Genomic DNA, 139,525 nt, shown 5'->3' with positions numbered 1-139,525 from the left:
TTTTTGTAAAAGTAGTTGCATGTCACTTTTATCTATGCATTTTCACTGTCTATCACAAAGAACCCGGTACAATCTGGTACACGTCAGTGTTGTTACCTGTAATTAAAATATTAACTCTATTTCTATTTCTATAAATATTGTTTATTTACTGTGTTTTGTCTTTAAAGAAAGCTTAATGTTGAGTTCACAAGATTTAACCTGGCACTATAATGTAACCAGAAATTAATGACATTTTCATTAATAATGAATTTATAAGCTGCTCTGTGGCATTGTACTATTTTCTTATTCAGATTTTCATCATCCACCACTCACCAACCCCCACCTACCATTCAGGAAAGGTACTCAGCTGCTCATCACTGCTTCTGCTCCTTCTACGCCTTAAAGAGCAATACAGCTGACTAGAGTTCAAGGAGTGCTGTGAAGAATGGCACTGAGCTCTGTGTGAGCTCTCACAAAGTGATGCTGGTCAAGGAGAAAAGCTACAGATCTAATCAGTATACTGCATTAGGAGGCTGGATGGGTTGTGGTGGAATAACTTGCAAATTTGCCAGCCAAGAGACTGCAGCTCATGTTTGTTTAGTAGCTTTGTGTTTTGCACTTTGTTTGCTAATCTTTTTTATTTTCAATTTATTTTTGGTACTGCTTGCTGTGCACGTTTTGAGACTAAACTTTAATAAATGAACATGGTTGTAGTTTTGGAACTTTACAGCACTGGCAAATTACACGTACCCAGTGCATTTTAATGTAACGCCAAGTTCTCATTCAAATGGGGTCCACATGTGATGAGTTAGGACTCAGAGACACATCTGATTATGACTGTAACCTGGTGCATCATGGCACCAACTATAGAGGACATCTTCTGCATATCTTTGAGATGCCAGTTGACAAAACTGCAGGGAATGAGAAAACATAGGTTTTACATAATATATATTCACTCAACAACTTTGTTTTGTCACCTGCAATAAACATTTTGGTTGAGTTTCAGCTCGTGGGTTAACCATAGCGTTTTGAGCTCTTTGAAAATATATCTTCAACTTGACAACAACTTCAAAATTGTTCACAGAAATGCATCAGGCAATTTTTAAAAAAACTGCAAAGCATTTTCACAAGCATTCTTCAATGTAGTCGGATGGGTTGAGCTAAACTTAGTATAGCTCTAACTTTTTAAAAAAATTGGATCTCAAATTGGATTGCATTTTTAAATCCTCAGATATGGACGCTTGGTTGGAAGTCTTTGGCATCACATATGAAAGTAGTTGTGCTGCAAACATACACTAACTCCAAATCTGAAAACAACAAATGAAGATCTAAGCACAAAAACAAAGCTTCCACATGGGTAACAAACTGCTCTCTAGGTTGACAGTGATTTGCATCACTGCCACGCCTCCCTTTTATATTTGTGGACTCCTGTCTCAAACAGGACAGTCTCAAAGCTTTTAGTGCCAACGGTGCAGATACCAAAGGATGCCTTGGGTGTATCCCACAGATGCCAGCAGCTTTAAAAACATGACAGTATTTCATGCCAAGTAAAAATCCCAGTTAAATCTTTTGATTTTTTTTTTTATTCGGGAAACAGTAATAAACACAAAAAGTAATGCTGGTGGGATTTAAATTGTAATCTCTTTGAAGAGGTCTGCACATGTTACTAACATTACAATGGGGTCTAAAGGATATTTGCAAGTTATAACTGTCAGATCAGCACTTCTTGTGTAAGAGCCAGTATACATCTATAGTGACCCATGTCTGGATATTGTTTCCCAATTAGCCAGAATGGCAGTCATTTTCTACAGAGACTGCTACCAACATCTGAAACAACAGCCAGTGTATTTAGCAATTAGCCACAGCGTGGCCCGATGGGAGTGGGAGTGTCCTGGCAGAGAGAGAAAACATCAGGGATGAACCTGGAGACAGTGCAGGGTAGAGACGACTAATTTCCCTCAGGAGGACTCAGATGAGCACACAAGCACAAAAGGAGGAACACAAAATGTATACACACATACGGAAATATGCACATGCATTCAGCCACACACACTTGCACACACTGTCTTTGATAAAATCCCAGAGGAGTTCATAGCTGTAGCCAGTAGCTGCAAACTGAGTGTTGACCAGTGTGTTGTGTTCTCTCTGTGTCGTATATCTCTTGTCTAATGAGGAGGTGCCAGTTTCACCAGTTAATTTACCAGAAGACAGTCGCACACCGACTCACACTGACATTTATAGGCAATTAGGACCTGCCTGAGAAAAGTGTTTGTCTGTGTGCATCTGTGTATGTTTGTGTGTATGTGATAAGTGCAGCAGTCAGGTCAACATTTTCATCAGCTCAAAACTGACAGTACAGCCCCGCAGCTAATTTTGTTTGAATACAGATAATGGGGAGACATTATTTTAATTGTATTATGACTTGTAGACATTTTGTTCTGTGTATTTTACAAGGCTTCTACTTTTCATGCACGTATGCAAGCATGGTAGGATATTTATACATACAGTTACAGTGGTGTGAAAAAGTGTCTGTCCCCTTCCTGACTTCCTATTTTTTTATATGTTTGTCACACTTTAATGTTTGAGATCATCAAAAAAAATTTAAATATTAGATAAAGATAACACAACTAAACACAAAATGCAGTTTGTAAATGAAGGTGTTTATTACTAAGGGGAAAAAAAACGTATGGCCCAAACCTAATGGCCCTGTGTGAAAAAGTGATTGCCCATAGCACCCTTACAGCAACAACTGCAATCATGTGTTTGCATTTACTAGCAGTGAGTGTTTTACAGCACTGTGGAGGAATTTTGGCTCACTCATCTTTGCAGAGTTGCTGTAACACTGGAGGGTTTTCGGGCATGAACTGTTTTTTTAAGGTCGTGCCACAGCATCTCAATCGGATTCACATCAGGACTTTAACTAGCCCACTTCAAAGTCTTCATTTTGTTTTTCTTAAGTTACTCAGAGGTGGGCTTTCTGGTTTGTTTTGGATCATTGTTCTACTGCAGAACCCAAGGGCTCTTCAGCCTGAGGTCACGAACACATGGCTGAACATTCTCCTTCATTGGTGTTTTGGTAGACAGCAGAACTCATGGTTCCATTTACCACAGCAAGTCTTCCAGGTCCTGAGGCACAAAGCAGCCCCAGCTATCACACTACCACCTCCATATTTTATTGTTGGTATGATGTTCCTTTTCTGAAATGCTGTGTTACTTGATGCCAGATGTAATGGGACACACACCTTCCAAAAAGTTCATCTTTTGTCTCATCAGGCCACACAATATTTTCCCAATAAGTCTTGGGGATCGGGGGGCAAACGCTTTTTCACACCACTGTAAACCACAGGGAACTGCGCAAAACTCTAGAGTCAACCTTCATTTCTTTATATTTTGCCAGGAAAATGTTAAATAACTCCAGCAATTTATTGAAACATCTGTAAACATTGATGGGAATGCAGCATATAAGGCAAAAACAGAGTTTGTGCATTTCTAACGAGGATTTCACTGGCTGGGCCCGCATCCTCATTTTAGGCTTGGCAATGTTTTTTAGTAGATAAAGGCGAATGACTTAATCCGGAATTGAGCTGAGGTTTGGGGTAGGCCTCTATGGGGCAGAACCCCATGTACTAATGAGAAGTGAAGAAGTGAAAGAATTGGAAAAAGGGCAGGGACGGTGGGGCATAATTAGAGAATGAACAGCTTTTAGAACTGGCACACCCTGAAGGGGCGTGTTTGGAGGTGTGGTCCCGCTCCTAAAATTCAGATAATTTATCTCCAATAAATTCAATATTTGGTATGACCACCTTAAAACTGGTCTTGAGGTCTTGAGCGATCCATCGGCCAGAGCTGATTGGTTGAACAAACTAATGTGTTCTGTTGTGGAGAGGTTTTCAGAATTATTAGCATATATTTGTTAAAGTACTTCATGTTTCTTCCATGGTTTGATTACTTTGGCATCTTATAATATTTAAAAAGTATGAGGAATAGTAGAAAATGTACTTTAATTGATTCAGGGTTGTTGGAGCATTAAAAAGTGTGTAGACAAATAATAAACCCAAATCACAAAGACCACCTGGAGTCAAATTCACTTAAATACCTCTTGAAATTCCAATAAAACTGAAATAACAAAGAAAGACCTACAGAGAATTTGATGTTCTTCACAGTTTGGCTTTTAGGATCCAAATTTAGCTCAGTAGAGCATCTAATCTGAGCATGCAGGTGTTACTTTCACAAGTGGACAACAATAACCAAAAACCAAAGTATGATCAGATTTATCAGTTTCAGTCCTCAGATGAGCCCATAGACTCTCTTGCAGCTGGTCAAAGGTCACAAAACAGAGATGAGCGATGCAGCAACGATCACCCGGAGGATCATATGTGATGTAATGCTGCTTGCATCACACTGTATCTCCCCCAGCTGATGACAGTCAGTTCTGTTTCCCCTGCCAGCACATCCCAGCTGCTATGAGGCAATGTAGTCTGCCAGGCACAATACGGCATGTCAGCCTGCAACAATGGAAGACTTGTGCTCCCTGGATGGCATCATTGTCACAGCTCTCTTTTTTTTCTTTTAGAAGGGGAAGGCTTTGTGGATTGTCGTTGTTTTTGTTATTGTTGTTTTGGCTATATGTCTAGGTTATCTAGTTATTAACCCTTGCATTGTTGGCAGATAAACAATAGATGCGGTGCATGGTGAATGATGATGCACAGCTCTTACACAGACTGGATGTGGGTCATGGAAAATAGAAAGGGTATTGTAGGATTACAGGGGATCTGAAATTTTAGGGATGCCAAACCAGGCCGTTGATGGGAGAAAGTGGACCAACCTCAAGCCCACTTAAAGTATTAATCAGAGTTCTAGGGCTTACAGTAAAGCAAGACAATTTTGAACCATTGAGAAAAGCTCAAAACCTGTATTTCCCCTGTTAGGGTTCAAAATTATTAACATTAACATTCAAAAGCCTTTAAAATTATAAATTCAACTCCACAGTTTAAAGTGGTTCTTCTTGGACTTGTAATAAAGACTAATATAATACCAATATATTTGAACATCTGAATGCATCTGAATGCAACATCACTCTCAATCATAAATGGTAATGATGATTATAAAAATAGCAGCCAATAATAGCAGTAAAATATTCTACCCCTCCGGACACCCCCAAAGGCCACTTGAGGTTCCAAGTCAAGTAAGTCCGTAAAGAGTTCTAAGGTTGTTTACAATCTCTGTGGATTTTCTTTAAAAACTTACATGTTAAATATTGTGGACAAAACTTATGGACAAAATTACTAATTTGCATGTATAATTTAATTTGCATGCATGTTTGCCTATGAATGTAAATTTCCACTCCCATTTCCAAATTCAGGCTCCGAAACTATGCTAAAAAAGTCAGAATGCTAAAATCAGGGCTTTAAAACAGGAGCTCAGGAACCGATTGGCAGTGTTGGTGAGTAATGGAATACATATACCGGCGTTACGTATTTAAAATACGAAATATAAGTAACTGTATTCTGCTACAATTACCGCTTATAGGTGATAATTAGAATACAGTTACTTTGTTGTTTTCATTGCCAGAAACCCAAACAAAACACATAATAAGAGGCTGTAATGTAAGCGTCCTGTTAATGTTGGTGGCGTGAGTCACACAATGGATCCAGAGCCAGCACAACAGAGCCAGCAGTGCACGGGCAGGAATGCATTTGTTACTTGGAAATTCCGACACTGTTTCATATTTAAAGAAGAAAGGAATGGGCGAAGTCTGACCAATCAATGCAAACTTTGTTTGCCAGCAACCAAGCTGCTTTCACTGTCAAAAGACTCCAACCTAAAGAAACATCTGGAAGTAAGCTCTTTTTTAAACTAATGTTAGCCTATTGCAACAATCTTGTTTTAGTTGTGGTAGTTACCTGGGTTATGTGCCACTTCAGTATCTTCGATGTACTATTGCTGTGTGATTTATTACTATTAATCAAGGCTAGCTAGACAACCTGCTAGCTGAATATAATCATGTACAGTTCTGAAAGCAGACAGAAAGAAAACATATTGATACAGAAGTAGTTTTCTATATGAGATCACTGCGAAAAGTGCAGCCTTACCTAATGTCCACCCTACTGTTACTTATTTTATATTAAGATTTAAAAATCTAGTTTGTATTGCTTTCAGAACTGCACATGATTATTTGCAGCTAGCAGACTGCTAATGCTGGTGTTAGCTAACCTCAGCTAACACCAGCTAACAATGTTAGCTCGGTGGCGAGTAGCCTTCAGTAATAAGAATAAATCACACAGCAATAGTACATTCATGTAGTTGTAAAAAGCATGACAACATATCAAGTAATCCAAAGTATTCAGAATACGTTACTCACTTTGAGTAACTTAACGGAATACGTTACAAACTACATTTTGGGCCATGTATTCTGTAATCTGTAGTGGAATACATTTTAAAAGTAATCTTCCTAACACTGCCGATGGGTACTATTATTGTGGCAAGTAAAGTATTTTAGCTACTCTCATAAACCCCATCGTACAGGCCAATATGTTGAAAAGATCAGGACAGAAAGATCTCTTACAGTACATCAGCTGTTATACTATTAGCTGGATGTAGGTATAGATATTGATTTGTTGAGATTAGATATAGATAGGTTTGCTGAGCGTTTGCTAAACTTGTCTGATATGGATTTCATTATCTGTGTGGTGATGGTGATAATTGGGATTCCAGTGTACACTGTATAAGTCTGTATGCGTACGAGTTATGAAACAAGTGAGGTTAGTGAGTGAGGCTGTTGTACGTGCTGGCTTGATAAAGACTACGTTTTGCATTGAGAACTTCTACGAGGGCTCAGATCTCAGTTTCGCAGACTCTGTGAGCAACTGTGGAGCACTGTGTCCTTTCTTAGTCTTTCTGCCTCACATGTTTGTTGTCACAAAGTAACTCCTGCTCTGTCAAGACCCCCCCTGAAATCACACACACACAGACACACACCTCTACCGCTCCCCTGATGTAGAGTTAAAGTCATAATCCCACCTCCCCTCCCTCTCTCACCAGGTCCCTTGAGCTTTGCCCGTCCTCATTAGTGGGTATTTTTCCCATGTTTGTTAATTGTGTCCTGCTTTTTGCACCACCTGCCCCTCCCCCCCACCTCTCCCTCTCTTTTCCTCACCTCCCCGCCCCTCACCACCACCCTCCTTCCTCCCCTGCTCATCTGTGCTCTCTAACAGCCACTAATTGTCATCATAAGGATGTGTTCGCTGTCACAACTGGAGAACAGACTGTAGACCGACAGTGTGCAGCCTGGCTCCTCTGGCCCCTGGAGGCCTCTGCACTGGTGTCTGGGGTCCAGAGGACCTTAGCAGGCAGGAAACCTCCCTCTGCAACTGTAGCTAATAAAGACAGGGTGAGAATTTTACCTGGCTGACAGAGAGGGAGAGTGAGGCAGTCAACTCAACAAGGGCAAACTGGGAATTAACTTAACGATACAGTGATGTCTACTGAGATATGACTATGTTCCTAACAATACAATGTTCCAATAGCAGAATGTGATTACCATATCAGAGATCTCATCACTCAAACGCTAATCAAGACTCCCTAGGATCTTTATTTATCCTCTAATTTTCTTATCTTGATTAATTTCTTTTTACATTTTTCTCTCTTCTCTTACATGAAATGAAATATAATGTGCACATACTTACCACAAAAGCTGCTTGTGATGTCTTTACTACCTGACACATGATTGCATCTCCTTGAATTTAGAAGTTTAGTTTTGTCTTTAAGCCACTTTGTTCCTGGGTAACAAAAACTGTGAAGGCAAGAATTACGATCAGTTCAAACATTTCCTGTGAGAACGTGCCCAAAACAGGGTCAAACTGGGGAATTTCTTCCATTTGTAACTGCATTATATGATGAAAAGTAAAACTAAATGCAATAAAATCACCTTTACAAGCCAACAGAGTCTACATATGCACACTGCAATCGAACATCCAAGCCTATTATTGTTTATAAATCCAGTTTGGAAAAATGAAAAATGTAATATTTTACAGCCTACTGTAAGTTAAAAAAACAAACAAACAAACAAACATCATTTTTTCTGACTGCATAATTTCTATCACAAAATTTAAAAACCCTCCCTGAAAGCAAAAACAAACAGAAATGAGGTGACACAAAAATGCCCTGTGATTCATCTGAACTATTACTTGGTTATAAAGGGCAAAAAAATTGCAGCTTTGAACCTTTCTTGTCAGCTTTAGGATATGAAATGCTGGAATAAAGTTATCTGGACAGTTTAATGTGAAATGATATGCATTAACTTGATTTCTTAATAATGAAAATAGAAACACTGTGTATGAAGTCAGTGTGGAGTTTTTCCGTCTTTTTTCGGAGTAAAGCAGAAGCTGTGGCTCCTTAAACAGTCAGTAGGGGGTAGCTGTAAGTTGATATTGTTTTGGGAGGGGCTTGTTATGTGGCGCAAACTGCTAAATTATAACTGATGTGCTCAGTTATTATAAAGATTAAAGACTGAAAAATCCAGTAACTAACGATCCCGTTTTATTACTGTGATGGAAAATGTAACCGGGTCCCAGTTTTGTTTCTTTCACAGCACGTCTGCTGTTACAATTTAGTTGTATAGAAGCGTAATTTCTGAGCGACAGGGTTGTTGTGTCATTGTTCAAGCAAGCATGTGTCTTATACATGCACATGTTAGTGTATGTGTGCATGTTTGTGTGCAAGTGGGAATTTGTGCTTTGTGGCATGTGTGCCCTCAGCATGGGGCCATGGCGGGCCCCGTGCCGGCCAGCTGGAGGCTCAATCTGTTGAGGGGGTCTTCTGCTCAGTGGAGGGAGGTCGGCTGGACCCACAACGACGCCCCGACCATTTGCCCCGGCCTCCCCTCTGACCGGGACGTGCTGCTTGGCAGGCCCAGCCAGGGACTGACAGCTCTGCACAGCCCAATCCACAAGACACTGGGAAGGAAGTGGAAGGGGGGGAGGAAGGTTAGACATACAGAGAGGAGAGAAGGGATGGGATAGGATGTGGAGGTGGTGGCACTTTTAGGGTAGGAGGGGAAAGAGGGGCAGACGGCAAAAAACAAAGCAAGAATAACAGCAGCAGACCAGGCACACTGCCAACTGCAGGGAGACAAACAGAGGAAGTCAGTGAATGACGAGTGGAAAGGTAGTCAGAAAGGTGTATTTAGGATGGTGAATTTCAACAAAGGAAACGATTGAGTGAAGAAGGACGTGCTTTTAGAAACGATTTTTTTAAATTGAGGTGTTTTCTGGCATTCATCAGGTTTGAATTCTGGATAACTCTGGCCGATAAAAAGACTTGAAGAGTTTATTAATAAACTGCAGTCAGTCTTTCCTATCAGCATTAATGACACATAGCAAAGTTCAGCTCTTCATACTGCTGGAAGGAATCGTAATAGCACTCACTCAGGGAAGAGGGCAGAACTCCAAACAGGAAATGACGAGTGAGCCTTTACTTTCTAATATTTTCAGTCAAAAATATTTCAAGTCAAAGTATAAGCAGTTACTTATTACACAACACAAAAATATATAGATTTATATTTTAGGTCACCAGGAAAGAGAACATACTGGAATTTAAAGGATCAACCTGTTTTTGAAAAAATAAACAAACACGCTACTAAAAATATTAAAAGGAGGTACTTGATACTCCTAATTTGGTCTATTTTAGAAGTAAATGATTCGTTTTTACATTTCCATATTCCATTTTTATTTGACAGCTTAAGTGATGAGTTACTGCACTCACTAAGACTCACTAAGTATCTTTTACATTTGTAAGGTTTCAAGAGGCAGTCTACAGCTGCAACCTGCTGTTAGACAGTGTAGATGCAAACATCTGTGAGCTAATGTATCCAAGATTTCTAAAGAAAAAAAGAAGAAATAAACATGAAAAAAAGCCCACATTTATTTAGGATAATGTTTTATTCTTTCCTCTCCTATTAGCCCTTCCATTAGTGTTTCCATGTCCCATAGAAAGGACTGACTAACATCATCTAAGATATATCTAGTGAACTTGTTAAGGTTGAGCATTAGGCTCACTATTTACTGAAAGGACAAAACAGGAATGGATGTAATCAATATTCCTGGGATCATCGATAAACTGCAACCAGTAAATTTTACATCTGGAGTCATACCTGTCACACAAGACATGGAGGAAAATGACCAATGAGGTGCCTGCAGCATGATCCACATCATTGTATTTGAACCTGTGTGTGTGTGTGTGTGTGTGTGTGTGTGTGTGTGTGTGTGTGTGTGTGTGTGTGTGTGTGTTTGTGTGTGTGTGTGTGTGTGTGTGTTTTGGTCTTTGCTGTGTGCCTTTACCAGACTGGTTTTGCTGCTTTCTCTGACAGTTTGATGCAGGGCACCAGGGTTACATCTGAGGGAGTGTTTTTAGCGGTCACCAGTCTACAGAGGGGACGCTAGCTGGCACCATCTGGTCATGAGCTCTAACGTTTATCTGGCACAGTCTTGGCCAATGTCCATACCTGATTGTCCTACACACACACACACACACACACACGCACACACACACACACACACACACACACACACACACACACACACTATGTGGGGGTCAAGCTACCCTAAACGGCAGGCTGAGAGCAGATGTCCATCAACCTCCCAGTCCAGTTAATTAAGCAGCATCACAAACAGCAAGAAGACGATTCACATGCACACAGATGCACACACGTGCATAAGCAAAAGGCACATTCCCACAGCCGGACAGTCCAACAGAGGAGAAGAGAGGAAGTACGGAGGGTCATTGGTATGTGCAACCAAATGATGCGTCGAAGTGAAAGTTTGTGATGATTATAAAGGCCGGTCTGAGGCATCGCTTATGTCTCTGTCAGCTGCCGTGCAGCACACTGATGGAAAATCTTTACAAAACTGTCGTATCACATCATATTTATTATTCTACGACATAGCTAACATCAACCTTCCACTACAGCAGGGGCTGCTGGGACTACTCTTTGTTTTACTGGTTGGTCCAGATACCTGTGAGCAGAGGAAGCCTAAATCAAAATATTTTTAGGTTTAGTAGAAGATCGTGATTTGGGTTAAAATAGGTTATTATGACTAGGTTATGACTTTAATTTCAAAGGTCATTTTTGTCAAGGACACATTTTGCACAAATGCGAGAGAGCAGAGTGAGTAATTACAAGTATATACAGTATTACAAGTATATTTCCCAGAATGCCCCTCTACCTGTGTAAAATGAGTTGGAAGACAAATGCTTAAAATGCAAAGCGATGTAGGAGGGATGTGTGAGTAGTAAACACAAAGATTCAGCAAACCTATAGCTAAAGATTTGTGTTAAGCAGTGAAATATACAGAACAACTGAGAAGATATGATAACCTATTGCAAACCTGCTGACAATGGACCTTGATTCATACAGAAATTAAAAAATACATCCTCAAGATGCACATTATTTACGGGAACAGACAGTTTCCTCATATATATGATCATGTGTTATCCACTTGAATCCACATGCCGTCACTGCACTATTTCCTGCCCTGTATCTGCATTGCCTGCTTATGATTAGATGCAATACTATGATCTAATTGCAGACTAGTAAATGAAAGCACTGACCTTTCAGTTTCCCTGTCAAACAGAGTTCCTCTCATTAGACACATTACACCAGATTTGATGTATGTGTGTTCTTGGGCTGGCTGCCTCTGTAGCCCACTGTGGCATCATATCAGGGCCGCTGAAGGGCTCCAGTGTTTCTCTCTCCATTGTCATCGCAGCAGCCGGTGGGGTGAAGTAAGGGATTGTGTGATCCGATGAAGCGTGCTGTTATCAGAGACTTCAACCCCAGTCATGAACCTGACATCATCCCATTGCCTCAGTTTAGAGCTGTGTGATGCTCAGGTCATTAAGGATGGGAGAAGCAACACCGAACATGATTAGATTGCTTTATTTTCCTGTCATAACTTCTAAGTGTATGTATAAAGAACTCCTGGGTCACACTCGAACTAACTGTAACTCTATGTCCTGTTTAATCAATAAAGTGTTATTGATGCTATGTTATGTAATTTACAGCAATGTTTGCTAGGATGATAGTTTACGGGGGTCAACATCTTATACAGGGGATGTTGCTTGTTGCAGCATGTCTTTGCTGCCATCTTCAACACTGATGTCATAATGTTGCACACATTAGTGTGGTGGATTGCTAGGGTAAAGTGGATATGACACTGGTGACAGGCAACCCACTGGCAAACACACTGCTAAACAAAATAAGAAACTCACACAGTGTTCAAAATGTGACCATCACATGTAAAGATATGCCACGCTTTTTAATGTGGGACTGTTACATATTATAGCTTTTAAAGAAAAAGCAAACTAAAGACTGATATTAGTAAATTCCCAAAATAATCACAAGTCGCTGTGACGCCTTGATATCATTCCTGACTCTCATCAGTGACAGCTCCACACTAGCCTTGAACTCAGATGCTTTGGAGGAAAGCAGAAAGTACGTTCTTGGAAAATATGTAAATAGTTTTTGTTTCTTTATTATAGTGTGTTTTTTGTCACTCGACTGTTAAGATTCGGAAAAACCTTTTTTTCTTAAGCAAACGGGACATATTGTGATGGGCTATGATGAGGATCACCATCAACGGTGACTTACTGTAGAGCTGTTTTGTTTTTTTCCCTGCTGAATGTGGACAGATACTTTTCCTCCTAGGACCTGGCGTCCACATATGTGGACATCACATTTTGGGTTGTCTAGACCAAAATACTAAATTTAGCTCCACAAGGGCCTGATATCCACTTACGAGGACATTATACTGCCTCTGTTTTATCAAAATTTAAAACCAATGTCTTCATATGTGGCTCTCATTTTTCTTATGTGTTCTTATGTGTGTACAAAAGTTTAAATCATTGTTTTCTTTTTTTATAGGTCAGCATTCACATATTTGAAAAACTCAAGTCTTTGTCTTCATTTTAAATTGAACAGATCTGAAGAAATCCTGGCAGATTTGGTATTTGGGGTTTGAACACTGGCTAAAAAAATGGAACCAGTCGCAGATACTTGAAAGTTAAACAAATTTAGTTCTTACCCTTTCGCAAAGACATGCACTGAATATTTTTACTGCTCACTGTTTATTCACCAGGTAGAAAACATCAGGTTTCAGTCAACCAAATGTTGTGTTTTTTCCAGCTTCAGCCGGTCTGTGGAAGTTCACCAGCACAGGAACGCCAAAGCGTCCTACGGTTAATTCAAATCTCATCTCTGTGTGCCTCACAGGAATAAGACGATTTAACACCTGCTCTGACTTATCTGTACTGCTCTGTTTGCAAGAAACAAAAGCAGAGTTACAGAAAAGGCAAAAACAGAAGTATTATCCTCATTCTATCGTCATAAAGTAGCAGATCAACAAAGTGGAACTCTTCTGCCCTCTGCTGGTATTTGATATACCTTTATTAGTCCCACAAGGGGACATTTCATATGTATGTTGTATGTATAAGGTTGGAAAGTCTCCTTGTTTTGGCTCTGGAAAAACTGTTCGCAAAACAGTTCCTCAGATGTATAAAATCACTAATAAATATTATCTTTAGACTTCTTTCTTCTGTCTATGCCACCTGTCTATAGGGCAGGAGCAGGGTGCACACCACACATGTTGCCACTCCATTGCAATCAACCAGCATAGGTCCACTTGAAAAAAGTCTAGTTAAAATGTACTGTAGTAAGTTATAAAAGAAAATGCAGTTACATGTTATAAATAACGTCATTTCTTTTTAAATTTCAGTGGCAGTGTGGCCTCATAAGCTACAGATATAGTCTACTCATATTCATGGTATATGTGTTGTTTGTGTGTACTGTACAGAAGGTATTTTGTTTCCTGGATTTTCAGAAAGTTAACTATGTAGGAAAAACTCTCTCTATCCTTGTAAGTGTAGTATCAGAGTACATGGACCTGCCTGAGAAACATCCTGGAAACTTATTAACACATCACAGAAATAAATCAGCACCGTTTCACCTTCTTGATTGTTGCCACTTTGCTTTATTCACAACAGCACTGTACAAAACGAATCACAGACAAACATCTGCCTTCTTGGTAGCACACTTTGCGTGGAGGACCACAGAGCTTTAGCATGAAAAGCAACAACCCTCTAAATGAATTAAAGAAGGCTACTTTGAGGTAAGACATGGAATGGAAACAATGGGTATGAAATACTGCATCAGCTGTAAGTGCTCTTAGTCAAAAGCTTAGTGACTTGTCATGTGGCGCCTCCTGTTTTTCCATATTTCACTGTGTTGTATGCGATGATCTGCACAACCCATTCAGTCCTAGTGATCACAGCCAAACAGCTCCAGAGACACTTTGTGCTGCTCAGGCAGGGACCTGGCAGTAGAAAGCAGTTTGGTGCTATCAAAGTGGTAGAAGTGATTTCCTATGATCACCTTAACTCCTCCGGGACCGCACATAGCAGTATCGACTCTCTTGAAGGGTCCGATTGGACGCTCGTTGCCTGCCTTACGTGGGGTGACTTTCAGTTCCACATCATACATGTGATTACCTGATGGAAAAAAGGCAGAACGATATGGTAAGATATCTACCTAAAACTCTTAGGTCTTTGTAAATATAATTGTGACCATTTTCAAGTAAGTGCTAAATGACTTATTGTGTGATCTAAGTGATCAAATAACACTACATGATGTAACTACATGTGTAGTTCAAAGCAGTCCTAGAAGCGATACAGGGATAATCAATACTTGCTTTCTGTATTTTTGCCAGTGTTTATACCTTTGATAATGTGAGCAATGTGATGGTCCTCACAGACGAATGCAGCATCAATGGGACCCTCAATGCCCAGCTCCTCCTTCACAGGCTTGGGGTAACCATCGAGGTGGGTGTGGGGCTCACCGACTTGGTAAACATACAAATTGTTATTCTTGGGAGAAAAGAGAAAAGGAAAACATGGTAAATATGGCATGCAGAGTTAATGACAGGATCAGTGCTTCCAGGTGCTTTACCTTGATCAAGTAAAGGTGATTTTCATAGGAGAAAGCGGCGTCCACCTCACTGTGCAGCTCCTTGAAATCATTGTCGATGGTGTCAGAGGTCAGTGTGTCATTCTCATCTTTATGGAGGTAATGGTGGCCTGTGACATAAGAGAATAACTTAAGCTCTAATGAACGCTGGAAGTACAGCCAAACCGCAGACCCAGCCCTGATCATAATGCCGTCACTTCTGTACAGTGATTTAGATGTTGGAACAACGTATAAATGTATATGATGTGTTCTGATGTCAGATCTCACCTCTGAAGGCATAAATGTTTCCAGCGTTGTCTGATGTGATGGCATCCAGGTGAACACGGCTGCAGCGCTCTCTCTCCACATGGTCGCTGCTATTACCTGAATAAAAACAACAACAACAACAAAAAAGTGTATTTTTGTTAAAAATACGAAACATAACTTTGGTCTAGAAAATTACAGTCCTGGAACATCTACAGCACAGAAACGGTATTTAAATCTACAGCTGTGTCAGATTTGAAGTCAGGAATGCCATTCACATTTCACATCTGATCACATTGCTCACTTTGCTTTTTAACTTACTGAACTTGGAGCATCTCATGAAGTAGTCGCGGGCCTCTTTGGGGTATTTGCCGTGCACTTCACCAGTCTTTGGATCGAATTTGGAGAACATGTGCCCGTGGAAGCAGTAGTAGTGCTCCATGAAGCGGAAAGCTGACGTGCAGTTCGGCATGGACTTGAACTCTTTCTCCTCTACAGCCTTGCTTTTAAGATCGAAGTGGTAGATTTCGTCCCCTTCAGGGGAAAAAAAAGACACGTTTGTTTAACATTTTCCCTCGGGTAGCTTTTCTTTTGACGATAGTGAAAAATGCTCTTGGTCTCATTGGAATAATAACCACAGTTTTCTCACAGTGTGGTCAGTGAGACTTTATTTACCTTTGAAGAAGATAACGGAGTCGTTGGGGCACTCTGGATGAGGACATTCCACTGCAGCATCCAGATGGTCAGGGATTCCAGGGAAGACTTCAGAGATATCCTTGGGATAGCCATCCTCCAGCTTGTGCTTGTAAAAGCTGAACACCTTGTTGTCCTATGTTTAAAATACACAAGTAAGATTAAACTGACAAGTCGTTAGGCTTCTAAGGCGACTCTCTCACTTTGTATCGCTTTCAGAAAGCAGTAATGCAGACAAAATTTATTTTGCAAAGGCTTCACATTTACAGCAGTTTTCAACCCCAAAGTTTGGGCAGTTGTGGAATGTTGATAATTTTTAATCATCATCACACTTGACCAGCTATAATTACTCATGAGAATGTTAAAAGAAACTGAGAAAGGTATTTGTGGTGCACACCAGTCCAGACTTTAACTTTTTTGGTTTTCAGCCTGAATTCTTCATCATTTTCTGTCATTTCTGAAAGAAACTTGGCCAAGAGAGAATATGAGCCTACATATGAATCTGAAGTAGTAGAACCACGTGTGAGACTGTGTTTCTGATGAAATGATGATGGTAAGTAATATGTAGGCGATCGTACTAGCTGCCCTCATCAGTCAGACAGTCAAAAGAAGAATTCATGACATGTCAGATGGCATGATGGAGACTATTTTGCACAGATATGAGTGCAGGTGTGCTTTTCACACAAAATGTTTGAAAACCACTGGCCTACATCATACCCGTTCTCTAGTCACACTGTCCTGCCAGCTCAACTGCAAGGACAGCTGTTGTCTCCCTCCCACTTTAGTCTTGCTATCCATCTTGCTTTGTGTTGTAATTCCTATTGGCTTATTTAAACTGTTTCCTTCTCTGGATGTTTGCCTGTTGCCAAACTCTGTTATGATCAATAACACAATAAAATGTTGCTACCAAGAAGAAGAACATGCGGTCGTGGTCGTCGGGGTTGTCTTCAAAGTGCATGTGGAAAGCAGCATCCACATGGCCCAGGTGATGATGATCGTCCAACTCAGCGAAACTCTTATTGGAGAACTCGGCATGGCCGTGGAAGCCCTTGAATAAATGGTCACCTGACAGAACGTATGTGGGACACAGTCATTAAACAGAGCCATTCGCACTTTTTATGCATGCTGCAGTGCGTACTCCATTAGAGCTCTATGATGATCAAACACATTTTAAAAGTATGACATATTCCCTGGTCATAGCTTCCCCTCATGCAGTGTCAAAATGCCTGCCCATGACTCCTCTATAGATACTTACCCTTGAAAAAGTATGGGATTCCCTCTTCATTCACTGCAACAGCATCCATCTCAAGACCTGCACAGCGGTCAAGGTCATCTGCAGAATATCAGGTGAAAGTTAAAAGAAGGCTCATAATATAGAACATGATAGCACTTGTGTTGAGAAATGTCTGTGAATTTAAAAAAATAAAATCTTTCAACTCACGTCCTTCATGCCCATGTTCATGGTCATGGTCATGGTCATGTTCATGGTCATGTCCATGGTCATGTCCATGGTCATGTCCATGTGCATGCGGTGGAAGTCCTGCACCTCCATGCCCAGGTGGATGTGGTGGAAGTCCTGCACCTCCATGCCCAGGTGGATGTGGTGGAAGTCCTGCACCTCCATGCCCAGGTGGATGTGGTGGAAGTCCTGCACCTCCATGCCCAGGCGGATGTGGTGGAAGTCCTGCACCTCCATGCCCAGGTGGATGTGGTGGAAGTCCTGCACCTCCATGCCCAGGTGGATGTGGGGGGTCTTCTCTGGTTTTAAGAGCAGAGAAAAGGCATGTTATCACTTTAAGCAATTTCACTCTAAACTTAGGCTCAGACTTTTAGTTTTACAAAGTTGTTAAAGGGAAAACGCACATGAGAGCAGTTTTCAGTCTTCACCTATTTTTCTACTCAAGCTATACTGTATGAAGCCACAATGTCATGTTGTGTGATATCCAGTGAAAATAATGAGATCACGTGGGGTTAAAACAATTCACATTAATGTAGCCTACTTACGAAAATATCACTGTAACCAGCTTTTAAAAAGTACATAACAATGCTTTTATTATCATAATTTCTTGTCTTATTCTTTCCCGTATCAATGCTGCTTAACTCAGGAACTATGAAAAGTGACTTTAGCTAAATTAAAGTGTTGCTTCAGATCTGTAATCATGTCTGCATTTAGCACAAACAACAAAAAAAATAAATAAGCTGGAAACATTTTAGATATGCAGCAATGACATAACATGATGTCCCTTGAAACGCATTACATTAGTATTGAGTTTTAATGAAAAAAAGTTAAACAACTGACATTAAAAAGCATTCAAACTGCCTGGGTTTTCTCTCTTCGTTAGAAGTACAAGTCCACTTACGAGTGAGCCCTTCCCAGGGCCAGGGTAAGCAACAGGACGCAGGAAAGCAGCTTCATGATGAGGATTCCTCTGAGACCAGAGAGGCCTGGAGAGCTGGGCCAAAGGTACCCCTGCAACTGCTGCTGCATCCTTTTATACGGTAGCCCAGTTTACAAAGGTCACATCACACTGGGTACCAGAGGAGGAGGGGACAATGTGCACAACCAGTAGCTTTATCAAAAGACGCCCACAATATTTGATGAGCCCCCAGAGCTGTGCCCCCACAGACCTCCACCTCTGACTTGTCTTTGTTCAAACCACCTACCAGGAAAATGAGTCCTGGTGCAACAGAGATTCATAGAATTTGATGGGTTACTCCTTTTATTTTTTGGGCACAGAAGTCTAATCACTTATATATCTTATGTCATCATGCTACAGCACTGAATAAAAAGCAGACTTGTGCAATCATCACTTTTGAGAACTTGAATGTGGGTGAATATTCTACAGCATTAAAACCTACATGCACACCAATGGTTAATATTTATGCAAAATTAATGCTTTCCAAAGAAAGGCTCGTCGATATCGGTAGATCATTTGATGTGACAAAAAGTGTACAAAAGAATCTCTATTTATTTATGTGTATTTATAATTGAACCACTTTACTCATCACATGCAACAAATATCTTTTCAGAATATTCCAGAAGTCTGCCTGAGCTGGATCTGCAGGCCAGACCAGGTCCAGCTACCTGAGAGGTTACTAACCCACTACCCCCACAAAATTAAACAAAAACTGCTGACTGCAGCGTTTCACTATCCTTGGACTAAGTGTTGTACAATGTTTGTAAGGTGAACATTAACAGAAGTAGGATGGCCTCAGTGTAGGTAATACTTATCAGTAAAAATTGTTCCCTTTGTGTGGGCTCCATGTACGTGCTGCCTTCCATTCCATTTTTAATAGCTTTCCCTGTGCTTCCTATTTGTTGCAAATATGCTATTAAATGCACAAACAAAAGATTTACTAAAGCTCATGGGAGATGAAGTCAATAAATGCTGCCAAAGAAGTCACTGTAAGATTTGAAAAAAAAAGGAAGATAATATCAATCTCATTGTGTTATACTTTTTCAAATGTGCATTATGGTGTTAAATGATGTATAAACAAAACCTAATTTAAGTTTATGAAATGTTAGTAATGCTGATTTTTTTTTCTACTGCAGGAGCGCTGTTTGTTTGTTTTTCGTGTGATGGAAAATTTTCAGGTTTGAAGTGAGAAGAGAGAAGAGGATGCAAAGTTTCCATAAACCGTGACCATGAACGCTTTGGTGTACTTCTTTAACGTATTTTTAAGTAAAGAGTTTTACACGGTTTTATCAAACCGCTGTTCTGAGTCTGTGTTATTCAGTGCTGAAAACTAAAGTTGTGTGAAACTCACTCTGTGCAGTTAAAGAGGAATTCCAACAATGAGTGACAAACTTGTCTGTGAACATTGTTTCATTGCATTACAAGTCAAGCGTAACCCTGGCAGATCAGCTGATCTCAGTGGCAGTCCACATCAACTGACTGCTCTGCTGATGTCCTTCTGTACATCCAATTGGCACATTTCTGAGAACTGCCAGCCACTTTGCAACCCACTTATGCTTTTGCTCTGTCGTCATGCATGCCTGCTCTGTTTGTGTTGGTTTCTTGTTGCTGCTTTCTCTTATCATGTATGCAAATGGGAGGAAAGTAATGCACAAGAATGCAATGGTTTACAAATCTCATAAACCCATATTTTATTTATAGAAAATACCTTCAATCTTTAAAATGAATATGACAGAATCTGAAGAACTCAAATGTACCACAAAGTAGCATCACCTCTTCTGTTGTCATCTGGAACATCTGGGAACTAAGGAGACCAGCTGCCGGACTTTTGGGAGATGATTGTCCCCTTTTTTTGTCCTTACAGGACTCTAGCTGCTCAACAGTTTCGGATCCTTCTTTGTCATGTTTTTCATTTCATGATGCTCCATAAATTTGGCCTTGTCCCTCACACAGAGAGTTTTCCAGATTCTCTCAATCTTTGATATTATGTATTGCAGATGAAGACACATTCAAAATCTTTGCAATTTTAAGGTGAAAGATATTTTTTCTGAAATTGTGCAACAGGTTTGAAATGCAGTGCTTTGCAAGTCTGTGAACCTCTGCCCACCTTCGCTTCTGAGAAACTCTGCCTGTCTAAGATGCTTCTCAAATAGACAATAATGGTACAGACCTCTTGTCTATTATTAAAAAAAATTGAATGATAGGAAAAAAATCACTTGTGCAATACATTGCTTGGGTTTGCATGAATCGTAATCAGTATGATGAGAATTAAAAAGTACCGTAACTTAGATGCACACATTATAACCTCAGAAACCTGAACTTGTGGGCCTATGTGTGGCCCTCACACGCAAAGATAAGCCTTGTCATCCCACATCTTTTATTTGTTCAGGAATGTCAATAGGAATAAAGGCCGATGATCTGAGCGCAGTCGAGTTCAGTCATCAACAGAAATATCACAAATACACCAGATACACAATCCTTATACTTAAGGAGTAAAAATCAAACAAAAAACATCCACTTAGAAACACAAAGTTTAACAAAGTTTAAGTCTTCACAGCTAAATGACACGATACACATGAAGTCTGATTAAATCATCGTAAAATCTGACATTGCTGCATTAGCATCTGTCTCTTTTCCCTCTGATGATTCTATTTGCAGCTGTTTTTCTGATTGGAGAATCTCCTTTAGTCCGATCCTCTTTCATTAGAATTCTGGCTCAGCTGGATGGACATAAGAAGACCTACTCAGCCAGAACAATATTTATATCAGTCCTGGGAGACATCCGGTACATATGTAAAACCCAAACAATATCATAAATATTAATGTTATTGTCATTTTGAAAAATTATTTATGAGATACCAGGGGTTTAAATATGCTGAAATATTCTGTTGATCACTGAAAAGGAAAGCTGTTTGCCTTCATCTTGGTGTTTATTCTTAACTTCCTGTGCACTCATGTATTTTTTTTCTTGTTATTTTCCATGTAAACAACTTTCTGCACATCTGCAGGTTTTGTAAACTAATTCTAACAAAGGTTTTGCCCGTTTAACTTTTCAAAATTTGAATTTAAGACCAACTACCTTTAATCACTTGCTGACAGAGTTCATTTTGTTTCCTTGTTATGATCTTTAATCGAGCCCTTACCCCGGAAATAGAAACTCTCAATTACTTCAGTCAATCACTTGAATGTCAATTAAATTCTGAAGCCTTACAATTTGTGTGTTTCTGTGTTGAAGTGTTTTTACAATGTAAAATACTCAAATGAATCCATCCACTGTTTTGCAAACTGAAAGTGCTGACGCATGGGGGCACACTGCTACTGATTTTGCAGCACAGATTGGTTGGAAGCCGTAAGCCTAAACATAAAATGAATGATCATTTTAATTCTTGTTTTCAATGACCCTGTTTATCTGAGGGCGAAAGAACAGAAACCTCAAACATGCCGTGCAACACGTATTCTACAGTGAACTTCCATTATGTCAGCAATACAGAGGAAGACAGCGCTGATTTTTATTGAAAATCAGCTTGCAAACATTTGCTTTGTACTACGTGCACAACGTGACAGCCTTGGAGCAATTTATGCCTCAGTCAAGGTTAAGGCACCAGTCAATCATTTGTTTAAAGTGCTTCACGATTAGGAACTCATTCTGTTTGTGAGGTTCTTTGTCACTATCACAGCCACATCCATTAATAACAGCTAGAAGTAAAAAAAAACAAAAAACAAATTTCATTTTCTGGGAAGGTAAAAGGTTTTTGCAGCTCCTTTCTAAACATACATATTACACTGATTATTTCTGTGTATTTCTATTTCTGTATTATAAACACATCTTCCTCTCACACTAATGGATACCATGCCAACATGGAAAACAGTGACAGATCTCAGATTAAATGCAATGCAAAGATGCCCACATTTTAAGTCTTTGAGGGAAAATAACAGGAAAACATTGACATATAAATCTGTAAAGAGAGTGTAAAGATTCAATTTCCTAACGGCAAAGAGATGAGTGGCTGTCACAGAGGCGGAGGAGGGGAATGATTAGTATTAGGGAGGGAATTAAAGAAATCAGTGGGAGCAGAAGTGGAACAGTGTGGAGAGATAGAGAGAAAGTTAAGCGAGCTGTTTAAATTTCTGCACAGCTGCCGTCACAAACTGGCCAATATACAAATACAAAATATAGTTTTAATATCAGAAGAACTTCACAGTCAAGGTCCATTTCACAGAAACAATACAAAATAAAAGTTTATCTAAATCAAGTGGGTTCCATTCAGAGTGTTTGTTTGTTTATATTTGCAGAATAGCCACAAACCCAACTCTAAAAAAGCTGACTTGCTGTGTAAAATGCAAATAAGCCGATATTTTATTCACAACAGACCATAAAAAGCATATTAGATGTAAAGATTGTAAAGATTGAGACGTTGCATTATTTTACTATTAATGCCTTCAACATGTCGATGGGGATCTTCTCAGACTTGATGTTGGAGACATTGCTGTAGTGGATTGCGCCTTGCTCATGCAACACATGAAAAGGAGACCTGACACTGCTACTAACAAGTCTTATTCTGAGCTGCACCTCCCAGGAGTAAGTAAAACTCCACCTGCTGACGGTCCAGTGCTCAGCAGGAAGATCTACTTGACAAAAGTGTTACCTTTGCTCCCGGATCACAGAGAGGGGGGTGGAAACTGTTTGCTCCTCCTGTCACATGCCAGCATGCCCTCAACATTGCACGAAGCAAACTGTGTGCCTGTAGTGTGTTTAGCGTTAGTTGGTTTTAGTTGTTTCTGGTCCCTGCAGAACCATAGTGAGAGATTGGTTCATACTGCCAGCAGCTAAGTGAGACAGGGAAACAAGTATCAGCACTAGTATCAGCAATACTGGCACTGTTTTTAACTGGTATCAGATCGATACCAAAGTTTGCAGCATTAGACAGCACTAGTGGAGGACTTTAAATATCTCAGGGTCTTGTTCATGAGTGACACGGGAGTGGAGCAGGAAATTGAGAGATCGATGTGGCATCTGCAGTAATGGGGTGACGAGAGAGCTGACCCTGAAGCTGTCAATTTATAGGTTGATCCACGTTCTGCCCCTCATTTATGGTCATGCTCTCTGGGTAGTGTAAGGAGAAATGAGATTGTGATACAAGGAGAAATGTTGAAGCATGTTTGGCCTCTCCTTTAGAGACAGAGTAAGGAGCTTGGTCATTTGGGAGTGCTATACATATATTATGATTGCTATGATTACTTGTCACAGTAAAATTATTCTTGGGTTCAGTTAGTACCCCATGTACTGTATGTTAAATATGTTGTTAGGTCAGGAATAAGCTGGACTCATACCCTCCATGTCTTTGTTTCTATGTGGGGGTAAATTGCTACATTATTATGTTACACTTGGTAATAAAAAAATAGATTTCTGACTCAAAAGGTCGTACTGGTTCAGTGAAGTCCAAAGTGCATGGCATAATTCAACAACAAAATCCAAGCATAGGACAGGCAGGTTCATCTTTATGTAGTAAGTGATTCATTATACATGTTCATTACTATTATAATGACTTGTGATTTCCATTGGAAATACTCTTAACCAATAAAACAAGGTTTCATGTTTAAATCTAATAATTTAAGTTATGGGACTTTCACAATGTGTTTAAGGTGTAAAACCTTTATGTTGCCACAACACTGCCTGCTACTAACACTAACACTGACACTAGCTAAATATTGCATTCGCTTCTAAATGAAGACCTCTGACTCATCTGTTACAAAGCAGTGGCCCAGTGCTGCGTATTTGCTCATGAGGACATATTGTTGTTGTTCTGTTTGGAGAAAATTCTTTCCACATACAGCAGCCCCGTTGCATCACTAGTCTATCTTTGGCACAAAGATTGTTGTTGCAATGAAGCTGACGAATACTGGCCCTGAGTGTCTTTTCTGTCTGCAGCGTCAGTGTTGAGCAATCCATTACGTAGTGTGTAAACTGTTTTGAATTTAAACAAGGTGTCATGGTCGTGGGTCTGTGACCCATTGTTTATGCATTTAGACTTTTTGGGTTCTGCTTTATTTAATATTCTGGTTTGGTTTGTTTTTCAGGTTTTGGTGGTTGTCGTTGTATTTCTGCTATGTTTACTATTTGTATGTTCCGGTCTTAGTTTTGTCATCTAGTCTAGCGGTCCCCAACGTTTTTTGCGCCACGGAGCAGTTTATGTCCGACACTATTTTCACACACCGGCCTTTAAGGTGTCGCAGATAAATACAACAAAATAAAACCAGTACCGGTACCAAAAAAAAGAAGATTTATTCATAACACACGGGAAAAGACCCAGGGAAACCGAGTTAACGATAAAAAACCATAGAAAAATAACAATATAAACCGATAAAAATCATGAAAACCGTAAATTTCACACCTGAGCCTTAACTCTCGCGGCCCGGTACCAAACGACTCACAGACCGGCACCGGTCCGTGGCCTGGGGTTTGGGGACCACTGATCTAGTCTCTGTGTGTGTTAGTTCCTGTTTTATTTTGATAGTCTCCATCGCGTGTGTATTATGTTCAGTTTTGCTTCCCCTGTCTCGTCAGTCTGGTTAGCGTCAGCTGTGTTCCCACCTGTGTCCTGTTCCTCGTTATCCTCTGTGTGTATATAGTCTGCGGTTCCCTGGGTTCTCTGTCATGTTCTTGCTAGTTGTAGAAAGTGGCTCTGCCTGCCTGCCTGCCTGCCTGCCTGCCTGCCTGCCTGCCTGCCTGTCTGTCTGTCTGTCTATTTTAAGTTGTGTGACTGTTTAGTTTGGTCTTTTGCGTTTTGTTGTGTGTTTTTAGTTCATTCTGTATTGCAGAGTCCTGCGTTTTTGGGTTCACAAATCTGTCTGCCGCACACCTACACCTGCATGTATGATGCATATATGATGTGGGTTTTTATCAAGTTATTTGTGAATATTTGTGATCCTCTGAAATTTTGATGCAGATATGAAAGATTTGATTAAACTTATCTGTTTTCTAATTAAGGCCTAAAGGACGTTCAGGTCAGGTAAGCTCATCCTGCAGTTCTACAGATCCATAGAGTGGACATTTGTTTGCATTGGTACAGTTATGTGAATATTGTGTTTGCAAGATATTTAAGACTGTTTTAAGTTGGATATTGTGATTATTAGCATGTGCACTATAAGATGAGATGAGAGATGAGATAGCCTTTATTTGTCAGTTGCAGGTCTTTTGCCCGCAACCGAGATGACAGACCTTGCCGACCATACATACATTACACAACATCACATTGGGGAGACAGGTCAGGCTAGGTAGCAAGGAAAAAAACATCGAAATGTGTAACACAAAAGGATAATACAGGAATGCACAGATATCAACACACCATAGCACAATAAAACACAGACGAGCAACATGGGAAAGAGTTCCAGTGTGTACATCTGATCTGGGACCGCTGCAATCTTTCGACTGTGCCTCCAGCTGACCCGATGTCACACAGGATTTATATTATAAGATAAATATCACAACATGATTCCAAACCAAAAAAAAATGAAGACAAAAAGTCATCCAAGTTTAAGATGAGTTTTTAGCTGCTTTTTATCAAAGAAATCACTGAATTAACAGATCTCAAGCTCTGTGGGAGCTCCTGAGGCTGGAAACCACTGTTGTTGTTCTGAGCGCTGACCCTAATCACATGATCTCTGAGAACTGCTGTGGACATATGGATGCATAGTTCACTGATATATGCTAGACTAAAAGTCAAACCCAGAGCTTTAAAAGTGACCCTGAAGTTAATAGGGAGCCAGTGTGTTTATACACTTCTCTGTATTTAATTATTTGTTGTCATTAATCTCTGGCTCTCTTTCACAGCATGTGTTTGTCCTGTCTTCACTCACTTACACCCAAACAGTCATGGAAGATGGCTGCACCCTCCCTGAGCCTGGGTCTGCTGGAGGTTTCCGCCTGTTAAAAGGAAGTTTTTCCTTCCTGCTGTCGCCAAAGTGCTTGCTCATAAGGGGTCATATGATTGTGGCTTAAGAGTGATATCTCACTGAATGTCATCTGGGTAGTAGTGATAAGAAATGTCATTAGAAGTAATCAAAATTTGCTGAAGAAGAACCTATATAACAGAAATTGCAAAGGCCCCAAAACAGCACCTTGTGGCACACCATATTCAAGAGAAGCGAATTTAAGAACAGCCACAGAAAAGAAATGATCCAAAGCAGACTCCAGTATGCCCAGCAAGTATGCCAGTCCTTTGAGAATAATATGATGGTCAGCAGTATAAAAGGCAGAGGTCAGCTCTAGCATCAGCAAATGATGCAGGACATTTGTTTGCAGGACATTGCAAGAGTCCTGCAAACGTGACCTCTGTGGAAGGCAGTAAACAAAGTTCCTACTTAATTCAACTCGTGTGGTTTATTTCTTATCAAAGTTCTCCATCTTTTTTTCATTCTTCTTATGTGATTGAAATTAATTAATGCTGTTTCAATACAATGAACAAATGCACTGCTGAGGGGCAGCTGTCAATTTCCTACATCACATAAGAAGTCAGACCACTGCAGAATAAAATCTAAAAGGATAGGCAAATACTGATTTAATGTCATATATGAAATTATTTTAGCTTGTTTTTTTCACCTCTTATGTTAGTTTTATATTTTTAAAACTTGTGAAACAATTTTGAACCCTACCCGTCCATTTTATTAACTGTTTATCCAACTTAGCATCACAGAGGCTACCTAGTCTATCCCAGCTCTAACAGGGCAAGTAACAGTACACAGTAAAGAGATTAGGCCATCACAGGGCTAACAGAGAGAAACAGACAACATTCACACACACTTTAGAATCACCAGTTACCCTAATAGGCATGTCTTTGTGCACAGGCACTGGTAAAACAAAGTCCAGACAGAAAAGCTTCAGCTGAACTGAAGATTCAAACCAGAAAGACTTTTGCTGTGAGGCAACAGATTTAAGTACTCTGATACTATCTGTCTTTAGTGAACTTAAATTATAGGGCACCAGAGAAATTTATGTTACCTTGGTTAAGCCCAACATGACTTTGACACAGGAGACTGCTGTAAAAGGTGACTCCAGGTTAAGTACGAATGTGATGTTCCCCAAACTTTAATGGTTTTGTACTCAAACTGTGGCCAAACCTTTAACAGAACAGGGGCAGATCATTAGCACAAGTTTTGTAAAAGAGGAGAACAACCCGTAAGCATCACAGTTTGTACGTGACTGTTTAACTTGGCAAAAATTCATTTTGCCATGTCATTCATTCATTCAGCAGCCCTTATTTTTGGTCATGTGACTTTGCTAACCAATGTGACGATACTTTTAAGAAAGCAAACCCAAGTGTTGTTACTAACCATGGTTTGGCTTATTTACCGCATGTTGGCCAGCTGCCTTATACAGACTGCGGATGTCAGCACACTCTGTAATATGAATGTAGGGAAAGCAGCTGGTCCAGGTGCTGTTCCAGGATGGGGAATTAACTGAGGAATTCACAATGAATGAATGCACCGTCCACACCTCCTGTAAGACATCCACTACAGTGTTGTTCTCAAACAGTCTGTGATAACATGTTTGGCGACTACATGGCAGTTGCTCAAACAGCAAAACTCATGAAATGTCTGGAGGGACTGGTCCTCAAAGACTTTATGAATTCTCTCCTACCTACTCTGGACTCACATCAGTAGTTATACAAAACCGATGATATCATTCGCATCACCCTCCATGCTCTTTAGCACCACCCGGATCAGCAAGGAACAAACGCGTGTCTATTTTTTGTGTACAGCTCAGTCATCCCAAGCAGACTCTCCTACAAGAAATCATATCTATGTCTATGGATACAGGACTTTAAGTCAGGCAAGATGGGCCTCCACTGCTCCTCAAATCTCTCAGTCAGCACAGGTGTCCCACAAGACTCTGTTTGGTCTGCACACAATCTGCAACACACATGTTTCATTTATTGTTCTATTATAAAACTTTCTCAAACAAATGTAATTTTGAAAGACTATTAATTTTCACACTTAGCTTTGGTCCATCCCATTTTAACGTCATTTAAGCTTACCTGAATCGAACTGTGTGTGCGAACCTGTTTCTGCGAGTGAGTGTGTTCATTTCGAAGTAGTGTACACAATTTCATTGCGCATTATCTTCCTCGATGACGATAAAGGAAAAGTTGAGCAAACTCCAAACTCTGCTGATCAATATCGTGAAATAAAATCGGCAAGAGATAACAAACGGTGTCATGGTGAGACTGTGTTGTCATTATGTAATTACAACAAATAGCCACCAGGGGTCTGTAGAACTCAGTGACTGACTTCTGCGCAGCAGGAATAAAAGGGATAAAAATATTTGTTCTATACAGTCCGGAAGTGAATTTTAAATTAGGAGGTCACATACAACAACAACAACAATGACAACAACAACAACAACAACAATAATAATAATAATAATAATGATGATGATGATGATGCATTTTTACTGAATATGTCTTTGGTGTCTCTTTCATAGCTCTTACACATATTTTATACTTATCTATATGTGTGTAGACTCTGTTTAAACATGATTATGTGTATTATATTTCATTTTGCAAACTTGCAAACTTTTTTTATGAAAAGGATTTTTGGTATTTAATTTTATTATTATAAGTATATGTTAGAATGTGAACAATCGGCTAACAAGGTGAAAAGGTCACTTCTCATCTCACTGTGAGTTCAGCTGTGATTTGGGGCTGATTTACCGGATCTCGTGGCTTAAAGCAGAGTCTGTGTGCTTTGGAGCAAACACGTCACTCACAGGTCACTTTAAAAACCAGCTCATCTTATGACAAGAAAGATAGGTCTTTAAAATTAAAGGCCTAGTTTCTATTATTGTCAGTGAATGTGCAGTTTCAGCAAAATAAAATAAAATAAAATAAGCACACTCTGAAATAAGCAAAGCTTCCTTTGCTTTAGCTTTAAGATTTTTTATTTCTCTTAACTATGTTTAGTATAAGTAGTAAAATCTGTTGTCCAGTCTAAATGTGTGCCCTCAAAACACACTGTTATTGAAATGTAACGCCCAGTAGGATCAAGTTCACCTTTAAGGTGATGGTATGAAGAATTGTTGGAGACACGTGATTAAAATCCGGTGAAGTGCTGTGGGGCTGTGTGAGTCTCTGAGAGGCAGACGGAGAAGAGCAGCGTTCGTGGCAGGTAAGATCACGCTGTGTGCATTTACAAGTCAGACGCGGTGTCCTGCTGTACAGGAGGGAGAATATTTTTTTGCTCTATGAGCTTTGATTAAAACAAACAGCCTTTCCGCGAGCAGATGTGTGCTCATGTTTTGAATGGCGACGACTATTCCGACTGATGAAGCAGTTTGACACATTATCACGGGATATTTTTTTTGGTCACACATGCGGGAGAATCGTCCTACATTTGGTGTGGGAGCAGGCACGCTGACAACCTGTGGATTCCAGCAGCGAGACAAACGCGTCCAGAGTGCAGCTGATCTGCTGTGTGCCGTGCACGCTGGGTAATTGTGGAAATTTGTGATCCGGTGATTAAGAATCGTGTGAAGGTATTTGCAGATAATGACCTTGTGACGTTGATTAAAATGATCTAATAATCATTTTCAAGAAAAAATTAACATTTTTTGTTCGATTATTTGGTGACTACAAATTGGCTATGCATACGCAAAGTGCTTGAAGTGTATAGAATAAAGCACTGCATGAATTAATAGTCTTTATAAAAATGTGGTTTGTACGACCAGAAAAAAGGGCGCTGTGTAAATGCATGTGCATTACAGTAGCAGCAAACTCTGCTTCTTGCGTCTTTTGTTAAGAAATGTGGAAGGAGTGGAAGAACCGCTTCAGGAAACAGCCTTCAGCTGCCAGGAAATGGATGTCATTTATCCATCTCTCGTTTTGTGAACCCTATAGTAGCACCGATATGCACCAGTATAGTTCTACTGGAACTCTACTGGAGGGATGAAACATCATTCTGGAGAAAAATGATTCCCTCAGCTGATGTTTTGATGAGACTGCTGTCTGAAGCGTTGTCCACATATCTAGGGAATTGCTTGCTGTGTGTGGCTTTTTTTGAAGAGGACACTGGTTGCTCTGGTGGGCATTGTAGGCACTTCCACACAGATAATCATCTTGCATATTTCCCACTCCGTCTTCTGCTCTTAACTTGTTCCCCGCCGCAGTTATTTCACCTGTGATCTCTACAAGTCACTTTCATGCTCTCGCTTTTCTGCATAACCTCTAGTCTCGTCCTGTATGTGCACCGCTTAACAGTAAACAGCAACATTAGAATCACATCTTTTTTTTCATACTCAATCAGCCATTTGTGTACACCTAGTGCCCTATGCATGGAGATCCTGTCATCGTGGAAGAGAACACTCAAAAGTGCTCCTAATGGCACAACAGAGCTACTGGTTTGCCTCACTGTTGGTTTAAGGGTTTTCCCTTAATGTGTCCCAGTACAGTTAATATGTTTTTGGGGTATGGGATTTTTGGGGGTTTGTCTCAACCCCCCAAAATCCAGTATCAATCGGTCCGGCTCCACTTTTTAATTTCTGGTACAGTAGGTGGAGTTGGGCTGACTGTTCTTTGCCCTATTTTAGTCATAATACAAAGCACAGCAGCTAACTCCAATTCTGTATTGAACTTGTCAATGTTTTTGGTGTTTTCATCAAACCTTCAGCTCCGGAGCAAATAATCACGTTGCTCAGACTTCCAAACAAATGCTGTAAGTTGTACGCGCACATTTTTTCAGTTTTCTTGTGGGAGTCAGAGGGTGTAAAGAAAAGGGAAAAAAATTCTTAATGGAATGGTGTGCAACCTCTTTGCTGGTTGCCTAGCAACTTCATTCAGTGCATTCACATGCACTTTAGGTTCACACTGCATGAGAAACCGGGTTACTGTAATTGGAGCATGGAGTTAGAGGTACCTTATTTTCTGGGTGTCCGCTTCTGGTGCCTGAAAAGTCATCTTCCGTAGTGACAGATGATTGTATTCCCAAATAATTCCAACCTCTTACAGTCTGAATAAGTTTTGACTCAGTGAATGTTTAACTTTGTCTTACTAAATACATAAATGAATAAATTAGGCATGGTAGGGAATCTGGCTTTATTTGACTTCTACTTAGACAGCTTGCCGTTGAAGGCTTCAGCTTCGGATTCTGCACCAGTATCTGCTCAGGCTGCATAGCAGGTCCAGAGGGCTTTGTTAGTAACCACAAGTAATGACAAGAATGTAGACAACTTCTCTGCTTGGTGCCAGGTTTGCTCATTACTGTCATCAGTGTGCTGCTAAAACAGCACATCTCTCATTCTCTAGTTGATTTTCAGTATTTGGCACTTGTCAGCCGACAGTGCAGCATATGTGTCATCCACCTATAGGAGGGTATTCCTTGCCTGAGAAAGCATACAGACTAAATGTTGCACAGGTTAGGAACGTCAGCTGGCGACTCTTAGCTTCCCTTGCTCTTTGAATTACGCTGTCAGCAGGCTGCCATGCTGTCGATGATATGCACAGCAGCAGGGTCTTTCAAGTGTTAAATCACGGTCTGATCTGTCAGATTCAGCTTCCTGTAGCTGATGCTTGATTAGTCACTGACTTGAAATGAAGAGCAGCGTGCGCCCTCATCATCATCATCATCATCATCATCACCACGCCGAGTTTATCTCAGAGGCCCTTTGCATTCTTTGTCCAAATTCTTCAAAGATCTTTATGAGAACCAGACTCATCTTTTTACTGCCTTTTCGTGATACTTTACACTTTTTTGTCCAATCAGAAGAACTTAATGTATTGGCAGTTTGCATGTAGAAGCTTTTTCTTCTTCTCTTCATTGTCTCATATGTGAAACATGCATCTGTGTGACATGTGCTTGGTATCATATAGTCTCAAAATTCCAACCATTCAGCTTTTCAGTGTTTGTCTCACAGCAGGAAAAAATGTGGAATGTTGTGGGACAGCTTTTAAAAACAGCAGATAACATAGTCATACATACTGGAGCTCTCAAAAGGTATTTGCAAATAAAGTGAGAGTAATGGCAGCTGCTTTTAATTGCCTTAATTCCACAGAAAATAAGGTTAGTGTTCCTCCAGCATATTTCTTTTCTCCAGGTTTCTCCATCATGATTGGCTACCACAAAATAGAAACTAAAGACTCGATTTGCTGATCCTTTTTTTTTTTTTTTTTTTAAATGTAGGGTGTAACGCCGGTCCAGGAAATGCCAGAGTGTGTTTGACCAAAGAAGATGCCGCCCCTCTTTAATGAAAACACAGGTAGGAGAAGTGAGTTGCTAATTCAGAAGGGTTCAGAGGAATCTGTTTGATTTGTTTATGTTTTCCAGTTTGCATGTACCTTCATCACACTTTAATTAAAAATCTGATTTTAATCAACAAAGTGGAAGTCAGAAAGAAAGTAGTCAAATTAGCAGTGTTGTGACTGGTGTTACTGCTGAAACGCTTCCCATAAATAACAGAAAACAAAGAATATTTCATTATATTTTCTCAGTGAGTGAGCTGTTGAATTACTTTGTTTTTCTTTTTGCTCTAGATCAGCAGTCAAAATATCAAACACATTCGCTTTATAATGATATAAGGAGGATAAAATGTTTGGCACTCTTGCCTAGTAAATGATTTATGACTAATTAATTAACTCAAAGTGAGTCAGAACAATAGAAAGTGAAATTCGAGGCTCATGTTTTGATGCCAGCAGCACAACTTACCTTCTTGACACAAAACTGTAGTGCTGTAGTCTGGCAGATACCTTTCCTACAGCTGACGGAGTGTCCTGCGATTGAACCTCGACCCCAGGTAACTCCTCCCACCTGTCAGCTGTAGAGTGGCTTATGATCACATGAGTCCTCCCCCTCAGCACTCCTCTACCTTGGTGCTCACCCGTGCATGCCTGGACATGCTGTGAAACACTGAGAGAGGGTGGAGACAAAAAACAAAACAAAACAAGAAAAACCGGAAGGCATGAGAGAGAGCGAGAGAGAGATAGGGGGGTTGAGGGAAGGCAAAGATCCGTGGGTGTGGGAAAGGGGAAAAAAAATTTCATGCTAAAGCTGCAGTTTTGGGTCGATTCTCAAAAAAGAAGCAGGACAGAAAGTGAGAGAAGAGGGGAAACTGTGGCTGTAATTGGAGCACACGGAGGGCGACTCAGACAGGGGAGGGGGTGAGATACATGCCATTAAGTCAGCGAGAAACATGCTGTCATTGACTCATTCCTCATTTCCTTCTCCCTCTTTCTTGATTCCTGACAGAGCAGCTCCATGATCCCCCACGAGAAGCATGGTGAACTGTGGCATTTCAGACTCGGCGACACAAAGATCAAGACGTTGAGAGAAAATGAAGAGGTGCACCTTTCCTGACTTAACCTTTTTCTGACTCTTTTTTTTTTTTTGCCAGCCTTACACCTTGGGACCTACGGGAGAAAGACAACTAGCGATAATAATCGCCTGATGCAACACTTTCAGAAACTGACAAGCTAAAGAAATATCCAGTTATTGCCTAGAGCTGTCACACACACTGGCTGCAGCTGTACCACAAAAAGAAGGAGTGGAATTAGTCACCGGGTATGGGATGTGACATTCAGAGCGCTAAGTTGTTCCCTGGATGTCAGAACCCCAGGAACAAATGAGCAGCAGTGGATTTGGCAGCAGCTCCAGCTTGCTCCGGGGCCGGCGTTTTTATTGCCGGGAATGGGCCCTGGACAAGCTGCGTCGCTGCCTGGACGCCCACTCAGGGCCCGGGCAAGCTCCAGGGGTCCTGGTAACGGGGGGACCTGGTGCCGGGAAGACAGCTCTGTGCACCGAGGTGGTGTCCCCCACCTCAAAGGCAGGGCTGGCGGTTGGGTTGGCACAGCGTTGCCTTGCGGCCCACTTCTGCCAGAGGGAGGACCAGAGGAGTACAGTGCTGTGGAGGTTCGTCCTGGGCTTGGTGGAACAGCTGAGGGCCTCTCCTCTCCTCTCTCCAGGGTACGAAGAGCTCCTCAACAGCCCATCTGTATCCTCTGCCCTGGAGCCTCTCACGTGTCAAAGAGACCCTAATGAGACCTTCAAGAGGTTTGTATCATGTTTCTTTTTTTCTTTGTTTTGGTGTCCTACAAAACGTCTGCGCTTGATTCCATCTTTTGAGATCAGTTTTGCTGAAACACATCTGTGGGAAATTTCCCACTTCTTCAAAATGAAAGGGAAAAGAAAGTTGCCTGAAACCCATCCAGGTGCTCAGCGTGTATGTGCACGTTCAAGGGTATGGCTCATGCCCAGCTCATCACAGCAGAATTTATGTGGGGGTCTGTAAATCATGACGCTGACGATGAAAGCTGGAGCAAAGTTCCGACTTTGTGCGTGGGAAAAGCGGTTTATCAGATTCCAAAATCAATGAAAACAGGCCGATGGAGACCTGGCACTGCAGCTCGGTGCTGTTGTATAAGTGGCCTGTTTGAGTATTTAGTTTTAAATGTAGCTGTTAACAGATCGTGTATTTACAATGATGTTATCTGTTTACTGTCAACCTGCTGATGACCCATTTTGTGTTTTGTTAACATGATGATCTTAACGTTATGAAACACGGAAGCTATGAAATTCAATTCGTGACCATCCGGTTATCTGACAGCATCTAGGATTAGGGCTGGGCTGGTATTGTTTGAATCCAGTTCCATGCATTGAGCTCTATATAACTTTTTTGTTTGTTTTATTGCAGAAAGTCTGAAATTTTATTCATTTTATTGCATGAACGATTAAAGTAGTAAACTAAACATCATTTCCAACACTTGCTGAGTCGCCAGAGTTGGTATGAGCTCCTGTAATTGGGGGAAGGACTAACAGAGTTATGTAGGAGCCAGGTGTTGTGGACATCTCCCAAAGCCACCTTACCTTCAACCTGTTACTTGGATGGACTCTGCTTAGGTTCGAATACATGGGTTTCCAGTGTTAGCACATGTTGCAAAGCTCCCTTTTCATTGTTTGCAGTTTTTCCCACATCTCCACTTAAGATCACTGAGCTCAAAAACAGAAGTGCCTGTCTGGTCTGTCTTCTGAGAGAGGACCACCCAAAAAATCATGATCCAGTAGATATAAAGTGAGCTGAATAAAAGCTGCTGTCATAAAGTAATGTGCATGTAAAGAGTGAAGCCGCCTCACTCTGAAAACAAAAACAGAGTAAAGCACGAGCAGCTGTTCATGTTGTGGGAAAATGCTCCAGCAGAGCTTAAAGGTTATCTTTATTTTTGTCTAAATAAAGGTGGTTTTCTGCAGGTGTTTAGAGTCTCAGCAGGCAGTTAACTGCCTCAGAGCCTGTACATGTAAAAGCTGCAGTGAGCAGCAAACAGAAGCCGGGACAGTCGCAGGAAAAGTGTGCAGCAGCTATTCTTCCTCGTCTTATATTTATGTCTCCCCCTCATAATGCCGCCCATTCACAACACACAATGGGGCCTCCAGTGAATGAACGCTGCAGTGTTATTTACAACATAACATCCTTTCAGAGACGGAGGGGGCAGGGAGGGAATTGAGGGGGACAAAGAGGTGAAAAAATGCCTCCGGCTCCCCAGTGACCGTCTCGGCACCAGTCAGCGAGGTCGCTCTCCTCTCTGAGACTTTGACACTTTGCCGGTGTGTTTGCTTTGCGGTGAGTCGGAGCGCTTCTGCACTCCTCCTCTGTTTGCTCTCCTCTGGTGTGAAGTACTGAGCTGAATTCCACATTCCTCTCAGACTGGCTCGCAGCCAGCAGCTGTTTGTGTTGGGGGGCTCTTTTGAGAGAAGGTGGCTGCGGGTGAAGCTCCACTGTGTCAGGACACCCATGGACAAATTGAAGAAACGTGGATTTGAATTGGCAGTGAAAGAGAAGGAAAATAAGCCTGTGTGCAGTGCAGTGCTCCCTCTGTCTGGGTCTGTTCACTAAACTGGTCTCTTATATTGATTTTAATCCGAGCCATAGAAACAACTGTTCAGTACTGGGTCGTGTCCTTTTTGGTTCGCACTAACCTAAGTGCCAAGATGGGAAAAAGTATCATTTCAGACATACGACCTGACAGGTCACTCAGTCACTGGACACTTGTGGCTATGGTAGCTTCTCGGGAGACACATAATCTGATGACAAAGTGGCACAAACTGCCACTGGACCTCCCATGACAGCAGTAATGACAGGTCACAGCAGGACAAATGGGCGGCTTGTAGTGAAGCTCTTTCTAAGTAAGCTCAGTCGTGTTGAACATCTTTCATACCAGTTTGAGTAAAGTCAGCATACTTTAAGGTGCACATAGCATTGGCTACAATGTCCCGTGTGTGTATAAGAAAATGTATTAAAAGTATACAATACAAATACATTTGTCTCTATAGGATTTATTCAACTACATCACCCATGTTAAATGAATGTGTCACCCGAAGTAAGCGAAAACCCAATGAAAGAATTACCCTTCCTCCTCCCCACATCTGAGTGTTGGCCCGCTGAGGGAGTGTTGTTTTAATCAGATAACTAAAAGCCCGCAGTGGTATGATAAGCTTGTCATAACCTAGCTGAAATCGTCACTCAGAGCAGGGTGTCGCTCTTCTTTTTACTGCGTGATATATTCGATAATAAAGGTCGAGTCTATTATCTGGTTAGCTAAGTCTTGAAATATTAGTGATCTCAAGGCATTGCAAAAGACCTTTTGTAAGCAGCTTTGATGATTCATCAAATAAACCCACAATCTCACAAAGTGGCCGCTCCCAGCCTATCAAACCTGAGGATTTGCTTCCTTTTACTAATTTAAACCCTACTCACAAAAATCTAATTAATTTCAAAATAATAGATACATTAACTCATCATATAAACTTGGGAACTGTTTAGGGTATGGTGCAGTTGTTTCAGAACATGCATATAATCCTGTTTGTTTAGTGTCTCATCCATGCATGAGATAACTATTAGGCCTATCTCTTGCCAAAGTCTAATCGTTATAGAGATGACTAATTTTTTTTTTTTTTTTTTATAGATATATTTTTTGTAAGTGGTGACATTTCTCCTCCCGCTCCTTATTCAGAGCTTATTAGTTCTTGACCCCTGAGTGTGAGCAGTTAGTGACACAGCTTACTTTTGATTGTTTAAGTCTCGGTGAAACTCTTTTTAGTTAGTTTTTTTTTTGTTTTTTTTTAAATTTTAATATAACGTGACATTATTTTGAGATTAAAGTTTTTCTCTTCTCGCCTTTTTACTTCTAAAACAAACAAACAAAAAACCCCAAAGACTGTTAAATCCGTTAGATGAAAACCTGTTTGGCCTCTAATGGTACCTGGACCTTGTGGTCATTTTTAAACACAGACATTAACACTAATGACAGCTCACATACAAACCTACACCCTGTGTTTGTTGCAGGATGAGGCATTTTTGCCAGCTGTAAAGCTCTTCTGAAAACTAGCAGTGTGCGATAGTGCAAATCGTGGCATCGATCGGATACCAAGTAATTCCAAGTAGTGTTGCCCATAATAGCGCTGATGCTTTAAATTTATAATGGCAGCTTATGAGCTTATGTAGGGAAGAGCAGTATGTCATGACCTATGAGGTGAATTTTAAGCACCTTGAGGCGACTGTTGTTGTGATTTGGTGCTATAGAAATAAAACTGAATTGAATAATCATATATTTGCAAATTCTGAACACATTTTATAACGACTAAATCACCGGGCTACATGCTGAACTTGGAAGTATTGATCCTCTTGTGCTAGTATCAATCCAATACCAATACAAGCACTGGTATTGATTTGATATTGGTATTGTACTATCGATGTTTGGATATTTGAATGATCCCTCTAGGGGTGTCACTTTTTTCCCGGGTGAGAAGCTTTGCTATAATACTGCTGCTGACCTGCACCCATGACACGGAAGTGCAGCTTCTCCAAACATTTTTTTCCTTTTTTCTCCAGCACCACTGTGATTGGACATCAGGGTCAAGAGGTTCAGTGTTGTGTTTGCCGTGTATCCATAATTATTATTATTATGTGAAAAGAATTGCCAGTTTGATAGAGTGTGTGTGAGAGAGAGACCAGGGTGGAACTGGAAATTCACATGTTCCATTAACCTGAGTCACCCTCAGATCACAGCAGGGCGTGGGTGCTGACCGCAGTGATTAAAAGGCAGTGACGCCACTATTTTAGGTTTAGCCAATTTTGTAATTGTTTTATGGTTTTGCAGCTTGTTCCGGTGTTTAATGAAAGTGTAGGGTGTGGGACTAAACTGCTGTTTAGTTCTCTGATTACAGTTTGATATCTGTGTTAACAGGTTAACATGAGAGTCGGCTTTAATTTTACTGTAGAAGCATCTGATAGCAGTTGTCCTGGTTGTCTCTTGTTTACCCACTTGTAGTTTGGATTTGACCTAAATTACTGTGAAAGTGTAAATGTAATTGCTTAGTTTGCCTGACATTTGCTTACTTTTTTTTTTTTATTGAGTTTTTTTCAAAGGCTGAATGAAACTGATTATGACTCCAGTACTACTGAAGATTCAACATATGCAAAACAGGGAAAAAAACCTCCATAAAATGCAGTAAAAAACTAAACTAAACTCCACACTTTAAATAAAGATGCCTGAAGTCGTAACAAAGTCTGACTGTCATTCCCAGTGACTCACACCGACAATGTGCAAAAGATCTAATCTGCTTTGTTGGCATAAACGAGTGTTCACAATGTTACTTTTCTTTTTCAACTCTATTATCAACCCACGAGTCCTGCTGTTATTACATTGTCTTAAGTGTAATGTCTTGCACTGTGTGTCTGCCTCTTCCTCGCATGTCCTTAGAGCAGTGTTGGAACCCCTGTCGGACCTTCCTCCTCCTGCCCAGACTCTGATGGTGGTTATAGACTCCCTGGACATAGAATATGGACCAAGGGAAGGAGTTAGGAAGAGTGGCTCCATTGCAGAGCTTTTAGCCTCCAGTCAACACCTGCTGCCCAGCTGGTTGCTGCTCGTCTGCTCGGTCCGCCGCCAAAACAAGGCCCTGTGCAAGATGTTCTCAAGTATGTACATACTTCTCTTATAAGATTATGCAATATATTACAAGATTGTCAATGCAATCAGTTACATGTGAACGCAAGCTAAATACCAAATCATCCAGGACTTCGAGAAATCGTTAGCTGGAGGTCTACCATTACGCTAGAACAACCTGCTATAGAGTTTTCAAAATAAGAAGGAAAAAAACCCCAAAGCATCACATAAGACTGAAAAAATGCAAAACATAAAAAACTGTAGATAGAATCCAATGAGGAATATACAAAACCTTATTGAAGATTAAAAAACAAAACAACAAAAACACAACTGTCCTATCTGTATTGTAGGTTTTCGTAAACTCTGTCTGGATGATCTGCGGAAGCCTCCAGCAGTCCGTGACGTACAGCAGTACATCCTCTGTCGGCTGGATAAAGAAGCAGCGCTTCGTCGACAGCTCACCCCTGATACCGCCGATATGCTGAATCTTCTGCACATCAAAAGCGGTGGCTGCTTTCTCTTTCTTGAGCGTGTTCTGGACGGTGTGGCAGCTTCGCTGGTGGGTCTGCGAGAGATCCGGGACATCCCCGGGACTCTCAACGGACTCTACCTCTGGCTGTGCCAGAGATTGTTCCCCCGAGGGCGCTTCATCTACATAAGGCCTCTCCTCAATGCCCTCTTGGCTGCCCCGAGGCCCCTAACACTCCAGCAGCTATTCACGGCAGTCTGGACTCAGGACACCTTATTAAGTCTTCAGGACTTTGAGAACAAACTCCAAACCCTCTCTGCGCTCCTAATCGATGGACCCGGAGGCACCAAACTACTTTTTCATGCAAGCTTTACAGAGTGGCTGACAGATGTCAAGTACTGCACACAGAAATATCTGTGTAGCAGAACAGAAGGTCATAGCATGCTTGCATCATCTCTGACTCTACAGGGACCTAACCTGGACGTTGAGCAAACTTGCCAACTAGCCACACACTTAATTTGCTCAGGGCACCATAAAGATAAACCTGCATTTTTGGCACTGTGGATGCTGTGGGCAGGTGTACGTGCTCTTAACCCCACCTGCAGTAAAGCACTTGCAACATGCTTAGCTCAGCTTCCTGTTTCAGTGAGTCAGGAAGTTGCTCAATTGCTGATGAGAAGTGGACTCGTCTCTCCAACCTTTTTTTCTGGAGCAGACCCAAGTGATGCAATGCATAGTGTAGGTGAAGAAGGAATTGGTGTGCAACAGACGCTTGAAAGGGAGACATCTATAAAGAACCTGCTTGCCAGTGGCATGTCTGTAAACCAGCCTGGTTCTACAGATGGACAGACTCTGCTTGCTAGTGCAGCCCACGAGGGTTCTGCAAATTTAGCTAAACTTCTCCTCTCACATGGCTCTGATCCACTGATCAGTGATCATCAGGGTCAAACGCCACTGACTTTAGCCTCCAGGCAGGGTCATGTCAAAGTGTTGTCTGAACTCCTGGAGTGGGCCAAGAGCCAAGACCCAAAAACTGCAGTACAGATGATGGAGCATGTTGACAATGAAGGATGGACAGCGTTGCGCTCCGCAGCTTGGGGTGGACATGCTGAGGCTGTCCGTCTACTGCTGGATGCAGGAGCAGATGTAGATGGATGTGACAGCGAGGGCCGGACTGCTCTCAGAGCTGCTGCGTGGGGCGGTCATGATGAAATTGTTCTCACACTACTGGACTATGGGGCTCAGGTTGACAAAGCTGATAGCAAGGACCGCACGCCACTTATCGCAGCTGCCTATATGGGACATCATGAAGCAGTGGCAATATTGTTGGACCACAATGCACGAGTTGATTTGGCTGACGGAGATGGGCGCACTGCTCTGTCAGTTGCAGCCCTCTGTGTCCCTACAGCAGCAGGGGTCAAAGGTTTTGGAGAGGTAGCAAGTCTGTTACTGGAGCGTGGAGCTGATCCAGGGCACAGAGACCATGATGGAATGACACCGCTTCTTCTTGCATCCTATGAGGGCCATGAAGATGTAGTCGAGCTTTTGTTGGAAGCTGGTGCTGACGTAGATGAAACTGCTGGACCTGACGGCAGTGTGCCTGCTGCTGCTGCTGTTACTCCCCTCCTGGCAGCAGCAGCAATGGGACACATGAAGACCGTGTCACGGCTGCTTTTCTGGGGAGCGGCTGTGGATGCCATTGATTGTGAAGGCAGGACGGCACTATGTCTAGCAGCAGCCAGAGGGAGCGTTGAGGTTGTCCGTACATTGCTGGACCGAGGCCTGGATGAGAACCATAAAGATGATCTTGGCTGGACTCCATTGCACGCTGCTGCGTGTGAAGGACATCGTGCAGTTTGTGCCGTTTTGACAGAAGAAGGCAGCATGGCACGAGTTGGAGAGATGGACATCGAGGGACGCACTCCCCTTATACTAGCTGCCCAAGAAGGTCATTGGAGCACTGCCAAACTACTATTAGACAGACGGTCCCCCATTGACCACAGAGCCTATGATGGGCATTCTGCCTTGAGTGCTGCTCTCCTGGAGGGCCATGCTGATGTTGCAGAGCTGCTTATGAAGCGAGGGGCTGATACTGATGTCCGGGATGCAGAAGGGCGTCCTTTGCTCTACCTACTAGTATTGGAGGGTCGCCTTGATATGGCTACTCTCCTAATTGAAAAAGGGGGTGTTCCTCTGGAGTCTAGAGACTCTGAGGGCCGTACAGCGCTTCATGTGGCTTCCTGGCAAGGATGTGTAGAGATTGTAGACCTACTTTTAAGACACGGGGCGAACCCCAATGCACAGGATGCAGAAGGGAGACCACCAATACATTCAGTGGCTTGGACAGGACACGCTAAAGTAGGACATCGCCTCCTAGAAGCCAGTGGCATCAATATAAACCTTGCTTGCCATCAGGGGGCAACAGCTCTGAGCATCGCTGCCCAGGAGGGACATGCTAACATCGTTGCAATGCTTCTAGAAAGAGGCTCAAATCCCAATCACATGGATAAATATGGCCGCAGTCCGGTCAAAGTGGCTGGGAAACATGGACACTATAACATTGTCAGGATGTTGGAGAGCTATGGAGCCAAGCCATATCTAGGTGTGTTGCCTAACTCTAGTACTGTATCCCCTTCAAAATCCAACATGATCCCGTCTTTAGGAATCTCAGAAAGTAGTGGAGGTGAAGTAACTGTTGCAACCTCGTCGTCCTCAGTTTCTTCTCCAGGCTCCACTGCAGAACGATTCCACTCCATGCAGAGCTCCCAAACCTCATCGACCTGCCACTCACTGGCCACGGTGCAGACGGTGCCAGCTGACAGCCTCAGCTTTATACAGCAAATCCAACAGCACTCACTGCCCCGCAGTCGTAGCCGTAATTCCACCCTCCCTCCACCAGGGGGCTCAGGCATAGGCAGTCTCCACGGAAGCAGTAAGAGGCAACCCAAAGGCAGCCCTCCCCCTACTGTGTGCACAGTCACTGCCATGGTGCATAATTATGATTTGCCTCAGAAAGGCCTATCATCTGGACTTGAATATCATGACAAAATAAACAAACAAAGCTCAAATTTAATAAAAACAGAGAGGACTAATTACACAGGTGGTAAATGGAACTCTGTAATGGCTTCACTTGGGATAATGCCAGGACAGGACCAACCGCTAGGTGCTAAAAACCGAGAGACCCCTCCTCTCGGATACCCGTACAGGCTTCAGAGCCCACTTCAAGAGCAAACTTGGGATTCTAAACCCCAGAAGAACATTTTGTCACCGGTTTGCTACAGCTTTTCCCCCGTCCCACCTTGTAGTGCCTTGCCAGATGATGTAATGGTCACTATGACAACCACAGACCCACAGCTTAATCTCAAACGGGCCATCAAACTGCAATTTGAGGGTCCCACCAGTGTAGCCTTACACAAGAGAGAGACGCCTCTGTGACTGGTACGCAAGTAAGTTGCCTAAGTGAGCATTGACTAGATTTTCTTCACAATCTTTTTACTGTACTGTGGCTCAGTGATGTAAATAATTCAACTGTCAACAGCAAAAATGTAAACATAATAACTTTGTCAAACCAAATTCCCAAATACATTTTAGTTCAAGGGTTTCCAGTGAGATTAAAATTGACAGGATCAAGTCTTTGATTGGTCAATTAGATAAATTAGATGAAGGTGAGACTGTTATTTTGAAGTCCATCTATCCAACCATTTTCTGAAAAGCTTATTTAATTCAGGATTGTAGGGGTCCTGGAGCCTATCCCAGCTGTTACTGGGTGCGAGGTGGAGTATATCCTGGACAGTTTGACAGTTGATCATTGAGCTAACAGACAGCCAGAGACAGACAGCCATTCATACTCAGATTCAAAAGTTTAGAATTACTAATTGATCTAACCTAAGTAAGTGGAGAGAACCAGCAGGACTTTTTCCCCTTTCTTTTTTATTCAAATGCTAATGATTTTATCTTTCTTTTAGGTGGAGTAGGACATTTTTGGATGCTCAAGGAGATGTCAGTTCTTTTTGGCAGTGATTCACTGGGTTCAAATGAGAGGAAATCATTCCTTTTTTCAGCATCCTTTCAGAAAACCAGAGGAAGAAGAGACTGAATGACATTAAAGCCTTTTTTTGTTTTACCTGTTGTGTGGGAGGAGTAGAGCACATCCTTACAGACAAAATCATGCTGATATATTTAGTATAAAGCATAACTTGATGTTATTTTTCTATGATAGCATACTTTTGATCAGCACCAGTTGGACAAAAATACCTTTTTACTATTTTATTTTAATTTATTTTACCCCATAGAGCCATATGGAGTAATGGTTGAGTTTTTTTGGGGTTTTTTTTGTTTTTAAACAGTCATGTTCAAGAGCTTTAAGCTTGTGGCCTTGACCTTTTAGGGACACCTTTGATATTTGCTAGAAACTGGCCTACATCCCCCATAGTTGTTCCATAGCTGTCAACCAAAAATAATTTTCAGAAAAACAAGCCTACCAGAGCCTGACCTACTGCTGGTTTATGATACAGTGCTAACTCTAATACGCCACCAAGTTTGCAGAATGCAACTTGGCTCACTGACAGTGTGTCTGTGAGCAGGCAGGAAGGAAAATGAAAACTGGACAATAAAAACTGAGGGTGGATGTGGGAGGGCTGTTAATTCCAAACATGTATGTGGCCTAAAATTTTTAGTTTTTATTCATTTTTTTTTTTTTAAATTTCATCAATATTTAATTACATAAATTAAAATGGCAAGTGGTGCTATAAAATGTTCCACCCTTGTTCTGTGTGGTTCTTCGTGTATTTTATACTTTTACTGTAGCTGCATTTCAAGCACTTTTGCAGCTAAATGTCACAGATGGCTTCTGATGTGGTTGCATCGTGCAGAGATGAAAGTCTGGCTGCGGGATGATGCTGGCCACCTGGGATTATGAAGCCAAATGATTTTGGACACACTTGAAACTGTAGAAGGGACCAAACGCAGCTCATGGCGATTCTCAACGTTTTTGTGAGGCGCAGCATCTGAAATCTGTAGCAACTGCAATATTGCTATCAAATGTTTTGGAGTTTGGAGGCCAAGTGGATGCCTTGGGCTCTTTGGTTGGTTCCCTGAGCACTTATTGATGTGTGGTAGGGTGCGTCGAGCTGCTGCTATGTATCAGTGTGCTTGGTTAGCTACAGTGTTTAGGTAGGTGGTACATGAAAAAGTAAGATCCACTTAAATGCCGGGAGCCAAGTTGTTCCCAGCAGGCTCTAATTAACATTCATCATCGCAGTTGATTTGTATTTCTTTGTATTAACCACTTTGTAACCTGACATGCACCTCTTTAGAAGTATAAATGCTGGTGCTGCTAGCTGTGTACTACATCGCAGGCTCTACATAGATTCAATGCAGAAGCACAATTCAGGCATGAGTCCTAACAATCGCCTCATGTTAGCTCCTTTATGATAAGAAGCTTCTGTTCACTACTTTTATTAGACGCCTATTTAGTGTTCCCATCTGATTGTTTTAGGAATGTTGGAGGGAAGAGCTCCATGTTGTTTGGGACAAAACTTATTCCCGGCTTTCTAAAGCCAAGAACAAAATGTCACACTGTCTGAATTCTTAACTATGTCGAAAACAACCGATACGCTGGGAGAGCAGTCTTTGCAGGGCTAATTATTTTTCCCTCATCTGCATTTGTTTCCACGCTTAAGAGGATTTAGAAAAGTTATTTCTTGGTGTGAAGTGTCAGCCTTAAAAAGCGCTACGAGCAAAACGGTTATTTTAATGCAAGAGTCGACACTATCTACAGGCTGGCTGACGAAGAAAATGGAACAGCTTGAAAACATTGCGCGTTTCCATAGAGAAGCCATACTACTCCTGCTGCTTTACAGAGAAGCTGGAACAGTTAGCACGCTGCTTTTCCAACAAAGGAAAATAAAAATCACTGTACACAATTTCATATAAAGTCAGCACAAAAGCAAACTTAATGTGATTTTTTTTTAAGGGTGTAACATTTAAAAGGATCAAATGCATATGCAGGATTAAAAGCATTGTGGGTCACTAAAAACTTGTGCTCTGCATGTGAACCTTGTTGAGTGAAGTATTTTAATGAAACTCTGAGCCACATGGAATAATGATTTCCAGAACCTTAAAGCTACTTGAGGGCAAAATGTAAGTTATGAACAGAAGCTTGAATAACACACTAATACTGAGAATTTCTCCAGGACTATAAGAAAGAGACACAGTGAGCTTTTTTATATTTTACAAATGGTCTCACTAATCTGTTAATCTTCTATTGTTTTATGCTATTTTGTGTGTAGGAGCTGGCTCATTTCCATAATTCCTCCACAGCTGCATAACAACATCCTTGCAGACTATACAGCGACCACAAGGTTACCATACTCTCATATAAATGAATTGATGTGCATTTAAAACACTGTTCGAACTTACAGGTTTAAAATTTATTTACTTCCTTGATTTTATAATTTAACATGCTCACTAAGAGTGCTGCAGGTGTGGTAGGTCATGGAGTTTCATTGACGCATTGTAAATAAAATGTAACTGACAAAATACTGGGACAAGTGAACTGGGAAATGGGGTGCATCAAATGAGGAACAGGAAAGCTGGATGACAAGATAGCCAGCTGGCTAGGAAACAAGGAAGCTCGCTGAGTGAAGAACAATGGAGAAACAGGATAGTTGATTGGCTAGGAAACAGCTCGTGGGAAACAGGTGGAGCTACAGAGACAGAAACAGGAAGATTCGTTCTGAAGAGCTTGAGTTGCAGTTAACAGAGAGGAGAGGAAATGGTATGTCTGCAGATAAAATCCATGGCATGTCTTTAAAGTTACCCCATTAATCAACCAAGTCCCTTTAGTAACATCTAGTGGCAGTGGCAGGGAAATGCCACTGACTTCCATGCAAATGTGTATTTAATTTGAATGTTGGATTTGGCCGCTATCTTTGAGAGATGTAGAGTAATTTTGCGTCTCTACGCTATCACAGTGGAGTTAAAGTTTCAGCTTTAATTTGTGGAGGTTAACAAAAGTATTGTATTTACCATTTAGAAACCAAAATGCTCTTTTCTCTGATAAGATGGGTAAAGGACCAAAATTCAGGAAACACTACCAAAAAAGAGGTTACTTAGTGGCTGTAAGAAAGAGGCAGTCTAACAGGACATAAAAACCGGTGCTGGAGGATGGTGTCACACAAACACAAACTTCATTTGACACTGAGCTTCTGCAAGAACTACACACCCTACATTTACTGTGTATGAGCAATTACTGTGGTATCAACCTTTCAACAAATGCTTGACATCATTGTGCCATTTTTCCCCCCTTGTATGACCGGACATGATGACCATACTGCACCGCTGGTTGTCTAACAGACACTCCTGAAAGTGATTTTCACTCAGTTCGAAATGTACAGAATGTGTGCAGAGAGCATGTGTCATTCTCTGCCAAGCAATCACGACATTTTCGAGTTGTGAAGCCCGCATTGAGAGAAGAGTACTGATAAACAGCTGGGGAGGAGTGAGGGGGAGTTTGATCTGTGGAGAGGTTGGCATGAGTATCTCAGATGTGCAGGAAATTGACTTAAAATGCAAACAGAGCCCTCATGTTATTCTTCACTTGGCAACGGATACAAATAAGTAGGCGTTAGACGCGAGAGGGTCCTCCTTCACTTCTTTCTCTGTGCAAGTTCATTCTATTAATTTTCACCACAAATAAAATCATAATTGTGTTGGGTTTACTGCTGAATTTTACTGAGCTCTGAGTGTAAAATCCATAGTCTATATTGGTTTTTAAATTCACAAAAAGACACAAACCCCATATTTATTCATGCTGTGGAAGATCTAGTTTACGCTATTGTGAACCGAACACTGTGTTTATGTCAACTTTTAATATTGTAGACAACCTGAAGTTAATACAAGATATTAGCAGGATTCAGTGGACTACTGAATCCCAATGAAGATCACACAACTTTTCCTCCTTACATTTTAATATCATTAACATGGAAAATCATCAAAACTAGAGAGACCCAAAGACATGAAGTTAAAAAAAGATGACAGATGAAACCTTTTTGTACCTTTTTATGTATTAAATCTGTCTTGACATTTCATGGCTTAATCTAATGGCTCAGACACACTAGAGAGAAAAACGGGATTTAAAACCTTGTGATAAGGAAAGGAAGAAAAAAAAATCAGTGACTGCAGTGAAATTATTTCTGTCGACTGCTTCCTCCAAGTTCTCGTTGCTCAGAGGTTGAGTGTTCAAAACCCTCAACCACTGGGCAACCGCTTTCAATCACATGGTGACTGCACTGGTCTGACTTGCAAAGAGCATACAAGTTGACCAAGTTTTCCAAAAATAGCCGTCATGTTGTCTGCTTTAATCAACTAACTACCATGAATCTCAGGCAGCCTGTGCTGATCCATGCAACTCGTCTGCAGGTGTCTCAAGATGCTCTCAAGGTTTCTGAGCATCTATGTTATTTTACCATAAGGCAGCAAGTACATCAGTATTTGTGGAGCCTCTAGCTGGAGTCTGAATCGAACTAGTTATGCATGTAGACAGCAACAAACAGCACTTTTACTTATTTATCAGAGTTCATAGACCCATTCAATCACAAACTCTGAGGCAATAGGACTGAGCAGGCTGACTCAGTCTTACTGCCATTTTATCAGCACAACAAAGTCATTGTGAAGATGGCAACTCTGGTCCCCATCTTCAAAGAAACCATTTCAAAGGCAGATTGCAGTTTTAGTGCACAGAGTTGCAGTAATTTGGTCATGCCATGTTCTCCAACCTCTCTGTTCCCTAGTGACTGTATCATGACAGAAAGGCTTCTGAGGAAGAAAAAAATCCCAGGTAACTTCAGTAAAAGCAGCAACTCAACAATAAAACGAGTGTTGATTTATTAATAATTATTAAGAACAAATGTAAAAATTATGTAAACATGCACTGAAATAAGAACAAAGATGGTGAAAATGGTATTAGTCTTAGTGTTGAATTTAGGGATGTATATACATCCCAATAGTTTTAAAACCTGCAGAACGTCATAATGTTAACATCAGGGGGTAAAAAAAGAAAAAAAACTCATCTTAAATCTTAACCTCCTAGGACCTGGCGTCCACATATGTGGACATCACATTTTGGGTTGTCTAGACCAAAATACTAAATTTTGCTCTACAAGGGCCTGATATCCACTTACGAGGACATTATACTGCCTCTGTTTCATCAAAATTTAAAACGAATATCCTCATAAAATCAACAAAAATCGGGTAAAAGAAAAATCTGGTGACTCTTTGTTTTTACATTCATCGGGTCCCAATATGCCCAAATATCAAAGAGAAATTAAAAATGCATGCCATGGAAGAGTTCGGGTCTTAGGAGGTTAAAGAGACAACTTTTACAGAACTCTGTTTAGAATTTTTAAGTTTTGGTGCAATGATTCACACTTCCATTTCTCCACCCATTTTTCATTCCTTTAACTTGTAAGGTTGGCAGAAGATTGCCTCCTTTGCAGATACATCTATCCAGCAAGCTCAGCCTTTGGACAATATTTAGGTTAAAGCTATCAGTTCCAATCGATATGGGTCTTCGACTGACCAGGGCCAAACTGTGATGGCTAGACAACTGAGTCAGATCATCTCCAAGACTGCAGCTCTTTGGGGTGTTTCTGGTCTGCAGTGGTCAGTATATGTCAAAAATGGTCCAGGAAAGGAAATGGTGAATCAGTGAAAGGGTCACGTGTGAGGAGGGAAGGCTGGCCCATGTGGTCTGAACCCAAAGACGAGTTACTGTAGCTCAAACTGCCGAAAAAGTGAATTCTGGTTCTGATAGAAAGGTGTCAGAATTCACAGAGCATTGCAGTTTGTTGTGTGTGGCAGTGCATAGCCGCAGACCAGTCAGGATGGCCACGCTGACCCATGTCCACTACTGAAAATAACACAATGGGCATGTGAGCAGAACTTGACCACAGAGCAATGGAAGATGGTGACCTAATCTGATGAATCATGTTTTCTTTTACAGCACGTGGATGACCCGATGACCGGATAAGGTGTTGACTTGGCCTCTAAATTCCCCAGATCTCAATCCAATCTTCCCATCTGTGATGTGCTGGACAAACAAGTCCGAAGTCATAATGTTATGCCTGACCTGTATATGTCCACAGGGTGCTGCAAAAGAAAATCTCTCAGCTGTAAAAAGCAAATGCAAATGTTCTTAATAATTTCACGCTTTTACCCTATCCCAAACGGACAATCGTCTGCCGAATAAAACATCTGCTACAAACAGCCACATCTCACAAAAGAAAACTTGGCTGACAGTCGGGTTCCACTGCTGACAGATGCTGCTGTGCAAGAAGGGAGTGGGTGGACTGAAAAAGAGCCACAGAGCTTAACTCGTTGTCAGTAAAAATCAGTGACAGCATGAAAAACTGTAGAATTTGCAGGAATCACCGAATCCAATTGTGACAAGATGTATTTGAAACACAGACACCCTTCTCTTTGTATCACTTGAAAATAAAAATGCCACACTGGATAAGAAAGTACAAATTCTCTACTTTTTTAAAACTGCAATAATATTATGTTAATGAATGCGAGTCCATTCATATTTGTGCTGGATTAGATAGCTTTATTAAATTTATGCATGAGTAAATACTAGCCTGTGCTCATGCCTGCGGGTTAGCAGCTTTGGTAGAAAACTGAGCAGCACACAGATCAACACAGACATTGTGCAGACTGTGACTGAACTCTAATCTACAAACAACAGACAGCAAACAAACAGCAATTCTACTTGACCCTGAACACTTCAAAGCAGCTAAACAACAACAAACTAAAAATGACACAAGGAACACTCACTGCCTAGTGCAACACCAGATAGCTTTTCTTTCCTTTCTCTTTGTAGCTTAGCTTCATAGTCTTTGCTTTTATTATGGATGCAGCCTTTGGCCTACAAATCCAGGCAGACATTTGATTTTTATAGGTGCAGCTGGGCCAAACACGAATGCATCATTTATCAGCTTACAGTGCTGTACTTTAGGGTTCTTTTTCTTAATATCAGCACACTTTTTCTAGTCCTGGGGTGCTTTGTACTGGTATATCTTAATGCAATGATGCATGCTATCTGACACTGCAAGTTGGCCATCAGGTAGCAAGGATAGGCCACGTGGACTACTCAAACCCTGGTTTATTATGGGCCAACCCACTCCCTGTGCTGGGTATAAAAGGATTCTGTGCTGCTCCCCCCAATCTGCTACCAAAACATTACCATCTGTATCTATACAGATACCCCAGGGACAGGTCAGGACAGGTCCCATTCCTGCACATACACCCAAAACTCTAACTGTGTTCCAGCTTGGCTCCAGAACTTTGACGCAAGGTACACGACCAGTTTCATTGCCCCTCTCGGATACAGCCACCATGCCTGAGCTCAAGCAAGCTGCCACTAAGTACGGTCGGTGGAATCCAGTTACCACTGTGCGTTCAAGACGGGAGCCTGTCTTGGGGTCAAGCTTTAGGGCAATGAGGGTACCTTTTCGGATATCAGCTACCAGGAATTCATCCAGCCTGGTTACAGTCACACCCCTGGGAGCTTCCAGTTCATCTTTTGCAGAGCCGAACCCAGACCCTCCAAAGGTCTGGAGCAGTCGGCCGTGCCTGCTGAACACAAGAAGAGCTCTTTCTGCTGCACAGCTTATTGCAATCAGACCCTTAGCATTGACCGCAATGTCAAAGTAGTTCCTACACCGTCTGTCAGAGCCACCAGCAGTTGGAGAGCTCACTTGTTGGAGGACATTTCCACGAGCATCAGTCACCTGTTTCAGAGTTGAAATTCAATTATAACCTCATTGACAATTTCATTTCCCACACTGAAAACAATATTTTGCACATGTTTGAGTTGTATAACACCTACCTGAATGCGTGCATTTCCACAGTCCACTATAAAGAGCTGACCCTGCGGTGTAGCATAAATACCACTTGGCAGGGTAAGATCAGCTCGACCTGAACCTTGCTTTCCAAATTGTCCAATGAGATGGACACCTTTGGGGTTAAATTCTGTGGAAGACAAGTCACACTCCTCCTCTAACTCCACCAGTGCTTGCTGTCTTCTTTGTCCTCTGCCCCACTTTTTTGCCTCCAGTTCTGTTGTACAGGAACCATCTATAACAGACAGGGATAAAGACCTAGCCACAGGAGGTTGTTTTGATCCAGCAGCTGTGGCCTGTTTCTGTGGCTGGTGTAAAATATTGTGACCTCTGTAGGAAGGCAACGAGAAGGTCTGCCCTATGTCAGAGGCTTTCAATTTCCTTCTGAGAGTCGGCGAGGTTGAGGTGAAGCTCGTCTTGAAGTTGCTGCCCCTAATCCCCCATACTCCTTGCTCAATTGGCCCACTAGTAATCAATGGGCGCGTCTTGTGAGTCAAGTCCACTGCAGACTTTGATAAACGGCAACTGTAATTCAAAGAGCCTCTGTTCATACTGTAGTCATGAGATGGGCTAACGATGAAAGTATAGCTAGAATCAAGGCTGTCTGTTGGTGACGGTGCTCGGCCAGAGTCACCGAGCGTCCCTAGAGAGTGTTCATCAGAAGACTGGCTGAGGCAAGAGGGTGGTCGACCCCTGGAGGTGAGGTCTAGGCAGCTTTGGCTGGCTGAAGGTTCTCTTTGAGATGTTAGGGAACTGTTGCAGTATCTTAAAAGTCTATAATTGGAATCTTGACCAACTCTTCCCTTATCTCCATCTTGACCGTCTAAACTTAAGCACTGACTAAGCTTTATATGCTGCTGTTTTTGTTCAGGTAAAAGGTTTGGCTTCCTACTGGAGGCCACAGTTAGCCATTTCCTCGTATTCCTTGGTGAGTAAGGTTTCCCATTCTTGTTTATCTTGTACATCTTGTCCTCGTCTTCCGTGTCCAATTTTTTAAGAACTGTTGGTACAGCCAAAAATACGTCCTCACCTTGTGGCTGGAAGGAAACTGATTCTACCTCATCTTCCTGAGATGATTCCCAGTCGGCCTGTTCGCAGTGACATATCTTTGCAGAAGAGTGCTTTTTTCCCTCTGATTCTAGATCACCCCGGTTAGAAAGGCTGATCTTTCTAACAACCCTGCCAGTTGGTGAAATAAGTCCCTGTCCTTGGGTGCTCTTCTCTTTTCCAGAACCTTGATAGTTTGTGTCTTCACAGAGCATCTCTTGTGAATGAAGAGCACATGGCTGTCCTTGTGGCCCACAACCTCCAGCATGCAGGCAAAGGCTTTGTTCTTGAACACGAATATCTCCAAAGGTGACAGCATTCGGTTGTGAGCTGGGTTTGAAGTTCACTTTCTTTAGAGAAACTGAGATTTCCCATGGTTGTAGGAACTCTGAAATCTCCTTCAGCAGTGGGTTCTGGCTTGGCCCATTGTCCTTTACAACTGATTGACCCAATTCCTGAATCTGCTTTTTCAGTTCTGCCAATTTACAAAGCCGCTGGTCCAACAGGGACTGGCTGACCCGGGCTGCTGCCACGTTCTCCCGCTGGATCTGGTCTAGACGCTGCTGAGTGTCCCGATGGTCCTGCTCCACCCTCTCCAGCAGGCGCTGCTCTTCTCTGCGTGCTCCCAGAATAGCTCGCTCTACACCACGCTTTACAGATTCAGTCTCAGTTTCATGATGCTCCTGCAGCCTGCGCAGCTCTGCCTCTGCCTGGGCAAGGTCACACTGTGCCTGGGTTACCCAGCATGGAGGGTACTGATGCAGGAGAACAACAGAAGAATGACCATCTGACTGGCAATCAGGGCTTGGACAGTGGCCTGGGATTGGAGAGGTGGGAGTGCTGCCCAAAGATGATCCCAACATTATGGATTGATGGATTTGTACTTTTCCAGTATTTAGTTCCTTCAGAATGACAGGGAGAGATAAATACATGAAAAAAAAAAAAAAAAAAAAAAAAAAAAAAGATCAGCGTGAAAAACTGAGAAACTATATCCAGATAATATGGAGCCGTAATATTTCAATGAATTCAATTTATTTACATTGCATTAAATCACAACAACAATCACCTCAAGGCACTTTATATTGCAAGGTAAAGACCCAACAGTAATAACAGACAACACCAGCAGTGAGACAACCAATTGGCAACAGTGGAAAGAAAAAAACTCCCTTTTACCAGGAAGAAACATCCGGCAGAACCAAGCTCAGGGAGGGGCAACCATCTGCTGTGACCAGTAGGGGTATTTACAGAATTTTTTTTTCCTGCTGTTTAGGATTATTAAAGTAACAATTTTTTTGGAAATACTGAATCAAAATGAATCTTAGACACTGTCACTAAAATAATTCTGTAACTGAAATTTAATTGTTACTTCACAAGAAAGAGCAGAACCATTTATTCCTTCTTAGACAATTTTTGAATTCAAGCGTATTGATTCAGGATCCTGAAGATTATGAAAGTATCAGAAATCTAAACTTCACTCAGGGCACAACACCATTGACAAGTTCTGGTGTATACATTTCCTGAGCATTTATCAAAATCAACAGATTTACTTCAGCATGACTTTAGGAGTGAGTCGTAATTTTTTGCACATACTTCAAAGTTTTCTTTTCAATGTTGGCATTTTATTTTGAACCTATGTAGTCTAAAATTAAGCTCTGGTCATCTACTGCATTGCGTTTATGCATGATTTTATACTCTTTTTTTAAAGTAGCTTAAAATATTAGTCTTTCTAACTCCTGTGACTTAAATAATACCTGTAACAAGTATGATAGCATGGCAGTTTATTTGATTGCTAAGAATAGCAAAATATAATCTCAAATGAGATTTGAAACTCTTGTGTTTTAACTAGTTTTGTTGTATTGGAGCAGGAACATGCAGTATATTCAGTCATCCATCTGTACTAAAACTGGGATAATGGCATCCAGTTACAAAACACCTCACTCCCATGAAATTATCCGTCATTAGGCACGATTTCCGTAATGCGTAAGTGTATGACAGACAGAAATCATGAATCAGTCGCACACCAATTTAGTCTGGCAGAGGTGACTTTCGCTTCGTGCACGCTTACTTGTCAAGTGCTTCTGAGTAAACAGCTGCTTATGGAAAGGTGATACAGATATGAAGAGAGGCCATAAGAGAGCTGAGGCTGTGGGTAGAAAGAAGTAGCTAAGGCAAGGAAGAAAAGTTTTGAGTTCAGTGTCGAGAAATCTATTAGCATTTCAAATAGCAGCAGACAGCCAGAAGCATCCAGAGTGAGGGCGAGAGTGGGAGGTAAGGAGACAGCTAGTGTGTCAACACAACAGTACTTCTCAACTCCCCAGTCCCTGCGAATTGATCCTGCTTTGATATTTTATTCATGAGCTGTACAAAGTGATGTAGAGAAGCAGCAGTGAAAGATGTCGATCCTCTGTGTGCTGTATTGTGATAACCACGGGGAGCCATCACATAATCAACAGAAGCACTTATGCAGGGTAAACATAAAGAAATTTATATCCCACCTTTCTGTCAGATGTGGAAACAACTTTAGATACTTAACAACAGTAACAATTCAACAAGTAGTTTCAACAAGATATTCTACTTTAAACTTTCTCCTCAAAATTTTTTGAAGTGTACTTTTGACTTTATGCTTATGAAGCATAAAAGAGACAGTGACTGTTGTTTTTAGGCCTATTTGATGTTACAGTAAAAGTTAATTACTGTGCTATACTGCATGTTCTGTTCAGTGAGCTCATATATGTTATTGAAAATAAGGAAAAGAATTTAAATTAGTTTATTGCATTACCCACAATATGTCAAATGTTCAATTTTGACATAACTTCAGAAGTCACCTAAATTCTATTCAGTACAAAATAAGTACAAAGTGTTTTTAGCTACAACTAGGCAACTAGCTTTAGCTTGATACGAGTACCGTAATAGCCTACTAAATGTGAGTTTTATGCAGTTTTATTTCAAATCTCACTTCATATCTCACTATGGGAAGTGCCTCTTGGCGAGAGCGATCGAGTACCGGGTGATATTTCCAGAGAACTACGGTTACTCTAGTAACCAAATGCTTCATTTGGGGACAGGTAGTAGTTTAACATTGGTGGGAAAAATTAATTACCATAGCAGAGGTCATAGGAGTGAACTAGTCTTCACTAGTTATGGGCAATCTAATGTCCTATAACTTCCTTTTACCTAAACTGAAGCCGAACTCCCAAAAGTTGTACACAAATCATAAGTAAATCAAGCTCTATGGTTCTGCTTTTGTTTGATTATGTAGAGAAAAGGATTTGGGGTATTCAACCAACACAGGTCCTTAAAATACCAGTCAAGAGAAATATATTTATTGCTGACTGCATTTATTTTACTTTTTGTATTAGCCTGTGGCATTTGTATCAGCTGTACAAATGGTGTTAAGTATTTAAGTAGCAATGCAAGTTTGCTGTCTGCAGTTTAAATTTTTTAATATTAACAATTAAAAATGAAATCCACAGCACTTACAGTTTGTTACTTTAATACTTCAAAATATTGTTAGCAGCAAAATGAATCACTGAACCCAATCTTTTACCTGGACATAGTCCTTCAAAAACAAGTAATGAATGTTTCCACCATCATTGCCAGTAACATTATCCATGTTGGGAATAAGTGACAGGTATATATCTGAGGAACTGTGGTAGTCCCATCTCTGGTTGGACTGGCACAAGTCACCAGCCCAAGGTTGTGCTCACATTACCAAAGTAAATTATAGATGAGGGAGTCCAGTTGCTCATCTTTTGAATGTCAGGCCATATAAGGAAAAGTCAATAAAAAAACCTTGTGTTACTATTAAAATAACAAAAACATAAAAACAAAATTAAAAACTGAACTTTACACGTAATCAAAGGATTCATCATATGTCAAAAAAGTAAATGAATAATGAAAATTAACACCCACACTTTCAAATAAAATAAACTAGCAAAACATTGAAATTGTACTAGACAATAGGAATATGAAATATAATTGTAGGGGAAGAAAACAAAACATCAAACCCTGCAACCATGTCTTACCTGTAGTCAGGTACCGGCTCTGCTCCACTCTTCTCTACTACATCCCCGTACTCCTTTCCTCATACAATCAGCCTCCAGCCCTCCCTCTGTGCCATTTTCCCTCTTGTTTGCTGTTGCTAGGACACAGCCAAGCCAACTCCAGTTCCCTCTTTGTGCAGACTTCAAATTGTGTGGATCCACATTTGACATTTGTCTTGGTGTTCTAGCTGTGTACTTTATACTTTACTTGAACCGAAGATGTGTGTTTTAGAAAATGCAGAGAGTCAGAGTAAATCTATTAACTCAAACCATACAGTACGTTGCTTCAAGGACCAACACATAAGTCATGTAGCTTTATGATGAAAACCCATGGAAGTCTTCAAGCTGTCGTTAATTCTAGAGATTTACTTAGCTATCTACATGAAACATTGATTTCTAGGGTCAACACAAGCCATTTATACTCTCTATGCTGATTGGGGACAAATATTATTATTAGTTGATCAATCAAGTTCAAACACTGTGTTGTAATGTCTCCAAACGTCTTTTCTGACCAGTGGACGAAGGCTAACCTAGCACAGGGACAACACAGTGAGACACACCTTTACATGCACGCCAGTTAACCCAACAGTCATGTCTTTGGACTGTGGGAGGAAGCCCGATTACCCGGAGATGTCCACACGGGCACAGGAAGAACATGACCAGAAGGTTCAAACCAGAAACCACCTTACTGTGAGGTAACAGTGTTACATACAGTTATTCAAGTTAATTCAAATTCAACTCACATTCCTGAAATTCACTTTTTTACTTTAGTTATTCAAGAAATTCAGATATAAATTCTTCAAACTTAGGGCCGTGTGGTACATTTATATAGTGACGACTGCAGAATGCTCATTTTGTCTGACCTGAAGGGCAAATCAAATGTATCTAAATTTTACAAAGAGAGAAAAGCAGAAAATCCTTAGATTAAAGCAGGAACACAGAATGCTTTTCTTCATTTCTATCCCATATTTTATAATTGTGTAATAAAAAAATTATTGTTAGAACTTAGTCTATCGCAAATAATTTATAATAACTCAACTAATAGAGCTCTAAACACTACCAACAGTGCAGGTATGACTTTGACACAGCGATATCAAATCTTAAAACATATAGTTAAAAAATAAACAGTATTTGTGCAGTGTGAAAATGGCTGCTAGTCATTAGACGGCTCAGTCTCAATGTATCCCGACAGAATTTTAAGGAAATGCCAAATAGTTACTTACTTTAGCTAATTTTTAACTTTTGTGGTTTTTCCTCGTGGAAAAATGACTGTTGGTGTTACTGGTTGAAACACCACAGGAACACTGGATGAGCAAAAAAAGGACAATTAGAACCAATGTTCTAAAACCATTCACACAGATGAACAGGAAATGCAGTGAGTAAAATGGCTGTTTTAGGCAACTAATTACTGTCTGAGTCAGCCTCAAAAACAAAAGTATCCATCACATTTTTTTGGAAAGCTGCAGGGGGCTTCTAGTAGCTGCCTCCTCCTTTCACCAAATTACAATACTGTGCAAAAGTCTTGAGTCACCCTTCAGGTCTTTGTATTGTGCTTCCAAAGAAGTCAGCATTTGTTGCAATTTGTATTTTCAGACCAGCCCTCGTACCTTACAATTTTCAGAGGAGCGCATTTTTTTTTCTTTGTGTTTGGTTTTTTATTATAAAGTCACTGACCTATGATTCATTCACGCTTAACTCAAGGGATGAACCACTGTTGTGTCTTTTCATAACAGACAATGAACCAATTTTAAAATCGTATCTTTAGGCAATTTTGTCCTGGCAGCTTGTCACAAAACATCATTTGTTCCCATTTTTACAAATAATAAAAAAAAAAATAAAAATGCAGAAACACAGTTTGACAGCCATTAATTAGTATTTTGAATCAACACGGTCCTTTCCAAAGAGCTACGAGATAAAAAAATTGGGAAATCTTGCCATAGTGTGCAGTGTGTCCTTCAAAAAAACGTAAGAAAACTGAGGTTAAAAGAAGAAGTGTCAGGCCTGAAAACTATCTGCAGATGAACAGTAAATTGGGGGGGCACATAAAAAAATGGTAAAAACCTAACATAGGACCTAAGAGCTACATCTGGCCCTTTAGTTGATCCACTTACTAAGCATTCAACGAGTTTGGTGGAGCGATGGAGCAAATCTTTCGTTTAAATCGTCGTCAATATGTACAGAGGTGGTCAGGAGGTCGGCAGACAGTGAGCTTCTAAAGCCCTCTAAAACACACTGGAGGCTCTGTCGTGGTTTGAGGCTCCATATCAGCCAGTGGTGTTGGAGATCTTGTCAGAATAGATGAATTATAAACACAGAAAAGTACTGATTTTGATCCAACGTTAACAGCTTTCCAAATAGCATTATTTTCAGCATGACAATGATCCCAAACACACTGCCAGTGGAGTAAAAACATACCTGGAGAGAAAAAAGAAAAAAAGAATTGTACAAATGGATTTTTCCCCATCTACTATATGTACGTTTCAATTAATCGTTGCCCCCATTTCCCTTACAAAAGATAAAGAAAAGAGGAATGGCTTGAGACTTTTGCAGAGTAGAGTGCCATACCAAGGCATCAGATTTAACACTCTGTTCCAATATTTCATTCTACTTTCATGACAAGCTGATGTCTCATCTCACACAATTTCTATCTTAAGGGGTTGTCTGTCTCAGGCACAGTATGCCCATGAATTCATCTGCATGTTTCCACAAGTACGGATGGATTTTAAAAGGACAGGAAATGATGTTACTTTGTATGTTTATAGTTTTTGAACTCATTACTCAAGCAGAAGGATGAGCTGGTGCTCACAAGTACTGGGTGCTGCCTCTTCTGGAGCACGAGCCAACATCTTGTATGATTCAACAGGCAGTATGAGAAAACGAGGATATTTTTAATCTCCTCTGGTGGAGTCCCTTTTCAACGACGTTCAAAGAAAACCAAAGAAAAGACACCAGGACAAGTGTTGTATTGCTAGGCAAAAAAAATTTATAAATTAATAAAAACATTCCCTTTGTAGTGTTCTTCTGACAGCTTTTCCCACTTTGCAAGTTGTGTCCTCTTTTTCTCTAATGATTTCAAAATATAGAAAAATATTTCTGACAACATTCACCATGACATGATTTTCAGATGATTTTCATTCTGTTGCGTTAATCATTTCACATACGTCTCCCACTTGCTTATCGTTGTTTTTTTGTTTTTTTTATATATATATATATATATATATATATATATATATATATATATATATATATATATATATATATATATATATATATGTATGAACAGTATTTACACATCAAAATCAATCCATACCATCTCTCAGCTTCAACCCAGAGACACCAGAGCATGTTTTGCATAGATCACAGAGGGGAAAATGTCAGAGGTGAAAGGTCAAAGCCTTTGAAAGAAACAAGATCATAACAAAAAATATCAATATCAAACACGGCACAGATTGGACATTTCGAAGCGGAAAATGAGTCCTTGAGATGTTTACTGTCCCACCCCTCCACTTTCTGGTGGAGGGTGGTGCTGCAGCTCGCAATGTAAAAACAGGAGTGGCAGTTCAACATTTTGGATTACTGTTTGCATTCACACAAAAAAAAAAAAAAACCCCAAAAGACATTACAAGCTCTAAATTAAGCAAAAACACGGAAAAAATTTCAAAGAACAATTTTAGTGAAATTTATTTTTAAAGTTTTTTTTTTACTTAATTGTCAGATCAATTTTAGTGTTCAAGAAAATGTTTAAAACAGCAGAAAAAAAAAAGGTAAAAACAAACAAAAACTGTCAAACATAATCTTATGGAGCTTAGCTTTGGGTTTACAACTCCTCCTTTTTTTTTTATTTGTCAGTTAACAGAGTCTGAGAACAACAATACCAGGCCAAGGAAGCAGGTTTGGAGTCTGAGCAGAGCTGAGATGAGACGCTGCAGCTCACACTGGCTGAGATGCTCGTTCACAAAGAGCTCACTCGTTTTGGAAGGCCATCGTTCATTGTGCTAAACAAATTAAGCATGAACTTTTTTTTTCAGATTTGTTACAGCATGATTACTCCGTGGCCACTAGAGGAACAAAAACATGTTGTGCATCTAGCCGTGGTAGCTGCTGAACCGCAGAAAGCGTCAAAATCAATTTCCCGAAATCAAAAAGAATAAGAGAAAAAAAAAGGCCTGTGCCTCCGTCCATGACCCCTGTTATGTGAACAATTGGAGTGCTCATGTATATATATATATATTTTTTTTTTCTTTAAAAACCAGCAGAGTATGAAAAGCAACTTCCATAAAGCTAAGTAAATCCATCACAGTCACCATGAAGCCTTGATTATATTTGCCAGACTCCCTTTCATTTATCTGTGTGCAACATGTGTTTTTTCATATAATCACTGCTCTAAATTAACTTCTGCTTACAGTCTTTCAAGGAAGACGTCAAAGGCCCTGGTAGGAAATAATCCCCTTATAAAAACGCCACATTACAAACTTCATCACATTGGTTTTTGTATACTTACAAATGAACTAAAAAAGATCAAATAAAATTAAAAAATTCACCGCGAGTACAGACTGCAATCCCTAATTAGACAAATTTATTAATGCCAAGTTCTTACTTAGAAGCTCCCTTTTCGTTAATTAGGCTGAGCCTTAAAATTTTTAAATCATTAAAAAACAAAAACTCTAACTGGCACCGTTTTGTGGGCTTGAAACGTTGACTAAAGAAGCACGATTCGTGGATAAGGTTCATTACAGTGTTCAGACCGTGTACCATCAAACTGTCTACGATTGCTTAAACAGACATTGTGAGTTTCAGGTATCAGCGATTGTCTTTGGTGTCCATGAACACAAATGACTGTAACTGTGACTGGAAGTGACACTAAGAAACACAGCAAGTACCATCAATCTTTATCAGAGCTGTTTGTAAAAAATAGTTTTGTTAGAAAACACAATCTTGAGTGTAAAAGACATGGAACCTGATGAGGAATGAGGCCCTCTGCTCTTGGTTTTTTGTTTCCCCTCCCTCGCTCTTCAGATCACACATGTACAGCAGACTGGGTGATACACGGATGGACGGATGGCAGTGTGTAAAGTACAAGAGAGATTTCTCTACCCAGAGCAAACATTCAGCGTGAAACCTGTTTTCGCTGTCATCGCCGAGCTCTGCAGGTGACTGCACGACTCACTAACCACTAAACCCTACTGCATGGAAGCTAATTTAAGCTCAGTACTATTGCACAAACCAAACACTACTTAACTGTTAGTTTATCATAAAACCTCGCCTTATCTGACATGCAGACACTATTTACCTATTAATAAAAAACCAGAAACAAACTATGGGTCATTACGAAATGCATCTAAGAAATTCTGTAGAAAAGTGACTCACAGCCGGGACGAAATCCCACACGTACGAGCATGACGAACACGGCTATGGCTTCGACGAGCTGAGGACGTCTCAGCTTGTTGCAGAAGGTGAAAGTGGTGTAATGGGAAAGAAATGTTAGACGTTTTGCAGGGTGGCAGGCAGTTTCTCTACTGCTAAGAGTTGAGAGAGAATGGCTAGTATGTGCAAATATGTTACTTGGAAAGCTGGGTCACAGGTAGATGATTTTACAATGCACTCCTAAGAATAATGCACATTTTTACAGTTTTTACAGTTTCTGGCAACATTACAGAAAACTGCTACAGATATTACAGAGCTGTAAAATGACTACTTACCATTTTATTAAAAAAAAAAAGAAAAAAAAAGCAACAACCAAAAAACAAATTAGCAACACATTACAAAGGAAAACAGTGAATATCAAGTCTTGGCAAAAGCTTTTAACACTGTGTGGCTGCAACTTCATTCAACCTCAAAACACAATAAATTAAAGAAAAGCTGATCACAACCTGCATCAGCACCTCCACATGCACATTTATACTTGGTACCCAATGAAATAAAAAGATAGAGTAGCTATTTCACCATTAAAATGGATGTTAGTGTTAAAAAAAAAAGTAGCAGCATATTATTTTCCCAGATGTCCTGTGTGTTCGGTTTGGCCTGTCTCACCGAGAAACAAAATCTTTTTCAAGAAAAGTCAACGAACGCCTCATGAGATTCTGTTTCATCAAATTCAAAATAAAGGGAAATAATGCCAACGCACAGGTGGAATTTAAAAAAATAAAAAATCTTGCAGAATTTCGGGTCTTTTAAAAACACTAAATGACACACAAAGGATGCGACATGTAGAAGTATGGAAGAGGATTAGGGCCACTGGGGAAAAAAAAAAAGTGGGCACGTCTTTTTTTTCTTTTTTTCCAGAATTATTTATTTCACTTTAATCTCAGAATTCTGACTTTTTTCTCAGAATTCTGAGACTGAAGTCAGAATTCTGAGAAAAAAAGTCAGAATTCTGAGATTAAAGTCAGAATTCTGAGATTAAAGTCAGAATTCTGAATTCTGACTTTAATCTCAGAATTCTGGAAAATAAGAAAAAAAAGACGTGAGAAAAAAAAGACACTTTTTTTTCCCCCCAGTGGCCATAATCCTCTTCCATATACAAGAGTGCCGTCTTCGTGATTCCTCTGCCTAATTTTTTAAAAAATTTTTTAAAATGACAACCGGTGAATGGTTAGCTAATGGCCTGAACAGTTGGCGTCACCTTTTTGGAAAGGAGTGATTCATTCAAATAAACTCTCATACACAATGGCAGACACATCTGCTCCCACATGTTGCTGATATGTCTATAAAATGGTGCAAATTCAGAAGACAAATGTTTAAAACGTTAAAAGAAAAAGGCAATAATTACCCCAAGTTTCTCAGTACAATTATGGTAGTCGTGCTGATTCACAGGAGACAAAGTGGCACTCTCCCACACGGAGGTTTTTCCAGTTTTCATCTCATTCAGTGATGACTAGCATTTAGTGCAGCCTTTTAAAATAAACCTAAAAAGCTCCCATGTTTTTTGGGAACGCTTCTGTTTTTTAAAGTGAACTTTTTCTCTTAGCCCGTCCTTGACAAAAGCTCTGATGAAAGCAAACATGAGCCAGCTCCACGGAGATGACCAAACTGATGGGATTACTTTGTAAGTGGCTGACTCGCACACGCTTTCAATCTTTTCCTGACAAACAATATTTGGTGGTTTTTACTGTTGTTGTTGAAGAGGAAACCTTCTTTGTGCCAACCTGAAAGCACCCTTTCAAAACAAAAGATAAGTATTGACTAGCACCAATATGTGCACCTACTTCTTTAATCTGTGGCTTTACTGTGTCGTATTATACCATGAAATGGTATGTGTATATACAAGCTCCCAAATCTCAAGTATTTACCGAGATTTTCTGTGTACAGGATGTGAATATAATACACGATATGCACAATATCATAAGTGTACAGATGAGGAAAATGATTCCAGTCCTATAGGTATCCTATAATAATTTTGGTACAAAAATCCCAGTTTTCCTCTTTTGTCTGCTTCGTTGCAGACGATCCATTTTAGTGACAAAAAAGTCTCAAGTGTGTCCTGTGGTGATGGGAGAATCCTATTTAACTTTCTTCTTTGTGTACGGCCTAAATCAACAAACGTGAGGCTAAGTTTGAGGAGTCTGAGTTTACCTTCTATTCCTCTGCTTCCTGGCTGTGAGGGAAGGGCAAAGAGACGGCGTGCTCCTGCGTGAGGGCAGCCAGCTCCTTGAGGAACTCGCAGAAGATAACGGCGCAGTAGACGGCGTTCTTTACTCGCAGCGCTTCAGCTTGCTTCTCAAGGCCAGACGCACCTCCGCTGCCCCGGAACAGAGCGCTGTGCAGTGATTGGCCGCCATCCCGTACGTGTGCAAGGGCGAGCTGAGCGGCGTGCCGAGCCCGTGTTGGACTGTTTGTGTGACGAAGAATCAGGTCTCCGAGAGATGGCTTTCGACTCTTCACTGGAAGAGAAGGGCAGGGTTTCACAACAGGGAAATAAAACTGTGACGCGAGAATACTCTGAAATCTCTGTGATATCCCAGCTTTTTCAAAGGTAGAAAAGTTGTTACCAAGTGGGCCTATAGTTCTGATTATCTCATTTAATGTGGAGTTTGGTAACAAATCACTGTACTGCAAAAAAACAAAAACCCTCAAAAACCTCTAAAACTGAAGCAAATCTGTTAGGGTATGTGTTTTTTACTAAGTACTAAAGGTAAGATGTTACGGCACCAATAAATTCTTCTTCTTCTGCTTTCTAACAGTTTTGTCTTTTTTTTAATTTATCCTAAATATTTTTCCAATTCAAATGTACTTTTATTGGAATTTCGTAGTGTGTTTAAAATATTTTTAAACATCTTCGTTAATTGTTTTTTGGTAAATTATCTGTGATTAACACTTCTCACTAAATTTATAATCAAAGTCACCAAAGCCACGCTTGTATGTGTAAATGTAGCTCTTCTTATTTCTATACTCACCAAGGGAATCCGAGCGGCGCAAAGTAGGAACTGGTGCCGGCGAGTCGCTCCAGTCCACTTTGCTTCGGGCCACCAAGTACTGCTGGGCTTTCCTCAGCATGGCAGGAAAGTCCTCGTGAGATGCGGCAAATGCCTCGATGCGGTTCTTCACAGAACCTAAAACCTGAGGAGAGTCGTGGAAACAAACTTTTAAACTTTTTGATCGCCTTTGCTTGATATTGTTAACACCTCTCTCAGGCTGATGTCATCCCGCTAGACTGAAATGCACGTGAACTTAACAATTTAAGTTTTATAAAAGGAACAGAGTCTATATCCTTCCATAAAAGCGACACTTTGAGTGTGAAGTTTGAGAAAAATCCAACGAGTCACCAAAACTGAAACTGTTGAACTTTCTGTGAATGTGTTCGCTGGGTATGGATGGATCACTCGACTGAAACTGCAGTGATATTTATTCATTTATTTTATTTTTTTATGTCCACTGCAGCAGTGAATTCAAGTATCTTAAAATAAAGAAAATGAATGTGGAAAGAAACTGGATGCAAATATCACTGTGGGCCTGATGCTTTTGGAACCAGAGCTTGCACAGAAGTAAGGTGGGCTGGAAGTGGACAACTATGCCTAAAGGCAGACACCCAAAAACTGTAATCCTTTCAAAGACAAACAAAGAAACTATTCATTTTCTCTACTATTTTCAGAACAAGGGTAAAGAGGTCACATAAAAACCATTATAAATAACTTCTGCATAGTGCAGCGTACCTGGATTAGTGACTTGACACTGGGCTGGAAGACCATGTTGGTGTTGAGCAGGAAGGAGCGTAGGAGAGGCTGAGGATAGCAGGCCAGCTGGGCCACAATGCCAGTGAGCAGGATGTTGACGTATAACGAGTTTTGGAGCATGTTCTCCAGCTTGGCAAACAGAACTGTCATGAATGGACCTGCACGGAGGAAGACCGGTGGATAATTGAATAGAAGGATATAAAGCTCAACTCTTGTCAGCAGGGGTAAGAGTAACTGCTTCTCAGAAGTGGGTTTTAACTGCTTGTGATTATATGGTGACAAATCCTTCCACCATCCTTTAAATATAGTCAAGAAGAGTTTCTAAGTTTGAGGAACTGATACTGCCGATAGAAATGTTGCTGATTAAAAAAGCTGGTAATTACACCATCAACCACATAACTTCAACAGCTACACTGTTAGCAATTATCAAAAGCAAGAGCTCAGTGATACAATTACTGACACACATCCAACCACTTCTTTGAGACAGCAGTGTGAGCATGAAAACATGATGAAAGCTATAGACTTGATAATGTGCGCATCCACAAACTGATGCAACAAGGAAAGAAATCCGTGAGTCTCACCTGTGTATGGCTGGGAGACAGGTTGGTTAAGTGGTCTGGCAGGACTACAGATGCCCACCGCAGACCCGTCTGCCTTCACGTCACCTGTCAGCTTCCCCTCCAGTGCTGATGACAGCTGCTGTTCTTCTTCCTGGCGCTCAGTGGACAGACTCTCTCTGGCGATTTCCTCCAGCTGACAGGCTGCTTTGCAGCGTTCTTTCACCCGGTCCTCCAGTTCTCTCAGCTCCTGTGTGAACGCCTCGATGCTAATGCCCTGACCGTTGGCATCGCCAGGCAGCTGTGGGTCTCCCGGCGCCTGCTCCAGCAGCTCCTCAATGAGACTCTCTACAGACTGCTGACTGGGTTCTGGAAGCTCTGAGGATGCATCATGTGGGTTTAAGGTTTCACTTGTCAAGAGTTTGGTATCAGATGCTGACTGGTTAATGGAGGTCTGAGTGAAAATCTTGCTAGGACAAAGAGATTGTGCATCACTGATGTCACTGTTGCTGAAAATAGACTTTGGGAGAGCAGTGCAGCTTTGCGAGGGGCAGGTAACAAGGGAACCATTTTGGTTGGCGTTTTCATCCAAATACTGCTGATCTCCCAAGTCCCTCTTCACTTTCTTCACCTCCAGTCCTCTATCGCGACTGTCTGAGCACCCGTCTCCCTGCACCATTGTTCCATTGTACATAGCCTGGTAGCTAACAGTGATGGCAGATGAGGGGATGTGAGGAGCTGGGGAGGAGATGGGATGAGAAGTGGATAAAGCGGTTGCTGAAGATGAAGAAGGTACGAGAGGAGGTACAGGCTTGGGAGGCAGCTCCTCTCTCTGAAGGCTGCGTTTCTTGGAGCGAGGCGTTAGGCTGATGCAGTTGTTTTTGCCAATCGTAACATCCCACTCTCCGCTGTCCCGCTCAGAGCTACTCCATTCAGACCGCGCTGCTGCCACAATGGCCGCCCTTTGTTGACCAGGAGATGAGTTATGACTTCCTCCCTGCTGGAAAGAGAAGTGCTCAGGGAACATAGTCATGGAGGGATTGGAGGTAGGGGGAAGTGGGGGTGGTGGGGCTGTGTTTGGGGATGGGCTTTCGCCATCATATGGTGCCGACCAGTCACGACAAGCCCAAGAGCAAAGCTCAATGCTCCTCCGAGCATCCTTAAGATACTCCAGATAACCCGAATCCCAGTCCAGACAATCTGTGTGGGTCTGCTGATGGTGCATCGGGCTGTCAGGAGACATCTGGTGGGAGCTCGAAGAACCGGACTGCAGTGGATCCATGCTAGAGGGGATAGGAGCACCTCCACCTCCTGATCCACCTCCACTGCTCTGCTGTCTCATGAAGAAGGACAAGCGGGATGGAGTGCTGGGTCTGGGTGGGGCAGGAGACTCTGTGCTGGGACTGTTCAGTACTGCAGGATGACAATATACGGGCAAACAGGAAAACCATGAGTAGAGCCAGGATCTGCTATCCCACTTAATACAGACACTGTATGCAAACAATCAATTTACATACAATAACATTCCTAACACCAAGAGTTTTCCATGCAATTTTACCCTTTTGGCTCCACAACTAATGGTCTTAACTAAGGTAAGTGACTAGAGTAGCCGCACAACTACTGTGTACAGTATATTCCACTCAGTAAAAGATTATATTTCAAGTGCAGTTCATATCATTTACAACCACAGCTATTAGTGTCAACTGCTCACTTTCCACAAGAGTGTAGCTCACCTTTGCCCCAAAATGGATTATCCTCATCTCTCTCAGAGGAGGCAGCTGCGTTGAACCGGCAGCACTCTGGGATCAATGACAGGAACTTGTCCGCTGACTTTCCGTATAAGTCAGTCTCCCTGATAGCACGACGCTGACTCAGCATTACGTGAGTACATGGCAGGAGATACCTGAGAGCGGGAGAACGCACAGAAGCAACTTCAGTAATTTTAGATAAGTTAATCCACTTGCACAGGATATATGTTACTATTTAGGAAGCTTAACAAGCTGTGTTGTCATTTTTAATTCTACATTTCCATTCTTAATGTTTTCCATTTTTATCTTGCTGTGACAAACCACCTTAAAACACAGACAGCATGCCCTGATCACAGCCTGCAGGTAATGTGTTACTGTGGGGGGGGGGGGGGGGGGGGGGGGGGGGGGGGAGCATTGGTAGTTCATAAAATGTTTGTAAAAATGGGCAAAAATAACCTTGTCTGTATTTTCTCGTGGTAACTGCTGACAGATGGTGACTTTGCGTCATAACCTTTACTTAATCTAAATGACTAGATGTGTGAAGAAGCCCTTTGGAAGTATAACATTTGGCAAAATGCTCAGAAGCGCACACAAACCTGAGTACAAGCTGCAGCATGATGTCTTCACAATTCAAGGACAGGAGAGTCCTGAAGAGGCTTAACGATACCATGCAGAGCTGCAAAACACGCAGAAAGAAACTGGTTAGAAAACAACCATTTTCTGAGGAGAAAATACACATATAGACACTGTGATGATTTATAAAAAATATTTTTTTGAATTCCCCCCCTCCGAAAAAGCCTCAGAATAAATTTCAGAACCCAAACGATATAGGATTTTTAAGCTCAATGCCAATTTTTGGCAGTTTGAAAATGTGATACATCGGTTGATATTGTTTGTTTTCTGTTTTTTGGGTTACTTTTCTACGCTCTTTTGCTCCACTTGGAAAAGTTGGTATTTGTGTCCCTTTGGTGGACAAACTACGCAACATCAACACACATAACATGGTTGAAATTTACATTTTGATACCATATGTTGGTAGCTAATATTGGTTAGATTCCAATAAAATTCTATAACAGCAAAATTTACTTTTGTTCGTAGTGAACACCACCGATTTTAGTCAGCGGTGCTGATGTTTTAACGCTATTCCTTTTGAACTCCTATTCGGGGTAACCATCGTTTCCCTTTTCTCAACTGAATGGTTTCCGTCATACTTCAGGTGAATTAATGGATTTTTTTTCCTAACACCACTGCTGTTCCAAAAACACTGAAATTTATGCATTTGGAAGTAGGGATGGGTATCGTTTAGGTTTTATCCGATACTGGCGCCAAACCGGTACTTTTGAAACGGTGCCGGTGCTTAAACGGTGCTCAAACCGGTGCTTAAAGAATGGAGAACCCAAAATTGGTCCAAAAACCTCTCATGTTCAGCTGTTTTTCTGTAAAATGATAACGTTAGCCTTTTCTGCAGCTATAGGGCATATATGGTATCACTCTTGGCTGGAAGCAGTGCTTAAACAATGGAAAAAACACAAACTTTGTCCAAAAACCTCTCATGTTTAACTGTTTTCCACTTTTTCTTTGGTCATTTTAGCCTTTTTGGCCAGGGTGAAGGGAGTATCTGCCATCAAACAAGAAGACAGCCGCATGTAACTACGACGGTGTTTGCTAGTTCACCTTACATGCATTAATGTAATAATGTGGTTAGCGTACTCAACGTTAATTACACACGAACAACATGAAGCTACTCACGCAGAGGAGAACAGCTGCTGCTGCCATCATCATCCTCATCATTTCTGCTACGCTGACAGGGCTAGGGGCCAGGACTCTACTCTTCGGGTTTTTGGGGGATGTTGCTAACTCCAGGTCCGATAACAGGCACCACACCCGCAGTAGATGTGCACGGTGTGAGGTCTCGCAGCAAGCTATCAAACACGGCGCATTTCTCGGCTTTAAAAAAAACCGCTATGCGTCGCCAGGTGTTTCATCAGATTTGAGGTGTTACCTCCTTTGACAGTATCACAGTATCAGCTTAAAGCACTTGTTGCAGGCTGCTGAGTTTGCATCTTTTGCTGTGAAGTACAGCCAGACTTTTGACCGCTTCACCTTGGGCATTTTTAATCTGTAGCTCTGCTCTAAAAGAACGTACGTACCTGGCCCCGCCTACTTTCCTTGGAAACATAAAATGATTGGCTAGAATTGGCTCAGGAAAAAAAAAGGACCGAAATAAAGCACCGAAATGTGCGCTGCTTTTCGGTCTGGTTACTACCGTTTATGTCAGGACCAGTGCCATCATGGCACCGGACACCGGTACCCATCCCTATTTGGAAGGAATTTAAGATAATGTTGAAACATTTTGCTGAGGCTTATTTAACCACTTATAAATAACCGGTAACACAATCCTCAATTGTTGCAGCAGATATGAAGAGATTTAGTTTCCATGTTTATTCTGTATCCTACTCAGTTTCTGCTTTCAACCCACTCACCACCCACTCAGTCGAGTTCAAATGAGGGCCTCAGGGCTCCTTCACAAATATGCACGCACACACACACACACACACACACACACACACACTTATATACGGACCCTTGAATTGCTGCTGATGCGCGTGAGCAGCGTGTCCAGGATGGTGTCATTGTCATGGCGATGCAGCAGGATGAAGCGCAGGAAAGTTTTAAGGAGGGAAGTCTCTGTTATACTGCGCAGGAAAAGATCAAGGTAGGCTGTGCTGGCGATCATCTCATCCACCGATGACTGCAAACACACACAGTTAAGGTGTCTCAAAACTGCTAAAAATAAGCAATATGATAATAGTTATGTGTGTACAGTTAAAAGCAACATTAAGGGAATTTGTTCACCCCTCCCAGACTCAGCTGTTAAAGAAACTGAAGCCTTTCTAACAAAAACAGTCCCCTTTGCTACCTTATGCAGGGCGGGGCCAATGACAGGTACAAGGAAGCCGTTGTGAAGATAATCCAAAAGCTGTGAGCGGACCAGGGGATGGGCGACCTGCACCACGGCGTTGCAGAACTCGAGCGAGTTCATGAAGAGCACGAGTGACGACACGCCCATCCAGTCCTCCCGCCGAAGGGCATGCCAGTCATCTCCTCGAACTTCTATCTTCCTCGGCAGAGAGGAATAAAGAGCGCTGAGGCCTGTCGCCAACACCTGAGGAGAGGCAGAGAGGTCACAGACGATGCTGACTGAGTCACCTCCAGGAAGTCAGCATGTGGCACCTCTCAAATAGGAGTCTATTTTTAAAGTTCTGACTTTTGGCAGTAACAAACAAGAACCACAAACTACACCAAATTAATGATCAAGAAAATAAGCAGCATTTTCATAAAAATATCACCAAGTCACAGCCCTAAAGTAAATACATCCAACCCCTTCCATTAAGACTGTGCTGACTAACAGCTATTAGTACTGTCTGCTGCAAATCTCAACTGCTTAAATGAACAGTTTTTAAATATTTTCAACATAATTCTAATAATTGCAGCATGATGGTCTGTACTCTGAGTCCTAATGTTACCAAAAAAAGGTTTAAATGAGTGCCTTCCCAGCATGTGCAGACACAGTGGATTCACAGTCTAGCTAAAAGCCCCTCATGTATCTTAGCCTTCTAATAACAGCTGATGACTTTTATGAAAATCCAATATTTATTGCTGCTGCCGTGCACATATAGGATGGAGAAACCTGAACCTGTTAGGCTGACAAAACAGATGCAGACAGTTTGTTAAGCAAACTTCCTCAAAAACAGCTGTGCACTGACACCAAGGGAGAGGAAGCAAGGACGGGATGTTCGCTGTACTCTGCTTACAAAGTGAGAAAGACTACAATTGTTCCTGTTGTCTAAGAATGTTGCACTAGATCCAAAACTGTCAAAGCAAAGCTGATTATGATGTGTGTGAGTATGCACAGACAGGAAATAGCCAGACTCGGGCAGAGAGGAGCAATTGGTCATTAACGCCACCTCCACTGGATCTTTCAGCTGTAACTAGGTCAGACTGAAGCTGCTGGAAGGAAGATGAGCAGAAAATAGCTGAGTTAGCACCAGAGTATAGAGACCTGAGAGGGAGGGGGTGGGGGTAGACTACTGACCACAGTATTTAAGTGCTGTATACAGACATACACATCACGCAACACTTGCTCTTATAATGCAGTATGAAGGCTTAACCATTGCTCTGGGACCAAATTCAGTTAAAGCTGGATCCTGACCAATTCTTGTTCATACATTCAGACATATGTTCCCATTACAGAAGTGTTATGCAAATTAAACTAATAGCTTTAAATATGCATCTCAGACTGCATTAAGTATAACATGGCTCTTTAATTACATCTAGTGGCAGCTAAAGAAATTACAAAAACACAGGCAGACGGGTTTAAATGAGTGCCTTCCCAGCACTTCCCAGCCTTCGAAACGGAATAAACTTTCCACCTTCAAGTTATGATTGTGTTTCCAAATAGAAAAAAAAGAAAAAATAATTCACAGTTGAAAAATGATAAAATATCCTTCCTTTGTTTTCTTTCTTTTAGGTCTCCTGCTTAAGGAACAAACAACAAACAGCTATTACTAAAGGGTGCTTCGAAACTCACTGGGCGAGAACCGCATCAGTCAGGAAATTGCATTTCACACAAGTTTTTTAAGCTGTCTTCTTTATCACTAAACAATGAAGTTTCTCCTAAAAACTGCAAACATGTGATGTTGGGTGAGTTTCTGTTTTTTTTAAATAGGAAGCCTCGAGTTGAGACACAGTTGATAGGATGTAGATAAGGATGAATGGTCTGTCAGAGTGCATAGTCATCTCCTTCTCCTTCCATTATCGCACACCATCACTAATGCATCAGAATTAGACAGCCTGCACACACACACACACTTCTCTCTTTCTTAGAAGCAGTGAGGGAAACTAAGTCAAGATCCAACTCTTATAATCTGTCCTTAACCATCACATCAATAAAGAATAGGTCATATTCACCATATAGTATATAGTTTTATACTAAGAGGTTTTCATTTGAGTCTGACTTTGACTATACTTCTATCAATCACAAGCCAAATTAGCATTATTATGGTAAAACTGGTAAAAGAATGAAGAGTGACTCAAAAGCTCCTCACTCACCGGACAAAAGTAGGAGTTCTCAGCGATGTATCGTGCAACAGCCTCATGACTGGCTGACGCCGCCATTACCAGCAGTAGTGCATCTCGCGCCTGCTGTCCAATGGCTCCATCTCGGTGGATGAATGGCACAAGCAGGGAAAAGATCAGCAGGTTGGTCGAGCCCTGCTGGGCCGGCGCAGCCCGGAACAACATCTCTAGAACCACCGGCTGTCGGGCCATTGACACACAGATCTGATGGAGGAAAAAAAAATCCCATTAAAGAACAAGAGTCATGAAACACTATTGAAAAATCTACTTTGGAGGTTAGTTATTATTCCAACTTTAGTACAGAAATGAATCACTAATTACTAATCACTACAAAGGTTTCCTTTTATATGAAAACAGCGGGTCAGTGCCCCTTCCTGGGGAGTTAAAAACATTTCTGGGAACACCATCAATTATATTACTATTTATTTATGGACCAAATTCACCTGGCTTTTGAAGTGGAACCCCTGCAATTAAATGGTACGTCTCCTGACCAATCAGTAACCTGAGCTGGTCTATATTCAGCTAACTTTATTGTTTTGGGGGAGAAAAACGCCACAGTATGTGGTGCTCTCATTTGTTGCTTTCTCAATCAATTGCTGCCGGGCATTCTCATTAAAAAGATTTCAGTCAAATTACATTTTAAGATTAGACAAAAAAATCTAACAAACAGCAAACAGCATGCAAACAGTAAAAGCAGCAGAAGCAACAGTAAATGAAAAACTGCTATAATTCAGATTGTCAGAGTTCGTAAAGAGCCACAGCTCACCTAAGGTTTTTAATGCAACAGCCAATTTTTACAGCCTTCAATTCTCAGTCATTTCACATCCATTCAATTTTAACACAAAAAGTAAAACAAAACTTGTTTGTCATTTGTGGGATGTCTACTATCTGTAAAATATATTTTGTTTATAGTGACTGCATACACACACTGGAAAAGACTGTAGGTTTGTGTGTACCTGGTTAAGCAACAATACCAGGCTGTTCTCCAGAGCTGAAGGACAGCCGAGTTCTGGGTCAGCACAAGCTCCCAGGAGCCTCAGGAGGGGGTGGAGAATGGCTGTGTGCTGCAGCAGGGGCTGCTGGGACTGACCGATAAGCATCTCAAACAGTTTGAGCAGTGCACCCTGGCTGTCTGGGTCCAAGCCACGGCGAAGGTGCCACTGAACCAGCCTCTCCAGGATATTCTCTGTGACCACAAGCTCCAGTATGGGCCCCATAGGTGGCACGCTGGCGCCGCTCTCTGAGCTCTCAGCTGGACGCTCCTCTGCCAGCAAACATAACATCTGGTCGGTGTTATTTCTCACTGCTGTAAGGTCATCGCTGGAGGATGAAGTCTCATGCTGCTCCAACACCCAAGAGATCTGAGAAAAGGAAGTAAGGAGTGGGTTGTAGTTTCATTGCTTTATCCAGTGGGCTTAAGTGATGAAGTGTTTGAGGTCCATGCTAACGGGACCAAACAAGCACAAACACTAGAACTGTAATGGCACGTGTGAGTACTTGTTTATGTAACACAATACATAGGACTGAATGTTATTCCACATTACAATGTGCTCAAGTCATGCAGTTCTGCTTCCATGTAACTGGTTCATCCTTTGGTCCAAGAGGAAGACATTCCCTTAAGGCTCTCCCAAGATATCGAGTCCATTAGCACAAATAGACAGGCAACCCTTAAACTTAATATCTCCGGCCATTGCTATTACTGGCAATGAGGCATACAGGCAGATAATACTAAAAACAGGTTAAAATACAACAGTGTATGACATACAAATACAATTAAAGTGACTATCAGCACCACAACCCAATTATTTTGTAAGATATAACGATGAGAATATGTGGTCAAAAGTGTGTGAGAGCAAAATGATAAGCAGAAGTTAAGTTAGTCAGCATGACTACAGCAAGAATGAATTTGCAGATCAGGGCCCATGTTGAACAGATAAGAGCTGCATGTTAGATACTGGATAACAAGTCACGAACTACATTTAGGTGCACTTCTGTGGCTCTGTTGCAATGCATTTGCAACATATCCACTTATTATGGTTGGTGTCTGCTTCTTCTACAGTGGATTATAAAAGCATTTCTCCATTATGACAACCGATCCTTTCAAAGAAACAAACTCACTGACAGGATCGGACCTGTATATAGCTTTAGTAAGTCTCGCCAAATAAGGAGCGGGTTTGCAAAGTGCACACGCCCTGCAATCCCTGGGAAAAACAGAAAATAGATCATTTCTCAGATATCTTTTGTCGCCTCAGATTAATTTAAACCGTCAGGCATTGACAGACCTCTGTAACCTATAAACATTCAGTAGGTAACTGGATATCAGCCAGCTAGTTGTGACTTCTCTCACCGGCACTGACACAGCGAAGGTGTGAACTTTCACACATTGTGAGAACACATAATCATGCACTAGAACAAAGACAAAGCCTTCAAATCACACCAAAAAAAAAAAAAAGATTAAAAGTAGAAAATTTGAACTATCACAATAAATTGGATTTATTATAATTAACTCACCTGTGAGAGAGAGAACGTTACTTAGGCGCTGAAGAAAATTTAAAAAAGCAGTTTTTAAGTTTGATTCCGTTTTGTGACTGACATAATTATTGTTTAATTTTGAGTTCAGCTTTTCTTGAGTTTTCACTCTGGGTAGGAAAAATAATTTGCCTCAAATTGTGAAAATGGGACAATCTTTGTGCAAAATTAACTTTTATGTTTTGGTTCAAACCCTGATGCCATAACCTCTGAGTATCAAGATAAGATTTTTAATTTCTTTTTAAAAAAAATCAGTACCAATATAGACCAGTGTGGGCAGGGCAGGAACATCGAGTAATTTTTATTATTTATTATTTGAAGCCACGAAAATTCGATCACACCATCTCCTGTGACGAGCACACACAGCTGCACTAAGGCTGCTCAAATATAGCAAAAATAATCATCTCAATCCCCAATATAGTTTTGTCTCAATTACTTGACATGGTTATTAAGTAACTTAAAAAAAAATCCTTTTAAAGGATATTTATTTGGACTTTAAATACACATAAACATGATAAACACAAATTGGTGGGTAGCACAGGGTCATCTGGTAAAGCGTTAAGCAGAGGTATTTTTGACTGCAAAGCCCATCTTGCAAGAGCAACTGGTGCATTGCCTCCACTTTGGTATCTCTCCAGAGGCAGACGGGCAAAAACAGCCCCAGGGTCATTTGGGGACCTGCAATGCAGCCACGGCTCAAGCAGCGGAGAGCTAAAGACAGCGTTTTACTTTTTTAAGATGGATTGGATCAAGAGATGGGTTCAAGCTTTTAGGGAGGGGTAAAAACATACCAGTATAAAGGAAAGACAAGAAACAAGAGCTTTGGAAAGAAAAGAAATAGGAAAAAACTAAACTATTTTTTTTTAAATTTTCAGATGCAAAATAATAAAAATAAAAATCACACATGAAAACATCAGTGTTCGACTGTTTAACAAAAGAAGTGTGCGTGTGTGTGTCTCTTAAGCTCACCTGTCTCCAGTGGTTCTCAAACACCATGAGACAGGTCTCTGGGTCTGCAGTGCAGGGGCTGGAAGGGGCGGCACTCCGGCTCGACCGACTCCCCGAAGCCCGTGGGTTTAACCTGCTCAGCCAGCTCATAGTGAAACCAGCTTAAAGCAGACCAAAGGTCACTAAAACTCAATGACGTTGAGTCTAACAGAAGGCAAAGGAAATTATATGGGAAAACAAAAGGAAAACAAGAAGTGGGAGAGAGGAAAAGAGAAGTGCAAAAAGAAGGGCAGAAAGGGAAGGGAAAGTGTATCACATCAGAGAAGAGGAGAAAGAGGTCGGCTGTGCAGGCTGTCAATCCCGCTCAGTGTACATCTAGGAAAAGCCTGCTGCTGCTGCTTCAGAAACTCTGTGACCCTGTCCTCCTTGTAGACGCTGTCATCCAGTCTGAAGCCAACACCACTCCATAGCCGGTCAGGACTGGCACTCTCTGTGTGAACAAAAAAACCCCAAAAAAACAAAACAACATTAACACCATGTAAACCTGGAATAATAACAGCTCTTCATTCACAAACTTGCTATTACTAAAAGATCTCATTGCGTTTCTCTTAATGTGGACTTGAAACATGGCAGAATAACCACTAGATTAGAGTGGCAAACATGTATGTAAGGCAACATGGATACAAGATTCACTGGGAACGCTGTGGCTTGGGAGGCAGTGTCTATGGCAGTAAGGTACCCCAGGACCCCACAGATCTTTCAACAAAGCCAATATACATTCAGAGGAATGACTTCAAATCTACAACTACAAATCACCTTTCAATGGGATCATATCAGCCACGATGCCATTGAGTATTCAGACCACACATATTACTCTTAAATAGGAATAAATAAAAGCACAGCAATTTTCTGAAATGTATGTTATTAAAGGTTTTGCCCAATTACACTGAGGTTGAAAAGGTGAGTAGCTCATAGTTGGTGCCAAGCTGTTGCATGTGAAGCGTGTTACATTTTGTGCATAAGTTTAGAAGATTATTGCAAAGGAGCAAAAGATAGAAAGACCCACGGTAAATGAATTAAGAGTTTCAGAAAACAAGTTTTAACCACACACAATCTGCAGTACCATACTAAAAACGTTGATGGTTTATCTCACAAGTCTGATTCTTCATAACACCTGCATGGATTGAGCTCATGAAGGAAGGGAGAAGAAATGTTTTTGCTTTCCTTCATTTTCTATTACATCAAAATGCTTTAAAAAAAATTTCCATGTTATGAAACCTTCGACGCAGTCACGTAGGAACAGGAAGGTCCCATCCCCAAAATGTTCCCACAAAGTTGGCAGCATGAAATTGTCCAAAATGTCTTGGTATGCAAAACATCAAGAGTTCCTTTTACTGGAAGTAAAGGGGGTGAGAAACATCCCCACGCCATAATGCCCCCGTCCGCCAAACTTTACATTTGGCACAATGCAGTCAGACAAGTACCGTATCTTTCGGGCTATAAGGCGCACTTAAAATCCTTTAATTTTCTCAAAAATCCACAGTGCGCCTTATAATCCGATGCGCTTTATGTATTAATTCTGGTTGTGCTTACTAGCCTTGAACCGATTTTATGTGCTCAAATTAAGTTTAACAGAGATTTCTGAAAAAATGAAAACGTACAGCTCTGCTATCACTTCCAACATAAATGAAGACAGAAAACTAAACAGCAGTGACTTTTGTAGGGTTACTGAAGTTGGGCTAGCTGTTATATAATGATGTGTTATGTGATCGCTAGCGACACAGCTATGTTAGCATAACACAAACACAGTGAAGCTGGAGGATGAACGCTAACTTTTTTCCACTCGATAAAAGTTAACGTGAGGGTTCCCGATGGTTAGGGACAAATGCAATCGCATGGCAGCATGCTGTAAACGGACCAAACTTCAGTCAGGAGAACAACTGAGATAATCCATCCACAATACGAGGTTAGTCATTAATATACTGCAACAACATGGGAATAGAGCAGCTGTGAGAGAATTCAACACTAATGAATCAATAGTACGGAAGTGGAGGAAGCAAGAAGAATGAGTTGAGTAAAGTTTGACTTATCTGACTGTTTTGTTTCGCTTAATGCGCCTTATAATCCAGTGTGCCTTATGTATGAAAACAGACCCGTTCATCGACGGTGCACCTTATGGTCTGAAAAATACGGTACCATTTTCCTGGCAACCACCAAACTCACTCATCCACTAGGCTGCCAGATGGAGAAGCGTGATTCGTCACGCTATTTTCTTTTCTCTGTGGTAGCAATTCTGCTTAATTTGTTAAACCCCTTATCAATATCCTTAATCTAAATGTCATTCTGCTATCTTAAGTCATCCAATAGAAAGAAGCCCTTTCTGTGCTTTTATGTGCATGCAAGCAATCAGGTTGTGCTGTATTTGGTTTCCTCAACTGGTTAAGAACAAGAGGTTCAATGGTATAAAACGCACTCCGCCAGTAAGTGCGATATTCGCCATTTTCCTTCAATGCCATCAGAATTTAATAGCTCCAAAAATATCTGCCAGGAAGTAGTGCACTTAGTGATTTATTGTAAGGATTAGTGACAAATAACTGAACAGATGGTTAATGATGGATTTTGCTGCTGGGAGGAAGGGGGGAGGGGGATGTTTGTTCTTTTACTGCTGTGCAAACCTACAGTGCAGAACTTTTGGCTCTCTAACTTAAAATGTAAATATCAACACCATTGAGTCTTGCATGTACAGCGCTGGGCTAATGTCTTGACCCACCACTCATTTCTTTTCATTTTGCTTAGAAAATGACAAATAGGTGCAGCGATTTATTGAAACGTCTAAACATACATGGAAATACAGTATATAAAGCAAAAAGAGTTTACACAATTGCAACAAGCTTGAAAGAAAGTGTTTGGCATTACAACCTTTATTCGTCAATATAGCCTGAACCCTCCTGGGCAACTCTTGCATGATTTCTTCAAGTTATTTTCAGCAATAGTTTTCCAGGCTTCTAGAGGTGCATTCAAGCTTTTCTTTGAGTGCCTTTTAATTAGATCTCTGCTTGAGAGATGTTGAGGCAGACTCTGGAGGGGTCAGTCCATGACTGATAGTTTTCCGTTGTGCGTTTTTCTATCCAGGTATGCTTTTACTGCATTAGCATTGTGTTCGGGATCACTGTCATGCTGAAAAACAAAGTTACTGACAATCACACACAGTCCCAAACCATGCCAGAGCCTCCAGTGTTTTACAGATGTCTGTAGACCATTACTACAGATTTATGCTAATATTTATGCTTATGATAGTATCAATATAAGGACTCCCAAATGTCAGCATACTGTCAACTGCAAACACCATTAAAAAGTTGTTCTGGGTTTGTTTTTTAAATATATATTTGAGCTGTTGCAAATTTCCTTGAAAAATTGTTATATAATATTGAGGCTACATTGAGCACCAAATTAAGATTCATCGCTCCATCAGATCTGTTGCCATGCATTGTCAGTCCAGTTCTTGTGTAACTGATATACCTTAGTGTTTTCTCCCCCTTTCCCTTCCTTAGGACAGCCACCCTTCCACTGAGACCATTTCTGATGAGACTTCAGCAAACAGTAGATGTATCAACTGAAGCGCCAGATGCATCGCTCAGCTCCTGTGTTAGGTCTTTGGATACCCCCACCCCCTCCACCACCACTTTTAATGACTTACTGTCCATTTTCTGCAGAGAGTTTAGCTGTTCCACCAGTTCTCCAGTCTACTTGACACATTTACCAAGCCGACATACGCCAAGTTTTCAACCAATAACTCTTCTGAAATCTCCTTGTTGGTGCAAAAAATGCTATACCTGTTGAACTGTGTTATCATTGGCATTTTTCATAGATTCAACTAAAGAAATGGGAACAGATTATGTGCTTATGTGACAAGCTGCTAGTAATAAAGTGCCTAAAGACACAATTTTATTTTTCCTCCCATTGTTTTTGGTGTGTAACACTAGTTTATCCTTTGAGTTAAGTGCTTTTAATCCTTGAATGGTCTGGACTGAAAAAAGGTGAAAAAGCAGCCAAAGAAAAGTCCAAAGAAAAACTTCAAAAGACCTTAAGAAAGTCTGGCTCCTTGGAAGCAAACTGTAAAGAAATAAATCCTGGCTCAAGAATTTTGCCCAGTACTGTATGCATTTCCTGTGGATAACATCCCTTAGGCTTGACAAGTTAATACATTCACTTTAACTGTTAAAGTAGTTTGAAATCTGTTAAAGTAGATTTCAAACATTTGTTATTGTGGCCACATGATGTGGACCAACATCACATGAACTGGACTTGGATCACACGCAAGAGGTCTACCAACGTCATGCTCAACTTCCCTAAATCAATAAGGCTCAAATGCTTCTCTTTTTTTTTTCCTTCGCTCCCCTGATACAGAGTATTTACACACAAACAACAATGGAAAAGATGGGTTACTATAGTCCATACTTTTTAATGATTCACCGTTCCTTAACATCCGATTCAAACTTAATGACACTGCTGGAAAACTGCTTCAAATGCATAAATTCATGACGAGAATAAAAATAAGATGATTATCTTACCTTAAATGAAGTTTAAGGTAACTGCTGATGCAGCTATTGTGCACCAGCATTTCAAAACTTTCTGACCCCGATGTGCAGGAAGTAGAAAATACAGTATATGGCCATTCAGCTTTAGCTTTATTTCAGGTCACACAGAATCATAAAATGTTTCAAAGTTCAACTAGACATTCCACTGGTGGGAGGCTGCCTTCATAAAGAGAAGTATTTGTCAAAGCTTAGTCATGAAGAACACCAAAGCAGTCTTGACTGCTACAGTCTCATAATGCAAAGTCTAAAGGTCAAGACCTATTTTAGACTGACTAAAATTATTTATGTGAAAAACTTAGAGCCACCCCTGCTTTAACCAGAAATTCTCCACGTCTACTCATTTCCACAAGGACTGATGATAGTTACTGACAATATCTGTGACACAAGCAGTGAGCAATCATAGACAAGACATGATGACCTAAGGATGTCAGGGGCAACATAACAGTACTTTTTGTTGGTTTAAGTACCAGTGGTTCTGTAGGTAGTGTATGTGCCAGAGCAGCAATGCATCTGGAACTGAAAAGGGTGGAATACACCTACAAGTGTTTTTTCTCTATCCTTACATGCTGAAGAAGAAGAGGAAGGATGTCAAAGAGTCAAACAATATGAAAGATGGATGTGGCTTCCATGTGGCCAAAATTAAGCCAATATGGGAGGTCTTAATAATGCATTCTTTTTGGGGTTTTTTTGTCTTTTTGCAACTACGGTGGCAACGGCAGAGACACTTATCTTGAATCGTTAAAACAAACACTGAGGTTATGTTGTAGTAGCTGTGATGATCGACTTGTTGATTACTTGATAAGGTTGTAATAAACTTGAGTGACATGACAGCTGGAACAGGGTTTTATTGAACAAAAAAGAAAATAATTAGACATTGTTTATCAACTTTCCCTGCAATGTACTAACTAGTTTACAACTTACAGTTAAACCACAGCTTGACTCTTCCTCATCAGCGGCTCAGCTATGATGCACACTCGTGCCTCTGCCTACTGCTTTTTCTGCAAAAAGCATCAACATATATCAGAAAAACATATATGCCATATCTTTAACTGTGACAGGCAAATATCATTAAATCAATACATGAATCAGGCTGTAGAAACAAAAGAATACTTTCAGTCTGCAACCACCATCGTTTTTTCTGTATAAGAAAATAACATATGAATGTGGTTTTCCTGTGCATAATCCAAAGCTATTCTAACAGTGCAGATGTGAACTAATAAGACACCTGGAGGAGCGCATGTTTATTTTCTAATACTTTTTTTAATCACGTATTTCCTGCCCCAAGGTGGCACACTTATATTGACTCCTCTCTAGATCAAATTTAAGTAATAATCCAACATTGAAGCTATAGCACCAGTAAATGTTAACATCTGGGAAGCTGAATCGAGCAGAATCTGGTACATTTTGCTTGAAAATGACCCAAAAAGCTAAAAACTGAAGCCGTTACAGATGCTCTTAAATTTATCTGAAAACCGAAATTTTATTCTTACGCTTGGAAGGCTGAAAGATGTGCCTGAAAATAGTTACAAGTTAACTCTCTGTTAAGATGGTGAAATGATTATCTAAACCCAGTGAATAAAGATAAACAAGAGTCTACGTTGTCAAACATCTGTAAACAGACAAATGTAAGTGATTAATGAACAAGGCTTTTACATTCAACGCCCATGATTTAATCTGTTGATGTGATATGCATTTATATGTCTTATTCGAGATCGGTGATCTACTAGTTATTCTGGGCACAGACGTAACAGATTATTAGAGTTGTGTAGTTATAATTCCAAAGTCCAACACAGTCCACAGATCTAACTCAAAGTTCACAGGTAAGATCCCAACATAAATCATCAATCACTGCAGTATTTGGGGGTCATGTGTCCCGCTCAGTCTGACAGACTGCTACAGCACATACAGTGCACACATCAAATACTACGCCCTTTCCCCTAAACCGGTTGGTTTGTCATGACTTAGCAGCACTTCAGCTTTTCTGCACTAGATCTCATTTCAGCCAGCCGAGGCTCCTTACGCTGTGGTCCGACAGAAAACAACAATGTTCAAATGCAAGACGGAGGACCAAGCTAATTGACACTGCAAATATAATCAGATACCTTAGAAATGCCAGCCACGCATATAGTTAATTTATCTATTTGTCGTGCTGTTGAACTTCACTGTGAGGTCATCGAGAATCTGCCTACCTTATGGGAGTCTCAACAGTTGTTGCGAGGTGGTGTTTTCCTTGGGCTGCTACCTGCTAGCTGGTTGCTAGTAAGTTAGCGCTGGTATGCTGCTAGCGACTAGCTGCTGATGAATTCCACAATGTCAGAGCAGTAAGCGATTACAAGATAGGAGGCGACCAAAAGACAACCGGCAAGACAGACCACAGTGAGTCAGGGACGCTAAGAAATTAACCACTCCTTCACTGAGGCTGCTGTGCATCCTGTTAGCAACAGATAAACATCCCATTTGATGGTTTCTCAAACACTCTTCGCTTTCCCGCAGCCATCTTACTTTAACTCCGCCCACACGTCTTCTCTGACTCACAGCGACGCTGCCTCGCACAGCTGTATGAGGGCTTTAAAGTGCCCAGATTATAAACGCTGCGTGCTAAACACAATGCACAAAGCTGAAACTTGTGAAAAATTGCTTGGCACCATTTTTGACCTTGGAGTAAGTTTGCAGTCCTCACCTCTAAGTCGGATAACTGTTTTTATCAGTGGACCTGAAAGCTGCAGTTACTGCACCTTCAGAAAAGCCATGCAAATAAACTAAGCACAGGCAAATAAGGAGAGCTTATCTAAACTTAAAGACCCGCAGCAGTCAAATAAAACAGCGTAGCTTAAACATGGAAACATGGAAAGCAAATCCACATAGCAAATACAGAAATGTATGGAAGTTATTGCTAATATATATTGTAATATATCTATATCATGGCTAAAGCACTTCTGGATGGATGCAAACTGCATTTCGTTGCCCTGTACCTGTGACATGTGCAATGACAATAAAATTGAATTCTATTCTATTCTAAGTTTTTAGCACTGGGGAAAAAGAAAAGCCATTCATAAGTGTTAATTTTGTATTATTACGTCAACATTTTAAGTTGGGTATTTCAAAATGTATTTTACTCCAATTATAATGTAGGCTAAAGACTTTACAATGTTAGAAGAAGATGCCAACAATTAAACAATCTCAATAATCGAGTCAAATTTAAGATAATAAACCAGAATTCTGGTGAAAAATGTATTTTCACAACAAGCAGCTGTTAAAATACCACTTCAGATTCTGTCCTACAATTTTTTTTTTTAGTTGGGTTTTTACATTTGTAGCTCCGGAGCACTCAGACATCAGATTCACCAGCAAAGCAGTTAAAATCAGGAAAATCCATTTGTTGTCAGAAAGTACATTTAACATTTGGTCAGAAGAGCTGAGATGTTTTCATGTAAAGCTCAATTAACCTCCTGAGCTGTAAATTATTTAAATGTTTCAACTTTTTCGTGTTTCCGATTCATGTTTTTCAATTTCACATCCTCAGTTAAAATTGTCACGCTGAAACATTTAAATATTAAAAAAGGGAATATGAAAAAAAATCCAAACACCTTGTATGTGCAAAGTGTGGTATTTATTTATCGACAGACAGTGACATGCCCTCTGTAGTTTGGGCTCTATAATCTTGTCAGTGTTTGCTATGTCTGGGTTTTAAAGAGAAAGCCTTCTCTGGTTTTCCAAGAGAGTTAAGAATTCCCAGAAGACACATGACATCTGTTATGGTTTCCCTCCATAGAGACCAGCATCACCAGGCAGTGATCAGGTAGACCTGGGTTGTTGTTAGGTGGACTCTACAGTGGTGTCTGTGTGTTCCTCTTCATCATGAGCAATACTTGCCTAACAAATCCGTCCATTTAAATCCGATGTTTGGAAAATGGATATAACAGGTGATGTTAGTATCAGAGGGAACCGATGGCAGAGGCTGTTTAGGCGGCAACAGGGGCAGAAAGCCAGTGGGGAAGGACAAGATGGCGTCAAGGATAAGGGAAAACATAACACTTTCCTGGGCATGATTTTGAAATTTAAGTAAGTATTATTGATTAATCTGAATCTTTTTGCAAAAAGAAAAGTGCAGCTGTGATATCTACAACAACAACAAGGCTGTTATTCAATTAGGCAGCTAGAGACGTAGAATGACAACATGTTTCTAATTATTAAGATTTAAAACATTTGACCTGTTAGAGATAATAAACACAAATTAGATCAAATATAATATAATTTATTCAAGAATAAATAATATATAAGATACATTTTTCTGTTATAAGTAATGTTTTGGTTAATAATATGACTACGACAAGTCTCAAGTCATAATCTTTATGTGACTCTTCTTCTTTCACTTCTTCAACATTTCTCAGCTGGAACGAGTTCATCGTTGATCCAGCTGATCAGTTTTATTATGTGTGGCTACAGGTCATGATACTTCCCATCGTTTACAACTGGGTAATCATCATTTTGAGGTAAATTAGTGCAGTGTGGTATGTTAATCATTCCTAAGCATACAACAACAGTGCATGATGGGACATCTTCTGAAGCAATGCTTGTGTTTTTCAGGACTTGCTTCACTATGATTGCACTGAGCTACCTCCCTGTGTGGCTTACTCTGGACTATGTGTCAGACCTCATGTATATGATTGACATGATCATCACTCTTCACACCGGTAATTCTGTCGGTTTACAGTGAGAGTTCAAATTCCAACTTATTTTTGTCACGCGCAAGTTTTACATAACCGTTTGTCATCTTGACTACGGCAGGCTTTTCCCTAGCTGCTTTTATTCATGTGGCAGCTATAGCTATAGCTATAATGAGGAAAAGTCAGGTGGATACTTTCTAATAGTTAGAGCCAACCTGTGTATTAATATAGCAATTATATCACTGTATGATGTGTATTATGGGCTTCATTAAACACTGTTTTTGAATCTTCAGGATACTTGGATCAGGGCATCCTGGTCAAAGACCTGATTCAGTTGAGGAAGCGCTACCTGCGCTCTAAACATTTCCTCTGGGATGTGGCTTCCATTCTTCCTTTCGACTTCCTGTATTTTGCATTTGGCATCCAAACTCCTCTGGTCAGAATCAACCGCCTTTTGCGTATCCCGCGACTCAACGAGGCCTTGGATCGCATGGAGACAAAAACCTCCTACCCCAACACCTTCCGCATTGCCAAGCTCATGATCTACATCTTTGTGCTTATCCACTGGAATACCTGTCTATACTTTGCGCTGTCCAGCTGCCTCGGCTTTGGAAGTGATGATTGGGTCTACCCTAATATCACCGACACAGAGTTTGGCTCCATGCGACGTCAGTACTTTTACTGCTTCTGGTTTTCCACACAGATTTTAACCACGTTGGGAGACATTCCCCATCCAGAAAGGGAAGAGGCATTCTTGTTTATGATCACAGACTTGCTCATTGCTGTGTTGGTGTTTGCGTCAATTGTTGGCAATATTGGCAATGTCATCACAAACCTAAGAGATCGCGATAATGCCTTCTTCCCTAACCATGAGCTGGTAAGCTGATGGAAGAGCCAAGCTTACTGAAAAGAATTTTAATAATGATGATTGTGTCTGATAGCTTTCTTCAGCTAATATTTATAGAAAATCAAGTTTTTCTTTCCTTCTGTCAGGTAAAGGCATACCTGCGTAGTCATCACATTAGCAAGGAGCTTCGAGAGCGTATCAACAACTGGTACCAGCATCTTTACATCAACAAGAAGATCATGCGAGAAAATGAAATCCTGGAGCAGCTGCCTCTACATATGAGGACGGAGATCGCGGTCAGCGTTCATCTTTGCACGCTCTCCAAAGTCACCATCTTCCAGAACTGCGACAGAAGTCTGCTGGAGGAGCTGGTTCTCAAACTAACACCTCAGGTCAGGAAGCTGGCAAAGCTGTATTTGTGTTTTTAAGTTATAGTCACTCATTTGTTTATAGAGCACAAAACTAAGCTGAATGGCACCTGCTCTCTGTGGAATGTGGTTCAGTAGCTTATTGTTATCTTGCAGATCAGAATTTAATGGTGTTGTTGTTTTACCTTGGCAATGCTTTTGGAATAAAACAATCCTTTGAGGCTGATGAAGTCTCACCTGCTTTTTATTTATCTTGTAGGTGTTCAGTCCCGGAGAGTACGTCTGCAGGAAAGGAGATGTGGGCCATGAAATGTACATCATCAAAGAAGGAAAATTGGCAGTTGTGGCAGATGATGGGGTTACAGAATTTGCTGTGCTGAGTGATGGGAATTTCTTTGGGGAAATTAGTATCCTTAACATCAAAGGTATGTTAAGTGATTTGGGCATGCTCTTACAAGTGAATTTGTTTAGCTGGTGAAGAGACACATGGACAAGAAGCAGGCCAGCTCTTTTTCTTCAGTTGTCTAAAAGTTAAAACCAAGACTTAGACTCAACAATGGAAAAAGTATTCTTCCAGACCATTAGAGATGCTTGAAACAGATAAGTATTGTCTATAAAAGGAGGAAACATGATTTCTGCACATTTAAAGTGAAGAATTACGGCTAAAATACTAATTATACTAAGAGTTTTTTAATTGTAGTACAGCAGAAATTTACGGTGGAACCTTTAATTCTGTTCATAGTTTTCAAAAGAAGATGACTCAGATAAAAGAAAATTGCTTCTGAAGGCATGTAAAAGTGTATCATTGGAATCGGGAATGTTGTTGTATGAAGAACACAAACAAGTTTAATTCCACGTGGTTGTGCTGAATTAGAGTTTTTACAAATTTACAAAAATTTGTAGAAATGTCCATAACACCATAATGTACATACAACCCCAGGTCCAAAAAAGTTGGGATATGGTGTAAAATTTTAATGTAAATCTCACGAATAGAATATAGTGAATGTATCATGTTTAACCCAAGAAAATGTAAGATTTTAAGAAAGATTTTAGCTCACATCTAAAAAGTTGGGACAGTTTGACACTCTGTAACATCCCTCTTCTGTTAAAAACAGTCTGTAAACACCTAGAAACTGAGGAGACCAGATATAGATGATAAGATTTTCAAAGGCTAAGGCTAAAAACCAAAGGCTAAACCAATAGAATATTGGTTTATAAGATTTACAAATTATTATATTCTGTATTTTTATTTACAGTTTAAACTTTTTTGGTATGTGCAAAGATATTTTTGGGAGCCTCTATAATTCCTACTCTATGAAGCTATCAGTTGGATTTTTATTTTTTTCACATTCAAAACTTATTATGGACTTGGATGATTATCACTACTTTCTTTTACTATTTTTCTTTATTTCTTTCCTTTATATACTACTACACACTGATGAAGACGACTGTATATCTGGTGACTAAATTTTAACTGCAGTCCCTTGGAATTTGCTTTGAGGACTGGTGTCCAGTCACATAGGAACAGGAAGGACCCATTCCAAAATATTCCCACAGAGTTAGGAGCATGAAATTGTCCAAAATATTTTTGTATGCTGAAGCATTAAGAGTTTCTTTAACTGGAGCTAAGGGGCTGAGTCCTACTCCTGAAAAACAACTCAACACCACAATCCCCACTCCACTAAACTTTACACTTAGAACAGTGCACTCAAAGAAGTACTGTTCCCCTGGCAACTGCCAAAAACAGAAGGAGAAGCATAGTACATCACTTTATAGAACACATCTTCACTGCTCTAGGATCTAGTGGTGCATGTTTTACACCACTGCATCCAAGACTTTAAACTGTGCTTGGTGATGTAACGTTTGGATGCAGCAGCTCGGCCATAGAACCCCATTCCACATTGCATCTACATCTACATTGCATTGAGAAAATTTCACAACTGGACTTGTTGCACCGGTGGTATCCTATCACGGTACCATGCTGGAATTCACTGAGCTGCTGAGAGCAACTCATTCTTTCACAAATGTTTGTAGGAGCATTCTGCATGACTAGATATTTGATATTATACACCTGTGGCTGTGGAAGTGATTGGAACATCTGAATTCGATGATTTGCATGAATTACAATACAGTGTATATAGCGTATAGTGTATATTCAATTAACTTTATTTCCCAAGACCAAAACAAGAATGATTGGCTGGTTTTAAAAGCCTTGAATAAACCAACAAATGTTGGTAACATCCTTAAAATTTTTAGGTGTGTCAGGTTTTTACAGAAATACCATTCTCTTCTATTACAGGTAACAAGTCAGGCAACCGCAGGACTGCCAACATCCGAAGCATTGGGTACTCTGATCTCTTCAGCTTGTCCAAAGAAGACCTGACAGATGTATTATCGGAGTTCCCTGCAGCCAAACGTCACCTGGAGGAGAAAGGCCGACAGATCCTCACTAAGATGGGCATGTTGGAGGAGAGTGGGGAGAAAGAGGAAGGGGAGGGAGAGAAAGTGGAAATCAAGATAAAAAGACTAGAGAGCAACTTGGAGGTTCTGCAAACTAAGTTAGCTCGACTAATGATGGAATTGGAATCGAGCAACCGCAAAATGCAGGCCAGGGTGGCGCAGCTGGAGCTGGAAGTTTCAGAATTGGAGTCTCAGCTGCCAGAAGATGATGGAGAGAGAGACAGAACACCGGGAAGAGAGCAAGGTGTGGGTAGGGAGGCTGAATGGGAGCGAGAGGAGGCAGAGGGAGAGGAGGAGGAAGAGGAAGGCTCATATATGAAGGGGGAAAAACAGGGACATGGAGATGATAGTAATGATGTCAGCAAAGAAGGAGATGGTGAGAGCACTAAAAGTACAAAGGAAGATGCTGAAAGGGTGGTAGAGGGAGATAAATGTGGGCCGAAAAACCCAGATAATCAAGGAGATAAAAGAGAAGATGATGGAGAGAAGATCCAAGGAGATGACAGACCTGGGAAAGGAGATGGAGCTGAGATTGAACCTGAAAATGGGAAAGAAGAGAAAAGTGGAAAGAGAGAATCTGAGGAAGGGAAAGAACATAGAGAGGAAAAGGATAAGGGGAAGAAAGCTGAAAGGTAGAAGAAATGAATGAAAAATTAAAAAGAAAGAAAGAAAAGAAATGTGAACTGTTTTTCCCACATGCGTTTGACTTTTTTATACTAATAAATATTTTTAAAAACCTTAAATTATCAGGAAACGCTGCAATGGATATTTGTTCCCCTAGATGGCAGCATTGCATTCCTCCCTTCTAAGTCATCAGCAAGAAAATAAAGGTGTTAACCATAGGGGTTAACCCCCCCTCCCTTTAGTATATTTATACAGTTTTCAATAAAATATAAGTCTTATTAGTTTGGTTTCTTTGTTTGTTTCTTTTTAATTCATTGATTTGCAGTATACATGACATGTTGTCAAAGGTGTGTTCACTTTGATCCTTTTAATATGTGTTGGTTACTGACAGCAGTTCCCAATATTTTAAATAAAACATTTAACCAGCACTTACAGACGTTTTCTTGCATCCCTTTAATGTATTGTCCCTATGATTAAATTGCGTCAGTTAACACCATCTATCAAAATGCAGCTGTAGAGTAGCGTGGTGAGATCCTTGCTCTAAACTACGCCCGAATGAAAAACAAAGAAGAGGACAAGAAACCGCAACGGCTTCCTGGAGTTTTCCAATCCTCATCGTAAACAAACATCAGCCATCAATCAGGCTGAGACGACGGACCTCAGGCAAATTTTATCTCAAGACCTGTTTGTTCTAGATTTAAAACAACAACAACAACAAAATGTTAATTTTGTAAGACACACACATCTTTAAATTGCTGCACAGCACACCATAGAAAAATGCTGGCTTCCTGACAAACCTGTCATTTATATCCCTCCATGTGAAAAGCGCCTGCTGGCCCTTTAATTACGCACGGCTTACGTACTTCCCGGAAGCGCAGTGGGGATACAGGCCCCATCGATTCAACACAACTGCATACATAAGCACTTACTAATAATAAAGCACTGTTTGTATGTCATTTTCATGGAGTGCTATCGCTAACACATATGGCGGGTCAAGAGGAAAAGCCAATCATCTATACCATGGAAAACAAGCCGATTGTAACATGTGAGTGTTTGTTAAACGGAGACGTTCACTCTTTTATTTTTTATGGTCTTGACAGCTAGCCTTGCTAGCTGCATTCATTAGCTTATTTTGGCTAAGCTACCTGTCACCCTTACAATAACCAATTGGTAGTCGCTGCTTATGTGTATAGCAATTGGGGATGGCTTATTTCCAAACTGTTAGGCTGTAATATTTTTAGACTTGCATACTGCGCCGTGTTCGTGTTAAATGTTCTCAGGAAAGACGGAATGTCTCTTAGCTAGCTGCACTGATTAAGAGGCCCAGCTAACGATAGAACGTCACGGACAGGTGCTGCAGTTTTAGTAGGGTATCATATTGTTCCTTGCTGTACAGCCACAGCTTTCCCTGTCGGGAGCTCGGAAAGTAGTTGCCACTGTGATGAGTGAGAGCTGGGCTCAGTTTGCCATTCATAAATCCCGTGGAGTGTGGTAAAAGCTTTACTGGTGGGGTTATTATTTTAGGGAGCGACAATTGTGGTGGGTGCCAGCTTCATCTGATTTCGCAGGCCACTCCATTTTTAGTGTCGTGGCCCAGTATAGGAGTAGATAGAGGCTCTAGGAAATGGGAATATGAATGAAAATCATTGGTGGCACACTTTGACGTTCAGACATTGGGGTTCAAAAACGAAATCGCAGGTAGATCCCAGCGTGTGGATATAGGGATCCCTTGTCATTCCATAGGGGTTATCGTGTGTCCTACACTACATGGTTGCATTCTGTAGTAATAGGTCCTTTTACAGATATAAAATATGAAGTTAAGGCCTTTGAGATTGTAATGTTCTTAACAGTAAATGTAATATGAAATGAAAATGACACCTTACTGTTGCAGGATTTATTTTCAGGGTTTCTGTGTAAATTACTTACTGTCTGAAGTTGGATACTGAAAACGCAGTTTGTGTGTCACGTGTGTGTGATTGTAATTGTGCATAAGTGGAGACCTCGGGTTACACTCTGTTTTACTCTCGCCGTGTGATCATTGATTTACACAGAGCTTATGCCACTCAAATAGTGTGTGGTTGTGTTCTTGATGATAGCAGAATTAACATATGATGAAACATTGATTCACTCAGTAACATTTAGGGATGAGCAGGGATACATCAGAGTATGTCTATGTAGTAGATGAGCAGCAATGTGCCAAGTGTGTGAGAGCAGCTAACTCAATGCAAGGATCATCAGACCGGTGTTTGCTTTGCAGCTTCAATAGCAGCTTTTGTGAACATCCAAAGTTCATTATTGTTTGCATTGCACTGTCATGTTAAGGCACTGGGAAGATCAAGAACTGTTGAGCTAACACAAACAACTGCAGTATCCCAATGTGGGCGATAAAATGCTAAACTTCAACAGTTAAATATGACGGTTTTAGATTAGAACAACTTGTTTGTGCTAAATTGACCAAATTACACAGTATACAGGAAGACATGAACTGTTAGAATGACCATTTCATATTTTGTCACTGTGATGATGGTTCAGGCACATTATTGAAGTCGTACAGCTTTTAGTATTTGATACAATAGTTAGGTTAACCTGTTTGTGTCCTCAGTGCTTTGAATTTTGTTTTCCACTTGGTATTTATTTTAGTTTTATTTGGGCATAGGCAACAAAACCTTTTTAATTAGTTTTAATGACTGAAACAGTTTGATAAAGCTTAGGAAAAGATCTAAAATAAAAAAATAAAAAATAAAGATTAACCCTGGATGTGGAAAAGTGAAGTTTAAATAGTGTGTTTAAAAGCGATTTAAGGAGTGCTTTTGCAAATGTACCTCACTCAGTGTATTAGGCACTAATGCAAAGGAAACTGCAGAATTGGATGATATTTGTGGCACTGTTGGGGTGCACAAGACCCACATGCATATGTTCTGGTTTGGTCAGAATGTGGAGGGTATGGTGGTACATGAACCAGTTCCCCACCTGCTGCCAGTGGTGGTTAGACTGGTCCTGCTGTTCACAGCCCACAGAAAAAACTGTAACTATTATCCCCATCTCTAGTCTGCTGGACAACTGCTGGCGACATCGAGGACTGCCACAAAAGAGTCAAATTGACCTGACGTTGAGGTTTAAGTGCTGACTTTGTGGGATATTTGGTTACATTTTGTTTCCTAAAGGGGAAACCATGTGGTTTCCTTTTACTTTTCAAGTGTATTCAAAGAAAACATGGTTTCACACTGGTTCACTGGCTGTGGCCTATTTGCAGTGTAGCTTTAAACAAGTGCTTTAGTCACTGTTCATCAAAACCCACACATCTACCTTGAATGACAGCTTGATAATTTCTAAAATTGGACACCATTGTTCCACAGGAGTGGTGACTCTACCAGTCAGCGCTGGTAAAAGTGGATTCACAGAGTGTAGGAGGCATATGGAAGAGAAGACTGAAAAGAGGAGCCTTAAAGTAAAAGCTGCATGTCTGAACCATTTTATCACAGTCAGAACTCTTTTTGTAGTTTTCTACCCTGCTCTGTATCAAAGCAGTGTCAGCAGCACTTAGAGGGATTCTGTTTTGGGTTTTTTTTAAATCGCAGGTGGGGGTGTGAACAACAAGTCATGTAGCGAAAAAGATCAGATGTTTGTTTTTCCAATAGCAATGGCTGATTCTGGCTCTGTGTAGGGCAATGCACTGTGATAACAGGTGCTGATGCATGCATGTTTTTGCACTTTTATTTTTGCATTGCTGATAATGTGCTCTATTATAGCAACTGGCACTGCATAGAAAAATAGACTGTGTAACTCAAATCCCTGGCTTTAGGTATATTTCTTTACTACCAATGATTGATCTGTAGTTTTTTCTGCTTTCTGTCAGTTGAATCTTTTACGGATGTTGAGCCATGTGTGGGTTAAAATGACTGCGACTGTGAAGGCTAGTCCACACTGTATTTACAGATGACACCGTGATGAAAGCAAGGATTGACAGTGTTAAACTTTGGTTGTGTAAATATCTTAGCTTGAGTAGCTCTGTCTTTAGAATAAAAGTGAATGTGCTTTGTAATGAATTCTTTTTTTCTTTTACTTTTTTTTAATGATAAGCTGTAGATGGCTAGAAATCTCTGTCACAACAGTAGCACTTGTGCTAGGACATAGCAATCAGTTACAATACAAGGGTATTTCTATTGCTTTTTGGAAGCAGGCGTTTGCTGTGCAGTGAGCAGAAAAGAGAGAAGTAGGGGTTTAAAAAAAATCTGTTCACACTCCTAATATTATGTAGTTTGATAGTCTAGCTGTGAGCTGTGTTCATTTGCCTCCTAGACAGTTTTAAACATAAAAAAAGAAGCAGAAATCCCAAGAATGATGTTGTGGAAGAAGAGGAGGCTTTATTCTGAAAACCTTGACATCATTTAGACCCAGAGTGCTGTTAAACAGGAAGCAGCAGATATAGAAGAAGAGTGCACTGCAGGAGGTTGATGCTGCCAGACTAGCCCGATGAAAACTTCCACAACATTTTCCCTAAATTAAAGTGTCATCACAGCTTGACTGTGTTTGCATCTGGTGAGGTTTTATTGCAGATTCTGAAGGTGTTTGAAGTTAAAAACCATTTGTCACATTGTGCAGTGATTGTTTACTCCATTTCTGATATTTTCATTTCTGATATTTCCCCTTATCTGGCTTCACTTGTCTGACACTGGCAATCAGGATAAATGGTCATATGAAGTTGGTTATCAATTGGCTAAGTTAACCCAGTGTTGTGTGTTCACATCAAAGTGGTGTTGGCAGCATTTGAGAATCAGGGGTGTCGACCTCCAGGCCTCGAGGGCCAGTGTCCTGCAGGTTTTAGATCTCACCCTGGGTCAACACACCTGAATCAAATGATTAGTTCATTACCAGGCCTCTGGAGAACTACAAGACATGTTGAGGCGGTCATTTAAATCAGCTGTGTTGGATCAAAGACACATCTAAAACCTGCAGGACACCGGCTCTCGAGGCCTGGAGTTCGACACCTACCTCAAGACCCTCACGGCCCCCCTCCTGGACCCCCTGCAGTTTGCATACAGAGCCAACAGGTCTGTAGACGACGCTATCAACATGGCTCTACACTTCATCCTGCAGCATCTGGACTCCCCAGGAACCTACGCCAGGATCCTGTTTGTGGACTTCAGCTCTGCCTTCAACACCATCCTTCCAGACCATCTCCAAGGCAAGCTTTCCCAGATGAATGTGCTTGATCCCATCTGCCGGTGGATCACTGACTTCCTGACGGACAGGAAGCAGCATGTGAGGCTGGGAAAGAATGTCTCGGACTCCCGGACCATCAGCACCGGCTCCCCTCAGGGCTGTGTTCTTTCTCCTCTGCTCTTCTCCCTGTACACCAACTGCTGCACCTCCACCCACCAGTCTGTCAAGCTAATCAAGTTTGCAGATGACACCACCGTTATTGGACTAATCTCGGACGGGGATGAGTCTGCCTACAGAAGGGAGGTTGAACGTCTGGTGTCCTGGTGCAGCCACAACAACCTGGTGCTGAATGCCCAGAAGACAGTGGAGATTATTGTGGACTTCAGGAAGCACACAGCCCCACTCCCCCCCCATCATCCTGACTGACACCCTCATCACCTCTGTGGACTCATTCCGCTTCCTGGGTACCACCATCACCCAGGACCTGAAGTGGGAGCCCACCATCACCTCCGTCATAAAGAAAGCCCAGCAGAGGATGTACTTCCTGAGGCAGCTGAAGAAATTCAACCTGCCAACACGGACGATGATGCAATTCTACACCGCAATCATCGAGTCCATCCTCACCTCCTCAATCACCGTGTGGTACGCTGGAGCCACTATCAGGGACAAACTGAGACTGCAGCGTGTTGTGCGCTCTGCTGAGAAGGTGATTGGCTGCAAACTCCCATCTCTGCAGGACCTGTACACCTCCAGGACACTGGGGCGTGCAGCTCGGATCAGTGGTGACCCTTCTCACCCTGGACACAGTCTGTTTGACCTGCTCCCCTCAGGCAGGAGGCTCCGGTCCATTCGCACCAGAACCTCTCGCCACAAGAACAGTTTCTTCCCCTCTGCTGTTGGACTCATGAACAATAACCATATGACTGTTCCCACCACTAACACATGACCCTACACTGTGTTCACTGCATCATTCCATGTTTGGCACTGATCACCACCTGCACTCATGTACATATCTATCCTCTTAGCACTTTTAATTCTTATTTTTATGTGTATTTAAGAGTTGTATAACAGTATGTTTGCACTAAGTACTGCAGCAATTTCCTAATGTTGTAAACCTGCTCAACATTTGGCAATAAAACCCTTTCTGATTCTCATCCTCATCCTCATCCGCTTTATCCGAAGTCGGGTCGCGGGGGCAGCAGCCTAAGCAGAGAAGCCCAGACCTCCCTCTCCCCAGCCACCTCCTCCAGCTCATCCGGGGGAACACCAAGGCGTTCCCAGGCCAGCCGAGAGATATAATCTCTCCAGCGCGTCCTGGGTCTGCCCCGGGGCCTCCTCCCGGTGGGACATGCCCGGAACACCTCACCCAGGAGGCGCCCAGGGGGCATCCTTGCCAGATGCCCGAACCACCTCAACTGGCTCCTTTCGATGTGGAGGAGCAGCGGCTCTACTCTGAGCCCCTCCCGGATGGCCGAACTTCTCACCCTATCTCTAAGGGAGAGGCCAGCCACCCTTCGGAGGAAGCTCATTTCTGCCGCTTGTATCCGCGATCTCGTTCTTTCGGTCACTACCCACAGCTCGTGGCCATAGGTGAGGGTCGGGACGTAGATCGACCGGTAAATTGAGAGCTTCGCTTTTACACTCAGCTCCCTCTTCACCACGACGGACCGGTGCAGCGTCCGCATCACTGCAGCCACAGCACCAATCCGTCTGTCGATCTCCGGCTCCCTTCTCCCATCACTCGCGAACAAGACCCCGAGATACTTAAACTCCTCCACTTGGGGCAGGAACTCACCCCTGACCCGGCCCTTTCTGATTCTGATTTCTGATTCTGATTCTGAACTAAAAGGAGGTGTTTGATCAGGGGTCCCCAATCCCAGTCCACGAGGGCCGGTGTCCCTGTAGGTTTTAGATGTGTCCTTGATCCATCACAGCTGATTTAAATGGATAAATTACCTTCTCAGCATGTCTTGAAGTTCTCCAGAGGCCTAGTAGTGAACTAATCATGTGATTCAGGTGTGTTGACCCAGGGTGAGATCTAAAACCTGCAGGACACCGACCCTCGAGGCCTGGGATTGGGGACCCCTGTGTTTGATGAATCATGTGACTTTTCTTCCACCCAAAATGATCCCTATGACACCTACAACAGAAATTTTATCAAATTGTTCAGAACATAGAAAATTTAACACTAAAATGCAAGACTGTTGTAAAAAAGGCAAGAAAAGATGAAATACAGATTTTAGTTCCAGTTAATAAGTTTATCCCTAAGTGCGCGCTCAGCGCTGCTGTTGGTGGCTGCTTATTAGAGCGCTGAAACTTTAAACTGGATCAGTTTAAACATTAAAGCTTACAGGCTGATAAAGGAGACGTGGAAATCACTTCAGTTTGTCAGAGATCAAAGTGAAATTGCGCAGGTGTTCTTGGTCTGTGTTCCGTGTTCTAGTAACTGCATTTACAGCAGAGTAAAATCAAGCTGAACAACATTTGATACGTTTTTAAATCACAAAATTAATACACAGACATTCCTGTGATAATGCAACACGCTGCATGTACTTCATTCAGTGGTTTTAGTAAGGTACAGCTAATAAACTGCACCTATGAAATGTATTTCCCCAGCAGAGAATCTATAATGCACTTAAAACATGCTTTAAATCAAACAATCAGTGAAAACGTGGCGCTTTTGCCCGATTTCAAACTGAAACTTGAGCCATATCCTGCTCCTGACAGTTTTAGTTTTTATTCTCCGATGCAGAGTCAGTGCTGTTTACGGGTTTGAGAGTAAAGGTTAAACACAGAAACAGAATTCAGACTTTATACAAGCACATTTGATACGAGCGGCAAGTACAGTGTAGGTGTCCTGTTTTAGGATCAGATATTAATGCTTGTAGTACACTGATTATTGTAAAATTGTTTGCTGCCAACAGAAAACAAAAATCAGGGAATAAAGCATCTAAAAATCTATATTATTGATTATTGATACTCATCAGGGAAACATAAAGATATTACACCCTTGTACTGTTCCCGCCCAGGGATCATCCAGCAATAGTGACGCCATTTTCTGGAGAGTTGGTTGGTTGATTTCATACTTGTTGATCTCTCATCTGGAACCCAACCTGCTCCAGAGCAGGTTATGTCACATCACAGGTTACCGTGGCCATTTACCCTAATAAGAAGTGAATCACCTTCGTAGAATAGAAAATGAAAGGTTAACCCTGAAGTTACCTGGATAAGGCCTCTGCTCGCTCTGTTTTAACTGAGGTGTAACATCCCTTTATGCTGATCGGGGAAATCTGTTATTGTCAAGAAGACATGAGAATTTTATTTAACAACAATATTCCATTACCACCCCTTGAACTATTGCATTCTTTTTTTTTTTTGCTATGACCTAATTTTTAACCCACCTTGTCTTCCTGTTTTTGCCCCAGGTGCTGGAGATCAGGGCTTGTTTACTTCTCTTTATGCCTCATTGGCTCAACAGCTTCCCAGAGAGCCAATGGAGTGGAGGAGGTGAGTTTTTTTTCTTCGTGTTTCCTTTCAAATTTCACAGGTCATGTTTCACCAGCAGCACATTACAGTCAACACAATACATTTGTATTACATTTATTGATCACACAGAAAAACCTCAGGAGCAGAGCACACCGAGAGACATTCTAGAGGAAGCAAAGGTGTACTCGGTAAAGAATTAAAAGAGGAAGTAGGAGGTCCGTTCATCATAAAGCATACATGACATTTACAGGTGCAGCTGAACTGCAGTAGAGACAAAAACTGGTTGATTTGGCTGAGCATGAAGTGTAGCAACAGAAAGACACGATGAGGTTAGACATCATTAACCTGCTCTCAGAGGTGTACTTAGTAATATTGGATGGTTTATTATTAATCGCCAGAGTTGCCTTAATGACTGGAATACCAAACTGTGATAATGCAATTCTCTCTGAGACATGATGTTTCATTTGAAAGCAAAGTGTGAATATTGTTGTGTATTAAAAATATTATGAGCTGGCATAGCAAGCAGAGCTTCTGATGGTCTTTTCTGAGCTGTTATCTGCACTGCGTGGATATAACACTTCAGGGTTTTGTTATCGTTATGACTTCGGCCAGAATCAGTTTATCCATCTGTTTGTGGTGACGGTAACCACATTGAGTGAAGATGGGGGGGCTTTTTACATCCTTGATCTAATTTTCCCATTTTCTAATAACAAGAAGTTAACAAAGCGGCATTTATCTTCATCCAACAGAAAACATACAGACACATCGACAATTCTGAGGACGAAATGGAAACTTGCACGTAGTAATACCATTTCTAAGATATTGCTTCTGTTTCCTCCTGATATATTTGAAAGGACAGTATGAGGTACATATTACATCAAAAAGACAGATTCTACTGGTGATACAGTTAAAGATATGATGCTCTGTCTTCATGGATATTTTAGAGTTTATTAGGTTGGGTTTATGGCAAAAGAATCCATTGGATAGAAAGATGACATTTTGTGCTATAAATTGTATTCATTGTAAACTTGTGTTTGTGTACTGATGCTCTGCTTTTGTTTTTGTGCAGGACTTATGGCCGTGCACCAAAAATGATCCACCTTGAAGCTAATTTTGTCCAGTTTAAAGAGGAGTTGCTCCCAAAGGAGGGCAACAAAGCTCTTCTCACCTTCCCCTTCCTCCACATCTACTGGACTGACTGCTGTGTGAGTACAAAGCACACACAGATACACAATCCTATTACGCTCTGCTTGTCAGATCAGGTTGAGCATGTATTCTCTAGCCTGTCTTTGGGGGTCCTTAGGTTTTGATTCAAAGCTCCGTAACAACTCGCCTTTATCAAGTAGCTGTCTGACAGAGAGATAAAGACTTATGTTGTGGGTTGCTGCTGTCCAAGCGAAATTTGGAAAGGTGTTGGTACATTTTGTACAGGAAGTGAGAGTAGTCGAGTTGTAATAAAGCACAGTTTGTTTAATCCATGTGAGTTTAAAGATGGATGTGACCGCCTGGATGAGGGTTGTGTTTATACTTTTGGATAATGCCACTTTTATGCTCACTGTTCACCCCCTTTCGCATGATGCTCTGCAACGAAACTGACGTTGCATCCGCTGGCATGAGCGGCCGCTTTTGTGTTGCTTCTGCCGGTCACGCACATCACTATTTTTGTAACCTAGCGCACTGTGCTACTGCACTTGAGTTGTGTTGAAGACGTGAGCATACAATTATGTGTCAGTACAGAAGTTATACCGACATGACACTTGGTCTTATGTCTTTGCTTCATATGTCAGTGCTGATGTGGCGGTATTGCACAGCTGTCGTTCAGGTGAATACTGCAGCTCTGGGTCTTAACTGCAAGTTAATATAGAAGTGGCTATGCAATCATGTTAGCAGCAGTTTGTGAAGAAACCAATGCGGTGGGTACACTTTCAAAGGTGGGCCTTTAAAAGAGGTGAAAGGTGGCTGTGTGCAAGATATGGAAATGTGACATCCATCAGGCTGACAGGCACATGTATGTTGTTTTCCATATAAACACGAAGCTTTAAAAAACCCATCATCAAGTGTATCTCGTTTGCAGAGCCTTTCTCAGCAATTATCTGTTATTACACGGATGGCTTTCGCTCATCCGCAGCCAACAGGCTAAACTGAACTTGACATAAACGGCAAAGCAAAAGCAGATGGGAGAAAAACAAGAGAAGCAGGAACCTGCTGCTGGTGCTGACTGAGCAGTTGGTTAGTTTAAGGAAGTGCAGTCATCAGCTCATGACTCATGACATTTCCTAAGGACTGTGGGTGTAGTATACCTGCGTTAAACACTGCCTTTGTAAAACTTGAATGCTTTCTTATTTGTAAAAGCAAGCAAACCAATGTCTCCGTGACAAACAGCTTTGCAAAGTGTGTGTGAGTTTAGTCCCATCTTTATTCAAGAGCAAGGCCTTTTGATTTGAGAGCATTTATTAATTTCATGTCCCAGAACTGTAGTGGTTTTCCTCAAAGCGTCATGCTTGCAAAGGTGCTCAGCTCTTAATGAAAAGTTGAATAATGTATGTGATATTCAACTTGCTGCTGTCCAAGCACACACACACGCTACATGAATGGAATTGCTTAATTTGTTTAAAACTAAAGAAACAAAGGCATTTTAAACCCCAAGGCACTTCTTTTGCAGTTTCCTTGCAGTCCTTTGTCACTATTAGTACAGAAACCAAACACAGAAGCAGTACACTTTCAAAAGTGTTTTTTTTTTTGTTTGTTTGTTTGTTTGTTTTTTGCTTGAAAGAAGAACTAAGTTCTAACAAGTGAAACAAAGCTGAATATGGAGGTAATGAGGATGCTGGTTAACTACTGCATGTCCTCCTGCACATTACACATCTGCATTTTGTAAGCGAGTAATGTAAAAGGCAGGCTTTACTTTGCGGCTTAAATAAAATTGTTCACACTCAGCTTCTGGGATGACAAAACTGCCAACCAATTAGCCGACTGTTGGAGGCAGTGCCATTCTTGTCTAGTGAGGTCAGCCTCTTCAGTCACAGGACTGTCAGGCAGAAGTAATCTGCCACTATAATTGAAAAGTGTATCTCTGGGATTCCCATAGCTACATGTTAAAAGAAACTAAACCTTTTTTATTTATAAATGAATGAAACATCATAAAGGCTAGATGGAGTTATTTTCTGTCAACTTGTGATTGCGTTACAGTGTCACTTTAGGACAAATACATCCTGACTGACTAAAAGTTAACTTCCAAAACATTGTGTAATACCAGGGCTACAGTTTTTTTTTTTTTCTTTCTGGCGGGTGACTGTTATATAATAACTGACTAATCATATTATAGCCCACCTCTTCTCATTTCCAGCCAATTTAAAACAAACACCACTCTCGAGCAGGATTCATTTAGAGCAAGCCACTCGGCAAATCCCAGTCACAACATCCACATCAGTATCCCACAGATACGGAGGCTTAGTTATTGTCAATATAAACTCGCTGGCCAGCATTCTTTTTGTAGTTTCAGTTTCCTGATATGTTTTGATGTTGAAATATTCTCACCGGGTACAAAATGCTCTTAAAGAGGAAGCATGTTTTTCTTCATTTGCTCTTTAGTTACAATCTGATGAGTTAAATTAGACCCTGATTATGTCAAATACAGCTGTAATAAAATTAATAGGTTTGTACTGCTGTGCTGTGGTGGTATGGTGTTGGCAATGATGTAAAAAAAAAGTGCAAAAAATTGGCCAACATCTAGGATGGAATAAACCACAGGTATACAGTGCACTGTGATGATACTCAAGCCAAAAACATGTGCAAAGAAATGAGATATTTGCAATTGTGTGCATGTTGTATATTTACCAGGTACACCTTGCTAATACTCTGGAATATTAACATGATAGCAGATTTGCAGATTTGTTGGTTGCCATGATGTTAATCTCCCGTTCCATCCACATCCCAAAGGTGGTCTGTTGGATTGGGATCTGGTGACTGTGGAGGCCAGTGAACAAATTGTAAAGTTCCAAAACCAGTTTAAGTTTTGTGACATGGTGTGCTATCCTGTTGGAAGCATCAGAAGACTGTACAGTGTGCTTACATAGGGATAGAGATGGTTGGCAACAATACTCAGGCAGCCTGTGGCATTTACACAATGATTAGGGGCCCAAAGTGTTTCAGAAAACATCCCCCGCACCGTTATACCATTACCAGCCTAAACTGTTGATACAAAGCAGGACGGATCTGTGTTTTTGTGTTGTTGCCACCAACTAGTATCTGAATCTTAGCAACAATCGAGACTCAGCAGACCAGGCAGCATTTTTCCAGTCTTCTATTTTCTAGTCTCTCTGAGCAAACTGCTTTCCGTACCATGATTTTAATAAGTGGTTTTTTGAGTCACTCTGTGGCTATTCTATTCTGCCCTATTCTGCATCAACCAGCGAGCCCACTTTCACTAGGTTCACTACCATGCCTCATTCAACATCCCTGAAGTCACCTTTCTTCCTATTGTGATGCTTCAGCAGGTTGTCTTGACCGTGTCTAAATGTATTGAGTTTCTGCCATGTGATTGGCTGAGTAATTATTTCCATTAACGAGCAGTTGAACAGGCGTACGTGCATATATACCACTATGCAAAAAGGTAATTAATTGCATGGTAAAAATGACATAACTTGAACTAAATCACATCAATGTCTGGGTGGTGACTACTGGTTTTTAAACAAGCACCAGTTTTCCGTGATATTTTGGCAGGCCAAACGCAAAAGTATCTCCAGTATTCCCCAGTACTAAGTCTTCATAAAATGCCTGACTAAGCAAAATGATGTACTTTATTGTAGGATACAGAAATGTATAAGAGCTCCGTGAAGGAGGACATGATGCGCTGGCAGAACAGCCTGAGGACCCACGGCTCATCAGACTGGGTCATCATTGTGGTGGAGACCAATGATACCAAGAAGAAGAACAAGACAAACATCCTGCCTCGCTCATCCATTGTGGACAAGATCCGCAGTGACTTCTGCAACAAGCAGAGTGACAGGTTAGCAGGCTCCTCCCGTTTAAACTAACTCATTTGGATGAAATTAGAAAGATGTGACGATGTGTAACACACTGACTCCCTTTACGATGCTTTATTAGTCCCAAGTTTCTTCTTTTTTTTTTGGAGTAACTGTCAAAGGTAATTATTCTACAGAGTAATTTGAAATGCGATGTGTAAGTCTGAAATGATTATTTGATTTTTGTAACGATTGTTTGATGTTATGTTTCTGAAAAACGTCATGAGAGCCTTTCTTTTTATCCCAAAACACACAAACACAGTGTTTGTGAATTAATCTCTAGTGGTGGGTAGTGATGAATGCAGAGCGTGACGCGGTCTACGGAGAGAAAGTGTACTATAAATTATTTCTATACTTACAATGTACAAAACAGATGTAAATGAATTTAGAGACATTCTCTGAAAGTCTGTCGTATAGGTTCTCTCTAGATGCTGCAGTTTACTGATTTCCACTTCCAAACGGATGACATGAAGAGTCTGAGTTAAATTTTAACATTTGCAAATGCCAACTTTAACTGAAATATTAGGTTGAATTTCACAATTAGAAACCCACAGACTCCTTTATATTTTATTTATTTTATGTACTTAATTTAAAAAAACATTTTCAATTTTATTTAAAATGTGAAATAAAAGTAATTCATTGCTTTCTTTCACATTTCGTCTCAAAGCAGTTTCTGTAATCAGTGTTTGCTAAATCTAAGCTGCCTTGTGGATTGAATCTTCCTTATGAAAGTAAAGACTTGTCTTTTCATCCAGGTGTGTAGTTCTGTCTGATCCTCTGAAGGACTCATCTCGATCTCAGGAATCCTGGAATTCCTTGCTGCTAAAGCTGCGAACTCTCCTCCTCATGTCCTTCACCAAGAACCTGGGCCGCTTCGAAGATGAAATGCGCACACTACGAGAGAAGCGCACCCAGCCGGGCTGGAGCTTCTGTGAATACTTCATGGTCCAGGTACGTGGAAAGAAGCGCCGGAGTGTAGGCCTGTGTGTTATCCTGTCCTCGAACTCTGTCCTCGAAGGTTACAGGAGCCAAGTGTTGATTCCCAGTTTTGTCTTATGTGTGTGTCTGTGCAGGAGGAGCTGGCCTTTGTTTTTGAAATGCTGCAGCAGTTTGAGGACGCCTTGGTCCAGTATGATGAACTGGATGCTCTTTTTACCCAGTATGTCCTTAACTTTGGAGCGGGAGGTACGTAATCACCTCATTTTTATGCTTTGTTTCAGTTCGTCTCTGTTAATTAAAAGAAACACTGTTTGCATTTTTGTTTCCATTTTCAAAGGTACGCGCTAGTTTTGTTTTTGGTTATGCTAATCCGCTTCTTTCACAGATACTGCTAACTGGCTCGGCTCCTTCTGCGCCCCAGTGCGTAACTGGAGCGGCTTGTTGCTTCGGCGACCCATTGACATGGAGAAGAGGGACGGGATCCAGCGTGGAGAGGCCAGCCTCTTAGACCTGAGAAGCTATCTGTTCTCTCGCCAGTGCACTTTACTAATCTTCCTTCAGAGACCTTGGGAGGTCACGCAGAGAGCGCTGGAGCTGCTCCACAACTGTGTACAGGAGCTCCGCCTGCTGGAGGTAATAAACACAGATCGTACCATTTCTAATGGTATGAGTGGATTTTCATCCTCTCTTTCTACAAAATGTACTTCATTACTAATCTTAAAATGCTTTCTTATGTTACTCAGGTGCAGGTCCTTGAGGGAGCCCTGGACTGTTGGGTGTTTCTCAGCTGCTTGGAGGTTCTGCACAGGATCGAGGGCTGCTGTGATCCAGCCCAGTTAGCTGCAAACTGCTCCCATACTGTTGGTCTCTGGGCGTATGCTACAGACAAGGTACCACACACAAAATAAACACATTAATGTTTTTAGCTTTGGCTTTAATAGCTTAAGAAACCCATTAGCACCTTTAAGCTTTCAAGAGATCTGTTAGGGCTCTTAAGTTGAAAAGCTCCACAAACATTGACACTGATACTGACATACTGACATGTAACAATTTAAACAGCAAGAAGTAGGTACTATGAACATAAAATGACCTTTTTTCATTGAGTGTTCTCCCTGCGTTCTGCAGTTGAAGTCTCTGGGGGAACTCTGTGGCTTAGTGTCAAAAAAGGGGCCCAATTCTGAGGACCTGAACAGGACTGTAGATCTGCTGGCTGGGCTCGGGGACGAGAGGCCTGAGACTGGTAAGTTTTCTCATTCTACCTTTGCTGGGCAGTAATGACCACCTAATTTATTTATTTATTTTTTTCAGTTTGTCACTTTTTTAGATTGAAAGTACAGGCTGTTCCTGAAAAAACATGGCTATTAGTTGTAGTCTCTGCAGTGCAGCACACACAGGCGCAGTGCCTCTTTGATCTATGGCAGCTCTCTTAAGTCACCATGGTGTGCCTGCACCCTCAGGGTTAGACTTTACTCTTCACTGCCTCTCTTATTTGAAAGGGAATAAATAACCGCATGTGTTTTTAAAATCTCCTTTGTCTTCCTCCACAGTCAACAGTTTGCAGAGCCCGTACAAAAAGCTGAAAGAAGCTTTGTCGTCTGTCGAAGCTTTTGAAAGGCACTATCTTGTAAGCCCCACACATATTGCCACAGTTTGATATTTTATTTCATTGGTTTACTAAGAAGGAAGTTAAGACACATTCTTTCAACTGTTTTTTTTTTTTTAATCTTTTTTTAATGATGTAATGTCCTGAAAGCTTGAGCAGCAACAGCTCATTTGATGATCTTTCTCATCTTCTTTCTCTTCTTCTACCACCTTGTTGGCTCCTTCTTGCATCAGGAACTTTCTCATGCTGCTATGGAAATGTACCAGGCCATCGGCCGGCTTCGGTCTGCCAGACTGGTGGGAAAAAGCCTGGCTGAGTTCTACATGTAAGGAAGAGTTAAGCTGTTGGTTTAATTAGGGTATAGGCAGGTCTATTTGAGTTTTTCAGGTTGATTAGGCTTCTACTGTAGAACTGTTTCCCAATTAGAGCCTATAAATACACAGACAGGACTGAAGATAAATGCAGTTTTCTGAAATAAATGGAAACCTATTTGAGAGGAATTAAGTTACATTCATTATATTGAGCATAACTATATGAGGTCTAACTTAATAGTCAAAAACCAAATATTTATGATGCAGGAAATAGGCAGTCCATCTGCTACTGGCTCATATTTGATGTCATGCCAGCCAATAGAGAATAAATGAGTGGGCAGTATTTGCATGCACTTTCAAGTATTATAACCTGCAAAATAACTTAATCTTTATCAGTGTAGAAAAGGAAAAAAGGAAAAGAATTTCTTCACAAATATATAAAAATCTATGATGATAATGACAATAATAATAATGATGATGATCTCTATCATTTTCTATAATGAAGAGGAACAAGATGATTTGTTTATATGTGTCTTTTTATGTAACACAGGAGGAAGGGAGATCCTGAGCGGGCGGAAACCTTCTTGCAGGAAGCTCTGAAGTCATACGTGTCAGAGGGGTGGAGCCTCCCTGTGACTCACACCAGGAGACAGGTTGCTGAGTGTCAGAAGCTGCTGAGCAAAACTGAAGAGTATCCTTCAGAGCCATGAGACTAATTAATGGACAAATATTAAAACACCACAGTGATGCCAAGATTTAACATTACTTCACAGTACTAAACACTGAAGCGCATTTATTACTTTCCGACTTTATTATTCATGAAAATGGTTGGAATGGTCAAAGTAAGTAATTAAAAAATATGTCCCTTAGTTTCTTTATAATATAAAGTCAGTTGTTATGGCATCAAAATATTTACATTACCTTCTATAAGTTAGTCTAGCATTGTCATCAGTCAGGGTTAAAATAGGCTGAGCCGCTGATGATGTGAAACCTTGTCTGGTTCGGTTTGGCCTTGAAGCTTAAGTAGGGGTTCCTGTTTTGTTCTTCCAAATGTAGTTTTTGAAGTAGTGAAATGAATTATTTGGTTTCCTTTACAACCCACCACAGCTACTTACAAACCAGTGCTTTGTTGGCTGGTGATGTAAATCTGACGACAGAGGAGAGGAAACACTTTTGTCAAGAAATTCTGAGCTTTACTGGCAAGTCTGGAGACCAGCGTAAGTGCTTCTGTTTAACTCCCATTCAGTTGGAATCCACTTTGCATTTATAATTTACAAAAATGTGCTCATCATTAACATCTTTTTTTTTTTTCTTCTACTTCTTGCTCTCAGCTCACAAAGTTACCCTCAGCATGGGTGTGTTTGCACAGCTCACACAGTTAAAGTTCCATCCAGCAACAGCCTCGGTGCACTCTGGAGCTGTCCTGCAGGTGGAGCTCACCCTGCGGTGTTTGATGCCCGTGTCGGTGCGCATCCAGCAACTAGTCGCCAGCATTCACTTTGAGGTGGATCATGGAGGGACTCATGGGAGGTCAAAGGGAGCTCAGAGACAAACGCACCCAGGGACAGTAGTTTTTAGTCAGAGTAACTCATCAGTGGGTCCTCCGTCCTCCTCAGGCGCTGGGCCTTCATTAGAGCTGGATGAGGTTCAGGACAGGAGTCCTTCGGACAATTCTCTCAACTCTACAGGAGTGATATGTAAAAACACTCACCTGCTCATGCGTCGTCATGACAGCAACTCACCCCCAGACACGCCTAACTGTATCAGCCCCCCTACTGTTGGAATTAAGGAAGGAGCCCAAATGCTGAAGGTGCAGGATGTAACATTAGAGCCTGGGAACAACAGCATCACGTTCACTGCACCAGTAAGATGCGACCTTCCTTTGGTCATAAAATGTACCTTTATTTTTTTTCCGCCCCTCACATTCTCATTTGCTCCTCTGGTTTACATTGTAGAGTGGACAGCCAGGTACTTACACACTTCGTCAGCTGTGTGCCACAGTCGGTGAGGTGCAGTTTATCCTGCCTCATATCTACCCATCGGCCCAATATGAAGTATATTCTCAGGAGCCCCAGCTCACCGTGGAGCCTCTCTCAGGTCTGAATATTTTTATTTGATTAAAATCAGATTCTTCATATCTGGGGCTGTTGTATTGGTTACACTTGGAGTTTATTTGCAGCTTTATTAGCTTGAATTCTCTAATAGTTTTCTGTAGTTATGACCATATAAGCATAAAGAGTTGCAGTGTTTGAGGTTGATAAATTCTAATAAATGATTAGTTCATAAAAATATTTTAACTTTTAATTTTAACAGGTTAATAGCTGAAAAAAGTTAAATGAGTTTTACCAGCTCGTTTGACCTAATCAGACTATAAATATTCCACTTACCCATACGCCAGTGCAGCATGTGTGCGTCACTGTAGTTGTGTTTGTGTTTTCAGAGCCACTGTTAGCTGGTCTGCCTCAGAAGGTGAAGTTTACTCTGCTGACGGGTCACTACACTGTGAAGAAAGGAGATGCACTGCAGCTCAGCAACACAGAAACAATGCCCATCCTGCCCTCCACCAGCTGCACCGCCCGAATCAGTAGCCCTACTTCTGGTCAGTAACTACATTGAATATAAGAAATGATTTTTTTTAAGATAGTCATTTGGAGTAGTGATCTTTCCTGACAGTCCACTTTACTGCTGTCATTCTTTCCATGCCAAACTGCTTAGATTATCTCACCTGTTATTTGAGTAATGTTGTCTGAACTATATGGATCTCCACTGTGCTGCTGTGTGGGTGGGTGGGTGGGTGGGGTTTGCACAGGTGTTCATGTATTGGTTCAGAACTGAGTTGTGCCCATAAACAAACTCATAGATACGGAGCTCTAAACTTCATGCGGCCATCTTTTCCGTCCCCCTCTTGTGTTCAGAGTTGGTGGGTGAAAGCACTTTGTCCATTCAGTCGTCTGAAAAGGTGACGAGCATCAGCCTGCCTCCGGCCCCTCCCTACCACACTCTGGAGTTCCAGCTGGAGGTTTTGTGCATTATCCCGTCCGGGGCTGACCGGCCCGCCAATGAGAGGCTGACTAATGGGGAGGTCCGCCATCGACCACGGAGCTACAGTCATCCCGACACACCGATGACCGCCATCGACCAGAGGGTGAGACACAAGACATGTAACTTTTTGTGGGGGAGATGTGAGTGATGAAGCATGCTACATATCACTGGTAGTCTAGCTGTGGGTGGTTCCGGTGTATAGTGTGGATTACATTTTCTAGTGATCAATCGATCAGTTGTTCATAAGATGATTAATCACTAATATTCTAATAATTGTTTATTAATGTAATATTTTTAAACGTAGAATCACAGAATGTTTTAAGTTATTGTGAGGGTTTGCTACTTTAATGCTTTCACATTATAGAAGAATTGATGTTTTTGTGTGGTGAAGGTTTTATACTTGATATTTGATGACCTCACTTTGGGCCCAGAGATATTGTAGTTTTGTTTTTTATTTCTTTCATAAGATAAACACTTGACTATTTCAAAAAGTTAGCTGACATAAATTGTAAAGAATATGATTGTTAGTCTTCAACCAAATAAATATTTGCCAGATAGCTGATAGCTTGAGAAACTTAAACTTGTGTGTGTACACAGATGTCTATCGACTGTCCGTGGTCAATCTACTCCACACTGCTTGCCCTTACCTTCTACATCCCTTTCAAGACCAAACACTCTTTGCTTTCTGCTGGTAACAGGCAAGTCTCTTCCTCTTTTTTTAATTAGTTTTTATTGTTGGGAAAGATGAAAGTTTAGATTTAACTTATTAACATGACATTCTTTACCACTTACCTTTCCAAACCTGCCTGACCTGTGACCTGTTGGACGTGATCCCACAGGAAGTACATCCAGGTGTGTGTGCAGAATGTGTCAGATGTTAATTTTACGCTGGCAGAAGTAAAGCTGACAGAGAAGCAGCACGCATCGCTGGAGCTCCAGTCTCTTAACACTAAAACACAACAGGTGAGCAGAAACATCTTCTTTTATTTTAAATAATGACACCAGTTTTAAAATATGGCAAATGCCTTCTGTAATATTTTGGGTTAAAGATGGCTTTATAGGCTATAGCACTGTTTTGCTTATTTTAGTCTTGATTTTGCATTTTGGTGTTAATTTGTCTGGAAACCTCTTGTCATTGTGGGCAGAGCCCCAGAGTGTTTTCAGATTCCTTTATATCAGGATAGACAATGTCATAATACATTTTCCATCTTAGATGTCGATTTGAAACATCAGAGCTACATCATCCATGGACTCGCACTGATGTCTGGTGTGTATTTTGTGTGTCTAGCTTCTGTGCTGTAAGCACAGTGTGTTCTGCTTGTGGGAGGTGAGGTGGAAGGATGACCTGCCCTCCTGTCTCCAGTGTGTTTTCTCTGCCAACTTTTCTCCGCTCAGCCAAGACATTTCTGCCTACAAACCTTTCCACTACCAGTTCCAGCTTGAGAGAGTCACTGTAAGTCCACTTAAACTCCAGATTTAGGTCCTTTTCATCTAAATGTGTAAGTGAAGCAGTGATTGTGTTGTCAGAACGTTAAATATCAAGACTTTTATAAAACATCTGAGCAAATTCTGTTTGCAAGTGGCTACTTTTTATGGATAGCTCATTGTAGGAGTTTAGTTGCAGTTAAGTTAGTTATTATCAGTGACTCTCCCACCCATCGATAACCTCTAATTCATGTCATCAGACATTGTACAGCGTGAAAGCAGAAATCTTCCCTCCTGCTGGTGAGCAGCACTGCCGCTCTGGCGTCCTCTGTGGACTTGAGGTGTGTATAACACGACTGACTGATCCAGCAGAGGGAGAGATTGCAGAGGACAGCAAGACTGAGACCGATGGCCCCAAAACCACCAAGCTCATGTATGAAGGTATGCTATCAGCTCACCTTTCTGTCTTTTTTTTCTTTTAATTAAATCAGATTTTTAGTAGACCGGTCAGTTATTTGAGAGGAATATTTGGCTGAAGAACCGATATAAAAATGGCACACAACACTCAACGTAGAAATGCTGGTGCCTAAAACCAGCTGGTTGCCAAAAACTGTAGTTCTGTAAGAGTTAATATCACTTTTCACAAATACCCAGATATTAGCTGAAGCGGTGGATTTATCACTTTATAGATCGACTTGTTTTTGTTCAGATGTGCATATGTATAAGAGCCAGGCACTTGAAGCAAAACCATCTCTTCAAACTATTCTTCAGACTCCTTTTTGCATATGGCCAGACACAACGAAGGCAAAATAATTTAAGGCAACAAATAGTCTTTAATAAACTGTTTGATTTTGATAATATGAAACCATTTCAATAGTTGTGTTTGCGTGCATGTCCACAGTGGCTGACAGCAGCAGTAACTGGGCGGTGTGTGGGAAGAGTTCAGGGATGGTGCTCATGCCAATGACGGCCAACGCCACCCACAAAGTCCAGATCGAGGTGATGCCTCTGTTTGCTGGACACCTGCCCTTCCCCAAGATCAAAGTGCTGAAGTACCTGCCTCACACTGCAGCAGTGGCCATTCAGCCAGACCCCGGTGAGACCTGCTAAACCTTCAAGCCTTTGTAGATGTTTATTCCACAATGAAGGGATGGAGAGATGGCTGAAGTGATCAGTTGCTGACAAATGTCTAAACCTACAAAATGCTTTTCTTCTTCTTCTTTTTTGTCATTTGGACAATCAGTAATTTGTTTCTTCCTTGGCGCTTTCAGACAGCTGCGTGGAGAACGACAGCCTATCCCTGCTGGACAAGACGCTGGATGATCAGGGAGACACGGCGAGCATCCGCAGCCGGGGCAGCGTCCACTCTGTGGGCAGCGGCGACCAGCAGCAGAAAGGCGTGGCCATGCCGCGACTCGACCCTTTCAGCCCTGGACAGGTGTTCAACCACAGCCACGCACGCCAGGTCCTGGTCCTGCCAGCTACTGACGACCACATCATGGAGGTCAATGCCACATGACCCTAGTGACAACGCCACCAACAATCGTCATGTAGGACTGAACCTGGGGCCTGGATGGACTCTACTGAGATTTTTTTTTTAATCTGGGACGACTCGGGTCCATGAGTCCATTTCTGAGACGGCTGCAGGTTGTCGGTATGGACTCACTCCTAAGCATGAAACCCACTGCAGACATTACGGACTAGCCAGTGAAGAGCCAATGACATCTGCTGATTAAATTTAAATAAAGATTTTTCTTTGCCATACTTTGTACATAGCTCATTGGATGGATTTATAGGTATAAATATATATATAAATAAATAAATATATATATATATATGGACTGATCAGTGAGATCGGTGCCTGTCGTACTATTTCGAACTGAAGAAGGAAAAAAACACTCCTGATTGTCCCGTGATGCACCAAAGCCCTAGATGTGTGTATGCCTTGACCATCTACTCAAGTACTGTAATGACTGAGTGTGTCCAGCTGTTGTGTGCCTCTTCAGTAGTCATCATTTTTTTTATATTTGAGATTTTTGCTTGTTTTTGAGTCATTGAACTCTGATGTGTCTTTGGAGACGTAGCTTATAATCCCAACAGACTCCTTTGTCCTAGTACTGAGGTGAAAAATGATCATAATCTCCCAAGTTTACTACATGATTTCAGCATGATTAAAGTCAGTCCAGCACATATGAGGCACCAAAAATGAAAGTGTAGAGCTATTATTGAAAATGACCAATGCAAAGATCTAATCTAAAATAACCCAGGGTTACCCGTTCAAATGTCTAAACATGTTGCTCTTCTTTCCATAGTATAGATTAAATGTGCTGCACAGGATTCTAAGTACAGGCTTTAGTATTTATACTCGCAGGGTATAAAGGTCTTTAAAATGTTCACGTCTCCAAAAATGCACATAGATGTGCTAAAGAACTTGTTTATTTTTAACAAAGACAAAGCCTTATGTTTTCTGACTCAAACGAAAACATAAGAATGAAACTCTCAAATATAAACCCGGCAATGACACGAAAGGCTCCGATTGTAGTGGTTTGTGTGCATGTGCGTGCGTGTGTGTTGCATTTCTGTTCCGCTGTAGCTCTGTGTCCATGGACGTGATCAGATGAGACTTTTACACGAGGATCAGCCAGTGCACATTGTCTGTCAGTGCATTGTTTATATACTGGGTGTGTATATTTATTGTGTGTGTGCGCGTGTGTGTGTGCGTGCCAAATCCATGTCCGAGCTATGCACACATACCGGTGATGTCGAATGGATGAATGAAATAAGCCGCTGTTAGATTTATTCATACATTTGTTTGAAAGGATGAACTCTAGCTACTTCTACCCCCACCCTCCTCCACCCTTGTCCTCCTCTGTGGTGCACATGCGCACAGCGAGACTACAGCCTCCTGCTCCTCTTTGACCACTGTACATACTTATGTGTAAATAATGATTCAAATGAAAATCATCTTTGATTGCCAACTATATTAAAAAAAAATCATTGGGATCTTCCTGGATGTCTGTTTTCTATAATATCATGTTAGCAAGAAAACGGGTTGAAAGATTGATGAGGCAACTGATTGACTTGTGTTGATATTTGTGCAGCATGAAAAACACAACAGGGTTTCTTATGACCTCATATGAACAGGGAATCCTCACTTGCTGACCTCAGTGTAAGAATAAACGATTCACAATGTATTAATCAAAAATATGCTTTTCCCAAATGTTCCATGCTGACTGTTTTTATTAATCAAGTGATTTTGGTGGAAGGAGAAAGAAAGTTTGTTTTTGGTTTCTTACTAAGAATTTATTGAAAGTACAAAAAGATGCAAAATGAGTTTTAGTAAAGTAAAAGTAAGAATGGAATGGAGGGAGGTGTAACAGTGAAGCTGTAAGGAGCAGAGCCAGTGAAAGTGGATGAGTTTAAATACTCGAGGTCAGCTATCGGAAGCAATGGACAATGAAGAGAGTCCAGGCAGGGTGGAGGGGGACGGTGGAGCAATTGAAGACGGAGGTGGCTGAGTTGAAGATGTTCAGATTTTCGGCATTCGTGACCAAAATGGGCAAGATTAAGTATATCAGAGGGGACGGCTCTGATTGAGCAGGTTGGTGACAAAGTTAGAGGCGAGGTGGATAGTAAATTTACCGGGGGGGGATGATGTAGACCAGCGGTCCCCAACTCCCGGGCCACACACCGGTAACGGTACGCAAGAGTTGAGGCTACGGTGTGAAATTTATGGTTTTCAGGGTTTTTATCGGTTTTTAGCATTAACTCTGTTTCCCTGGGTCTTTTCCCTTGTGTTATGAATAAATCTTCTTTGGTACTGGTTTTATTTTGTTGTTGGAAATGAACCAGTCCAAGGTGCAAAAAAGGTTGGGGACCCCGATGTCGAGGGTAAATGAGAACATGCAGATGGTTTCTGCGACAGAAGAGGTTGCTGGGGTTAAAGTGACAGGTGATCAGCTGTGTAACCTCTAAAAGGAGATGCTGTAAGAAGATGATCCATGCCCCACCAGCCGTGCCTCTGCTTTGAGTCCTGCTCTGCAGTTTGAGAACCATTTATTTAAGGGCAACACTGGCCTGCAAACACTGAGCTGGATGCTTTAAACATGGCCAAATTTTTAATTAATAATGTAAATATATTAAAAATACTGATTGTGAGCCAAAGGTTTACAGAGAATACACTGATCACTTTAATACCAAAGTGATTTTCTGCTTTTATTACAAGCTGATGTCAATGATGACATGGACATGTGGAGGACAAAAAGAGTGGCAGACCTAAAAAACTATCTACAGCAGATTAATAGGACCTGAAAACTGCATCCTTAGGAATTAAGAAACAATCCAACAAAGGAAACAGGGAGAAAAAGCTGGGGTGAAAATCTGTGACAATAGGTACAGAGGAGTTCAGGAGAGAGGTGCAACTGTGAGTGTCTGCAGCCATCTGTAAAACATGGTGGAGGCTGAGTCATGGTTTAGGGCTGCATTTCCACCAGTGGTGTTGAAATCTTGTCAAAATATATGAAATTACAAATGCAGAAATACAAAGTAGCATTGGGTTTGGATCCACCATGCAATACCATCTGACTGGCAATGGCTTCAGTTTTCAGCATGTCACTGATCCCTGAGCTGCAACATTACCAAAGCAGTGTGGAATCATCTTGACACAGAATGTGAGAAAAGGCAGCCAACATCCAAAGTAAAGCTTTGAATGTCCATGAAGAAGCCTGGAGAACTATTCCTGAAGATGCTTAAAGAAATGTTTTTAAAAACTGGCCTATGAGACCTCAGGAAGTCTAAGAATAAAGGTGATCATACCAAATATTGATGTTCAAGCTCCTTATGATGCACAAACTCCATTTCTGTATTTCCATTCATGTATGTGTACATTTCAATAAATCACTGCATCTGTTTCGTATTTTCATAGCAAAATACTAAGAAGAACCGCTCTGAGGGTTCACAGAGGGAACATAATATATTTACAATGAAAAATGGAATATAATGTTTTCTTCTGATGAACAATTTTATCACTTCAGGTCTGTAAGAATTCTTTATATGAAGCAGTTCGAGAAGTCAAAGTCGCATTATCATGAGAGATCATGAGAAGTTCATACCCTCAACGGGCGCTAGATGGCGCGATAGTCTCACCCTTTGAGCACACCGTGCTTCAGCTTAAACGCTGTTGAATAAACTGGCATGTTACTGCTGTGCCTTCTTATCTGGCAGACACATCCCGGTGTTACCAGTGTTTTCACTGAGATAAAGCCGCTGTTTGACATCACCGCACTGGCGCAGTAAAAGACCTCTCACCGGGTGGCCGGGTCATCCTCCAAGAGAGTCCCCCGGGGGCCCAGAATTCATTGTTGAGCTTATATTGACCTGCGTTTTACAGTGAGGTTCACAGATCATATAAAACAAGACATACACATCAGGACTTTTATCCAAGATGTATACTTAAAAATAATGAAATAAGCACCAATGAGCAACAAATACAAATCGTTTCCATTTTTAAAACTCGGCTTTTAAAAGAGACCAACAATGACAGAAGAGGGGACTTGAGGCGCTTGAGATGATCATGTTTCTGGAAGCTTCTGCCTTCAACATGTATTGGTGTTTAACAAAACACTCACCTGTAAGTCAAATTACCTGGTGAATTTGACTCAGGGACAAGGTGAGTCTGAGCCTATAAACAGGATGGAGGATATAATAAAAGCTGATTTTTCCTTTATGGTGACTTCATTCAGGAATCTCACTGTTATTTCAGGGGACCTGTCCTGAGCTCAGCCCTCCTCCCCGGCTTATCTTCGCCCGCTTCTCATTAACATGATTACGCAGCTGCGCGCCGGGATCTCTGTGAGGTTAAACTAAAAGTTACAGGTGAAGAGGCTCTGGAGCTGCCGAGTCCAAAATCAACCCAAAGTCCGAGCATGACTCCTGTGTTGCTGCTGGCGGTGTGTTTTCTCGGAGCGTGTGCCCTTTCACCCGTGGAGGACACCAACAGACAGGAGCAACTCCTCCTGAGGTCCCTGGGGCTCTCCGAGAGGCCGAGGCCTGCAGGGAGCCTCCAGCCCCGGCGCCATGTCCCGTCCGCTCTCTGGAGGATGTTCCGGAGGGCCGAGAAGTTCCAGGCCCTGGAGAGCCAGCCCTGCACGGTGTCCGAGTACGGAGTCCGCGGCAACATCGTCAGATACGTCCAAGACCAAGGTAGATGTACTGTAGTGTTCACACTGTGGTCACACAGGCAGCTTGGAGAAGCTGAGACGTGATGTTAGTCAAAACGCAGCGCTGGAGCTGAAGCACTAGAACTATCGATAGTATCGATATGAACGCTGGTATTGGTTGATCGATACTTTGTTTCTATACTTTAAGTTTAGTATGAAGCCCACTGACACTATGAAAAATGTCTGAAACCTTTGTGTTAACTATCACGTCTATTTGATTTAAAGCCATTAAGAGATTTAATATCGAGCATCCTCCATGGCTGTCAGCCTGTTAGTGTGCAGTACGCTGTCAGAGGAGGATGCAGTGCTGCTGATGGCTGAGATCACAACAGTCTGAGTGTTTGTGTGAGTGTCAGGGATAGTTGTTTACCCCAAAGACTCAGTGGTGGCACGAACTCGTTATTTAGATATACATTTTGAAAGAAAAATTGTGAAAAAACACTAAGATGGAAATATTGATTAGCTCCGATATAATTTACTAACATTCCTTCCAGATTTGCCAGTAGCTTTGAGAAATTTCTGGCATCTTGAGGGGGAAAAATGGCAGATTTTTATAATGTTAGAACTTAGTCTAACATTATAGTCCCCCCCCCCATTTAAGCTTTAAAAAAGCATATCTGGCCTTTAAATAGCCAAACAAATTCATATCTATATTCCTTCTCTCTGTAAAGCTAGGCACATATTTATTCATTAAAGCTGATTCAGATACAAAAGGTGAAATAATTACGAGCGTTTCATGCTGGTAAGAGACAGAAGCTGTAATTTATTGGTGCGAAGACTGAGCTCTGTTGCATAAACAAAATGCACATTCTTTGCTCTGACTTATACTCTTCTCTTCACTCCTGGAAAAACTGCAAGCTCCTTGTTAATCATGCTGTCTTGGCGGATGTTTTGCAGGCAGGATGGTGTCTGGATGGAGCAGCAGCTGTCAGGCTTGCCTGGAGAAGCATCTTTTCTTCAACATGTCCATCCTGCAGCCTGTGGAGATGCTGTCTCTGGCTCAGCTGGAAATCAAGCTCCACTGGAAGCCCCTCAGTCCCGTGCAGCTGCTGCAAGGGTCCCAGGCCATCAGTGCCTCTCTGTATAAAGTGATCCGATCGACTTTGAAGGGAACTAATCCTAAGGCGAACCGCAGACTGCTGTTGTCCCAGTCGGTCCAGCTGCAGCCCGAATCCACCTCCGTCACCATGGATCTCACAGCGCTGGCAGAGAGCTGGCGCAAACCGGGCTCTAATTACGGCTTGATTTTAGAGTTGCTCCCTCTCGGACCAGACCCGGAACAGTTCTTTCCGTTTTACCCCGGTAACTCCCTCCCTCTTGAACAAGCCTTCACCTTCCCGTTGGTTCAGGCCTCACTAGTGGCTGTGTCCCTCAACCCAAATCAGTGTCGGTCCAGACGGAGGAGAAGCGCCATCCACATCCCCGTGACACCAAGCAATGTGTGTAAAGCTCGCCGCCTCTACATCAGTTTTAAAGATGTCGGCTGGCAGGACTGGGTCATCGCCCCACAGGGCTTCATGGCCAACTACTGCCACGGGGAGTGTCCGTTCCCGCTCAGCGAAAGCCTGAACGGCACCAACCACGCCATCCTGCAGACCCTGGTGCATTCCTTGGATCCAGAGAACACGCCACAGCCCTGCTGCGTCCCCATCCGTCTCTCCTCGATCTCCATGCTCTACTACGACAACAATGACAATGTGGTGCTTCAGCATTACCAGGACATGGTGGTGGATGAATGCGGGTGTCGCTGAGGATGCTGGACACTTCTGATTGGCCTCTGGTCACCAGATATTATCCTCTGATTCATTCAGCTGCTTTGTCCAGTGATGCGTGTCTAGAATTGTTCTTACTGCAATTTGTTAAAACGATTGTTTTTCAATATGTAATGGAATATGTTTGTAGACAGTAATTTTTAAAGAATTTAACTATTTGTTCTTATTGAAATCTTTTTTGTTTGTTTTTTGTTTGAAGTCTAATGAAATAAAATTAGGAAATTAGTGTTTTTCAGTTTTAACAATGGGTTAAGTGGTCTGTTACACAACGCTTGCAGTACTGGGCGGTATTGATCCAATGCCATTTCCTGAATCCAAGACCAAAAAGTGAGTTAAGTTTGTAACTTCAAAACAAAATCAGCAATCTCAGGTTTTAACTAAAAGCAGATTTTAAGAAATATTTCGCTTTTAATTAGGTGTATTTGATTTAAAATGACAAAAATCAAGATCTTAGTGCTAAATCTTTGACACAAATATAAATGATGAACAAACAAAAAAAAAATTCAGATAACCACACTGATGTTCAAGGAGCAGCTGAGCCCTTAAACATCTTTAGAGCTTCCCTGTGCTTTAAATGTTTGCAAAGATCATCCACTCCTTTATCTGCTTCAATGGGAAATAAACTCTCTTATCTCACCTTCTGCCTGATAACAGCAGCCCCCCCCCCCCCCCCCCCCCTTCCCTCAACCAGCGAGCCAAACCACTGGGGTTGCCATGACGACAGCCAGGAGAGGCTGACAGGTTGGAGTAATTAGTGAGAGATACAGAGAGTTTGCGGTGTGAAGAAGAAGCCTGGCGAGCAGATTCTGTCTTCCAGAATGTTCTTCTGACGCTCTCACTGGGTTTTGGTAATGTTTCTTTTATACAGCAGGTTTTCTTCAAATCTTTAAAAGGCTTGAAGACTTTTTTTTTTTTTTTCCCCCAGTGTTCCCAGGTTATGAATCAATGAAAGCACTAGAATATTATACCAACAACAGATGATATAAAAGAGACTACACATAAGTGACTAATGCAGTTCTGTTGTAAGAAGAAAATATTGAGTTTTCATGTTACCAAATCAGAAACCCTCCAAAATAACAGGAAGAAATACAATAAAATCCACCTGAATATGTGTAAGTACTCACTGTATGACTCCAGTACTTACCTAAATGTCCAAATCTGAAAACGAGAGGGAGGGATTTTTATGTGGGTGAACATTACCTCCATCAGAAATCTGGATGATGTCTGTCGTAGGAGAGACGGAAGACAAATCACGCTCACATTCATGCCAATTTAGAGTTGTGAGTTAATCTAACATGGACGTCTTGGACTGTTGGAGGAAGTCGCAGGAGTGTCCATGAAGACTCAGTGTTCAGGTGGATTCAAACTCTGCACTTTCTTGCTATGAGGTGATGGTGAAAACCGCTGAATCCCCATGCCACCCTGAGCTATGGTTAAAGCATCCACAGCAGCCACTTTCTCAGCTTTTTCCTGTTTTATCTGGAATGTTTTTTTCTTTGTTACATGTTTTGTGCACTGTGGCGAACCCTTTTGTCACTCTCTTTCTGTTCACACTTACTTTTCAACCAGACAGCATTTGGCTTACACACAGGCTACAGAGGACTGCACATAACCATGTCGGTCTAGGTTGCATACCATTAATCAGTCACTGTTTGTGTAGCCGAACGCTAATGCAAATGAATGAAAAAGCATTGCCAAAAATGCCACATAAGCATTCCAGGGTGATATCTCTGAATGCCAAATCATCATCTTGCTAATGTGGAAAGTATAAACCTTGTTATTGGCAAGTTCTCCAACATACTGGAGCCCACACCTGTTCTAAAATACAACACAAACATCTGCAAATATTAAACTCATCAGTTTCTTTATGTGCGACGTAACTGAGTTTTTCCATCACAAGGTTCATGCAGTGTCCCCACAATGCACCTCTGTGAACATCTGAAGATGAGACTGCAGACAGTAGAAGAAATGATCTGGTGTCATCAAATTCACTAACATAGCATGTAAAATGTTATTCAGCTTCAATCCAAGTGACTGAATAGTATCTCCCTGTACTGTGGATCAGGGTTATATGCTTGAGTGTATGAAATACCTTTACCATTTAAGCTGAATCTTTTGCAAAATCTGTGCAGGTGCATTGACAAAGAAGACCGTGGTTTGACTTTGTGACTATGCTGTGCCTGGAATTTCATGACGAGCTAACAGTTGCTACTTTATATAGAGCATACTGTATCTAACCTATAGTTACTGAACTCAGTGACTAGGCCCAGCTTGGGTTGGGCAGGTCATGTCTCTGCTTTAGACAAGAGTCTTTGGTTTCCTTGCTCTTCAGCCACCACAACCACTTCCCAACAGCCTCATAAGGCCTCTGCCATATAGTCAACATACTCAGTGTGCCAGCTGGGTGCTTATTGTGTTCCCCCTTGTGCTTAAGTTTAGGATCTGCTGTCTCCCAGAGTTGAAAGGCAACATTTCAACATTTGCTCACCTGTTCCAGTTGTGTTGGTCCTTCCTGCTGGAAAATAGCCCTTATAACCAGTGGCACTTCCCATTAAAACCCATTGCTGTTTGCCAAGTAGGTCAAACCATTCATAGTCAAATTATTCTCTTGATCAGATCTGTACCATCCCTCCACATTAAACCAACCTGAACTAACTCTCTATTCCTCTCTCTGAGACGTAGACTCCCTTGGCTGGCTGCTTTTCCCAAATCACAACCTGTTGTTTTTATTCCCTGTTCAGAACTACTTTGCATCAATACACCAGTTTCAGTGTAATACAGTCTGTCCACTTTAATCTACCGCCACCATTGGCATTGCCAATATTATGTCTTCCTTGAAAGCCGACAGTCCAAGAAAGGACAGGAAATGGAGTTTGATGCAAGGAGCAGCATTTATTCACAAAACAAAGGAAAGGTTTAAAAAAAAGGGTTTTGTGTGAGGTGAAAGGAGAGAGTTAGTGTGAGCAGAGGAAGAAGAAGCCACTTAAATAGACCCGACCCACACCTTTCATGAGTCTGTCTTCAGAGACCTAAAGTCAAACAAGTAGAATAAACACACACAGACACACACCGAAACTGTTGTATTTTTCTGATATTGCTTTGAATTGTTTCATTTGAACTGCGATATCTCAACAGAAAACCTCCTTAAAACTGAAACTATATCCCTAAACAACAAACATACTTTGTTCTTGGTTTTCACTCTAGCATTTGTGCGGTTAAAGCCACACAATAGGCTTTTCATTGTGATTAAAACTTTTAAACAGGGAGGAGTGGGGGGAAAAAGCATTTATTGTTTTGATAATTTCCATAATCATATTGCAGCAGTATTGTTTCCTTCCTTGAAACATCACTGAACAGACAGAAGATGAATGAAAGTGAGAGCAGAGCAGCATAGGGAGACAGGAAAAGGAAGGAGCCTCGGGCGCTTCAACAGCTCTTTTCTGTCAAAGACAAAGCCATTTCTACTTCACCCTCTGGGACCAGCAATACACACTCTATCTCTTACAGTCAGACTCACAGAAGTGTTTTGCTTCCTGTGTCGAAAACTGAAGCACGCGCTCTCCCCTTTCCCATAAATCTCCCCTCAGTGATAAACGAGCCACAGAGCAGAATTATCTTTATTAAGCTTTGCATCTGCGATTCTCTTGCTGGAGCTTGGTGGGAAAGCACTGTTGGAAAATGAGAGACAAAGTTAAACTGTATGCTATCAGATCTGTCACAGATAGTTATGATTAACTGATTACATGTTAGTGATTTTTATGAAGCCCCTGCCAGCTTTTCCTCTAGTGCTGTCATGAAGTTGATCTTTTTTGGTTTGGAGTGGAATATCTCAACAAGTGTTGAATGGATTGCCATGAAATCTCTCACATTCCCTTCAGGATAAATTATGGTAACTGTAGATGTGATATTTTTTCACATCTAGCTTCTTTAGATGGTTTTGCCTTCAGTAACCAAACACCAGTAAAATCATCCGCACGCCCATTAGCTGAATTAGCAAATGTTAGCATGCTATTGGATAGAAGGCAAATGGTGAAACGCTGTTCCTGCCAAATATGTTAGCATGCTAATATAAGCTCAAGGGACACCTGAACTACAGGCTCTACTGGTCACATGTTTGCATGTAAAGAAGGCTAATGCAAAACTGAGGGATACTTTGACATCTGTTGCACATCTCCAACCTATCAATGCCTGTTTTTGGGGGTTTTGTTTTAGAAATGTCTCCATCCAGATTGTTTGATCTTGGTCTGTCAGATAGTTTAGGATAGAAAACTACGTTCCCAGGGACCAAACTCAACAGCAACTCTGCAGAATTCATTACTTCAGCACATTCTTTAACTCGATTAATCAGTTTTAACTAGCTACCAAAATTAAGACCTAGTTGATCAAAGAATTGGTTAACTAGGCCTTGACAACCAACAGAAATGAGCATTTTAGCTTGCTAAAATACATATTCAATTTTCAGTTCAATTCAATTTATAAGCCACTAACTAATTACAGCAGTCACCTCAAAGTGTTCTAGATTGTAAGGTAAAGACACTAAAATAATACAGAGAAAACCCCCCAAATTACACAACCCCTTATGAGCAGCACTCGGCGACAGTGGGAAGGAAAAACTCTCTTTTAACAGGAAGAAACCTCCAGCAGAACCAAGCTCAAGGAAGGGCAGCCGTCTGCCCCGACTGGTTGAGGGTGTTCAGTTTCACTGTTCATACCAAATGGCACAAAATGCTACAAACACCACATTTTGTTAAATGTTCCTTTCATTGCTCGATGTCATCATGTAATATGTTACTGCATCTAAGCCAGGAGAAAACTCTATGAAGAGACTTTCTGGCTCCTTTCTTCCTTCTTTGGTTTCAGTCTGCCACACATGCACAGTCCTCGAGAAATGAATCAATGCCAGTCAAGATGGAGCCTGTGGAGCTAATATGACTCAGCCATCCCGACTCTTCCGTCCATCGGATCCTATAACCATTTAAAGCTACTGGATACATTTTGACAATAGTATGCTGAGCGTTATCACTCCAGTGATTGCTGTATCTCAAAAGAGAAATATTTCCTTTCTCTTTTATATGAAACCTCGACCGACCTGCAGGGGGCAATGTGGCTTCAGCTGAAAGTCCAGAACTGCAATCTCTCTCTCTCTCTCTGTGTCTCTGTGTGTGTGTGTGTGTGTATGAATACTCACAGCATGAGGTAGCTGGTTAGCAGTGGGTAGGTGCAGACCATAGCAGTGAATCTCAGTGAGCACTGGATATCTGTAGGTAGGTGTGTGTGTGTGTGCGCACAGACATTTTAGGATTTCATAATTTTTGTGGAGCGGGTCAATAAAACAATAAAAACACAGTCAATCATCATATTTATTGTTTGTTGATGAAATCATGCAATGCAAATTTTTGTTGAATAATAGAAAATATCAAAGTGACACATTAGTGAAGTCATTGTACAATGATTGGGGGGGGGAGAGAAACAATGTGGGAGAAAGACAGAACAAAAATAGGCCAACAAAGGCCACATTTTGCCAGATTGTCATTACTTGTTCAGCCAAGCATCCCGGCCTTCAGTTTTCCAGCCCGTTTTTCACTTCCTTGCTCTATTTTCCATTGTGCGGCCAGTATATGTGCTTATCTGCCATACTCTATCTAAGCTCAATAAACTACCTGAAAGCATTGCGCCACTGCCGTCTATTTTACGTAAAACTGGGGCCATAATTTACAAAATGAATATCACACCATGTTGAAGAAGACACAAAACTAATGATTGAGACATAAACTCATTGGAACAGCGGTTACTCGTGTGTTAGCTACTTTAAGGTTCATGTACAATCCACGTCGCCCCCTGTTGTTCTTTAGAAACAGTGCAGATATAAGGCACTTCTAAATTGGTTTTACTTCTCAGACCCAGGGGCTACATTCATCTTTTATGTCTATTGATATCACACACGTTACTCTGCATTAGGCGAAACACTGTTGAGTGAATCTGACTACATGAGGAAAAAGGCTCATAAATACTCTAATATACTCTGGCATGCTCTCAGCGAATATATCTATTTTTCTTTTTGGGCTGATTTGCTGTTGGCAACAGCTCAAATCAACATGATACACTCATGTTTTTTAAAATAATGACTTTAAGTAATGAGTACTATCAAAAAAGAGAAATGTGGAGCTTTGGTGCGTCAGTGTTGTTTTAACTCGTTCCAGCTGTCAGTAGATCCTACTAGAGTGAGACATATTAGTGCTCGCTCTTTAATGCGAGTAAATGCCTCTGTGAATTGCAAAGATGACAGCGAGGCACTTATTCTGTCTCGACCACAGACAGACTCATCGTTCCATTGACCCCCACGGTGAGTGCAGTCTGATGCGACAAGCACACTGAGTAACGTTCTGCAGCCACACACACACACGACTCTTGGCTCCCATATTTTTAATCCTTTTACAGCGTGTGTCATACTAACATACATTTGGCACACACGCTCTGTCACCTAATCAGTGATAATGGAATCACGGTGTATCCTGCCTAGTAACACAGGCCTCTGCATCATTAACATGCTAACCTACACTTGGGTCGCACACGTACACGTCTGCATGTTGTAACGTGCACGTGCAGTCATCAGAACAATAAACCTGATGTTACAGAGCAGATCAGCCACTGTGCTGCAAACAAACCCAGGGGATTGGGAGATGAATTATGATGGTTAAAGTTATGCTAATTAAGTTTAAAAAAAAAAAAAATCAAAACTAATCAATCAAATGACTGTGTAATTTGAGGGAGTCATTAACAATGATGAGGACAGAGATATTTTTTTTTTAGCCTTTTTTCATAGTTTAGACTTTATGCCATGTTCCTTGTTTAGTTACATCTCAGCAGCCACAGATATTTTCATCAGCTACTGGACCAGTCAGTGTCCACATCCAGGTTCATAGGATAATGGCTTTCTCCCAACTTTAGACTTGTATCAGCTTATATACATACTACAGGTGGGGTGTACATATGCACATGACGAAGACTGCATAATATGACGGGGATCTCATGAATGGTTCATTCACAGTACAGTGAAATAAGATGAAAACCTACTTGCAACCAGGAAAAATCTGTTGTTGCCTGTTGATTCAAGGCCACAGGTCACCCCGAGGGAGGAATCACTCACAAATGATCGTCCTGCAGCAACTACGTCACTATTTTTTTTAGGAATTTCTGAATTTATCTTTCAAATCTCTGAGATTCTGACTGGACTCTGACTGAGAGTACTTATTGTGAATTTCTGCGTATGTAGACTCCCAGAGATTTGCAGTGTTGGCTGATTTATCACAGTTAATTGACGTATTATGACAAACAGATTGCATTGTCAATTAGATCCTGTTCAATTCCTACTTTGACAGCAGACAGACTCCTTATATTGCCATTCCTTAGCTGTCTTGATGTGCTCAGTGGTCGCAGACATGGTGTCTACCTTTGAAGTAACCATTTAAAAGCAACAAGATTGCAAGTTATTGCACAGAACCACAATGATTTCAGTGGTGCCACTGTCTCCAACCACTTTAGTGTGACTGTCGTATAAAGTTCATAGATGGTGTGCCATAGATGTTGGTATGGACTGCTGTCCGTCTATGCAGGACCAGAGATCATGGTTAATTCACTCCATACGGAATCTGCAAAAATGTCCTTCTCTGTCGTTGCCTTATGAGTCAACAGTTTGTTACTTCTGGGAGACGATGCTATGCACTGGTGAAATTACTTAAAAGGTTTGGTCTAACAAAGAAAAGGGTTAACGACTACAATAGAGTTCAGTATGAAGGGAAGAAACATAGTTTCATTCCATTTTGTATGTTTATTCACTTGCTGGGGTCCTCATGTGAGGTTTGACAGCGTTTTAGTAGATAAAGGTGAATGGCTTGGACATGAATTGAGCAGGGTTTTGGGGAAAGCTTCGAAGGGGACTGGCGGCTCTTGGGCCTGGCAGATCACAATGTACTAAACAGAAGTGAAGAAGTTAAAGAATCAAAAAGGAGAGGGAGGGTGGGGCACGTAAACGAGAACGAACAGCTTGTAGAACTGGGGGAACATATATAGATGAGAACCAGAAGGAGCGTGTTTGGAGGTGTGGTCTTGAAATTCAGATACCTTATTTCCAAAAAGGCAAACAATGGCACAAACACATACGAAAGTTCTCCACAATTCTGGATTTGAGTTGACATCTTTTCCAATTTTCTAACTCAAACTGTTTAAGTCCAAATACTATTTCAGAAGTCAATAATTCAGAAAGTAGAAATCCTGCATTGGGATTAGACATAAAATGCTTGCCTTTACTTTGTAATCGCTACACATCCTTTGTAGTAACTGTAATGCAACTAAAGCCGTCAGATGGTAAGGACTGGTTTTTATGTAGCGCTTGTCTACTCTGCTTCAGCCCACTTTTCCACATCTAACAACTCTCTATCTAATATTCCCACACACATTCACACTCTGATGTAACCCACCAGGAGCAACCCATTCAGTATCTTGTGGCATGCGGACTGGAGCAGCCGGGGATCAAACCACCAAGCTTCTGATTGGCAGATGATGTGCTGTACCGCCTAAGCCACAGCCACCCCATGAAAGAGAGAAACATATAGTTCACCTTGAAAGTGCGAAAGAACCATAAAGTCACATGAAAAAGGAAATGCTCAAATAAAGTTTAGAAATCATATTTCGGATGTGTACTCGAGTGTAGGATGAGTAGAACTTAAATCGATTCCACCTGCAGAGGTGAGGTAGAGTAGCACAAGAGTTGACAGGATGAGGACTTACAGAAGGAAAGGTATTCTTTTATTACGCTGTCCTCACAGTTCTCTCCATTCCTCAGTAAAAGTTGCTCCCAGCAGCTTTGTGAAAGGCTCTTAAAGAGTAAAAAGTCTTGGCTCAGAACTTTTTGGTGCCATTTAGAAAAACTCCTGGTGGTCAAATAAAATACTTGGTGAATTCAGCCCCTGGATGTCAGCGTGAGTTGTGGCTGGCGGTGTCCTGTAATGAGGTGACAGCAGGTTCCACTGACACACAGACACACACAGCAGACAGCAGTGGCAGCATTACCCTTGACCCTTCAGCTTACAGCTATGCGTCTGTCCAGGTGTGTATGTATGTGTGGTGGTGATGGTATTTAATTAAAACCATACGGCTGAGCTCCTCCTCACACTGATACAGTTCAACGCATTCAAAATTAAGTCTTACCTAAATGGTATTTTAATGAGCAACTAACAACTCTATCAGATATTCAGACACATTCGCATCTTGTGGCCACTGACCCTCGGCAGGTTAAGGTCCCGTATTAATGAAGAACATTTCTTGCTTTTATCGAGACAGCTCCACGAGGAAGTGTGAAGTCATTCCTGTCATCTATTTGCTTAATTGCCAGAGGATGAATCGACTTGGTTCCAATGAATTAGGTTTTTAAATCAGTGAAGGAAATGATCTGAGGTCATTTGACTTTAATCTTACTGTAATATTCAAGGCACTAATATATGCATTTCTTATAGCCATCCACTCTTTACTGTAGTAAGGTGAAGCCTTAGTAGAAAGTAGAAAACCTGTTGTTGTTAATTTTATTTTAAATGTTTATCTGGGGGGAAAATAGTCAAATGTTTCCTGCTTCTCTGGGAGAAGAAGCTGTCATAGACACAAATTAGTCACATAAGCTAATGTAAGTCTAAGTGGGCTCCAAAATAAAGCCTGTCCCAATAGACTCCAATTTTAAATGCTTAACTTTAGAGCCAAAGAAAAAAAAGAAGAAACCATTTTGGTTTCCCCTTCATGTAGCTCTTTTTGGCTGCTCACTTATTCACTGGGGGTCACACAGCGGGTAACTGAGAAGGAGTGAGGAAATTTGCAGAGTGATATTATTATGAGTATGGCAGCTTAAATGGCAGGCATGCTGACACAGGTAGCTACAGCCATTAGCTGTATGCTAGGCTTCATATTAGCAATTGTGGCTAACTCGGTTGGTCTTTTAACTGTGTTTATAAATTTTTGTTAAAGGTACTGTCTGAAAAATAATATGAGCTGTTGAGTTGTTAATTGCACTGACAGACCATGCAAGAAGTGCATGCATGGGCATTTTTTTCTGTGTTAGCAAATACTCACCAGCAAACCTTGCTAGCGTTAGCTGATTATGTGGCAAATAGCGCTACATTTTCTGCACGGAAGGCTGACTTTTGAGTAAAGATCCCAGCACAATATATAGAAACTAAAGTTTGTACTTTTAAACAGTTACTATGAATTAAAGATTAATAGTTGTCTGAGAAAGTCTCATTTTGACAGAGTGAGCAAGATGGGAAATAGTCGCCTCTGACCAAAGGTAAGTTCCTTGAGGAAAATGGCATTTTATAGAAATTTTAATTATGTGAAATTATTTTACTTGTATGCTACTTAGCGCTAATTAGCAGTTTGGCTACCTGCACAGCTAAGACAGCTAGCATTAGCTGATGAACTTAGTTCTCCACCCCTAGATTTTAAATAATACTGTCCTTATGTGCATATTTATAATCATTTATACTCAATTGTACATTTAAAATCAATTTAATATTTTGGTTCCTTATGTTTCTGTTAACATGACCTTTCTGTGTGTGTGTGTGAGTGTGTGTGTGTGTGTGTGCACGTTAGTGAACACAAAGCACTCTCAGATGGGCACAACTTAGCAGTATACAGTTAGAACTGCTGCACATTAATTTAATTAGCATTTATCGCACAACTCATCCAGAATACAGACAAATACATCATGAGGACTTTGCACACACAAGCATACAGAAGGTGTTTATGCCAAGAAGTGCTGAAAAAGTACAAAGATATTTTTTCTTAGAGAAATAAAGTGAACTCGATAAGAATTAAAGTTTTTAAGACCATAAGATCCATCTTGTTTGTTGGTTGCTAAAACATGGCAGCAGGCGGTGATCACCCTTCCACTCCCCGGGGAAGAAAATGTTTTCTTTCTTTGTAATTTGCCCAGGAAATATTGACAAAGCTGACACAGAAGGAACCTGCAGCATATTTATGCAGAAGGCTGGCTGGGCTTCTGCTAATGCTAGGATGCCTAAACACAACAAATACATAACTGCACTCACAAATACAAAAACAGTTTAGTGTTCACACAGAGAGATGACCTGACTTTCCTTTTGCCAGCAATTAGAAAACTTTCCACTTGACTGATTTGTGGAAAGATGCGTAATTAAGCAGAAAAACAAAGAGCTCCCCGGCCTGTTAGTACTGTTGATGTCCTTTGTCCTCTTTACTTTATTCAGTAAGTTCTCCTGTGAGAGAAAGGCTGACAATAAGTTACCATTTTGGTTTAATGTATCGTTACAGCTGCATGCATGTTTGAGGAGTCAAATAAGCCTTAGTAGTTTAGCTAATGTATATATTCTGAACTCTTTAAATGGTTGAGTTACAAAGATATACTTATACACAGTGCACTATGTTTAGTACTCATTGTTGTATTTGAGTATCTCAATTCTGCCTGGAATTATCTACTATACACAAACCTTACACTACTAACAGAAAAGTAGTGTTCATGATCTCAGTGCCACAGTCTAATGCGACTCTGCAGTTGGTTGACGGTTAGTAGGTGGCTGAATGAGGACATTATTTCAGAAACAGTGTGACCTATCCCTGCCCTGTTTTGCTTCGATTCTTTCACTTCTGCCCCACCCAATCCACACAGCAGATACACTCAGCTTTCCCTCTGGTCTGAGTCACTTGACCAGAAGGTCGACCTCACCTGCCTCACCTGTCCCCGGTGTATTTACGGCTGATGCTGATTTTCTGTCTTGAAATTAAACCACCTCAAGTGTTTCTACTTGTCTTGTCATGTGCACATATGGGCGCTTACTCCAGCTCTTTTTCACTAACCCTGACAAAAGCATGACTAAAACATCTGATCAATCACCTAGAGCAAGTGTAACGTCAGTGTTCTGCAGGATCTTTCTTCCAGCATATTTGGCTTCCATCTGTCTCATTTCTGACACTGTCTGCTGTGTCTGTTTCTTAAAAAAGGATGATATCATGCATTGGAGAGTTTCAGTTGGTTGTTCATTTTCTAGATTGCTTTTCTTATCATTTCCGAGGCTACATGAAAGCTCAATCACTCTATGAAAAACCCGCTCATCTGGTACACCTGACTGGCTTAAAATAAACACACTGATTGTTTGTGAATCCTGCAAAATCATGAGCCATGGAGAGCTACATGCTACCCTTTTTTCTGCTTTTCTTGTCATGAGCATCTTAACTACAACGCTGACCATTTGTAAAGCCTTAAAATGGCACACGGAAAAGTTTTTTGATGACATGTCAACAAAAATGCTTTTGAAGTCATTTTTGATATATAGAAAATTGTCAGATATCATGTTGATGTTTTTGTGCTCATAAATTGTCACGAGTGTCAGTCAGTGTCAGTCAGTGGATTCTATATGACGAGCATGATACTTATAGCAGCCGTCCCCAACCTTTTTTGCGCCACAGACCGGTTTAATGTCAGACTTTAAAGTGTCGCGGATAAATACAACAAAATAGAATGATACGACCAAGACAAAAACTGTGGTATTTTGTAAATATAATAATAAAATATGCATTAGACTTTAAAATAGTAATAAAAACCCGAATTCACAGTGTAATTGTGTAACTTTATTAGCAGCATCCTCCTGAAATGCAGCAACAACATTGAGAGTAATGCCCTCCTTTCTGCCCCTTAATGCTCTCTGGTCGCTATGGTAACGTGTAAATATTTCTTTCAAAATAAGACACACAACACGGGAAAAGACCCAGGGAAACCGAGTTAACAATAAAAACCCTGAAAACCATATATTTCACACCCGATCCTTAATTCTCGTGGCCCGGCACCAAACGACTTACGGACCAGTTCCGGTCCGTGGCCCAGGCGTTGGGGACCGCTGACTTATGGTATGCTACATTTAACAGGTCAAATGGCAAGTTTAACACGATTTGAGTCATGACAGCAACCTTATCACCAATACCTTATACCTGCACAATTAGGTATTTAATCAGATATTTAATTTTGGTTTACATCGAATTTTTTCCTGAGTACAGGAAACAAATGAAAAAATAATCATTCCTTTAAACACTTTTTTGCATCATTTCTAAATGTGATACAAAGGTTAGTTGCTTAAATGTCTAATATATTGACATCCTTAAATTTTTAAAAAATCTTTCATCTTTCATTGTGTTAAATGAAAATCCAAGTGGCAGTTTTGAGGGCTGAAAAAAATTAAGTCAACTTCAGGAGTCAGTAGAGTTGCCTGCAGGAATAGAGCAGTCATATGTTTCCTTATAAATGAGTCTAATGCAAACAAAGTCACAAAAACGCTGGGCGCTGTACCCCTCAGGCTAAATTAAGCCCATCTAGGGACCAACACAGTTGTGCATTGGTGCAATGCAGAGCTGCTTTGCAGACCTTTGTCTACATGTTGTAGCTGTTTACTGTCAGTAGGGGATACTGTCAAAAATATGTGGAACAACAGGCCTGTGGGCTCCCCTTGCTTCTGCTGGAGCTGTGGAGAAGACTAAAGTTACAACAGCCAAACAGGTGAAGTGAAACAAAGTATATAAAAAACAAAACCACACCATTTTTTTCCTGATACATTTTTTAAAATATTATCTTTGATGTCTTTATGCATTTTTCCATCTAGGTGCTGAACTCCCCCGTCACTTTCTTTAGCTGTTTAGACCCAATTTTCCAACCACTCAGCATTTGACCTACACATAGCGCCATCCATAATGAGCAACACTTTTTGGGGAATGAATGCACACAAACAGACACAAACATAATATCACGAACCTCCCCCACGAGAGCAAAGGTAACATTAAGTATTGGACTATGAGCTGATTGTTAAAGGTAATGCTTGATTTTTCAGATCCTGGTCAATGAGCTACTGCACTGTGTTAAAGACTTTAATGGGAAAAGGCCATCAGAGAGCTGATGTAATGACTTTAGGTCTTTTGCACTTATAGACTTTTACCATAATTGATGGCATGGGGGGATAAGAATCACCCGAGACAAAGTAAAGGTATTTTGCCTTTGCTTTGCTGAAAGTAAATTTCTTTTTTTGGGAATAAGAAGTCAGTGTTGGCAAATCTATAAATAATGTATCACTGTAGGCAGCCCTCCTGTTTTATGGATGCATGCCGGGTATTGTTGAGTAATATCTCTGACTTATTCAGCACTTCAAATGAACTATGGACCAGAACCTGTTTAAGATGCATGATACTTTAACAGCACCTGCCAGCCAAACACAAACAGCTCTAAAGGTTGCAGAATGGACTCGTCACTGTGTCTATAATGGTTTTATTTGCATGGAACATTTATTAGAGCTTTTCACCAGTGGGAGTAGTTGCATCTCTTAATGCGCAGACTGTGATGAAACTTGAATCTCTCCCTCTGCCTTCCTACGCCCTGCCTCCTCCATTTGCTGTTGTACAATTTAACGTAATGCAGTTATCACCATGGAGACTGCTTAGAGATTGACCCTCTCTGGACAATGTCAAGAATCTGAGATGCTCTCACTGTGGAGTGCAATCGAAGCTTGAGGGCTGCTTAGAATAAAAAACAAGGACATGTCTTAAACACCTACACTAGAATTGAAAAAAAAAATCAAGGGCAGCTTTTTATTCTGCTTTGGTGACTTAAATAAAAAGGAGCATTGCTTGATACTAAGCTGTCATATTCAGCAGTGGCACGTTTATGAGATGACAAATTGTTGAGCTAAGCTGAGATCTGGGGCTGGCTGAAGAGGTCCCTGCTGCTCTGTCTCTAACTTCACTGCCTATATTTCATTGAATTTTGATGCATTGTGTTGCATTGCCAAAATTGCTGCTGAGTTGCAAGCCTTGCATCTAGAAGGACAAAATATGCACCTGCAGGACAGCTAACATTATCAAACCCATGGCAACAGTTGACACAGCTGAAACAGGGTTTTTTGGTTTTTAACATCTTTGTTTGGTACTTTGTGTTGCACAGATTAAAAATGTCACTAGCCTTATAATATTACACCGGTTATGTGACTTCACAAGTGTTTTATTTCATTTCAAAAGCATCAGATGTGTTGAATTTTACACTGTTCCCCACATTTTGTGATGAGTTCCCCTGAACTTTGACTGCCACAAATGCATACATGATGAAATCGTGTGCTTCAGTGATATTTCCAAGATACAGCATATTTATCTTTTCAGTCCCTTTGGGATGTCTTTGGACAAACTGGACATGCCATTTAGTGGGTTAATTCAGACTATTTAAGACATTCAGTAACAAACAGTGACTTCCATAGATTACCCATAAAATCAAGTTGATATCTGAAAAAAGTGGCAGACATGTAGCTAGCTAGCATCATCCTGTTTCAGTTGTTCTAACCTACAGTGTATCAAGACTCCACAAATTCATGAGACAGTTGTGTCAGTCCTAGTTTTCAGGGCCATTTGAGTCCCCGTTACAGACATGAGTGTATTTTGTATAAAAATGGGCCGTTTAACACTATTAACCCCTCTTTACCATGTGGTCTCTATGCTAGGCTGTTGTGGCTAGCATAATGGACATGGCTGACAGGATGGACATGGTACCTGGCAGACTGGTCATCGATAAGCATCCTTTTGTTAGTCTTTAAAACATGACATTTGGGGGTTTAACCTATAAAACAACTAGTTTAATTAATTTTTAGGTGCGTTCAGATTATATACATTTTTCCATATTTTGGTATCGAAACCCCAAATGTGTCAGGTGGCACGGCCGCCCATGTAAAGGAAGATTATTGAGACTGTTTAAAATTGTGTTTAAGTTATAATGACAGTAAATTCAAAGCAGTTAAAAGATAATAGTCAAAAAGATATTTCCTCATGCAGAAGACACATGGGCTCTTTATGGCTGGTTGAATACAGGGGACTGGTATAATTTCCATGTCTGGTGGTGCAACCAATGTAAAATGTTGTACAGTAGAAAGAAAAGTAGACAGTGCAGTCTGTGGACTGGGCTCTAAAGCTTAGCATTGGAATGCATTTAATGCACCTACAGCACAATATTATATATTTAGTAATGGATGGATAAGATTTAATTAATAACAGTGCAAGCTTTGGTTCTGCTTATAGGTCAGAATATTTACTGACTATTGCCTATCTTAGCTGAGTGCACCCTAGAAAGGTTGCCCCACAGGGCTAACAGAGAGAGAGAGACAAGCATCCATGCTCACACTCACGTCCCTGGGCAATTTAGAAACACCAGTTAAGCTAACGCACATGTCTTTGAATTGTGTGGGGAAGCTGGAGTACCTGGAGAGAACCTACACAAGCACAGGGAGAACATACTCCACAGAGAAAGACCTCAACCAGCTGGTGGATTTGAACCCAAGACCACCTTGCTGCGAGGTCACAGCACTAACTAACTTCACCTTTTCATTTTATTTTATTTTTTTTCAGGGTTGTGTGCGGGAGGTGTGTGTGTGTGTGTGTGTGTGTGTATGTGTGGAGCCTATCCCATTGGAAGAAAAGGGGTAGATGTGTGTTTAATGTTTGATGCAAGAAATGCAAAAGCACAAAAGCACACAGCTATTTTTCCTAACCCTGGCTTTACCCTGGTAAATCCTTGATCTATCTGTGCATGCACAGGCCATTCGTTATATATCACTTATAACTGAAGTGTTAAGGATATGCCTACCTTTGAAACAAAACACATGTTTCTTCAATTCTAGAACAACCTGTTACTTAAGTTGCACACAAAATATTTGTTTCTCATTAGTTCCTATGTATGTCCTAACACCTCTTAAGTTACAGGATACGCAGTTAACACTTACTCTTCACTACTCTTCAGAATCAGTGCACATGATATCAAACGCCCGGTAACCCTAGCAACAGTGCATCACTATCATTACAATCATTTTGACTATCCTTCATATTCTTCTTATTTTAGATCACATGAGTGGTGATATTTGCTTTGATTTTTTCTTTTACTGGTTCTGCGCCTTATTAGAGCCTACTGTAATAAAGTACTATTAAATTAAATTATAATCTATTAATGGTGCTCTATGAGATAATAGAGCTGGGAGTGTGGGCTGAAACATCTGTGAGCATGTTCTTGTTGCTCGGGGAGAACAGAGATGGAGACAGAGATTGAAAGAGAGAGGGGAATGAGAAGGAAATAAGGTCCAGTGTGTCCTAGAATAGAAAAAGAAAATCCATTTATTCTGAGAGGCCTGCAGGGCTGGAGGTAGCAGGAGTCCACTGTTACTGCACAACGCTCGCGCACAGACACATGCACACACAAAACCTCTCATCCCTCTGGAGAAAATGAATTCTCTTCCTCTTTTTCCTCTTTTCCCCCCCTTTACCTTTTTGCCTCTGTCAGCGCAACTACCATAACTTCAACCTGAACACAAATCCCATCTCTCACACACAAACATGCACGCACACACATATGCACACACACACACACACACACACACACACACACACACACACAAAGAGTCACTCACCTGGTCACCTGCCCGAGGGGTTGTGATGCTGTTTCACTCTTTGCAGGGGTCTCTGTTTCGTGTCCGCCTGGCCACCGAGAATACGAGGCCATCAATAATCCTGCTGAGAGGAGAGGAGAGAGGAAACAGGGAAATATCAAGTGGAAATAGGAAAGCGAGAAGAAAGGGGAACGGGGGAGGAAGAACTAATAGGAGAGGGGAAGCAAAGAGGAAAGACAGAAGTGCAGACAGGAAACAAGAGGAGCAGAGAGGAGTGGAGAAAGGGCCACTGGAGGTAACTCCAACTGAAAATAGTCCCATAATACCTTAACGCCTTTCTGCAGTACCTCCTGGTGCACTGACAGGTTACACAGTTTGTTTGGATGATAAACAAGCTTCACATTAATTAAAAAACCCAGCGCTTTATGATATTTTTTTTTTTTAAACAAAAAGCAATCAGGGGTTTGTTATAAAGAAGTTATAAAGTCATCATCACCATCCTTCCAGCTGAGGGCTGGTCACATGCAGACACACATGCACTCACACAGGAATTTAAAAATAAGGAGACAAAAGGTACATATCAGCTTTGTGCCCTTCTCTTCATTACGTTCCATGCTGAGCTGATTCTCCTCCCCATTTCATCTCAAATCCTCCACTACTCACGGTTCCATCTGCGTTTCTCACCCTAAACTACATTTTTCTTCTTTGCCCTTCCTCTTTTCCCATCCAGCTGTCTTTCTGTCCCCATCAACCTTTTTCCTTCTCCTCTAATCCAGCCAACCTTGAAGCCACCTCTACACCTTCCACCAAAGTCCAAAAATACCCTGAAATATCACCTCTCACCGCTGAGACTCCCCTTACTACCTTAGAGTAACACCAGAAAAGGTTTGCGTTTAAATTTCAAGACTAGCGTGTCTAAAGTTTCATTCTCGGACGTCGTTGGAATTCAAGAAAAACCTTTCACGGCAGTGGCGCGATCTCTTCAGTCAACTTTATTGGCCTACACGTTTCAAATCACCTGGTGGGCAACCTTTTATTGCTGACCGGACTGAAAGCCCAATCTGCCATTTGCCACATCCATAGTGTGACTGCAGCTCGAGACAGATCGTTTCATTTCTTTCTATTCCCTTCTGGCTTTTGCTTCTGATGGAGTATTTTTTAAGAGGCACCTTGGAAGTATGAACCCATCTGAAAGGAGACGATAAATGGAGTCCTGCCCACCTCTGAAGATCAGACTGGCTGGATAAACGTGGGTTTAACCAAACTTTATATACAGACGATGGACACACTGGAAGGACTGAATGTTACAGACTGTATCAGCAAACCAAGACAGTTAGATACTTTAGATCTTTCTCCTCCATTTGTCTTTCCTTTGTCAACATTAGCATTATAAAATATAAGAGACTGCTATCATATGCTAAAGCATGATGCTGAGCTTGCCTCCGCTTCCTTTTTCACCACGCCTGTTGCCTCCACCTAGAAGCACACACAAAAGCCTGAAGATAAAAGTGTGTAAATGTAAGTCTGACATTTTAGTTGTCAAATTGTATCTCAGCGTGGAGTCGCTTTTTCGTTTCCTTTTTTTTGATGGTATGCAGCGTGCAGACAGTTTTCTAGGAATCAAAATGAAAAGACAGTCAAAATTCAGCGAAACAAATTTCTTCATAGTCTTGCTGTGCTAGCTGAGCATATTGTATCCAGTGTCATATCTGTCCATTAGATGCAGTAGCCATTGTACAGCTCTGTACAAAAATAACCCCCAAAAGCCTAACAGCAGCAATACAGCTCAATAATGAACATGTTCGAGCTTCTGTGCATAAAAACAGGAAGCTGTGATTTTAAGGTTGCATGGTTTTATAAATGTTGTCAGTGAGAGGCCCCTTTCAGCCCTTTTGTCAGTGATATCCTGCAGACAACTGAACAATCTTCACTTGACCTGCATGTGTTTATCCTGTTATTGAAACATTGCTAACTTCCAAGCCACCAGGCTCCTTTTATTAATTGTTGGCTACTTGTTAATTAACTAAGTAGTTCAATTAACTAGACATGAATCTGCAGGTCTCAAAAGTACAATAAAAGTCCTCACAAGAGAGCACAGCTATCATCAGTTGCACTTCATCAGCACCTTTATACAGAAGGGGAAAATGGGCAAGTAAAAGGCTTGACTCCAGCACTGGACCTCCAGGGCAGACAATATTTACTATGCTGAGCTTTTTTGGGGGGACTCAAGGTTCCAACAATGCCCCCTGTCTCAATATAATAATATATGACTGTGCTGGTGATTCTGTGGTGGAAATAGATTTGTACTGGTGGCTAACGCTGGAGGTAAATTTGGCTTTAGACCCGAAGGACGGCAGGCAAGTTTAATAAATCTCGATCTTGCTAGGAATGATAATAGCCTTTTAAAAATGGCTGAAGTTGTCCCTTTTATCATGCTGCTAGACTATAGCACTGATGCAATAATTTTCAGTAAGGATGACAGAGATAGATTCTTGAAACAGCCATCATCTTAGACACACTCACACACACACACACACACAGTCACACACAGTGCTTTTGAATACCACCAGAGAAAGAAATGGTGATTAGGGAATAAAGTGAAATATATATGGGCAATTTGTCTTATTACATTAGTGGTATGAGGTAATATGAGATAGTGTTAGTAAAATTATTAACCATAAAACA

At 41.1% G+C, this 139,525-nt stretch overlaps 7 protein-coding genes and 2 long non-coding RNA genes across 24 annotated transcripts; 5 read left to right on the top strand and 4 right to left on the bottom strand.

The window, feature by feature from the left end:
• Positions 1-13,983: 13,983 nt before the first annotated feature.
• hpxa (hemopexin a) lies at positions 13,984-18,450 on the bottom strand. 2 transcript variants are annotated; one of them, XM_025903910.1, is made up of 11 exons: positions 18,292-18,450; positions 17,514-17,689; positions 17,373-17,477; positions 17,187-17,264; positions 16,839-16,996; positions 15,914-16,067; positions 15,560-15,772; positions 15,263-15,358; positions 14,978-15,105; positions 14,748-14,895; positions 13,984-14,520 (listed from the first exon to the last, which is right to left on the bottom strand). In XM_025903910.1, exons 1-11 carry the CDS (start codon positions 18,417-18,419, stop codon positions 14,291-14,293), a joined length of 1,614 nt encoding a protein of 537 aa, XP_025759695.1. In that variant the 5' UTR covers positions 18,420-18,450; the 3' UTR covers positions 13,984-14,290. The 2 variants fall into 2 exon arrangements, with proteins under 2 accessions (XP_025759695.1, XP_019208998.1); XM_019353453.2 differs by having other exon boundaries at positions 17,373-17,689.
• A 6,533-nt stretch (positions 18,451-24,983) lies between these two features.
• LOC112844087 (uncharacterized) lies at positions 24,984-26,695 on the top strand. Its single transcript, XR_003216683.1, has 2 exons — positions 24,984-25,358; positions 26,180-26,695. It is a non-coding gene; the product is annotated as an uncharacterized LOC112844087 (long non-coding RNA).
• A 2,707-nt stretch (positions 26,696-29,402) lies between these two features.
• Positions 29,403-43,836, top strand: ankrd50l (ankyrin repeat domain 50-like). Of its 11 annotated transcripts, none has more exons than XM_013277380.3 (6): positions 29,403-29,511; positions 32,518-32,593; positions 33,580-34,380; positions 39,084-39,301; positions 39,620-43,176; positions 43,704-43,836. In XM_013277380.3, exons 3-5 carry the CDS (start codon positions 33,932-33,934, stop codon positions 43,171-43,173), a joined length of 4,221 nt encoding a protein of 1,406 aa, XP_013132834.1. In that variant the 5' UTR covers positions 29,403-29,511; positions 32,518-32,593; positions 33,580-33,931; the 3' UTR covers positions 43,174-43,176; positions 43,704-43,836. The 11 variants fall into 11 exon arrangements, with proteins under 11 accessions (XP_013132834.1, XP_013132837.1, XP_013132833.1 ...); XM_013277383.3 differs by having other exon boundaries at positions 33,725-34,380; positions 39,620-43,184; positions 43,704-43,835; XM_013277379.3 differs by having other exon boundaries at positions 33,585-34,380; positions 39,620-43,184; positions 43,704-43,835.
• Positions 43,837-48,986: 5,150 nt separating this feature from the next.
• On the bottom strand, positions 48,987-63,039 carry LOC102080961 (uncharacterized). 2 transcript variants are annotated; one of them, XM_019353364.2, is made up of 4 exons: positions 57,952-63,039; positions 56,711-57,416; positions 51,626-53,587; positions 48,987-51,527 (listed from the first exon to the last, which is right to left on the bottom strand). In XM_019353364.2, the coding sequence occupies exons 3-4, from the start codon at positions 53,546-53,548 to the stop codon at positions 50,784-50,786; spliced, it is 2,667 nt and encodes an 888-aa protein (XP_019208909.1). In that variant the 5' UTR covers positions 53,549-53,587; positions 56,711-57,416; positions 57,952-63,039; the 3' UTR covers positions 48,987-50,783. The 2 variants fall into 2 exon arrangements, with proteins under 2 accessions (XP_019208909.1, XP_025759850.1); XM_025904065.1 differs by lacking the exon at positions 56,711-57,416.
• Positions 63,040-63,591: 552 nt separating this feature from the next.
• fhip1b (FHF complex subunit HOOK interacting protein 1B) lies at positions 63,592-83,959 on the bottom strand. Of its 2 annotated transcripts, XM_005475367.4 has the most exons (13): positions 83,607-83,959; positions 82,339-82,415; positions 76,841-77,309; positions 74,299-74,703; positions 73,316-73,546; positions 71,124-71,369; positions 70,788-70,955; positions 68,800-68,879; positions 68,189-68,358; positions 66,480-67,868; positions 65,878-66,056; positions 65,122-65,284; positions 63,592-64,608 (listed from the first exon to the last, which is right to left on the bottom strand). In XM_005475367.4, the coding sequence occupies exons 3-13, from the start codon at positions 76,967-76,969 to the stop codon at positions 64,304-64,306; spliced, it is 3,465 nt and encodes a 1,154-aa protein (XP_005475424.1). In that variant the 5' UTR covers positions 76,970-77,309; positions 82,339-82,415; positions 83,607-83,959; the 3' UTR covers positions 63,592-64,303. The 2 variants fall into 2 exon arrangements, with proteins under 2 accessions (XP_005475424.1, XP_003454935.1); XM_003454887.5 differs by lacking the exon at positions 82,339-82,415.
• A 753-nt stretch (positions 83,960-84,712) lies between these two features.
• On the top strand, positions 84,713-90,614 carry cnga4 (cyclic nucleotide gated channel subunit alpha 4). 2 transcript variants are annotated; one of them, XM_005475403.4, is made up of 7 exons: positions 84,713-85,479; positions 85,809-85,910; positions 86,005-86,111; positions 86,378-86,961; positions 87,078-87,323; positions 87,559-87,724; positions 89,599-90,614. In XM_005475403.4, the coding sequence occupies exons 1-7, from the start codon at positions 85,328-85,330 to the stop codon at positions 90,393-90,395; spliced, it is 2,154 nt and encodes a 717-aa protein (XP_005475460.1). In that variant the 5' UTR covers positions 84,713-85,327; the 3' UTR covers positions 90,396-90,614. The 2 variants fall into 2 exon arrangements, with proteins under 2 accessions (XP_005475460.1, XP_025759851.1); XM_025904066.1 differs by having other exon boundaries at positions 85,358-85,479; positions 85,864-85,910.
• A 637-nt stretch (positions 90,615-91,251) lies between these two features.
• trappc10 (trafficking protein particle complex subunit 10) lies at positions 91,252-114,379 on the top strand. 2 transcript variants are annotated; one of them, XM_005475366.4, is made up of 23 exons: positions 91,252-91,428; positions 98,972-99,053; positions 100,102-100,237; positions 103,841-104,040; positions 104,812-105,007; positions 105,130-105,241; positions 105,381-105,628; positions 105,739-105,885; positions 106,121-106,235; positions 106,543-106,619; positions 106,832-106,923; positions 107,460-107,600; positions 108,017-108,126; positions 108,241-108,773; positions 108,865-109,006; positions 109,350-109,508; positions 109,825-110,054; positions 110,549-110,649; positions 110,791-110,914; positions 111,240-111,404; positions 111,637-111,817; positions 112,278-112,472; positions 112,648-114,379. In XM_005475366.4, the coding sequence occupies exons 1-23, from the start codon at positions 91,368-91,370 to the stop codon at positions 112,893-112,895; spliced, it is 3,795 nt and encodes a 1,264-aa protein (XP_005475423.1). In that variant the 5' UTR covers positions 91,252-91,367; the 3' UTR covers positions 112,896-114,379. The 2 variants fall into 2 exon arrangements, with proteins under 2 accessions (XP_005475423.1, XP_003454937.1); XM_003454889.5 differs by having other exon boundaries at positions 110,549-110,653; positions 110,795-110,914.
• Positions 113,975-117,145, bottom strand: LOC109197345 (uncharacterized). The gene is made up of 2 exons (XR_002058459.2): positions 117,004-117,145; positions 113,975-116,752 (listed from the first exon to the last, which is right to left on the bottom strand). It is a non-coding gene; the product is annotated as an uncharacterized LOC109197345 (long non-coding RNA).
• On the top strand, positions 116,907-119,538 carry gdf3 (growth differentiation factor 3). Its single transcript, XM_005475365.4, has 3 exons — positions 116,907-117,044; positions 117,138-117,577; positions 118,492-119,538. Exons 2-3 carry the CDS (start codon positions 117,301-117,303, stop codon positions 119,343-119,345), a joined length of 1,131 nt encoding a protein of 376 aa, XP_005475422.1. The 5' UTR covers positions 116,907-117,044; positions 117,138-117,300; the 3' UTR covers positions 119,346-119,538.
• The last annotated feature ends 19,987 nt before the right edge of the window (positions 119,539-139,525 follow it).

This window comes from Oreochromis niloticus, linkage group LG16 (assembly GCF_001858045.2).
Source record: "Oreochromis niloticus isolate F11D_XX linkage group LG16, O_niloticus_UMD_NMBU, whole genome shotgun sequence".
Taxonomy (NCBI): Eukaryota; Metazoa; Chordata; class Actinopteri; order Cichliformes; family Cichlidae; genus Oreochromis; species Oreochromis niloticus.
Note: the sequence above shows the minus strand (reverse complement) of the source record. Positions and strands in the feature narration are given on the sequence as shown.

Coding starts and splice junctions, on each gene's coding strand:
- hpxa (XM_019353453.2), bottom strand. CDS start 18,419: ATGCAGCAGCAGTTGCAGGGGTACCTTTGGCCCAGCTCTCCAGGCCTC. Junction 17,690..18,291: donor GCCCTGGGAAGGGCTCACTC/GTAAGTGGACTT, acceptor TCTTAAAACCAG/AGAAGACCCCCCACATCCAC. Junction 15,106..15,262: donor AAACATTTATGCCTTCAGAG/GTGAGATCTGAC, acceptor CTTATGTCACAG/GCCACCATTACCTCCATAAA.
- ankrd50l (XM_013277380.3), top strand. CDS start 33,932: ATGTCAGAACCCCAGGAACAAATGAGCAGCAGTGGATTTGGCAGCAGC. Junction 34,381..39,083: donor CCTAATGAGACCTTCAAGAG/GTTTGTATCATG, acceptor GCATGTCCTTAG/AGCAGTGTTGGAACCCCTGT. Junction 39,302..39,619: donor CCTGTGCAAGATGTTCTCAA/GTATGTACATAC, acceptor TCTGTATTGTAG/GTTTTCGTAAACTCTGTCTG.
- LOC102080961 (XM_019353364.2), bottom strand. CDS start 53,548: ATGTTGGGATCATCTTTGGGCAGCACTCCCACCTCTCCAATCCCAGGC. Junction 51,528..51,625: donor GTGGAAATGCACGCATTCAG/GTAGGTGTTATA, acceptor ACTCTGAAACAG/GTGACTGATGCTCGTGGAAA.
- fhip1b (XM_005475367.4), bottom strand. CDS start 76,969: ATGAGCTGGCTGAGCAGGTTAAACCCACGGGCTTCGGGGAGTCGGTCG. Junction 74,704..76,840: donor TTGAGAACCACTGGAGACAG/GTGAGCTTAAGA, acceptor TCCTTTTCTCAG/ATCTCTTGGGTGTTGGAGCA. Junction 64,609..65,121: donor GCGCCGCTCGGATTCCCTTG/GTGAGTATAGAA, acceptor CTTCTCTTCCAG/TGAAGAGTCGAAAGCCATCT.
- cnga4 (XM_005475403.4), top strand. CDS start 85,328: ATGGATATAACAGGTGATGTTAGTATCAGAGGGAACCGATGGCAGAGG. Junction 87,324..87,558: donor TTCTCAAACTAACACCTCAG/GTCAGGAAGCTG, acceptor TTTATCTTGTAG/GTGTTCAGTCCCGGAGAGTA. Junction 87,725..89,598: donor TAGTATCCTTAACATCAAAG/GTATGTTAAGTG, acceptor CTTCTATTACAG/GTAACAAGTCAGGCAACCGC.
- trappc10 (XM_005475366.4), top strand. CDS start 91,368: ATGGCGGGTCAAGAGGAAAAGCCAATCATCTATACCATGGAAAACAAG. Junction 100,238..103,840: donor TCTACTGGACTGACTGCTGT/GTGAGTACAAAG, acceptor ACTTTATTGTAG/GATACAGAAATGTATAAGAG. Junction 111,818..112,277: donor CACCAAGCTCATGTATGAAG/GTATGCTATCAG, acceptor GCATGTCCACAG/TGGCTGACAGCAGCAGTAAC.
- gdf3 (XM_005475365.4), top strand. CDS start 117,301: ATGACTCCTGTGTTGCTGCTGGCGGTGTGTTTTCTCGGAGCGTGTGCC. Junction 117,578..118,491: donor CAGATACGTCCAAGACCAAG/GTAGATGTACTG, acceptor GATGTTTTGCAG/GCAGGATGGTGTCTGGATGG.